The 124,654-nt window shown below is 40.0% G+C and overlaps 2 protein-coding genes and 2 non-coding genes across 6 annotated transcripts; 1 reads left to right on the top strand and 3 right to left on the bottom strand.

Annotated features, from left to right (window-relative positions):
- Positions 1–6,000: 6,000 nt before the first annotated feature.
- Positions 6,001–6,110, bottom strand: LOC124512743 (U6 spliceosomal RNA). The gene has a single exon (XR_006962250.1). It is a non-coding gene; the product is annotated as a U6 spliceosomal RNA (small nuclear RNA).
- A 34,796-nt stretch (positions 6,111–40,906) lies between these two features.
- LGALS3 (galectin 3) lies at positions 40,907–59,560 on the top strand. The gene is made up of 6 exons (XM_047079620.1): positions 40,907–40,994; positions 48,329–48,350; positions 50,038–50,445; positions 52,513–52,601; positions 56,120–56,285; positions 59,261–59,560. The coding sequence occupies exons 2-6, from the start codon at positions 48,333–48,335 to the stop codon at positions 59,414–59,416; spliced, it is 837 nt and encodes a 278-aa protein (XP_046935576.1). The 5' UTR covers positions 40,907–40,994; positions 48,329–48,332; the 3' UTR covers positions 59,417–59,560.
- A 3,794-nt stretch (positions 59,561–63,354) lies between these two features.
- Positions 63,355–103,921, bottom strand: DLGAP5 (DLG associated protein 5). 3 transcript variants are annotated; one of them, XM_047079617.1, is made up of 19 exons: positions 103,815–103,921; positions 101,949–102,187; positions 96,133–96,317; positions 94,311–94,373; positions 92,493–92,577; positions 92,279–92,398; positions 91,457–91,527; positions 89,369–89,643; positions 88,091–88,218; positions 87,618–87,741; positions 84,651–84,736; positions 83,718–83,878; positions 78,387–78,479; positions 73,936–74,152; positions 69,849–70,041; positions 68,055–68,106; positions 67,222–67,468; positions 65,902–65,951; positions 63,355–63,730 (listed from the first exon to the last, which is right to left on the bottom strand). In XM_047079617.1, exons 2-19 carry the CDS (start codon positions 102,184–102,186, stop codon positions 63,590–63,592), a joined length of 2,529 nt encoding a protein of 842 aa, XP_046935573.1. In that variant the 5' UTR covers position 102,187; positions 103,815–103,921; the 3' UTR covers positions 63,355–63,589. The 3 variants fall into 3 exon arrangements, with proteins under 3 accessions (XP_046935573.1, XP_046935574.1, XP_046935575.1); XM_047079618.1 differs by having other exon boundaries at positions 63,355–63,697; XM_047079619.1 differs by having other exon boundaries at positions 63,652–63,726.
- Positions 92,894–93,000, bottom strand: LOC124512730 (U6 spliceosomal RNA). The gene has a single exon (XR_006962240.1). It is a non-coding gene; the product is annotated as a U6 spliceosomal RNA (small nuclear RNA).
- Positions 103,922–124,654: the final 20,733 nt, after the last annotated feature.

Raw genomic sequence — 124,654 nt, 5'->3', positions numbered from 1 at the left:
ATGATGTGGAGCAACTGGAACTCTCATGCTACTGGTGGAAATACAAAATAGTACAACTACTTGGAAAATAATTTGGTCATTTCTTAAAAATTTAAACATACCCACCTTAGGGCCCACCCATTCACTTCCAAGGAGAAAGTATATGTTTATGCAAAGACATGTACACAGATGTTCATGGAAGTTTTATTTCTAGAAGTTTATTTCTAATACTTCAAAACTGGAAACAACCCAAATGTTCATCAGTAAGTGAATGGATAAACAAATTGTGGTGCATCTACTGAGTAATTGATACCCTCAACAATGGAATACTAGTAATCAATACACTCAACAACATGGATGAATCTCAAAATAATGCTGAATGAAAGAAGCCAAAAAAAAAAAAAAAAAAAGAGCATACCATATGATTCCATCTGTATGAAATTCTAGAAAATGCAAGCTAATCTGCAGAGGCAAAGAGTAGACAGCAATTGCCTGAGGACAGGAAAAGGGATTACAAAAGGATATAAGGTAACTTTTGGGAGGGTATGGATATGATCATTTACTTGATTGTGGGGATAGTTTCACAGGTGTGTACATGTTAAAACTTATGACATTTTATAGTTTAAATACATACAGTGTACATTGTGTGTTAATTATCTCAACAAAACTATTAAAAAGATCAGAGAACAGGGTTTTCCAAAGTAAATGAAGTACCTATTTAAAAAATAATATTCAGGGGCGCCTGGGTGGCGCAGTCGGTTAAGCGTCCGACTTCAGCCAGGTCACGATCTCGCGGTCCGTGAGTTCGAGCCCCGCGTCAGGCTCTGGGCTGATGGCTCGGAGCCTGGAGCCTGTTTCCGATTCTGTGTCTCCCTCTCTCTCTGCCCCTCCCCCGTTCATGCTCTGTTTCTCTCTGTCCCAAAAAAAATAAATAAAAAACGTTGAAAAAAAAAATTAAAAAATAATATTCAATATTTATTGAACGTTTTTATATACCAAATTCTATTCTAGTTAAGAGTTATTACTTCCTTTCATCTTCCCAGTAACCTTATAAAGGAAGTACTATTATTCCCATCAAGTAACTCACTCAAATCCCACAAGCCAGTGAGATATTAAGCCAGAATTCAAACCTCGGACCATTTGACTTTACTACCCATAATCATAACCACTATATAACCTGGATCCAGAAGGCCCTCAAGGAATTTGGAGTCCAGTGTAGAGACAGATACCACCCTCCAGCCTACAAGAGAGTAAATGAAAGGGAGAAAAGGGGGAAATTTGGTGAAGATTAAACTAATCTCTTGCTAGGTCCCAAACTAGACCATTGACCTAGTGGCATAGGCAATGCTCTGGATAACAGAGTCCTGGTGCTTCTGTCAAGTCACTGGACAAGGAAGGGGTTGGGGAAGGATAGGAAGCCTCTGTCTAGACTAAGGGAGATTGACCATGCACATTCAGTTCAGGCAGTCCCACCAGTCAGGGCTCCTCCAGTTTCTGCCCATGTTAAGACAATCACCAGAAGCAACTGAGCAGACATTGCCTTGACCTATTTCAGGAGTTCCAAAAGAGGTTTTTAATTAGAAGATCTAAGATTCAGAACCGGGATGAGCCCTTTCACTGCTCAGTATTTCCACTTCCTCATCTCTAAGATGGGGAAGTTGAATTAGGTGTTGCTGTGGTTCCTTCTATGTCTCACAGGCTTTGTCCTGGCCTGTTTTTATGGTTTTCCCAAAGAGTATGAAGGCTCTGATGGGGATCCATGAAGTGTCTAGAAGGGTGACTTTACTTCTCTCAGCAGCTCTGCTGACTACAGGGAACTATACTGAGATTATAAAACAACACCATTAAATAACTAGAAAGGAAAATCATTAACGGCAGATGCCTTTATATCAATACTTTTGTGATTATCAAAGTAATAGACGTTAATTATAGACATTTCAGAAAATATAGACTGTGAGGAAAGAGTTAACACAGCATTTCTGGTTGCTTGCTCCTTACATGTCTTCAAGAGACCCATGAGTAACCCTTGGCAGCCCTTAGAGTGTTCTTTATATTGGTGGTTGATGACTTACATACACCAGGACCAATGGATCATACCATACGTGCTTCTCAGGGGCACTTTGCACAAACATCAAGATCAATGATGTGCACCTAGTTTCATTGTTAGGGTTGGGTTTTGGTTACCAGAGTTGGTTGCATACATAGTAGGATATACTTATGTGACCAGCCCCCTATAAAAGCCTTGGACTCTGAGACTCAAACAGGCTTCTCTGGGTAAAGACATTCTATATATGTCCCTGAAGTTAATGGCGAAAGAAAGAGTACTCCTGTGTGGCCTCCACACTCCTGTGTGGAAAGACACTGAAGTCTGTGTTGAATGTCTGGACCCCATGAGTGCATATCTTTTTCCCACTGCTTTTGCTCTATACGTTTTGCTATAATAAATCTTAGTGAGTATATAACCTGCTGTTGAGTCCTGTGGGTCCTTCTGGTGAATCACTGAATAACACAGAGATAAATATATAAATACACACATATATATAAATTAACCCAAATCCGTATACTTGGAGATAACCACTTGGCTAGCTTTAAAAACAAGGTTTTGACCAACCAAATCATCTTACAACACTTGATCTTAGCCAAAAGGCCGAAAAGTGATCCAAATCATCTTACAGAAGGCCTTCTAAATTGTGAGAAGGCAAACAAAACTGCTAATTAAATTGGTAAATTGTACCATGGAGTGAAGATTAAATTTTATGGAAGCCCTGTGTTAGGACTTACATAGTTTTACTGTTTTAAATGATTACCAAGATTTACTGAACTTTACTTTTGTGACATAATAATGGTTTCATATATGACTTAATCATTAATTCAGAATCCAACTTTTAATCTTGATTGGGTTCCTATGGGAACAGTTAGGACACTTTACAAGAAATGGCTTTATAATACTGCCCAAGAACAGGTTGTGAAAAGCAGAGACTTCCTGTCTCCCTAAGAGTCTAGGGAGACAATGGGGGGGGGTAGTGAATGAGACCAGCTACCCTTCCATGTACCCCTCATTCTATAAATCACCCTTTTTTTGGCAGCTTCCCTCTATGACCTTAGTAATAAAAATAATTAATAATAACTACTAACATTAATGAGTACTTATTCTGAGCCAATCACTATTCTAAGCACATGTTTTCTCTTAATCTTCACAACATCATATTCAGTAAATGCTACTATTCTCCCCTTTATAAAAATGAAGATACCAAGGCTAAGTATAATTAAGTAGCTAGTTCATGAAACTAGTAAATTAGATGTTACTGGGACTTGAACCTGAACTCAGGTCAGCTGCCATACTTCATGTCCCCTTATGTTTATACAAATGAGATGTCACTGGTATAAATGGGTTTTAGAGTTAGGTTTTGTATTAGGGTTTTCAGGGAAACAAAACCAACAAGATACACACACACACACACACACACACACACACTCACACTCACACTCACACACATTCACAGATTTATTTTAAGGAATTGGCTCACACGATTGTGGGGGCAGACAAGTCTGGAATTTGCAGAGCAGGCTGGCAAGCTAGAAATTCAGGGAAGAGTTGACGTTGTAGTCTTGTATTCAAAATCTGGAGGCTGGAAACACCCAGGTTTCTATTTTGCAGTCTTGAAGCAGAATTTCTTTTTCTTCAGGAAACCTCAGTTTTTGCTCTTAAGGTAACTACCCACATTATGGAAGGTAAAAAAGTCTACTGATTTAAATGTTAATCACACATAAAATGTAACTATCATAGTTCTGATTTTTCTCTTTTGAAGAGGAAAGGGAGGGTGGATCCCCAGATGTGATTTACTCAAGACTAACCCCAAGATGAGCCTGTTACCCAGTGAAAAACCAGTCCCATGAGTTGGCAAGCCTCTTAGCCACAGCCATGCAAGTGTGGCATTGGCCAGAAGAGGGCACTGCCTTCTACTTGTGTAACATTTGTGCAACCATCTGCAAGGGAACTAGGAGGATAGAAAAAATGTTGACACTACTTTCAATTATTGTATTTTACAGTCCCCGATTCATTTTAGCACAACCTTTGGTAGAATAAATGCCTGTGAACTTTTAGTTGTACCGTAAGACCAAAGGACCTCATTGACAATATTCACACTTTATGTTCAATAACGCAGGAAGACATGGGATGATGGTGTCCTTCTGCCTTCCTGGTGCATTATAATTGGTCTGGTCAGGCAGCATCAAACCAGTTTTTCCCAGAGTAGGCCAACTCAAGCTGATGCAGGGGGAAAGAAAAAGCTGAGGCATTGGCAACTAAGAGAAAGAACTGGGAGGACCCCTGGGGCTCCAGGCAGTTGAGGAAACTTCTAGCAAGATTCACAGGATAGGTCTGGGAAGTTACTTACTGTGTTTGGGTTTGAGACAATAACACTGCAGGCCCCTTTGGCAATACTACTCAGTCTAGCTGAGCAGTTAAGCTAATCTCTGGATTCTTAATTGGGAATGGAAATCTGCATAAATACAGTTATTCTTTAGTTCTCATTGATAATTAAAAATCCCCCTTCCCTGCTTCCATTTTAATGAGAGCTTCCATTTGTGCAGCTTGAGATTTTGCAGAGGCCTTTTTCATCCCACAGAAAGTAATAGAGCAGGTACCAATTATTTCCAATTTACAGTTGAGGAAACACAGAGGTTAAGTGCCTTGCTCTGGCTCCCCTGTAATCCAAGCCTGGAAGGAGACCAGAAACCTGGGGCCTGATCTTAGCTTTGTGCTTTGTCCCCTACCAAAAATACATTCCTGGGGTGCCTGGGTGGCTCAGTCTGGTTGAGTGTCTGACCAACTCTTGATTTCAGCTCAGGTCAGGATCCCAGGATCAGGCTCCACAATCAGTGTGGAGCCTACTTAAGATTTTCTCTCACACATGTACTCTCGCTCTCACTCTCCCCTATTCTCTCTCTCTAAGTTAAAAAAATAAAAAATACACCCCTAACTCTCATTTACTGCTATTCCAGGGTCCATTAAAGATGCATATATGCAAACACTGTGAGCTGATAATTCCACTTGTAGGAATGTGTGCAATAAAACCCCATCAACATAGAATGGATAAATAAACTGTGGCATATTTCTTTTTTTAATGCTTACTTATTTTGAGAGAGAGGGCACATGAGCACATGCAAGCCAGGGAGGGGCAGAGAGAGAGGGAGAGAGAATCCCAAGCAGGTTCTGCACTGTAAGCAAAGAGCCCAAAGCAGGGCTTGATCCCACAAGCCCCTGACCTGAGCTGAATTCCAGAGTCAGAGGCTTAAGCAACTGAGCCACCCAGGCACCCCATCTGTGGCATATGTCTATCATGGAATACAATATAGCAATGAGAATAAGTGAAGAAGATCTACACAAAATGTGAATAATTTCACAAGTATACATAAAGTTCAAAAACAGGCACAAATATAAAGTGTTTAAAGTTAGGTTACTGGTAACTGGGGGAGGAGTGGGTACAGAGGTCTTCTGGGGTGACTCTAACATTCTACTTTTTGATCTACATAGTGGTTATCAGGGTAACATAGGTGTGTTCACTTTGCACAAATTCACCAAGCTATACATTTACAGTGCATGCACTTTTCTGTATCTGTTACACTTCAAGAAAACAATTTTAAAGCCCTGATTCGTCTAAATGAATCACCTTTCCGTGAGCAAACATCAGGACTGCCCACATGAAGCTTATCCTCAATTACACCAGATTTGTTTGTTGCTCTGTTCTAACAGTGACCACATCACCATTCCCCAGAGTTTCCAAAGCATTGAGAGAGCAGGTCAACAAGGGTCTTTGCATCTGTGCATGCAAGAATACATTTCAGGAGGGCTGCCACCTAGGAAGTTCAGCACCTGCCTCCAATACTATGAGCATGTGTTCTTTCTTGCGTGTCCATAAAGTAAGGAAGAAAGAACTAAGCAGGATAAGCCAAACACAGAAAACATCTCATCCAAATGCAAAAGCTCTCTTGCCTATGTCCCATTTTAAAAGTTCTTATTTTTGTATGGAAGGTTTCACAGGTTTGCCTGTCACCCTTGAACAGGGGCCACGCTAATCTTGTCTGTGTCGCTCCAGTGTTTTCAGTAGATGTGCTGCCAAAGCGAGCACACCTGTCTCATTTTTAACAGCCAATGACACTAGCACCATTTTTCAGGAAAAATAAGAAACCTAACCCCTGCATCCCAGAGTGCAGACAGCACCTCTAAACAAGAGGGCATAGGGCAGCGATCAAAACTGTTCCAAACTGTGGCAGGCCCTAGTGAAGTGAGAGATGGAACCCAGGGTACTGTCTGCTTCTCATTAGCTCTTATTGCTTCTTGCAGGAACAAGGTGTTTGAAAAATCTTTTTTTATTAATTTTTTAAAAAATTTAGAATTTATTTTTGAGAGAGAGAGAGTGAAAGCAGGGGAGGGGCAGAGAGAGAGAAACACGCAGAATTAGAAGCAGGTTCCAGGCTCTGAGCTGTCAGCACAGAGCCCAACGTGGTGCTCGAGCTCAAGAACCGTGAGATCATGACCTGAGCCAAAGTCGGACACCCAACTAACTGAGCCACCCAGGTGCCCTGGTGTTTGAAAACCTTAAAAGACAAAAGTACAACAACGTATTAGATCAAGGGTTGGCAATCTCTGTCCATGGGCCAAGGACATTTGGTTCAGGGTTACACACACACACACACACACACACACACACACACACACACACCATACTTTCTCAGCTGCTTTGGAGAGCTCCTACCACCACTGCAGCTCTTGTATCTTCTACATCAGTGATTCACTGCTGTTTCAGTCCCACACTCTATCTCAGGGGAGAAAGACTGAGAACCACTTAGACAGATAACCACTTCCATACTCTCTCCAATTGGATTATGTGTGAAGGAGCTGGCCCTCTTTCTTTCCTCCCAGTGGCCAGGGGGACACCAGCTGTACTTTTTGCACCTTTCCATCATATGGTGGGGTTGTCGGAATTCTGGTGGCTGGTCCATGGGCATGCTGTGAACACAACCACAGAATAACAGGGTGAGAGAAGAAGCCAGGACTGAGCCAGGGTGGTGTTCTTCCAGGGTCTAAATGAATCCTGGAGGTAGCAGAGATCCTCTGGGTATGCATACCTGGAGCCCAACACCAGGAATTTTCTGGCAGTGGCAACACTCAAAGCCAGGTAGATGACACAAAGACATATACACAAAGAAGCTCATTGCAGCATTGTCATTATAGAGAAAAATGAAAGGCAACTGAAGCCACCAGCAACAAGCTGTGTTCATTATATGATATCGTCATATACCATGGATTATATTGCAGCCATGAAAAAGAAATGAGGCTGCTGTATATTAACTAACACAGAAGGTGGTCTACACCTTGAAGTTAAATGATAAAGGCAGGATGGGGAAAACTATATATAGTGTAATTCCATTTATGTATTATAAAATTCTGAGGCATGCACACAGTCTCACACCCACTAGAAAAAGATCTAGAAAGAAACACACCAAATTATTATCAGGTTACCTCTGGGGACGGGAATGGAAATAGGGAAGTGAGGGAGAACTTTCCAATATTGAAATTTTCATTTATATATTATTTGTTTATGATGGACCAATAGTTCTTTTGTAATTTGAAAAAGCAACTTAAAAAAAAAACAAGACTATGGGAATGGGTTATGGAGGAGGCACATTTGATGTGGGTGATCAGCACAGCTAGCAGCTTCTGTGACTCACGCCCAAGGGCTGGGAAGTAGACTCTCTGAGAGCTGGGAGAGAGACTCCAAGCTCCTGATTATGCAGGACAGTTCCTTTTTTCCCCCCTTCCTGTTCTCCCTCCTTGGGGTCATGTGCTCTTGGCTCTCTTTGGATCACTTCTAACTCTATGCAGCCAGAGGAGAAGGGCCCCTCCCTCAGAAGACCCAGGGAGGATGACTTGGGCCTACTTGGCCCTAAGCCTTATGAAGAAATCTCCTCTTTACCTTGGTGCCCATTGCCTCGGGGCTCTTTCCCTGGACCTTTGTATCAGAGCACAGGATCTCCAGAGGCTGAGGGAAAAGGTGCCACAGCACTTGGCAACTTTTAGTGTAGCCTTCTGGGGCTCTCCACCCAGATTCCACCTTAGAATTGCCTGGGGAGCTTTGAAAAAATATAAACCTCAAATATAGACATATATGTTGAAATAGAGAATAAATGTTTTGTTGTGTCAGCAAATGACCAACGTTGGGTAAAACAGAAATTTTCATCCATTCCAGAAGGCGTGTAATTGGTTAAGAACCTTTTGATAAGTCGTTGGACAATATTAAGAGTCTAAAATAGTTTCATATTATTTTGTCCAGTAATAAAACTTCTGGAAATTTCTCCTGGTGAAAAGCAAAATGCCTCAAATAAGGAAAATTTATGTGAAGAGTTCTCTCATTATGTTTCCTTTTGTAATAGCTAAAAATCAGAAGCAAACTAAATGCTCAACAAATGTCAGGTGAATGGTTAAATAGGTGTACTCCATGGAACATTTTGTGACAATTAAAATTGTAATGAAAATTTGCAAAAGTCAGTTAAAATGTAGTAATGATGAGGGGTTTCTGGGTGGCTCAGTCGGTTAAACATCTGACTCTTGATTTCAGCTCAGGTCATGATCTCATGGTTCGTGAGATCAAGCCACACGATCTCATAATTCTCTCTCCCTCTCTCTCTGCCCCTCTCCTGCTTGTGTGCTCTCCCTCTCAAAATAAATTAATAAACTAAAAAAAAAAAAAAAAAAAAGAGGTTCACCGCTAAAAAGATTCTGGCTCTTTAGGAGAAGGTGCTGCAGCCAATTTGCTTTTGGGCCAAAGGAAACAAATGCAAATTGAATAGGAGAGAGAAGCTCAGGAAAGGCAGACAGCAAAAAAGGTTGATCACCGGAATATAACGATCCTTTTATGGCCCAACATTCTGAGGACCTCAGAAGAAGGGTAACATAGTGATGTGGCATGATTGGTGGGGCACCAAAGAGCCCCCTGCTTATAAATGTCCTCATCTGGTGCTGTGTTGCCTGTAATTCCACTATTAGGCTAACTCCACTTGGGTTATTAAGTATTGCCCATTCATTGTTGCCCTCTTCTAAAACATAGACTCCTGAGAGGAATAACACTTTGACTTGACAACAATTTAGTGGAATTAGTTCATGATTTACTCAGCCAATTTGAGTACCTACTCTGTGCTTGGTACTACAGTAGGAATTGGGATACTATGGAGGGATGACCTCATTAAGGTGACTAAGACTTAGTTCAAGTCAGAAGTACCTACTGAACACCTCCTGTCACCTGACAAGGAGCTGGTGCTGGGACAGGAGGAAGACAGAAAAATGCCCAACACTGTCACCTCCCTCAAGGAGCTCACAGCTTTGTTGTGGGGGGGGGGTCCAAGCACACAAAAGACAGAACAAGCAACTGCTTATTAAACTACTAATATAATCAAGGGCCGACATGAATAGTGGAGCTCAGAGCCTTTGTGTCAAAGAGTCTTTTCAGAAGCTTTCATGATTGAACCACACTAACCCTTTTCATTAGGGAGCCTGGAAAAGAAGCTATTATAACCCAACTGTTTTCTAAATATTAACATGGGCGTGACTTCCTGGTTCCGAGACCTCACCTTAGTTTCTACCCCACATGCTATAGCTCTGGCTAGACTGAACACTACTGAAAGGGAGCTATTCATTAAGCATTAAGCATTAAGCATTAAGCAGGGTGCTTGGGACTCACCCACCTTCTCTTCCTGTGCCCCAAACTGGCCATTTGCCACATTTGGTGGTGGGCTGAGTGGTTTCACATGTACTAAACACCCACAAGATACATGTTTTCTCTCTATCATAGTCATGCTCACAAGGTACCCTCATGAGAAAAGCCTCACTAGCTTCTGGCTCCAGCTGTCATGGGAAGGAAGGATTATGACAGTCACCCAAGTTGGGAAAGGAAGCAAGATTTAGAAACAGAAGAACAGGTGTGGCTCAGAATCCAGGCAACAAGCAGGACCAGACGGGACAATATTACCAAATTTTAAGAAGGAGACTTTTCATGAAATTATGTGCCTTTTTATGAAACTATCTTTAGTAAATTGTGTGATCCTCGAAGCACATTCCAGGCCAGAGGTCCTTTGGGGCTGGATCAAAAGCCCAGAAGGAATGAGGAATGTAGACTAGTGCAAGAACAAATCAACATCTAGCCCAGAGGAAGGGCAGAGTCATTGGCACCACGGCTCAGAAAAGACTGGAAGCTCAGAACTGGAAGCTCAGAACTGGAAATCAAATCTGGCATTGCCAAGAAAGAGTAGACAAAACAAAATCTAAGGCCAGGTACTGTGGTGGCACAGGCCTCGAGGGGGAGAGCACAGAGTAGGGTCCAAGTTGAAGATGGGTGTTCAGATCCAGGGGAGCCAACTGATGTCTACAGACTAAGCAAAATACTGGAAAAGTGGTTGCCTCTGGTTTGGGGGACGGTGGTGTTGCTGACTGGGAAGAAACATGAGGGGACTTCCTGAGAAGATACAGAGATGAATGTCCTATATCTTGAAAAAAGTGTGGGTTACACAGGTATATCCATTTGTCGGAAGTCACTGAATTGTAGACTTGGGATTTGTGTACTTTAATGTATGTTAAGTTTTACCCCTCAAAATTGTAAACTAATTAAACTCTCATTAGGCTTACTTTAAGTGGTGCTAGGGATTAGCAATTCTGAAACTACGAGTTGTGTATTCTTGACCTTGAGGTTAATGGGAGCCAGATTTCTAAGTGCTGGGGAAAGAAATTACAAATATGGAAAAAGCATTTGTTGTATTAGAATTGGAGTTATTAGAATAAATATATATTATGTCACATATATCTCCAACATATTTCTAATATATATCTATGCCTCTATATGTATCTATTTCCATTTGTATATGTAATATTACCTAATTCTGTCTGGTAAGAGACCTAGAAACAGTGACACACCAGTAAGAATGAGCACTTTTAGCACCCAGATCTTGGTTTCTAAATACCATTACCCACTAAAGGAACTAGCGATTCTTGAGAAATGGCTTATTCTGGGGCTATGGGCAGGAAAAGTAGAGGATGAGCCTGGAACATCTTATTTTGCAAGAAGGTAAGGAAATGCTCAAAGAATCATGAAAATATGTTCAAAAAGACTCAAGAGCCAGCGGTAAGAGGTTCCCACTCCCCAATCTGGAACAATTTTAACATCAAAATAAATAATATTTATAATGGATTGTACTCCACTGATAGCCTAAGAATCATGTTGATATAGATAGATAGATATAAATGTTAAGGGAAACCTCTTTATTACAGTAGAATGCAAAATGAGAGTTGTAGAAAATCATCAGAAGATGCCAAAATGGATGGGTAAAAGTTTGATTTAAAAAAGGATAATTACAGGGGCGCCTGACTGGCTCAGTCGGTAGACCATGTGACCCTTGATCTCAGGGTCATGAGTTCAAGTCCCACATTGGTCATTGAGCCTACTTAAAAAAAAAAAAGGGATATGCAATTTTGCTACTAGGTATTTACCCAAAGAATTCAAAAATACTGGGGCGCCTGGGTGGCTCAGTCAGTTAAGTGTCCAACTCTTGGTTTCAGCTCAGGTTATGATTTCATGGTTTCATGGGTTTGAGGCCTACATTGGGCTCTGTGCTGGTGGTACAAAGCCTGCTTGGGATTCTCTCTTTCCCTCTCTCTCTGCCCCTCCCCCACTCACTCTGTCTCTGTCTCTGTCTCTCTCAAAAATAAATAAATAAAATTTAAAAATTAAAAAAGAAGAGAATACAAAAACACTAATTCAAAGGGATACATGCACCCTGATGTTTAGAGCAGCATTATGTACTGCAACCAAATTATGGAAAGAGCCCAAATGTCCATTGACTAATGAGTGAATAAAGAAGATGAATTATACACACACACACACACACACACACACACATACACACAATGGAATATTACAAACTGTAATAATCAAGAAATATTACTCAGCATAAAAAAGAATGAAATCTTGCCATTTGCAATGACATAGATGGAGCTAGAGTGTATTATGCTAAGGAAAATAAGTCACTCAGAGAAAGACAAATAGCATATGATTTCACTCATATGTGAAATTTAAGAAACAGAACAAATAATCATAGGGGAAAAAAGAGACAGAGATAAATCAAGAAACAGAGAACAAACTGATTGTTACCAGAGTGGAGGTGAGTGAGGAAATGGGGATTAAGGAGTGACCTTGCCATGATGAGCACTGGGTGATGTATGGAAGTGTTGAATCACTATATTGCATACCTGAAACTAGTATAACATTGTATGTTAACTAACTGGAATTTAAATAAAAACTTTAAATAAATAGGATAATTACAGAGATGTAAAGTATGCAGCAAATGACTTGATGAAAGAGAAAAATAATAACTTCATAGCATCAGATACCACTCTACCAAGTCATCAGGGCTAAGATCACTATATTGTTACAAACCAATATCCCATATCACATGCCCCCGATTAGGATGCTTGGAGAAGAGCACACTATCAACTCTGTGGTATTCCTGCCAAAAATGCATAACCTGAATCTAATCATGAGAAAACATGAGGCAAACCCAAACTGAAAGACATTCTACAAAATAACTGGCCTGTACTTTTTTTTTAAATGTTAAGGTCAAGAACACAATGAAAGGCTAAAGAAATGTCCCAGAATAAAGGAAAATAAATAGACCTGATAACTAAATGCTATGTATAATCTTGGATTTGATCCTCAGGGGAGGGAAAAAAAAGTAAGGACATTTTGGGGGCAATTAATGAAAGACATAGTAGTATTGTACTAATGCTTAATTGCCTGATTGTGTAACTGCACTGTAGTTATTAAGAGAATGCCTTTTTGGAAAATTCATACTGGAGCCAATAGGAGCACATCTCCATCTTCAATGGGAGAGGAGAGTGGGAGAGAAAGAGAGAGAATGATAAAGCAAATAAGGCAAAAATGTAAACAAACAAATCATAAGTTGTAGAAGTTCCTTGAACTGTTCGTGTAATTTTTCAGTAAAACTGAAATTATATCAAAATAAAAGGATCTCCCCCAAAACGAAACAAAGCAAACAAACGTATGGGTGTGGTCAGCAGCCCGGAGGCTTATGCTTCCTGCTAGGACCAGAGCCAGCCCAAAGCGTGACCATTTCAGTGCCTGCAGGAGGGAAGGGTGGGGGGAGGGGGGGTACCTGCAGGGTAGGCTTAAGTTGGCAGGCAGTAGTATTATGTAAATTCTGTCAGCGACTAGACCACAAGCTGGGTGCAGTTCCTGGCAGGGCCATCCTGTCCTTAGAGCAGAGAGGCCTTTACAGCTGTTTTGTGTCAGATGATTCATAGATAACATGCAATGGAGAAGAATCATTGGTAAATGTGTGAACTGTGCTCGGATTTCAATTTTTCATAAAACAGATTCTTGTTTAAGTCTTCTGCTTTTGTTATAGCCATCAGGAAATAGAAATGTGTTTGCATTTTTGCAAGGAGGCCTGAACTTTTAAAATCTGGTAAAAGAGTTTAAGGTTCAAAGATTTTAAGGTATAATCAGTTAAGATTTTCCCTTTTAGTAAGAGTAGTAATTAAGGCATAAACTTTCCCTAAGCAATTTCTTTCCAAAAAGAAGCATACATTTAAAAATAATTCATTAATATCTCCTCTATGGCCATTATTCAAAGGTTGGCCTTCTGCCATGGCTCTAGAACACAGTGATTTTTTCTCTGTCATTTCTTTTTTTGGCCAAAGATTCTAAGAATCTCTGAACTGTTAATTATATAATTTCCTCTGGTTTGTCCCCCAGAAGCTTAAGAGTCAGATTTTTTTTCCCCCAGCAAATTGAATGCCCCACAAATCAAAGACCAATTCTCTGAAAGTAAGACAGGCTTCTTCACACGACCTTGGTGGCTATCAACTGCCTTTTCTCTAAGAGGTAGCCACTCTGCCTGCTCCCTTCAAAATCAATCCCATTATGTAAGTTCTTCCTAACCTCTAACTTACACCTCCTGGCTGTGCCTGGGAAGGGCCAAGAGTGACTGCAACACTGGGGAGTGGAACCAGAATTCATCTTCCCTTTCCCTCTGCCTACCTATGGGGAGCATTTCTAACAACCATCCAGGCTCACTCCCAGGCAGCCCTTACTGAGGCTGGGTGGGGGCCAGGGGGCAGCACGTAGCCTAGCCAATGCTAGAGAAGGCACTGTCTCCCTAGGAGGGCCTGGAAAACACAACTCATTAGAGCTAGGCTGAGTCATCAGGGTGTGGAGGCTGTTGGACCACATTCTTGCAACATAACAAGCAAACAGAGTCCAGGCAGAGAACATCCCGACTGTGGATTCTGTAATACTTTTCAAGGCCAGTTCACAAAGGCATTCAGCAGCACTGTGAACGTGAAATAAAAGGCATACAGAACCACAGCTCCAAACTGAGGCCGATTGGAACTACACAAGGTTAGGTTAGCCCGTAGCTGACCAGGACAACAGAGGAAGAGGTCTCTTCTGGGACCTGAAGGCCCTGGCAGACGGAAGGCATGAACCCAAGTGAGTGTCTTGCCAGCCTTTGGTCTCCAGGCTTAACTACTCTTGGTCTTGAACTCCTAGCTGGATAGAATTTAGTGAAGCAGAAGGTAGCCCTTCTTACCCCTGAGAACCCAGGCAGAGAGGAAAAGTGCTTTGAAACTGAGATCTGTTTGGGGCGCCTGGGTGGCTCAGTTGGTTAAGTGTCCGACTTCAGCTCAGGTCATGATCTCGCGGTCCGTGAGTTCGAGCCCCGCATCGGGCTCTGTGCTGACAGCTCGGGGCCTGGATCCTGCTTCAGATTCTGTGTCTCCCTCTCTCTACCCTCCCCCGTTCATGCTCTGTCTTTCTCTGTCTCAAAAATAAAAAATAAACGTTAAAAAAAATTAAAAAAAAAAAAAAAAAAAGAAACTGAGATCTGTTTCCAGGGTATAATTGCTTCAGTCTCTGAAACTGGAAGACCAGGATCCATTTTCTTAGAGGCCAACAGCAGCCTGAGAGGCAAGTGTAGTGGAGCAAGAAGAGTCAGGCAGACAAGTTGAGCCAGGCCTAACTTATTTTCTTTGAGGCTCAAACCCATTCCTTTCAGGCAGTGGTCTGGAGGCAGACACCTGGCTCTGAGACCAAACTAAATGTTCATCCTTATGAAGAAATGCTTCTAATAGACCAAAAGGTGGGATCCTGCAAGAAGCAAAAAATGCCAAGACTAATGCACTGGTGTGATGGCCACACCCTACCTCCCCAACCAGACATCTTAAACCTGACATTTAATAAGCCATGAGACACTTGTTTTCACTCTCACCATCAAAGTATAGGAAGACAGATGCTCTCTGCCTTTTTGCCTTTGGGTATTTTTCTCCTGCTTCCTGAGCTGTGCTGGGGAGAGACAGAGAAGAAAAGGAAGGAGAAACTCAGGAAGATGAGAGAAATTCTCCCCATCCTTTAACAGATTTCTGTTCTGCTCCTGTGGTTGAGGGGCAAGGGCCTGGGCTGGCTTATCTGCTGTACTCACATTCTGGTCATTTTCTCTCTAAAATAAGGATGGCCAGCACCTCCACTTGTGTTAAATGTTTCTGTCCGGGGCCTGTATACAATCTTGCAAATGTGTCACTGGTGGCAAGGAGGGCCGGGTGTGGTTGCAGACAGACAGACGCAAGTCCATCTTTGCCTCTGGAAAAACAAGTTAAGAGGCACACTTTCTAAAGGCAGCCAGATCCCTTCCCAGTCCAGTATATTTGACTTTGTTATGGGATACAGAAGAGATGAGAACTAGCATTTGGGTGGGGGCGGCTAAGTGTGCTGGACACTTTAGCTGTGTTCTCCCTTACTCCCCCAACAACTCTGAGGCAGGTGGTATTGTCCCCATTTTACAGATGAAAAAACTGGTGCTCTGTATTTGATAGGGTACTAGCTACCAGACCTTAGGTAACTGGCAGAATTAGGATTTGAAGCCAATTTGTATGTACAAAAGCTGATGTGCTTTCTACGGGTCTGTGCATACTGTTCTTTGTCATCCCTGGTCACCCAGTGCTTCTTACATCTTTCCTGATTTGTCAAAGATTGCCAGGAGTGACTGAGAGGTCATGATTTGACTTTCATCTCTTAATTTTATTTGATTTGAATTTTATTTTTTTATACAGTTGACCTTTGAACAACATGAGTTTGAACTATGTGGGTCCACTTACACACAGATTTTTTTTTTCAATAAATACAGTACAGTACTGTAAATATATTTTCTCTCCCTTATGATTTTAATAACATTTTCCTTTCTCTAGCATACTTTATGTTAAGGATACAGTACCTAATATATATAACACACTAAATATGTGCTGGTTGACTGTTGATATTATTGGTAAGGCTTCTGGTCAATAATAGAATATTAGTAGTTAAGTTTTAAGGAGTCAAAAGTTATAGGTGGATTTTCGACTGCACAGGAGGTCAGTGCCTCTAACCACTGTGTTGTTCAAGGGTCAACTGTATACTTGGATTTCATTTTAAAAAAACATTTTAAACTATTTTTTAAAACTATAATTAAAAACATACACAGGACACCTGGATGGCTCAGTTGGTAGAGCATGCAATTCTTGATCTCAGAGTTGTGAGTTCAAGCCACATGTTGGGCAGAACCTACTTAAAAAAAAAAAATGTTAGCTAGCTACCAAATTAAAACACATAGCACAATAGAAACACTAGCACATAAATTTCTGCTGACAGATTTTTGAGCAAATCTTGGTCCCTCCCTCCTTTCCTCTCTCTCTCTCTTTCTGTCTTTTGGCTAACAGGGACTTGAAGTATAATTTGTCTACAGTTAAAATGCACAATTCTTAAGTGTACAGCTCATGAATTTTCACATATATGCACTCCATACAACTACTACCTATATCAAGGTTTACACAATGTTTAGCATTTCAGAAAGTTCCCTTGTTCCCCTTTCAAAGTCATTAGCCCTTGCTACCCTCCCACCACTAATCTGACTCTATCACCATAGACTAGTTAGTCAGGTCATTGATGAGGAAGCTTATGGGTATGCACTGGCCTTTTGTGTCTGTCCCAAGAATGCAGTGCTCGGTCAACTGTCACACAAGGCTCAATAGCACCTATTTGGTCCATGTTAGGTCTCAGTGGACTTTCAAACAAATGCATAACCTGCCACATGGCTCTCCTGCTTATAAAAAGTGTTGGGTAGGAGTGCCTGAGTGGCTCAGTCGGTTAAGCATCCGACTCTTGACTTCAGCTCAGGTCGTGATCTCACAGTTCATAGGTTTGAGCCCTGCATCCGGTGCTGTGCTGGTAGCATGGAGTCTGTTTGGGATTCTTTCTCTCTCTCCCTCTCTCTGTGCCCCTCCCCTTCTCAAACTCTCTCTTTCTCTCTCTCTATCAAAGTAAGTAAATAAGCATTAAAAAAAGTGTTGGATATTCCATTTCTGTATCTAAGACAAGAAATTCAACAATCTTAATGATTTGATTTAGAAATTAAAAATGTTTTGGTATTCCTTTTTCAAACTTCTGGGTCTGTTTATACAATAGATGACAAAGCAAACTGATTTAAAAAATATATATATCTGTTTTACTCTTTGCAACTAAAATTATATATACAAGTGAATTAAATGCCAAGCTTGGCAATGGTTATATCTATATTAATTATTTTTTTTAATTTTTTAAGGTTTATTCATTTTTCAGAGACAGAGAGACACAGCATGAGCGGGGGAGGGGCAGAGAGGGAGACACAGAATCCGAAACAGCCTTCAGGCTCTGAGCTGTCAGCACAGAGCTCGACGCAGGGCTCGAACTCATGAATGGTGAGATCATGACCTGAACTGAAGTCGGATGCCTAACTGACTGAGCCACCCAGGCGCCCCTATTAATTATTTTGAATTTTGGTATTCATCAAAACAGTAATTTTCCTTCATATATTAACTTTATAATTGAATGCTAAATAAATTCTAACTTAAAATATATACAAATTATCTTGTAAATATTTTTAAATTAGGGTTCATTTAAGATTTGTCTGGGGGCGCCTGGGTGGTGCAGTCGGTTAAGCATCCGACTTCAGCCAGGTCACGATGTCGCGGTCCGTGAGTTCGAGCCCTGCGTCGGGCTCTGGGCTGATGGCTCAGAGCCTGGAGCCTGTTTCTGATTCTGTGTCTCCCTCTCTCTCTGCCCCTCCCCCGTTCATGCTCTGTCTCTCTCTGTCCCAAAAATAAATAAACGTTGAAAAAAAAATTTTTTTTTTTTTAAATTAAAAAAAAAAAAAAGATTTGTCTGAAGAACTTATACTAATAAAATGTTTGTAACCCACATCCTAGGACATAATTTGTCTGGGCAGAGAGACTTGGCCCTTAAAGTAGCTAGATTTTTTTCTTCCTGACAGCCATTTACCTCAGGCTTACATTGTTCTGAACTGCCCTGTTTTTTTCCTGTCCAGTTGGAAGCACTTTCTCTACTTGCGGAAGCAATGGAAAAAAGTACGGTAAAACCTTGGGTTGCAGGTAATTTGTTCTGCAGTTGTTCCACAAGATGAGCAAACATTTCTGATTAATTTTAACTTGATAAACAAGAAATGTCTTGCAATAGGAGTAGTATGTATGCTGAACATCACATGATCACAATGGTTCTTCTCTCTCTGTCTCTCTTGCTGTGGGACTGTGGGTGATCGTCTCTCATGCTCAGATGCTCAGTCTCAGGCCATGGTGTTTGGCAGAAATCGGTGATTTTTCAGAATGTTGGAAGATGCCCACAACTGGCACTAGTGTATTTTTTGTCACTTCAAAGCACCTATGGACAGTCCTTTGCTTTTCCATACAAGAGTAAGCTTAGGAATGCTTTGCTTCATTCTAGGTCAGGCGGCTTGCAGATATAGACCCTTTCCTCTGCTGCCTTATTGCCAGTTACATTAAATACACTATATGACAAGAGTTTAATACTGTGTGAGCGTATACAGTGGCCCCCGTGCAGAAAAATTCCATTGAGCTGATAGATAGCAGTGATTCCATTAGTGATAGTGAAAGTTGTCCTACACAATAACCCTCCTCTCTCTTGTCTCCCTTACACCAGCTACAAAGGCTTTCAAAGGTAAGTGCAGCTTAATTTGTTTTTCTTTATATTTTGTATTTTGTTATTTTGTATTATATTACAGTATTATAATCATTTTTATATGAATATTTTTGTGGAATGAATCATCTGAGTTTCCATTATTTCTTATGGGGAAATTTGTTTTGATAAATGAGCACTTTGGATTACAAGCATGTTTCTGGAGTGAATTATGCTCACAAACCAAAGTTTTACTGTAGTTACCACTCCACCACCTTCACCAGGAGAGCCTTACCTGTGCCCTTCCTTGTAAAACTGGTTTTAGAAAGCTCCTTTTTTGAGTGTGTGTGTGTGTGTGTGTGTTATTACTAGCATTTGGGGATTATCATTCTTGCTCCCTGTGGGTAAACATTACTTTTCTATTGTTTTTCGGGTGTGGAGTTTGGTGAGCTCTTTATAGATTTTGGATACTAGCCCTTTGTCCAATATGTCATTTGCAAATATCTTTTCCCATTCCGTTGGTTGCCTTTTAGTTTTGTTGGTTGTTTCCTTTGCTGTGCAGAAGCTTTTTATCTTCATAAGGTCCCAGTAATTCATTTTTGCTTTTAACTCCCTTGCCTTTGGGGATGTGTCGAGTAAGAGATTGCTACGGCTGAGGTCAGAGAGGTCTTTTCCTGCTTTCTCCTCTAGGGTTTTGATGGTTTCCTGTCTCACATTCAGGTCCTTTATCCATTTTGAGTTTATTTTTGTGAATGGTGTGAGAAAGTGGTCTAGTTTCAACCTTCTGCATGTTGCTGTCCAGTTCTCCCAGCACCATTTGTTAAAAAGACTGTCTTTTTTCCATTGGATGTTCTTTCCTGCTTTGTCAAAGATGAGTTGGCCATACGTTTGTGGGTCTAGTTCTGGGGTTTCTATTCTATTCCATTGGTCTATGTGTCTGTTTTTGTGCCATACTTTTCTATTGTTAAAGAAAAAAAATTAGACCATTTTCAAAAGTCATTTCCTAAAATAAAGTAGGGTAGGAAGGCCTGGCCATGAGGGCAATGAGTCATCAGAAGGCAGCTTGGAGAGAATGTGGGGCTTTGGGCATGAGCTAGGGAAGCCTTGCTTAATCCTCACAGGACTCACACCAATGAGCCAAATAGGATGTCAGGCCCTTCCAACTTGAGAAAAGGGCCTAGTGAGCAGTTTAGATCTAGTGAATGTATAAGAAGGTCAGCTGGAGAATGTTGGAGGTACAGGTGGAAGGCAGACAGGTCCTAGGATACTGGCTGGGGCCACTCAGCTGCTGGAAAAGTAAGATCCAGAAAGCTACTCAGACTGTCTGAAGTTTGACTTAAGGCAGAACCAATCTTAACTCTTGGTTGGGTAACACACATCACAGGCACATTGCACAGGGACAGGAGCTGGTCCAAGCAAAAAAGACCAACTCTAGTTGGTGTGGGGACCTGAGGCCCTGAGAAGAATCCCTGGGCTCCCAACCTAGATTAGATTCAAACAACTTCAGAGCACAAGGGCCAAAAGGCAACCAAGAGGCCCTAACCAGAGTGAAATCTGAGAAGTTTCTGGAAGAGGCTGCACAGGCCACAGTCAGACAACTAGGGCAACCCAATCCCTCCCCTGTCTGAAATTGGAGATTATGACTCTAGTATCCAACCCTGAGGCAGTGGATGAGTAGGAGGATGATTTTCTAGATAAAACCTAAACCAACAAGTCCCACTAGAGCTTCTACAAAGGAATTAGGGATGCAGGAATACAAGATGCCTGGTCCTACTTGCATCAAAGTATGACATCACCAGCTACTATAAACTAAGTTTCGCTCTGGTTAACTGCCCTGTCATTTGCTACCTTTGTTATCTTCTATTTCTCAGTAATCAGCGGTGCATTGCAGTGATTAAGAGTGGTCAAGAAATCAGACTTCCTGGCTTTATATTACAGCTTTGCCACTTACTATTTGTGTGAACTTGGTTTTTAAGTGTCCTTGAGTTTCTACTTCTTTATCAGTAATGTTGGAATAATGATAGGACCAACTCAAGAGGTAAATGTGATTAAATGAAATCACACATGTAAAGCCTTTGGCACAAGATGAGGATTCAACAGAAGTTTGCCTGTGGTGATGGTGAGGGTAGACATAATAGCAGCAGTAGGAGTAATGGTAGTGACAAACCAATGAGCAGTCGTGGACTCATCTCAGGGGTGGGAGGGTAGAAGAGTAGAGAGGTGGTGCCCTGTAAGTTTGGGTTGCAGAGGAATCTGACAGGAAGAACTTCCTACTGTGGTTAATCTAGGGTTCCTCATCATGCAAGTTGGCTCCCCTCAGCCTGCCAACAGCTCTGGAAGTCCTCCCTTCCTTCAGGTCTTTGCATTGGAACCATCTCAGTGGGTTCTTCAGTGGGAACCTGACTGATCTAATACCTGATGGTGGTTGTGTGTCTTTCCATCTGTCTTTCATGCTGGTCCTCAAACCAGCTCCTTCACCCAACTTCCCTCCTTGGATATGGGCATCAGCATTTTCCTAAGCACCTTAGTATGACTTCCAGTCAACCCTGACTGTCTTTTTCCCCTCCTTCTGAGCCCCCACAATCTTAATCCTCACATCCTGAGACTCTTACCCCACAGAATCTTTCATGCCTTCCCCTCCTGTCCTTTCCCATGGCTTCTCCTTCCCATCTAAATCCTTCTTACTGTCTACTTAGGCTATGACATCCCAACTAGAATTCCCTGCCTCAAGTTTCCTCCCTTGCACCTATAATTCAGCCTATGATTTGCCACCAGACAAATCTTCCTAAAACTGGGGCTTTAAAACTTTTTTGGCCATGACACTCAATAAGAAATATATTTTACTTCACAACCCAGCACACACATATAAAACTTACAAAGCAATGCTGTACTCTGACATTTTTAAATTTATGACCCAAGAAATTGACTTTGTGACCCACTAATGGGCCATATCCCACGGTTTGAAAATACTGCCTCAAATAGTTCTAATTATGTCATTGCCCCAGTGAGAGCTTTCCATATTCCCCATCAGTGACTGAACTTACTATAAGTTTTAATCTGGCTTTAAAGGATTCTATAGGATGACCCCAATTTGTGTGTCTAAACACACTTAAACTCTCTCGGCCTTGACCGTCTAATTTATAGAATGGAAACAAAAATATTTTCCCAGCCTGAAGGCCAGGGGTAGACCAGATGATCCAGTTAGCTTCCTTTCTAGGAGCTATGATTCTGGAATTCTAAGTGCCCAATGTCCAGTAACCAGACATGTCCCCTCTCTGGTCTCCACTCCCCACTCCCATCTATGTCTTTGTTCATGTTCCTTCAGTCATCTTTTTCCATATTCCTCTAACTTCCTATGCTGAAATTCCATCAAAGTTCAGCAAGAGCAAAAGACACAAGAAGGAAAGAACATATTCAAGGAATGCAATTAGTCCACTGAGGGTAGAGCCACTAAGGCTGGTATGTTACACACTGGTGGGAAGAAAGATGAAACTTAAAAGGTGGGCTAGGCTACATCATGCCAAGCTGAGACCCTCAGGCTAAGGTTTCATTTGAATTCAGAGGCCATGGGAGTCACTGATGGTTTCAGAGCAGATGTAACATAATCAAAGGTAAGGTTTAAGAAGACTGACTTGCCTGGAGCTGGAGATAACAGAGATTATTTCAATAGTAAAACTGACATAGCCCAGAGGTATCAGGCCAGGTTAGGTGGTATCAGGACAGGATAGACCAGGGATGGATCTGAGAAATCCAGGCAGGCAGCATCTAGGAGGTTCAGCTTGGGCTGCAGATAAGCATCCTGGAGAGCAGAAGGAACACTGAGTGTGGAAGTATAAGGAGCATACTTGAACAAAGGGCCAAAAAGGTGTCTGGCTTCTGCCAGCTCTGGTAGCACAGTGCGGAGACACAGCCAGGATCCGGGACTCGGGCGGCCAGTCCTTGAGAGGGCTGGGGAGAGCAAAACTGCTGGCATAAAAGAAAAGGAACCACCCTTTACTCAAGTCCTGTATGTGACAGTTTCTCCATCAAGCACCTTCACACACCGATCTCAGTGACTTCAAAGCCTGAAGTCTGAATGACACCAAACTGCCCATAAAGTCTCTGAAGACAAGAAGCAAATTCTTTCTCCTCCTGGGACCCAGTGCAGTGCTCACCCCGAGGAGGCCTAGATAAACATTTGTTGGATCGAATTAAAAAGGGATTGTCATTCCTATCACCCCCCTCCCCCCAAGATATCACTGCCTATTTGTCTACCTTCACTGGGGATTCTTGGTGTCCTGGGCCTTACACTGTTTAACTAAAAGGCCTGAACACCAAAGCTCTGTGGCTGATTATTTTGATACTCTGAATTCATTAACCTCAATGTATTTCTAGATAAAAGGCTTGAGGTGCAGCCTCAGTGACTGATGATGTGTGAACAGCCAAGGGAGAAATAAGCGTTACTGTCGTCTTTCATCTCAAAGGCCTTGGGGATAGTGAGAGCTCAGCTCTGTGGCAAAACATGAACTATAAATCCTCATGAGATTTGTTTTCCCTCACACAGAGGGAGAAACCAGCACTATTATTATGTCTCTTTTCATGTGCTCTCTTCCAGATATACCATTAACATTTTGGTCTCCCCACCACCCAAGGTGCTTAGTAGATGGGTGGAGCCACTCAAGGAAGGAAGCTACTCATGGGAGGAAGCTGAGCCTCAGGTTCCTGGGATCTGTGTGTACCCCACTGTCACTCTGGCAACCCCGACACAGGAGGGAGAGGCTGCCTGTGGTCAACACACTCCTGAAGGTGAACAGGGGATGTGTGACTCCCAGGAAAAGGATGTAGAACTGTTTCTCTTGGTAAACTCTCCATAAGCCTGTATTATTCAGAATGTATGGCTCCTAGTTATTCAATCCACACTAAAAGCCCCTTTGTTAGCAGGAAAACAGAGGGAAGGCAGATCAATTCTACTTTTGAGGGTCCTGATATACTAAAAAGAAAACACGCACATGGCTAAACAAGATTTTAAATTTTTAGTATATTGGGGCCCCTGGCTGGCTCAGTTGGTAGAACATGCAACTCTTAATCTCAGGGTCGTGAGTTCAAGCCCCACATTGGGTGTGGAGCCTACTTAAAAAGTAAATAAATGAAAATAAAATCATACTATTTTTTAATATGTTTAATTATTTTTGAGAGAGAGAGAGAGCACAAGCGGGGTAGGGACAGAGAGAGAGGGAGAAACAAAATCTGAAGCAGGCTTCAGGCTCTGAGCTGTCAGCGCAGAGCCTGACATGAAGGTCAAACCCACAAACCATGAAATCATGACCTAAGCCAAAATCTGATGCTTCACCAACTAAGCCACCCAGGTGCCCCCAAATCATAGTATTTTTAATGTTTGTGCTTTTAAAATTAAAATTATAGGGGCGCCTGAGTGGCTCAGTTGGTTAAGCAGCTGACTTCGGCTCAGGTCATGATCTCGCGGTCTGTGGGTTTGAGCCCTGCGTCGGGCTCTGTGCTGACAGCTCAGAGCCTGGAGCCTGTTTCAGATTCTGTGTCTCCCTCTCTCTGACCCTCCCCTGTTCATGCTCTGTCTCTCTCTGTCTCAAAAATAAATAAAACGTTAAAAAAATTAAAAAAAAAAGAATAAAATTAAAATTATATAATGAACATTGTCTTTATTTCCCTCCTGAAAGTATAACTTTGTGTCTGAATTCATAACCTCACCTGCAGATAGCACAAAAGGTCAAACTTAAGGCTCTTTATGAATATGGGCCCTGAATATGAATATAGGATTGCCCACAATCCCACCCAGAGTGCCTCTGTCTCCTCTACCATGCCCTAGTGCACAGAGGACTGAACTGCAGATCATTATGGCTTTGACTAGCGCCAGAATATCCACTGCTTCCATTCAACTGCCCAGGCTCCCTGTGACTTCAAATCAAGTCTGGAGCTTTGATCTACCTCGAGGGGCTACACCCAGATTCAAGACTCCATACTTGTCTGAGGCAAGTCTCCTGGGTGGTGAGAGCCTTTGCTGCCAACTCAGCCAATAAACCATGCTTTTTGGCTTGAGTTCCATCTGTGATTTCCCCACATGCACTAAAATTGTGAGAACGCCCTATTTCTAAATGCTTGGACATGCTTACCTGTAGCAGCAGGACAAGAAGGGATTTCCCCAGAGATACTCTTGCTTGGGCACATAACAAACGACTCTAAACCCACTGAGCGAGGAATAGGAGGTGCCCTGATGTCCAAACACAGAAGCACATGATTTGATTTCCACTGTGATAATATGGGGGAACTGCCAGCACCATCTTTTAAAAAACATCCAAAGAGGGGCACCTGGTTGGCTCAGTGGGTTGAACGTCAGACTTTGGCTCAGGTCATGATCTCATGGTTCACGATTTCATGGTTCATGAGTTAGAGCCCCATGACGGGCTTTGTGTCAACAGCTCAGAACCTGGAGCCTGATTTGGATTTGGTGTCTCACTCTCTTTGCCCCTCTGCCACTTACTCTCTGTCTCTCTCTCTCTCTCAAAAAACAAAAAAACAGCCAGAGACCTAACCCAAAGCATTAACACATCTGCTCTATAGGGTATTGGCTTTGGGGAACAATGGTCAAGGAACCCATTTCTTTGGACTCTGCTTCTTCTCCAGCTTTGGGAGGACTGAAGCTGGAGGCCTCTGTAAGGCCAACTGACCTCTGAGTCAAAACTTTGTTGGGTTTTCCTTACTCAAACTTGTCCTCTAAGAATTTCATACTCGTTTCAAGAGAATAAAGGAGTTACCACTCAACCATACAATCCCCATAAGGAACAAGGGTTCTATCCCTTCTAGAAGTGGGAAGTCTGAGACCCTAGGGCCTGCTCTGTGTCCTTGAGGTGCCACTGATTCCTGTCCCAGAATTCACTGACGTTTGAAAATATAAAGAGGTGGTGAGGAACAGGCAGTGACACAGTTAGAGAGAGCTGTCTAAAATAACTCAGGAGCCTGGAAATGATTGATGTATTAAAGTGTCTACCCTTCAGAAAAAGCAGATAAGCAGATGAGAAAGAGCAGAAGCAATAACATAGAATTTACAGTATCATTAAAGGAATAAAAATATTTTTTCATATCAATCTCATCTTAATTATAAAGAGGAACAAATTGATGATGTCACTGCCACTATTGTGTTTTTTGGCAAACAGCTATATAATTGTGTTTCCTCACAGGCTATGGCAAAGGGAAAACATTAAAAAAAAATTTTTTTTTTAATCCCAAGGGGAAAAAAAGACACAAGCAGAAGGAACATTTTTTCCCCCAGACTTGGTCATACTTATATTTTAAAAAGTAGTGCTTCTCTAAGCGTACTTCTTCTAGAAAGCTTCTGCTGACCAGATAAATGCTAGAAAACTGAGCTGGTTACTCTGTATGTATCTTGGGTGCTATTTCTTACTGTTTGTTTTTGTTTTTGTTTCTTGAAAGAGAGAGACAGAGTGTGAGCAGACGAGGGGCAGAGAGAGAGGGAGTCACAGATTCCAAAGCAGGCTCCAGGCTCAGAGGTGTCAGCACAGAGCCCAACATGGGGCTGAACTCACAAGCCATGAGATCATGACCTGAGCTAAAGTTGGACCCTCAACCAACTGAGCCACTGAGGTGCCCCTTGTTAGTTCTGGAAATGAGAAAATTATAAAGAAAGTACCACCTCCATCACGAATTACTGATGTCACAAATCCTCACATGACTGTGTATTTCTTAAAGGAAATAATGACCGTTGCCTTCCCTCTCTTTCTTTGCCTTAAAAAGTAAAAATTCTAGGGGCACCTGGGTGGCTCAGTCAGTTAAGCATCTGCCTTTGGCTCAGGTCATGATTTCACGGTTCGTGAGTTCAAGCTCCGTATCAGGTTCTCTGCTGCAGCATGGAGCCCACTTCGGACCACTTCAAAAAAATAAATAAACTTTGAAAAAAAAAAAAGAGTGATAATTCTGGTATAGCTTTTATATGAATTCTGCTGAATTCATTTATCACCAGCTAAAAATGATTTTCTCCAACCCCTACTACCAAGAACATTAGTCCAGTGACTCCTTCCTTCAGGTCTAAGAAGAAGCAATGTCATGCAGCCATTTATTCACTCTATGGAGTGCATATTTATTCAGTGGCTGGTGTTTTACTGGGCCCTGAGGATAAAATAGTGACCAAAAAAGAGCCTTGGACTCGTGGTAAGAATCACACCAATAAATGTAAAATTACACTCTGTGATAAATGTCTGTTGTTTCCAAGAACTCCTCCTTGTTCTTAGTTCTTAATTAATCTCTTCTTGCTTCTGTGTGTACCTGCTGCCTCCCCTCTTCAACTTCTATCTCCTCCTATTCACTTGATCCTTCCTGCTCATGCTCTGGTTTACACCCTTAACCCCGCCTTCAGAGCTCTTGACAGAGTAGTTTTATATTCCTCACCTTATTTTCAGCCACTGAACGACATAAGTTGGTTCCTACAAAACCCATACTACTGAAAATGCTCTCTCAAGATGGGCACCAAGGATCTCCCCATTACCAAATCCTCACTGCAACTTTCAACATTGCTCTTGACCTCTCCTCAGTGTCTAACACCCCTGACTACCTCCATCTGTTAATGTTCTTTCCCTATCAGACAGTGGTCTCTTCTTTCTCCTTACAATGCTGAGGGATTGGGGTTCCCAGGGTTCTATCCTTAGCCCTCCTCCCTTCTATTCATTCTGGGAGATGGCATTCACTTTCTACACCTCAATGACTCTTTCTCTTCCTTCCTTCCTTCCTTCCTTCCTTCCTTCCTTCCTTCCTTTCATTCATTCTTTCTTCCTCTCTTTCTTGTGTGAGAGAGAATCTTAGGGAGGCACCACACCCCGCAAGGAGTATTTGAGTATCTCAGATTTGAGATCTGAGTATCTACAAAACAAAGCTCATGGTTTTCCCTCCTAACCCGTTTCTCTTTTGTTCTCTGTCTGAACAAATAACATCACTTTCCATTCAGGTACCCAAGTCAGAAGCCTGAAAGTTATCTGTGACTATCGTCTTTTCCTCATTCAGGCATTCCATGTGCCATTGAGTCCTATTAGAGTTCACACCTGAAATGTCCCTTCCAACAAAGGATGGCAAATAGGTTTCATGTAATATACTGGCTCTGATCAATTAGTAATTGCTACTACTATGTTGAGAGCACTGTGTTGGGAAGGATTCTGAGGCAGCCTCTGATCTCACCAGCATCTGACCTCAGTTCCTGGCTTCGCTGTGGGTGGTGGTATACATGCCAGGTATTCGCAATCCAGCTCTAAAACTTCTTTGGTGAACAAATGGAGATAACCTCTTCCTTCTCCCATTGCCACTGCTCTGGATGCTCTCTCGGAGTTTTACAATAGTCTCTTATGTCTCTTTGTCCCTTTTGGCTCCTCTTTCCCCTGATTCATCATTCATCCAGCCTGTGCTTTATCCCTCTAAAACAAAGATATATCTAATCATGTCTGTTTAAAAAGGGTCCCCCTGGGGCACCTGGCTGGTTCATTTGGTTAAGCATCCAACTCTTGGTTTCAGTCAGGTCATGATCTCATGGTTCGTGAGTTTGAGCCCCGCATCCGACTCTGTGCTGGCAGTGCGAGGCCTGCTTGGGATTCTCTCTCTCTCTCTCTCTCTCTCTCTCTCTCTGCCCCTACCCCTCTCACTCTTTCTCTCTCAAAATAAATAAATAAACTTAAAAAAATAATAAAGCATAGGCATTAATGGCCATTCAGAATCTGACTAGAGCGCACCCACCTCCCCCTACACTTCCCTGAGCTCTCTCGGGCAGCACAGAATAGCACCACGGTTCACAGCATGGACTCAAACCCCACATCAGCCACTTCCTAGTTGTATGACTCTCAGCAAGTTATTTGACTTTGTGAGCCTCAGTTTCCTTATTAGCAAAATGGAGGAAAATAGGGTTGTTGTGAGGATGAGAGGAGTTAAGTGATAGAAAGCGCCTGGCAGAGCTCTGGTGCACAATAAACCAACGTAAGTGTTCTCTCCCATTGCCCGCATGGGCACACTTGGCCCTCACTGGATCTGGTCAGGCTGTTTCCATTGGCCCTCCCCCATCTTTCTGCACTTCCTGGAAGAATACCTTGTCCCTTGCTCCATCCTCCTATAGCACGCACCCTGTTCCGCTGCTCCAGCAGTCATTACACTGTACCGTAGTTATGTATGTGGGTGTCTGACCCAACAGTCGGGACTTCCCTGAGGGCAGGAAACATGTCTTACCTGTGTGTCCTCTACAGGAGACAGGTTATGCCTTACTGATGACGTGATGAACAAGTTGGCAGCGGAGGCAGGATGAGCAGTGGGTAGTGATAATGGTTATAGTTGAAACTGTTGTTTAGGGGCGCCTGGGTGGCGCAGTCGGTTAAGCGTCCGACTTCAGCCAGGTCACGATCTCGCGGTCCGTGAGTTCGAGCCCCGCGTCAGGCTCTGCGCTGATGGCTCAGAGCCTGGAGCCTGTTTCCGATTCTGTGTCTCCCTGTCTCTCTGCCCCTCCCCCGTTCATGCTCTGTCTCTCTCTGTCCCAAAAAAAATAAATAAACGTTGAAAAAAAAAATTAAAAAAAAAAAAAAAGAAACTGTTGTTTATCTGAAAGGGAGGTAATAAATAACAGTTAATCTCCTGGAATGCTATACCAGTAGTGGGTAGACTTTTCTTGCTTTTATATGAAGACATCAAGAGGAATCAATCCCTCAGCTCTTTTTCTTTGCCCCCAGGAAGGGCTTTTACTAACTTCAAGGTTATAATGCCCACTCTCATCTCTATAAACATGAACTGTACTTTTCATGGCCTAATTCCTACCCCACCTTCAGTTCAATGCTAGATGTAGAACAAACAGAAGCTTCTTGTTTAACTGTAAGACCCTTGACATCTACTCCTGATTGGATCATGGGCAGGTAGCTCTGAGTGTCCCATGATCAGAGTTATTACAGCTAATGATAATAAGGGATCTGGAGAGCTTTGATTTACAACTTGGATTAGAAGGAATTAGCCTTCCCCTGAGAAATACCTATCACCATTTTCTGCCTCACGCTCTGATATGATTTAAAATGTGATTTTGTGGGCAACAGACTTCCACAGTTTATAGTAAACAGTCAGCTGTAACTAGGTGCCTCTAAGCTTCTCTTCAAGGCTCATGACCTTGATTCTGTCCTTGTGCATTCAGAGTACATGGCATGCCCTACAAAGTTTCAGAAAGGGGAAAATCCTCCTTCACATTCTCCTATTTTCTGCACAAACCAGATCTCCCCAGTTCATTCCACAGAGATATTTATGGTTGCTGACTAGCAAATGCATTGAAAATATGCACAGCACGTTGCCAATGGATCTCCACAAGAGCCTGTCAGTCCTGCTCTGCCCGACCTGCCACCACCCTGCAATGTCCAGAGTTCTGTTTGCACTGAGAGCTCTGGGGCTCCAGGGAGGCGATGCCTATCAACAGGGTCAGATGCACTTTCCAGCTGGCCTCCTCACCTCTGCTTTCCCCAACCTGGCAGACTAGTGGGTTGGAGAGGTTGCAGTCAGTGTGTTTTGACTGCTTCAGCTTCAGTAAAGGCCCATATATGCTTTATATGGGAAATCCATATAAAGCAAGCAATGTATTTTTTTGTGAGGGAAAGCATGATTTGGGGGGGAGAGAGGAGGAAAGAATCTGTTGAGGGATGTGTGGGAAGCAGAATATAGCACGATGGAGGCCAGAACTCCTGGGGATTTGTTAGGGATGAAGATCAGAAAATTGTGGATCTGAGCAAGCCTGGGCTGACAGTGGACAGGCTGCCTAGCAGAGAAAGTGCAACCCAAGGCCAAGTTCCCAGAAAAGACTTCCCAATAGTAGAGTGTCTCCCATGCCCCTGGGTGGGCAGTGTGCATTCAAGTGAAGACATCCTGGAACAGGAATCAAACAGCAGTAGCTATGGTGACATCACCAGAAGCCAGTTCTCTCCAGTGCAACTCTAGAGCAGCACACATGGAGGATGCAGGCTTCCACAATCAATGCAGACTCCCCAGGGAGTTCCCTGAGGGCCTACATTCTGTGTTAGGGTGTGACTTGGTGGCTTGTGACAGAAACCCGTTCCAGGAAGCCCAAGAAGAAAAAAGGATTTTAAAAGCCATGGGGTGGTGGGGTGGTGGCAAGAGTGACATATAAAATCCAAATGCAGAAATGAGACTAGCCCTCTGAAAAGGCCTGGAACCAGGAGTTGAAGTACTTTAGACCTTTCTGTGTGTCTTGTCTCACAGCCACACGTACCAAGTGACTGATGGTCTCTCAGGGGCTGAAATCCCAGCTCCCAGGTGAGAGACTCCAAGTGCTCAGCTTGTTTCAATAGTTCACTCCTGATTCTATCAACTCTGGCTCGGGTGAGAGGTCATGAGGTGCTAACATAGCTGCTGGGAGCCGCCCTGTGAGTATGGCAAGGAGAGGGCTTCCAGGGCAGGAGACGTGCAATAGATATCTATTCCAGCCCTTGTTTCCGTTGCGTTGTCCCCTCTTTCCTCAGATCTTTACATGGCTGCCCCCTTCTTGTTATCTCAGCTCAAACATGACCTCCTTGGAGGAATGTTCCTTGACCACACCAACTAAAGTAACAATTGTTCTCTCCCCGTTCCTTCCCATTTGCTCTCTGTTGTGGGCTGAAGTGTGTCTCCCCAAATTCTGTATGTTGAAATCCTAACCCTCGGTACCTCAGAATGACTGTATTTGGAGATAAGGTCTTTAAAGAGGTAATTAAGTTAAAATTAGGTCATTAAGGTGGGCCCTACTCCAATAAGAGTGGTATCCTTATAAGAGGAAATTTGGACAAAGACATGTACAGAGGAAAGAACACATGAGGACACAGGGAGGAGACAGCTATCTAGAAGTCAAGGACAGAGGCATTTCAGAAGAAACCAAGCCTGTAGACACCTTGATCTCAGACTTACAGCCTCTAAAATTGTGAGAAGAGAATCTGTTGTTTGAGCCTCCCCATCCGGGAGAGCTGCCTCTCCTAGGGTCTTGCCTTTGCATCATGGTCCTAAAATCTCTGTACCTGTATAAATCAGCCAACCTATTGTCTGAGGATTAATACTGGGCTTCTCCCTGATTTCAAACAGCACAGTGATCTGTACATAGAAGTTACTCATTGATGTTTTTAATGATTTTATTAGACTGCTTTTTTTTTTTTTTTAGAGAGAGCCAGGGAGAGGGGCAGAGGAAAGAGAGAGAGAGAGACAGAGAGAGACAGAGAGAGAGAGAGAGAGAGAGAGAGAATCCCAAGAAGATTCCACACTCAGCCTGGAGCCAGATGCAGGGTTCCATCCCTCAACCCTGGGATCACCACATGAGCTAAAATCAAGAGTTGGACACTCAACTGACTGAGCCACCCAGATGCCCCTAGATTGCATTTTACACTTATCTTGGAAGAGTTTGTAAAGGCTTCAGATTGGGTACTAATGAGTCCTTTTTACTGCATGTATAGAAGTTATAAATTCCCTGGGCACACCTTGATCACAGCAAAATCCTTCTGTTAGTTTTAAGAAGCATTAAAGTGGCACCGAAGGGGACATGTGAGTAAGGAGGTGAAGCCAAAAGCATGTCTGATCCCACCATTAGATGTAAGCCCGCTAAGTAGGGAGGCATGAGCTTTATCTATCTCTGAAATGACTCAAGATAACCAGAGAGAAAGGCAAGAGGGTGACTCATCCCTTGTCTCTATAACAACTCTTTTGGCTATCCCAGCAGCTAACCCCTTAAGGGAAGTGGTGCGTTGCTGGGCCACAGGCCTCATGACTCAAAGTCTTAAGACTTATGTGTTTACTCATTTTCTTAAAGAGACAAAGGCCATTCCTGTGGGTAACTCTTTTTTAATGTCCATTAGTTAGTCATTTACTATGGATGACCCATTCAAGTAAATTGGCTGCCAGATTCCCTCTTCAGAGAAAGGATTATATTTTCATAACTAATTCCTAGCCACATAGTGATTCATCCCCAACACACAGTGACTTCTCTGTGCAAGCCTAAAGACAAAAGAATCCCATATATAGGGAACCATCTGTGAAGGATGCTGTATTGGAGTGAGTCTTATAATCAAGGAGGAAGAGCTAGCAGGCCCTTGTGGCCAGGGTCAGGTAAGTAGGGGGGAGAGTGCTCGGAGGGACAGTCCAAGTTAAACTCTAAATTTGAATGTTTGCTTCCTCCAATTTCCTTCTTAGCAATACAGTTTTATATACATCACATATCCATTGTTCTTGGACATCATAGGATCCCAAGTAGCTCACATTATAAGTCTACTTGGGTTGCTTGACATAATTTCTAAGTTTATAAGAACCCTGCAACCCATCTTACATTTTTAAAATATTTATTTATTTATTTATTTATTTATTTATTTTATTTAATTTTATTTTATTTTGTGAGAGAGAGAGAGATAGAGTGCGAGTGGGGGAGGGGCAAGAGTGAGGGAGACACAGAATCCCAAGCAGGCTTCAGGCTCTGAGCTGTCAGCACAGAGCCCAATGCAGGGCTTGAAACCATGAACTGTGTGAACATGACCTGAGCTGAAGTCTGATGCTCAACTGACTGAGCCACCCAGGTGCCCCTAAAGGTTTTTTTTAATGTTTACTTATTTATTTTTGAGAGAGAGAGTGAGAGCAGGGGAGGGGCAGAGAGAGAGAGGGAGACAGACAATCCAAAGCAGGCTCAGAGCTGTCAGAGCAGAGCCAGATGTGGAACTAGAAGTCACAAACCATAAGATCATGACCTGAGCCAAAGTCGGATGCTTAACCAACTGAGCCACCCAGGTGCCCCAAACACATTTATTTTAAACATTTAAAAATTATAGGGGTGCCTGGGTGGTTCAACCAGTTAAGCGTTTGACTCTTGATTTCAGTTCAGGTCATGATCTCACTGTCATGGGATCAAGCCCCGAGTTGGGCTCTGTGCTGAGTGGGGAGCCTGCCTCGGATTCTCTCTCTCTCCTCTGTCTCTGCCCCTCCCCAGCTATGCTCTCTCTCAAAAAATAACATAACATACAATTAAAATAAAATAAAATAAAATATTTAAAAATATCTTATTTTTGGAGTTATTTATAGATGTATATATATACACACTAAATATACCTATATATCTGTATCTATACATTTTTTTGGTAAACTGTAATTTGGACTTTTCATTAATTTCTACCCTTCGATCCCATTGTATTCATGAGATTATACCACAATACCACATTTCCAATTTTCCATTTTGGTTTACTGAGTGAAGTCATTACCCAAAACATAGAACATGTGTGATTGCATCACTAGTTTACATCATAACCACCAGCTGGCCAGTTCAAACCAGGCTTCCTTTGTCCCACTGAGGTTATTTATAAGCTCCCCATAGTCTTGTTCTTACATGAGCAGCCTCTCCCCTGCTCAGTTCTTCTGCTAAAGAAAGTAGTGTGCCATCCCCGTCAGTGGCAGTATCTGCCCCATCCCTTGGGAAAGGTCCATTATCTCCTTGAGAGAACTCTCAGTGACACTAGGAGAACCTAGTGAGAACCCTAATGTCTGTCCCAGGAATCTGCTCTGGAAATCCCTGAAGAGCCAGCACAGCCTGGGGTATATGCAGAAGGGGAAGGAATGGCTGCCTCCCAGGGGAGGACTGTTTCTTGTCTTGTCTTGGGCCTGATACAGCTTCTCTCAACGCTTTCTCAAAGACAGTCCATTCTTTCCTCCCTGGGGCTCCAACCCCGCAAAAGAGGCTGGGCAGAGATTGGTTCCAACATCCTCTTCATTCTTTAGCACAAAATCCCTTCCTTCTCTAGCCCAAAACCCAAAAGCTCCAAGATATAGGTCAAGCACATACAGAGGCTTTCTCATACATACTATTAGCCAGACACAATCCAGTATGAGACAGGAAAACCATTCCTTAGAATTAAAACATGAATCCACAGAGCAACTCTCCTCTTTTATTCTCTCAGAGACCATTTCACCTTGTGGTCAATTCCATTTCTGAATGACCCCTTCCAACTTTAAAATCTACCAACTTTTGGTGACGTGTTCTTGGTAGTGTTTTTTTTTTCTTCTTTCCACATCTCTCTCCTTCATGTCCTCCCCCTCCTCTTTCCCTCTGTTCCCTTCCTTCCTTCCTTCTTTCCTTCCTTCCATTCTTTAGTTCTTTCTGTTGTGTTCTTTGCCTCAACTTACTGAATGTCAAATATCCCATTTCCAGACACTTATTTCTCAGACCCTGATGTACTTTCCACTTGATCTATGTTGTGATCTTGGTCATATTGAATACTCTGTGCCTCAGCTTTCTCATCTTTAAAATGGAGATAAAAATTACCAGCAAAGAAATTGAATCAGCAATCAAAAAACTCCCAACAAACAAAAGTCCAGGACCAGATGGCTTCACAGGTGAATTCTACTAAACATTTAAAGAATAGTTAATACCTATTCTTCTCAAACTATTCCAAAAAATAGAAAAGGAAGAAAAACTTCCAAATTCATACTATGAAGCTAGCATTACCTTGGTACCAAAATCAAATAAAGACATTACAAAAAAAAAAAAAAAAAGAAAAAAGAAAAAGAAAGAAAGAAAGAAAGAGAAAAAAGAAAAAAAAGAACTACAGGCTAATATCCCTGAAGAACAGAGATGCAAAAATCTTCAACAAAATATTAGCAACCCAAATCCAACAATACATTAAAAAAATAATTCACTGAGATCAAGTGAGATTTATTCCTGGGTTATGAGTGAGGGTGGTTCAACATTCACAAATCAATCAAAGTGATACATCACATCAATAAGAGAAAGGACAAGAACCAAATGATCATTTCAATAGATGCAAAGAAAGCATTTGAAAGTACAACATCCATTCATGATTAGAAACCCTCAACAAAGTAGGTTTAAAGGGAACACACCTCAACATAATAAAGGCTATACATGAAAAGCCCACAGCTAACATCATCCTCAGTGGGGGAAAACTGAGAACCTTTCCCCTAATGTCAGGAACAAGACAAAGATGTCCACTCTTAACACTTTTATTCAACATAGTACTGGAAGTCGTCGCTATAGTAATCAGACAACAAAAAGAAATAAAAGGCATCCAAATCAGTAAGGAAGAAGCGAAATGTTCACTATTGCAGATGACATGACACTATATATAGAAAACCTGAAAGACTCCACCAAAAAACTGCTAGAGCTGACAAATTCAGTAAAGTCACAGGATACAAAATCAATGTACAGAAATCTGTTGCATTTCTATATACCAATAATGAAGCAGCAGGAAAAGAAATTAAGAAAATAATCCCATTTACAATTACACCAAAAATAAGATATCTAGAAATAAACCTAATCAAAGAGGTGAAAGACCTGTACTCTGAAAACTATAAAACACTGATAAAAGAAACTGAAGATGACACCAAGAAATGGAAAGACACTCCATGCTCATGGATTGGAAAAACAAATATTGTTAAAATGTCTATACTACCCAAAGCAATCTACACATTTAATGTAATCCCTATCAGAATACCAACAGGGTTTTTCACAGAGCTGGAACAGAGTCTGAAAATTTTTATAGACCACAAAAAACCCTGAAAGCCAAAGGAAACTTGAAAAAGCAAAACAAAGGTGAAGGCATCACAATTCTGGACTTCAAGTTGTATTACAAAACCATAGTAATGAAAACAGTGTGGTGCTAGTACAAAAATAGACACAAAGATCAATGGAACAGAATAGAAAGCCCAGAAAAGAACCCATAACATGTGGTAAATTAACCTTCGACAAAGCAGGAAAGAATATCCAATGGGAAAAAAGAATATCTCTTCTTCAAATGGTTCTGGGAAAACTGGACAGCAACATGCAAAAGAATGAAACTGGACCACTTTCCTAAGCCATATACCAAAACGAACTCAAAATGTACTAAGACATAAATGTAAGACCTCAAACCATAAAAATTATGGAAGAGAACACTGGCAGTAACTTCTTTGACATCGACCACAGCAACTTCTTTCTGGATATGTCTTCTGAGGCAATGGAAACAAAAGCAAAAATAAACTATTGGAACAACATCAAAATAAAAAGCTTCTGCACAGCCAAGGAAACAATCAACAAAACTAAAAGGCAACCTACACAATGGGAGAAGATATCTGCATATGACATATCTGACAAAGAGCTAGTATATAAAATATATAAAGAATTTATAAAACTCAATGCTCCAAAAAACAAATAATCCAATTAAAAAATGGGCAGAAGGTAAGAACAGTTTTCCAAAGAAGACATACAGACAGCTAACAGACACATGAAAAGATGCTCATCATCACTTATCATCAGGGAAATGCAAATCAAAATTATAACGTGGTATCACCTCACACCTGTCAGTGTCCAGAGTGTTAACCATTACACCATGGAACGCCACTCACCTCACACCTGTCCGAATGGCTAAAATAAAAAACACAAGAAACAACAGGTGTTGGCGAGGATGTGGAGAAAAAGGAACCCTTTTGTACTGTTGGTGGGAATGCAAACCGGTGCAGCCACTCTGGAAAACAATATGGAGTTTCCTCAAAAAGTTAAAAATAGAACTACCCTATGATCCAGCAATCACACTACTGAGTATTTATTCAAAAAATACAAAAACACTTCAAAGGGATACATATACCCTGATGTTTACAGCTGCATTACTTATACTAGCCAAGATATGGAAACAGCCTAAGTGTCCATCAACTGATAAATGTATAAAGAAGATGTTTTACATATCACAGTGGAATATTATTCAGCTATAAAAAGGCATTAAAATCTTTCCATGTTGTAACAACATGGATGGAGCTAGACAGTATAATGCTAACTGGTATATAACAAATATCATATGATTTCACTCATGTGGAATTTAAGAAACAAAACAAATGAGCAAAGGGAAAAAGAGAGAGAGATAACCCAAGAAACAGACTTTAACTATAGAGAAAAACTGATGGTTACCAGAGAGGAGGTAGGTGGGGGAATGGGTGAAATAAGGGATGGGAATTAAGGAGTGCACTTGTCCTGATCACCACAGGGAGATTTAAAAAACTTGGGAGGGGTGCCTGCGTGGCTCAGTAGGTTGAGTGGTCACCTCAGGTCATGATCTCACAGTTTGTGAGATCGAGCAGAGCATCCAGCTCTGCAACTGACAGCATGGAGCCTGCTTGGGATTTTCTCTCTCTCTCCCTCTCTCTCTGCCCCTCCCCCACTCACTCTTTCTCTCCCAAAATAAAAAATAAACATTTTTAAAACCTTGGGAAAAACTAAATAAAAATAATAAATAAATAAATAAAATGGGGATAAAAATTCTTGCCCATATATATATATATATATATATATATATATATATATGTAAAGCACTAAGCATAGTACGCAGCACATTATAAGTGCTCAATGAATATTAGCTCTTATTACTCCTAACATTATTGTTTGATATACACATATGTTGTGAAATGATTACCACAGTAAAATTAGTTCACATATTCATCACCTCACACATTACCATTTTTTGTGTGTGTGGTGAGAACATTTAAGACTACTCTCTTAGCAACCATCAAATATGTGATATAGTATTTTTAACGATAGTCATCATGCCATACATTAAATTCCCAGAACTTATTCATCTTGTAACTAAAAGTTTTTACCCTTTGACCAACATCTCCCCATTTTCTCCCATACTCCTAGACCCTGGTAACCATCATTCTACTCAGTTTCTATGAGTTCTTTTAGATTCCATATATAAGTAAGATCATATGGTATTTGTTTATCTCTGTTTGGCTTCCTTCACTTAGCATAATACCCTGAAGGTCCATCCATGCTGTTGAAATGGCAGGATTTCCTTCTTTCTCACAGCTGAATATTTCTGGGTGTGTGTGTGTGTGTGTGTGTGTGTGTGTGTGTGTGTGACATTTTTTTTAATCCATTCTTCCATCAACAGACACTTAGGTTGTTTCCATGTCTTGACTGTTGTGAACAATGCTGCAATAAACATGGGAATGCAGATATCTCTTCAAGATAGTGATTTCATTTCCTACCTAGAAAGTAGGATTGCTGAATCATATGGTCATTCTATTTTTAATTTCTTGAGGAACCTCCATATTGTTTTCCATAATGGCTGTACCAATTTACATTCCAACCAACAATACACAAAGCGTTCCTTTGTTTGCATCCTTGCCCACACTTATCTCTTGTCCTTTTGATGATAGCCATTCTAACAGGTGTGAAGTGATGCCCCATTGTGGTATGGACCTGCTTTTCCCTGATAATTAGTGATGCTGGGTGCCTTTTCAGGTACCTGTTGGTCAGATGTTTTCTTTGGAAAACTGTCTGGTTCAGGTCCTTTGCCCATTCTTTAAATAGGGTTATTTGTTTTTTGTCGTTGTTGTTTGTTTTTGTTATTGTTGTTTGCTATAGAGTTCTATGAGATCCTTATATAATTTGAAGACTAACCTCTTATCAGATACATAGTTTACAAATATTTTCTCTCATTTTTTAGGGGGTTTTTTCATTTACTGATTATTTCTTTTGCTATGCAGCTTGCTAGTTTGATGTAGTCCCACTTGTTCATTTTTGCTTTTGTTGCTTGTACTTTGGAGTCTTATCCAAAAAAACATTGCCATAACCAATGTCAAGGAGCTTTTGCCTTGTTTCCTTCTAGGAATTTTGTTTTGAGGTCTTACAATTAAGTCTTTAATCCATTTTGAGTTGATTTTTGTGAGTAGATATCAGAACTTTAAAAAATTCATCTTAGGCATCCTTAACCATTTCACTCAGCTATTATTCAGTGAAATGATACCAAATAAATACCTTTTCTCTTGCAAGAATCACTATTTGTTGTAAGAAGTTTTCTTAGAGTGGTAGCTTTATCCTATTCCTGCCTCTACCAAAGACTTTTGTGTTTAAACTGTTCCTCCTTCAGGGGCGCCTGGGTGGCACAGTCGGTTAAGCAGCTGACTTTGACACAGGTCATGATGTCAAGGTCATGGACTCAAGCCCCACCTCAGGCTCTGTGCTGACAGCTCAGAGCCTGGAGCCTGCTTGGAATTCTCTGTCTCCTTCTCTCTCTGCCCCTCCCCCACTAATTCTTCTTCTGTCTCTCTCTCTCTCTCTCTCTCTCTCTCAAAAATGAGTAAACATTAAAAAAAAAAAAAATGTTCCTCCTTCATCAGGACCCTGCCCAACCTTTGGGGAAACAAAGACTTTCTAGGAAGGTATTCATTATTTCATTCATTCATGAAAAAAAATATTTAGGGAGAACTTATTACACACCAAACACTGGGTAAGATGTGGGGAGCAAACAAGCAAAAGTAATTTAGGGCCGTCAGAGCGAGGTGGCACCCACATCACAGTTCAGAAAGTGAATGAATGCAGGGCCAAAAACCGGGACCTCCGCCCGCGGCCCTCCCTCCCTCCCACCTATCTCACCCAGCACCTCAGAAAACTTGCCAGCGCCCTCCCAGTGACACGAGTCACCGTGCACTTCTAGGAAAGGCTTTGATACTGAGAGAGGGTTTAGGGAAAATAAATGCAGAGAGGAGAGTGTCCGCAATTCAGGCAGCAAATAAGCAAACATGGTTAAAACAAGCCAGCAAGCAAAGCGTTAAATAAGCATACTCTGAAAGCTTCGCAGACTCTGTCTTGGTCTGAGGAGTGACCAGGTGAATCTGGAGACAGAGCGGTGAACGTGGCCACAATTCCAGGTCTCGACGGGGGCGGGCGCAGGAGACCGACTGGAGGCTGCGGGGCTGGGGGTCTCTCCAGGTCAGGAGCCACTGCGGCGCCGGGTGTGCGGTGGGGCAGTGCCCGGCCCCACTGCAGGGAGAGGCCCGGGTGTGTGTGGGTGGAGGTCCCGCCCCGGGAGAGGCGGGCCGGCCGGGACTATTTGAGGCGCGGAGCCACCGCCCCGCCAGGGATTGTACCAGGTCGCTTGAAGTTGCCCCCCGCAGCAAGCTAACTAGGGAGCGCTGGGCTGTGGGGTGAGTGGCGGGGGCGCCTGGGGACGGGGGACGGGGACGGAGCCTGCTGTCGGCCCCGACGGGGCAGGGGCGAGAGCGCCCGCGCGGGGGTCGGGGGTCGGGGGTCGGGGGCCGGGGGCCGCGGGTGGGCGCGGAGAGGCGGAGGGCCGCGGGCGGAGCTGGGGGAGCCGTCCTGGGTAGGGGCCGTAGCCTGCGAGTCCTGGAGGGAGCGGTGTGCGACTCCGGGAAAGTTAGCGGCGCTTTGCACACACTCAAGCACTTTGCTGGGCGGGCCCTGGGTGTGTCGGCGGGCCCTGGGTGTGTCCGCGGACCACCCGCCGGGGCGCAGGTCACCCTCCGCAGAGACTGGGAGGCTAGACCACGGCGTCCCGCCCTCCCGCGGCGCGCCGGGGTTCCAGTTCGGGGTTAGGAAGCCGGTCCCCCTTCGCAGGAGGTGGGGAGCCTGCCCAGGGACTCTGGAAGCGGCTCCTGCGCCCCGGGACTGGGCTGCGCGGCCGCTGCATCTGGCTGTGGGGCGCTGGGGCTCTTCCAGGCCTGGCGGCGGCAGGGGCTGCAGCGGCTCTCGGGGTGCTGATCCCTCAGAAAATGGTGATGCCCCGGGGCCTGAGTGGGCATGTGCCCGGCTTGGCGAAGACCGCACATCTTAAGCTTTTGCAAATCGGTGACTCATCCCTGCCCAGATTGGCTAACTTGGGCATTAACATCCCGGATCTGTGCTGAGGACGTGTAGGGTGTGGCAGAATGGTAGCCCAAAAGTGCAGAGCTCCAGCTGGGGGCAGCTCTTAAGACATGTATGAAGATGTATTCTGAATTATCAGTTCCTTACATAAAAACACTAAAATGTGTCCATTCTGAGGAGTAGGACCTTAATGCCAGAGAGTCACATAGGGGACACGTAAGGTGAGACCCCCCCCCCTCTTCAAGTTAGTGATTGCTAGTCCAGATACTGTGGAATGTTTGTAAAGTGACTCCTGGGAGTTGGGTCTCTGGACAGTAAGGACAGGTGAACCGCAGTGACCCAATCTGTTTCTCGGATTCTGGGAAAGGAATGGAAAAAGTTCATCTGTGTTCTTTGGAAGATTGGAACTGCTTCCTAAATTCATAATGTTTGGGGGTTACACTTAGAATCAGCATGTTCTGGGGAAAAGTTTTATGATGGTTTTTGAATGTTTTGAGCTTAAAAGTGTTAGACGAATGCTTCACCACGTTACTTAAGTAGCAGAAGAGGGGGCAGTCTGCCTGATAGACTGACCCCCAAAGCTAGCTTTTTTTCAATGGAATAGGCAAGTCTCACTCTGTTCAGAGGTCTTTAATCAGTATTTCACTATGCTACAAATATACATAAGTGCTTTACTTATTTATTTTTTTAATGTTTTACTTTGGAGAGAGAGAGAGAGAGCAAGTAGGGGAAGGACAGAGAGAGGGAGACACCAAATCTGAAGCAGGCTTCAGGCTCTGAGCTGTTGGCACAAAGCCCAACATGGGGCTCTAACTCATGAACCATGAAATCCGGAACCTTGAGATCATGACCTGAGCCCCAAGAGGTGCTTTAATATAAAGACTTTTTACTTATTGCTAGTGACGTCAAAAGGCCAGCATTGGTCTCTCCTATAACTTAGGTACTTATTTGCCTAGCATCTCATCAGGCAGACTCTAAATCTTTTTTTTTTTAAGTTTGTTTGTTTGTTTGTTTAGAGATGGGGCGGGGGGAGGCATGAGTCAGGGAGGGGGCAGAGAGAGAGGTAGGGAATCTCAAGCAGGCTCTGTGCTGTCAGCTCAGAGCCTGATGTGGGGCTCGAACTCAGGAACTATGAGATCATGACCTGAGCTGAAGCCAGATGCTTAACCGGCTGAGCCAGCCAGGTGCCCCTAGACTCTAAATCTTAACTGCAGCAGAGACTTATATTCATATGTTATAACTTGAGCATCTCATGTTGACCTTAAATAAGATTGGCTTATAAAGTTAATGTATCCGAGACTCATGGTAACTTATCTAAACCATAGCCTCTCTTTCCTGTGATAGTTTGGGAAACAGGCTCCTCCTGAGGACAGCTGAGTTAGCATTTGGTATCTAGTTCCTGAACTGGTTCTTCTCATTAAATTCTGAGTGGTAAGCCTGCCAGAACAGTGCTTGCTATAAACTTCCAATTTGCTGCTGACTAAGTATCATGTGTTCTCTCTTGATTGATGTTCAGCTTTTCCATAGGGGGAAAAATCAGTAACTGAGAGGCGCAAGGTAACTTTACCTTCCTTGATGCTGAGGAACTATGATAAGAAGGAAATCCTAGTAAAGGACCAGTTTCCTTTATTCCAACTCAGCATCACCGAATTTGGCCTTGGAAAGTGGATTTTCCTCAAGCCCTGTTCCATGTTTCGGCAACTGCCTCCTGTATTCTTCGGAGAGGAGTGTGGGCAGTGCCTTGGGGTTCTGAGGAAATACATTCATGATCCACTTCTCTTTCAGCTCGTATAAAGGTCAAGGCCCTTTGTGAGCAGAAATTTCAGAAGTGCTCCCAGGAACCCTGACTACTGGACTAATTGCTAGGTGGGCCTAGAATAGCATAGTACAGTAGATAGCCACTCTTTATTAGAGGGTAAAGTACAATTAACAGCCAATTAAAATGGTCTGCATTATGACTCATGTTTAAATTCCTTATTCCAAAGCAACACTGAACTACTTCCTGTAGGTTTTTCCAAATATGAAGACCCAGGTAGTATTTCCTCAGTGTTTTGTTTTGTCTTTGATATAGTTTCTTTTCTGGAGCTTCTAAATTCTCTGATTCTGGGAATGGCAGGATAGAGTTCATATATCTATAGCATCTGTAGGGTGAGAAGTTTGTTTTTTTTTTCATTTAATTATCTCTTTATATAAACAATCCATCTAAAAAGAAAGAAAGAAAGAATTTTTCCAGGCAAGTAAGAAGACTTTTATCCAAATAGTTTTTTTTTTTTTTAAAGTTCTATGGTTGCTAGATTTCAAAAAAGCATTGGTTATAAACTTTTTCAAAAAAGAGATCTGTTGGTTGAGAATTAAGATAGCAAAACAGTGCATACCCAGTTTTTGGAAAAGTACACTTTATTGGTTTAAATATGGTTATAATTAGTAAAATGTGCAAAATGGCATCGTTGTATTCGGTATTGGATACAGTGAGTGTTGGAGCTCACTGAATGAGTCACCCAGCTTTTTCTGACAAAAACATGATCGTTTTAAATTTGTTTATAATTTCAACATGTTATGTAGTTCTGAGTGAATAAGCCAGAGAATTAATCTCTAAGTGAAGTAATAAACACTTTTTAAGGACTATATTTTAAAATTTCAAAGAGTGAAGATTTTACATTAGTATAAAATGAGTTTGAATTAAGAGTGAGGGTCCTTGGACCCTTGGTTGTTGGCCTGCCAAGGACGGAATGACTTTGGGCCACCATATTAGCTTTCTAAGCCTCTGTTTCCTCACCTCTAGAGTGGGAATATTAACCTTCCCCTGAAAATCTTATAAGATTATTATCAGAATGAAAATAGGAAAGGTATGGGAAAGTGCTTCATAAACCAAAAAGTACCACACTAATGCAGGATTTCATTATTCTAATGGGCTTGCCTAATGTGTCACAACACAATCCAAACTGTCACCCAAGGCTTTATGTGAAACACAGTGGAAAGAAATTGAAATCTGCTTTGTTTCTCAAATTGTTTTGGTTGGAGCTGGAAATAAGCTGAATATGCTCCAGCAGAGACTTTAGGAAGAAATGTTAAATTTTGGAAATGCTGTCTTTTTTTTTGGAAATGCTGTCTTTAGTTTCTGGTTTTAGTCAGCCTTTAAACACATCTTAGTTTGATAGGTGTTATATTAATAAGATACTTTATAAGGCCAATGGTACAGATTTAGCTAGTTTTTTTTTTTTTAAGTTTATTTATTTGTTTTTAGAGAGAGAGCAAGTGCAAGCAGGAGAGGGTCAGAGAGAGAGGGAGAGAGAGAATCCTAAGCAGGCCCCAGGTTGACTGTCAGCATAGAGCCAGACGTGGGCTCCATCCCACAAACCAGGAGATCATGACCTGAGCCGAGATCAAGAATCAGACGCTTAGCTGACTGAACCACCCAGGCACCCCCAGATTTAGCTGGTTTTAACTATTGAAAATAACTTTTTGGCTTTTATTGACCTGTATATCTACATTTTTGGAGGGATATACACACTAATCAGCTTAAAGTGTTTACTCAACCAGGCACAGTTTTGCCCTCCCTCCCCTGCCCCCAGGATATTTGGTAATGTCTGAAGACATTTCTGGTTGTCACAATGGGGAGGGGGGGTATTGTGCTACTGACATCTTGTATATTGAAGCCAAGAATGCTGTTCTACATCCTGTAATGTTCAGGGCAGCTCTGACTCTGACAGTGTATCTGACCTGAAACGTTAGTGGTGCTGAGACTGTGAAAAAGCCTTTGCCGAATGGGGATATTTAAGAGAAGTCAACAATATGTATAAAGTTATAAATCTGGGTCTTTGGCATGTTGCCTAGGAATGGAAGAAAAGTTTGTGTGATCAAAGGAACTGAACTCTCTGCCCACCTTGAAGTTCAAGATTATTTCCTACTGCCGTCCAAAACGAGAGTCTTTGCTTTCTTAAGAAATGTCCCTTCTAGGGCGCCTGGCTGGCTCAGTCAGTAGAGCATGCAGCCCTTGATCTCAGAATTGTGAGTTTGAGCCCCACTTTGGGTGTAGAGAGTCCTAAAAATAAAATCTTTAGGGGCGTCTGGGTGACTCGGTCAGTAAACGTCCGACTTCAGCTCAGGTCATGATCTCACGGTCTGTGAGTTCGAGCCCTCTGTGCTGTAGCTCAGAGCCTGGAGCCTGCTTTGGATTCTGTGTCTCCCTCTCTGTGCCCTGCTGTCTCTCTCTCTCTCTCTCTCTCTCAAAAAACATTAAAAAATAAAAATAAATAAAAAAAATTAAAAATAAGAGACATCCTTTTTTCCCCCTTTTCTGTAACAACTCTTCTCTCAAGTTCCTCTTGCGGTGGCAGCACACTTTTCTTTTTAAATTTTTTTTTTCAACGTTTATTTATTTTTGGGACAGAGAGAGACAGAGCATGAACGGGGGAGGGGCAGAGAGAGAGGGAGACACAGAATCGGAAACAGGCTCCAGGCTCCGAGCCATCAGCCCAGAGCCTGACGCGGGGCTCGAACTCACGGACCGTGAGATCGTGACCTGGCTGAAGTCGGACGCTTAACCGACTGTGCCACCCAGGCGCCCCTTTTTTTTTTTAATTTTTTTTTTCAACGTTTATTTATTTTTGGGACAGAGAGAGACAGAGCATGAACGGGGGAGGGGCAGAGAGAGAGGGAGACACAGAATCGGAAACAGGCTCCAGGCTCCGAGCCATCAGCCCAGAGCCTGACGCGGGGCTCGAACTCACGGACCGCGAGATCGTGACCTGGCTGAAGTCGGACGCTTAACCGACTGCGCCACCCAGGCGCCCCTTTTTTTTTTTAATTTTTTTTTTCAACGTTTATTTATTTTTGGGACAGAGAGAGACAGAGCATGAACGGGGGAGGGGCAGAGAGAGAGGGAGACACAGAATCGGAAACAGGCTGGCAGCACACTTTTCTAAGCCTTTTAAGGAAGGAACATCAGCAGAGGAGCACCTGACTTCTGCTTTAAAAGATCAAATGCTACAAGAAACACATGAATATAAGCCCTGGGAGCGTCACTGTGACTTCCTAGCCAAACTGCCAGCAGTTTTCCACTTTAGAAGATGGACACGGTGATATGCTTAAACTGCTTCCAAATATGTTTGAGAATGCCGAGATTAAAAAGGAGATGTGCAGAAAAAATTAGTAGGAGGTAACATTTAACTGGGTATAAGTAACAGCAGAGTTTGATAAGGTATCTGGTATGTATAAATGAAGGAAGGACATTAAGTCCTAGGAGGGGCTCTGCCTTTTTTTTTTTAACCAAAAAGTGTAATATTTTACAATTTTAGGACATGTCAGTTAGGATCTCTTGGGGTAATGTCATTTCTTAAAATAATTTAGTAAATCTCACAAGTGAGCAACTCAAGGAAAAAGAGAGTCTGATTGTTTAAGGGCCAGGTCACTTTGGCAGGTGATCCTGATCCGAGAAAACTCACCCAGGCCTCAGGAGTCCCAGGTTGTCGTCCTCCCCTCACTGCCAGAGCACCTGCAGCAGGGATACGTGTGAAATATCTTCTATGGTTAGAGCCATGGCTCAGGGAGAGGAGCAGGAGAAAGCAGGAGTGATATGTCAAGGCCTCCCCTGGAGTCAGCTTTGGGCAAAGCCAACTCTGTTTGGTATCATCCTACCCAAAAATATTTTCCTCCACATTGTCTGACTCTCCTCTCATCTCCTCTCCTCTTTTTTTTTTTTTTTCTTCACACCCTTGTTTGTTATACTGCTGGAGTTTGATTTGGAATAAAAAATATCTTGAAATAAAAAAAGGAAGAAAGGGGGAAGAAAAGAGGCATCTTGTGCCTGCCTTTCATTTTCATTGCTCCACATCTGATCTCACCTCTCCTTTAAGGCTTAGCTCAAACAATACCACCTCTTCCCCTCTTAGAAGTAATAGTTCTAGTTGAGATGCCCCATCACACAGTCTGGCTCACAGTATTGATCCCTTGTGATCCCTGCTGGTCTGTGAGCCCTTTGACCATACAGATCTTGGCCTATCCATCTTCAAACCCAGACAAGAGCCCACACAGTGCCTGACCCAGAGCAGGCATAAATATGTGCCATTGGAGGAATAAATGATTGGCAGTAGCTACACATAGGGGCACTGGTTTTCAAATCTCAGTAGAAATCAGTCAACTCTGCTTTCCTCCTAAAACCCCGAAGATGGCATGGGGCTGATCTTGGGACCGGGAAGGGAGGTGGGTGATTACCCTTTGTAAGAGGCTGACCCCTTTGTAAGAGGTGGTGGAAAAAGCTCCCAGGAAGGAAGGTGTGGAGGATCACTGATGAACCAGGACTGTTTGTGTTTTTACCAAAGAAAGGGGCAGAACATTTTCTTCCTTGTTCTTCTCTCTCCCGTCTTGTAGGCCCCAGGATTCAGAACACAGGCTAGTATGATTAGAGTTTAAAGTTATTAATTAAATAGGGCTTGGTAATCTAGCTGGAGTGCATTCCTGCCCTTTGATGAGCTGTTTTGGTAGTTCCAACACCACTGATTTAGGCGTATCTAGGGAATAAACTGGCTGGGGAATAAAATGCCTGCCTACAGATTGTCTAGAACTGCCCAATGAACTATTTGTGATGTTGTGTTGATATGGAAACTGGTCAAATCTAGGATCAAATGATAACCTATCTTTTTTTTCCTCCTTTCAGGAAAATGGCAGACAGTTTTTCAGTAAGTGTTTTATGTTTATTTTCTTAATATATATTCCATGTAGGTTGAGGACTTTTTTTTTCCTTTACCATCAGACATTCCCTTCTAATTTTCTCACCATTTGGCTTCTTCTGGCTTTAACTGCCCAATGAGGGCTTATTAGCTGAAGTCTTGTTTTTCCAGAAGCAGATTCAAGAAGAAATCGAGGCAGATAGAGGCCTGAGACTCACTAATAGTAACTCCTTTACTGAAAAGCCTGGGGCAGAAGCAAGTGGATTTCATGCTCAGGAGCTGAGAAATAGTATGAGCAATGGGAAGTGTGGTGCAGTCTGAGCATCCTAATTTCTGTGATTGTTTTTCTCACATCAGTTAGAGAGTATGTGCTTTTACATAGAGGAAGGCTAGCTCCTGACTTTGGCAAATTATGAATGGCAGCCCTCCATGCTCTGAAATGATGGAGGCAAGAATAAAGTGATACAGGAAATGTAGCAGCTGTGCAGACGTCCCATGAGGCAGAGAGGAAAGGAGAGATACCCTGGCTTCTCACTTCTTCCCACTCTTTAATCTCTTGCCAGTACTGCCCCTTAGCCAGACTCTGGAAGCCTGGCAAACACCATCTGCAGGGGTCAATTTCCCTGAGATCAGGGCAAGGGAAGGAAGAGGGATGGATTTGACCAGCACATTGGGAATATGGCAGGGCTGACTCTTTGCTATCAAACATGGAATTCATTGAACTATGGGAACTCAGGCCCATCACCCTGACCACCTGCTATAGGGCATCTTTTCATCTGAACCATGTAGTTGTTTGATTTTGATAAGCCATGATCATCAAAATGCAGATAAGGCAAGTACAGACCTGTATCAGACACCACTGTGCATGGCCATGCACCTATTGTGCCGGCCTGGGCCAGGCTTGCGGTTCTGCTAGAAATTAGAAATGGGACTAGGAGCCCTTTGAGAGCTGCTAAGAATGTAACTACCCCTGTCCAAAGTCCTCTTCTGGAATGGTCTTGTGAAATGGGATGGAGACTCTTATTAAGCTATCCTGGTTCTCTCCAAGGAAAAGTCTGTGCCATTGGATAGATGTGTTAACTTTACCACATAGTTAATATATTGACCCACTATGGCCAAGAAAGTATAGCAATCATTATTAGAATAACAATCAATCAATGAAATGCATTCTTTATGGCAAGACGATTTGTGTTGAGAACTGTAAATTGTTTTACTTTCCATTTTCTGTATGGCTCCCCTCCTCCCCAGACAGTAATCAACCTGGAATCCCACTTACTTAATGGCATGATCGGGCCTTTTAAAAAAAACCTAAACTTTAAAATTTTTAAATAGTCCTAGATTTACAGAAAAATTGCAACGATAGTACAAAGAGTTCCAGTATACCCTACGCGCACTTTTCTCTATTGTTAATGTCTTACATTAGTATGGTACACTTGTTAGAAATAATGAACCAGTGCTGATACATTCTTACTAAAAAAAAAAAAAAAGAATAAAGTGATGAAGCATATGTAATCTCAAAGTTTCATTTTAGTCTTAGGAACTGCAGACTATTTAATAGGTGGAAAAAGTTTGGTTGATATGAATTTCATACCTTCACCATATCCCTCTACTTCTTAGATCACATATTCCTGTTTCCTGAAAATTCTGTTTTTGTGAATGTTTTTCCTCCTGTAATTGTTTACGTCTTTCTTTCCAGCTTAATGATGCTTTGTCTGGATCTGGAAACCCAAACCCTCAAGGATGGCCTGCCGCATGGGGAAACCAACCTGCTGGGGCAGGGGGCTACCCAGGGGCCGCCTATCCTGGTGCCTACCCTGGACAGGCACCTCCAGGCGCCTACCCTGGACAGGCACCTCCAGGAGCCTACCCTGGACAGGCACCTCCAGGAGCCTACCCTGGACAGGCGCCTCCAGGAGCCTACCCTGGACAGGTGCCTCCAGGAGCCTACCCTGGCCCCACAGCACCTGCTTATCCTGCACCAACTGCACCAGGAGCCCACCCTGGGCAACCGAGTGGGCCTGGGGTCTACCCTCCTCCTGGACAGCCAAGTGCTCCTGGAGCCTACCCTGCTGCTGGCCCCTTTGGTGTCCCTGCTGGACCACTGGTAAGATGGAGTTAGTTGTTTCATATACTTGATTGTGATCAGGACAAAGCTAATGAAGAAAGAACACAACAATTGTCTGGAGCGTTGGTGCCATTACTTTGCTGTGCTGTGGCTGGGAGCTGGCTCTGCACACTGACATGCAAAGGGCTTCAGAGAGACCTGAAGCTTTAAATTCACTGGTTAGAGCCACTTTTCGAGGACCAGCCATGATGTATATCAGTCCAATAGAAAAAAGTAGTTATTTGTATTGCGTTTAGTATGCATACTGTTAGTATAAAGAGAAGTCAGTGTATCTTTTGAAGACCTTTGTAAAGCAGCTTTAATATAAATGAAGTCAAGATCATAGTAATGGGGGAACATTTTGGTTACTATTATTAATATACACTGAGTACATAACATGCACCAGCAGTGTGCTTCTATGTGAATGATTTCATTTAGCCCCAAAATCACCCTAGAAGATATGTTATTATCCCTACTTTACACTCGAGGAAATGGGACAATAGAGAGTCATACAACTTGCCCAGGGTCATAGAGGGAATGTGTAGGGAAACCAAGGTAATGTGGTTTTGAAAAACCTTCTAAAGGTAATTTTGTGATCTAAGGATTGAATTTCCCTTTATGTTAAAACCCACTTTAGTAAATGAATTCTAAATGTAAAATCTAACTGTGGGGCTCCAGACACATCTCAGACACAGATCCTTCCCTTTTAGATGTATAGACTAGTTGGGGGATAACATACAGATGTGAGGCAAGTGTTTAGTAGTAGCATGGGATCAGACCCTTCCAGGACTATGTGGTTGCTGGCACAGGTAGCGTCTGACCTGCTTTTAGGTCAGCTTAGAGGAGAGTGCAGAGAAGGTGTTGGGAGTGTGGGAGGCATTGAGCAGGGCCTTGACCACAATTAGTCATTTGTAGACAGATGGGGACGTGGAGGCTGTGGAAAGGAAGAGGCAGATGTGAGAGAGGTTACAAAAGAAGCCCAGGAGCTAGTGGTTAGGTCTTAGGAGTCAGAGATGACTGGGTTTTTGATAATGGACAACTACAGCACCGGCCAAGGGACAACCCCAAACAGGAAGTCGGGAATGAGACCTGATGGGGGATGGGGAAGAAGAGACAATTCCAGCTCACACCTGTTGGATATGAGGCATTGTAGCAAATTCAGGAGGAAGTATAAGGCCTGGAGAGAAAAGACTTGGGTGGTGGTTGAACCCAGGAGGAAGAAATTATGAAGGGAAAAGAGAAGAGCCAAGAGAGTTTTGGGAATATTTACAGCACCTTAAACATAGATGGCCAATAAATTTTTGTGGAAGAACTAGGGAATGTATTAAATAAAAAAGTGTTCATTTAATACATAAATTATCTGCCTTTAAAAAAACTAAACTTTAAAAATTTAAAGTTCTAGATTTACAAAAAAATTGCAAAGGTAGTACAAAGAGTTCCTGTATACCCTACACCCACTTTCCTCTGTTGTTAACATCTTAAATCAGTAAGTATCTGCTAAGTATCTGCCACATTCAAAGCACCCTGTTGATGTCATGTAAGTAGAATTTAGGAGAACTCACAAGTCCCCAAATGTGACACAATGTCTGCCCTCAGGGAGCAAAATAACCATGGTGAAGTACATTATGTGACAAAGGTCTTAAGAGTGGCACAAAGTTGTGTATCTAAAATTGATACAATTATATCTCAATAAAAATAATAAAAAAAGAAGAGTAGCTAGCAAAAAATGTTAGTATTGATTGCAAGGTCTAGCTTAAGCCTTTCCAAAAAATAGTCCAAGTGAATGAATTATAGATTGGGATGTCTTAGTAATTCCTGAGAAATACAGTGCTCCAAAAGGGAATATGTTCTGTCTTTGGTACCAATTAACTGATGGTTTTATTCTTGACTATTGCTTGTGCATGGAGGAAGCCTTATCTCTTCAGGCCCTGTGCAGGGTGGCCTGAGAGTCTGGAAAAATGGCTTAAATTAGGATTATATGTTATTCACATTCAGCAACATACTTTTCTTTCTTTCCCCAAGAAAATATGACTCTTTATTAACACATACATGTTTTTTTATCCCCAGACTGTGCCTTATGACCTGCCTTTGCCTGGAGGAGTCATGCCTCGCATGCTGATAACAATTCTGGGCACCGTAAAGCCCAATGCAAACAGGTAAAGAGCAAAATTAGCAACTCAAACATATTTGTCAATTGCCTCTTGAATAAAGAATGATCTGTACTGATGCATAGGGGCACTTGTACCCCAATGTTTATAGCAGCACTCTCAACAATAGCCAAATTATGGAAAGAGCCTAAATGTCCATCAACTGATGAATGGATAAAGAAATTGTGGTTTATATACACAATGGAATACTACGTGGCAATGGGAAAAAATGAAATATGGCCTTTTGTAGCAACGTGGATGGAACTGGAGAGTGTAATGCTAAGTGAAATAAGCCATACAGAGAAAGACAGATAGCATATGGTTTCACTCTTATGTGGATCCTGAGAAACTTAACAGGAACCCATTGGGAGGGGAAGGAAAAAAAAAAAAAAAGAGGTTAGAGTGGGAGAGAGCCAAAGCATAAGAGACTGTTAAAAACTGAGAACAAACTGAGGGTTGATAGGGGGTGGGAGGGAGGGGAGGTTGGGTGATGGGTATTGAGGAGGGCACCTTTTGGGATGAGCACTGGGTGTTGTATGGAAACCAATTTGACAATAAATTTCATATATTAAAAAAAAAAAAAGAATGATCTATTTTGGATTTTAATGAAAATTCTAAAGCTACACATTTAGAATTCTATCCCGTAGAATTGGGATTATCCCATAAGTCAGTGTATGTCCCCACCAAGGGACAAAGTGTCCCTCGCTCAATCTTGTTTTTCTCCCAGAACCACAAGGAAACAGTTCTCCTTTGTGAGCACAAAGAGAAAGAGCAGAAAACCCATTCAGAAAAAACTAGCTTTTCCCTCACAGTGAGAGCCTTAGAATTTAAGGGAAGTAGAGCCTCAGTAATGTAATACTTGGCCATCCCTCCACTCTGAGCCATATATTGTCTAAAAAACCAAGCATGCATTTCATGTCTAGATGCCCATCAAAAATTGGGGTGAGGAGCACCTGGGTGGCTCGGTCAGTTGAGTATCCAACTTTGGCTCAGGTCATGATCTCGCGGTTTGAATTCGAGCTCCGCGTTGGGCTGTGTGCTGACAGCTCAGAACCTGGAGTCTGCTTCAGATTCTGTCTCCCTCTGCCTCTCCCCTGCTCATGCTTTCTCTGTCTCTCTCTCAAAAATAAACATTAAAACAATAAATAAATAAAAATGAAAAATTAGGGTCAAAACCACAAAGATCACACTGGATGTAATTTTGAGTTAGTGAGAGCTTGCGTATCATACCACTCTCTCCTCATACTTGTACAGATCACCCTGCAGTCATGCATGGCACAGTGCAGTCTAAGATCTGGTGAGCTTCACTGCCATTTCCGCCTTCCTACTGGGCACATCAGGAGAGTGCCAGATTCCCATGGTGTCAGCCTGGTCTACAGATGTTAAGTGGCTGGATGGGGGAACCCTAGTCTTCTGAGTAGACACTATTAAAGATTTGGAAAGAAGTTAAAGACTTCATCAAAATAAGTCAGACTTTGCCATTGGAACTGGTTTGATGGAGGTGAGCTAGGATGGAGTAAGACTGAGCTAATTTAGGAAAATCCATGCTGATTTATGGCTGCCCTGGAATGCCTGGCTCTGGTTATTACCACTAGTTATTTACATGTAATATGAGCAGGTTAAGGATATCCTGAAGACATCCAGTATACCTGTCCCTGAGGCTAGTGGTACCATTAAAGCTCCTGCAGCCATAAATTAATCTGTGTTTCTGGGTTTTGTAAACAGTGCACAAAAGGTACAAATTCAAGCTATGTATACAGGTATACAAGAATCCATAAGCAGCCTCTGTCACCTTGCTCCTCATGGATTAATGGAAACCACCTTGTCTGTTACCAGGAATTGGACTCCGCCTCCAGCTTAATCATTTACATTCAGATTGCTCATTTACTCTACCTCCAGCCAGTTTTCCCTGGTTCTGTGTGGTAGCCACTACCCTTTCCACCCAGCCTATACAGCTTCTCTAAACACAGTGCTTACCTGAACAATAAAGCTTGTCTCACAGCCAGTTATAAAACGTATATATCCTCTGCCTACGTCCTTATCCATCTTTCTTCCCCAAATACCACACAGAACCCAGCACATGTGATCCTGTGCGTATGGCACTCACGATTTGTGAATATCTGCCCTCCTTCCTCAGCTGCTATCACACAGAACCACACTGGTATGTTTGCCTTATTTAGGGTTATTGCATTAGAAACTTTAGCTCCAATAACACTAGAGATGTAGACAGAGCCTGTGGCAGATTAAAACTAATTTTGGTTGAAATGATTAAGAGGATAGTAAACAGAAAAAAAAATGGTTGCTTCTTCTGCAAAATCTGTGTGAGGAATTACATGAAAAAAAGAATGCTTAAGGTGGCAGAGATGGCAAGATCTTCCTTTTCACTGTAGAGAAAATACAGCCATTGGAATTTTTAGTCAAATACTAATTCTGTTGTCGTCTGTTTTGACCCTCTCCCTGTGAATTTAATATTGGAAGATACATTTGTGGCTGTATATGTCTGTTACTGGGTAAATGAAACAACCCAAGGAATCATTGTTAATAGGTCTAGAGTGTAGACCTTGCTTTAAAACAAGAACACCAGCTGATTCTGATGTTAGTACTCTAGGGAGCACACTTTGAGAAGCTGAGGGATAGAGTTAATACTCTAACAGTCCGAGGACTTGTGTTTGCATTAACAGCCAAGGAGAAGGAATAAGGTCAAAAAGTTAAGCCAGGACTTCCATTAATTCCACTTCACATCATGGAATGTTTAACACATTTATTGCCATGACCTCACAACTTAGCAACAGGATACCGAACATTATGTTGTCTCATTCTTGTTATTTTAGGACTTAGGTTTTTGGTTAACTATAAGGAAGGCAGGTATTCGATAGCTTTTATTTATTTGACTGGCCTGCCTTTCATAGGTATTAAAAGTAGCTTGGGAGGGCAGGGAAGAGGTAAGCATTATTATTTGCCATGTAAAGCATAAAGTGGCCCTAAACTTACATAAGGAAACCTTGAAGAGTTTTCATAGTAGAGGCAGTAAAGAGGGAATGATAGCTGAATACAATGATGTGACCAAAGACAATGAGGTAAAACAATGGAACACATACTGCCTTACTTACTTTCAGATACTACAAGAGTACATCAAATACTTGGCCTAGTATACGTTCCAATTTGAAGCCATACTCTGGTTTATTTACTTCCTGTTTAGAAAATGTCCCTGAATTTATAAACTGATTTGCTCTTTAGAAAATTATATGTTCTTTGGGGCGCCTAGGTGGCTCAGTTGGTTGAGTGTCTGACTCTTGGTTTCTGCTGAGGTCATGATCTCAAGGTTCATAGGTTTGAGCCCTATGTGAGGCTCTGTGTTGACGGCACGGAGCCTGGAATTCTCATTGTCCTCTCCCCTTCTCATGCCCCCTCTCTCTCTCTGTGTGTGTCTCAAAAATAAATAAACATTAAAAAAACCCTATGTTCTTCACTTGATACATATGTACAACTTGAATCATTTTACTAATTCTGGTCTTTGGTTTAAACAGACTTGCTTTAGATTTCAAGAGAGGGAATGATGTTGCTTTCCACTTTAACCCACGCTTCAATGAGGACAACAAGAGAGTCATTGTTTGCAATACAAAGCTGGAGAATTTATGGGGAAAGGAAGAAAGACAATCAACTTTCCCATTTGAAAGTGGTAAACCATTCAAAGTAAGTTATTGCTACTATTATATATTGATAATGTATATTTTTCATGGGGAATCACTCTAAAACCATAATGCATTTGAACTGAATTTTTTATCAACTGTCCCGGGAGACCTAACTAGAACATCTGCTCCTCATCTTAGGACCAGGCTCAGCAGGACTCGCACACTCCCCAACTCCATTCACGCATTTCACCATTGTCCCTGTTGCTACACCTTTGAGTTTAAGCTTTTCTGGAAATGAGAAAAATAGCATCTTTAATAAAAAAGGCAGAAAGTCTTGATGGTACAGTTGGGCTGAGATTTAGTTCTTTAATACAGCGTAGTTGGCATAGCAATCAAAACTAATTTTGTTAAGTTCTAAAATTAATGCATGTTTGCTTTATGAAAAGATGTATAGGTTTTCAAATTAAAAAGTTCTCCATCGTTTCTCCTTTCCCCCAACTTCACAAAGGTTGCAACTTGGTCAGTATCTTTCTAGTATTTTCTATGACATACAACACACTATTTATCTACTTTATTTAAAAAAACTTTTATTAAGTAATTTCTACCCCTGAACTCATGACCCTGAGATCAAAAGTCACATGCTCTACTGCCTAAGCCAACCAGGCATCCCAACATACTTTTCATTTTTAAGCACTGCTGCAACAAATATTAGGCCCACAGTGTTGCGTTCAGAGTAGAGTGGTTTGTAGAGTAGAGAGTCTACTAATAGCTAGACTGTAAACTCCTCAAGGGCAGGGACCTATAAGGACCATATTCTACATTCGGTGGACATCTTTTCATAGTAGAACATTTTTACTTAGGGGCACTTAGATGGCTCAGTCAGTTAAGTGTCTGACTCTTGATCTCAGCTCAGGTCTTAATCTCAGGGTTGTGAGTTCAAGCCCTATGTTGGGCTCTGTGCTGTGGATGTGAAGCCTTCTTTAAAAAACAAAACAAGGGGCGCCTGGGTGGCTCAGTCGGTTAAGCGGCCGACTTCAGCTCAGGTCATGATCTCGCGGTCTGTGAGTTCGAGCCCCACGTCGGGCTCTGTGCTGACAGTTCAGAGCCTGGAGCCTGTTTCGGATTCTGTGTCTCCCTCTCTCTGACCCTCCCCCGTTCATGCTCTGTCTCTCTCTGTCTCAAAAATAAATAAATGTTAAAAAATAAAAAAATAAAAAACAAAACAAAACAGAGGCTCCTGGGTGGCTCAGTCGGTTAAGTGTCTGCCTCTTGATTTTGGCTCAGGTTATGACCTCACACTGGGCGTGGAGCCTGCTTAAGATTCTCTCTCTTCTTCTCCCTCTGCCCCTCCCCTGCTCGTGCTCTCTCACACGCTTTCTTTCAAAAACAAGCAAATAAAACATGGTTACTTAATAGTATTTCAACTATTGAGATATGTGATAATTCAACAAGTACCCTATTGATAATTTGAAGTATGTAAATATTCTAAATGAATAAAACCTGGAAGGCTTGTTTTACTAAAATACTGTAATAACTGTCCATATCTTTGCTTCCTAGAAGAATAATTTTATTCCACAAGTGTACATATTTAAAATTTAGGTAAGATATTGCCAAAGTGCCGCTTCCAAAAGGATGTAAGGATAAATGTGCTCGCTACTAATTATTGGGAAGTGTTCCCACTGCTCTTTCCAGAAATGGTTGTTATTGATCTTCACGGCATTTGCCACTTTACTAGAGGAGTTCTACTTTAGTATGTTTATTTATTTATTGAAGTACAATTGACATACAGTGTTACGTTAGTTTCAGGTATACAACATAGTGATCAACATCTCTATGTGTCATGCTGTGCTCACAAATGCAGCTACCATGTGTCACCATACAACACTATTACAGTACCATTGACTGTATTCCCTATGTTCCACCTTTTATCCCAGTGACTTATTCATCCCATAACTGGAAGCCTGTACCTCCCACTCCCCTTCAACCATGTTGTCCATCCCTGTATCCCTCTCCCCTCTGGCAACCACCAGTTTGTTTTCTGTATTTATGGGTCTGTTTCTGCTTTTTGTTCATTTGTTTCTTTCTTTGAATTGTTTTTTAGATTGCAGTAAATGAAATCATGGTATTTGTCTTTCTCTTTTTTTTTTTTTAATTTTCAACGTTTATTTATTTTTGAGAGAGAGAGAGGCAGCACGAGCAGGGGAGGGGCAGAGAGAGACAGAGACAGAAACCAAAGCAGTCTCCAGGCTCCAAGCTGCCAGCACAGGGCCCGACACGGGGCTTGAACTCATGAACCGTGAGGTCATGACCTGAGCTGAAGTCGGACACTTAACCGCCTGAGCCACCCAGGCGCCCCTATCTGACTTATTGCATTTAGCATAATACACTCTAGGTCTGTCTGCATTGCTGCCAACAGCAAAATTTCATTCTTTTTAATAGCTGAGTAATATTCTATTGTATATATATACCACATCTTTATCTGTTCATCTACGGATACACACTTGTGTTGCTTCCATATCTTGGCTATTATAAATAATGCTGCAGTAAACATAGGGGTGCATATATCTTCTTGAACTAGTGTTTTTCATTTTCTTTGGGTGAATACCCAGTAGTGAAATTACTGGATCATATAGTATTTCTGTCTTTAATGTTTTGAGGAACCTCCATAGTGTTTTCCACAGTGGCTGCACCAATTTACATTCCCATGCACAAGGGTTCCTTTTTCTACACATCCTCACCAACACTTGGTGTGTTTGTATTTTTACTTTTAGGTGTTGGGCATACAAAGACTTTGTTTTTATGTAGACACATTATTAAACTTTTCCTTTATAGCTTCACCTTTATCATTTTTTTCATTTTCTTTTGCTTAAATCTTTAAATATCTGGAGTCTATTTTGACTGCAAAGTCACTTCTTTGGACTTCAGTCAGTTCCACAGATGATCATACAGATGAACTATGGGACATTCTTAGCTCAAGCCAGACTGGTTTTGACATAAATGAGCATTCCTAACAGTTTTGTGTATGTGCCATTTCAGATACAAGTGCTGGTTGAATCTGACCACTTCAAGGTTGCAGTCAATGATGCTCACTTGTTGCAGTACAATCATCGGATGAAAAATCTCCATGAAATCAGCAAACTGGGAATTTCTGGTGACATAGATCTCACCAGTGCTTCACACACAATGATATAATCTTACAGGGGAAGATTTAAAAAAATGAAATTGAATATGAACCCTTAGACATTTAAATCTCATGTTTACTGACTGAAAAATTTTACCTTTATTCATCAATGTCCTTCTTGTAAATCACTCATTTAATAAACATTCTAAGAGTTACCTGTCTTCCTATGTCATTTAATTGGGGCAATTTATTCTTTTTTCTTTTTAAAGATTTTTTTTTAAGTGACCTCTGCACGCAACATGGGGCTCAAACTCACAACCCTGAGATCAAGAGTCGCACACTCCACTGGCTGAGCCAGCTAGGCATGGGCCAATTTATTCTTGATAATGCATAATGGACTCAGTGGAAAAGGAATATGTAGCAATATTAATACTGCATTAGAGTCTCCCAAAGTTTCCTATGCTTGCTAAAATAAGAAAATAGTATTTTAACCTCTGTGTGTTTCCATAAAAACCAGAAGATACTGCAAGGAAATCATTCTCCCATTCTCTTACTTAAGGAAATATATATTCAGAAAATAAGAAAAAAAGAAACAGTTTAGGTTTTTTTTTTGTTTTTTTTTTTTTTTTTACTGTTAGCATTCTGGTGTATTTCTTTTCATTCCTATTTTCTCTTTCTAAACTATACTTAGCTGTTTTCAAATATAGCTGTTTTGAAACCTTGCTGTAAGTTCTCTTGGTTTTTAGGAAATATTATATTTATAAAGGAAAAAAGCTCTTAATTGATCTATAATAAGCTTGAGAATTAATAGTTCCCATTGCCAACATTCTCAACCATGCCTTTCTGCCCTTCCTCATTATCAGCAAGCCCAAAGATTAACACAATTTCAAAACTAGGATGTAGTCATAGCACTTCAAAAGATCAAAATATTGTTTGGTCTATTGTTTCTATACTACCACCTCCTAGATATTTTATTATTACAAGGTGGGTTCCTCAGGAAGCAGAGATTAGAACACAATAGGTTTATGGCGGAGAATCTCACAATTAACAGCTCGGGATGAGAAAGCACACAACTGGGCAGAGGAAGAAGTTGGGCATCAATGCCTCAGCCCACCCTGCAGGGGTTCTGAAGCTGGGATGATCCTTGGGAGCTGTCAAGAGGACACTGATCAGTGAGTAAATACAAGCCATCTGAGAAACAGTATGATCTTGGGTGAAGTGGCTGTCTTCACCTGAGGTAGTTTTCACACAGGGATGGTACCTGAAGCCTGTTTAGAAACACTTCTAGGGGGCGCCTGGGTGGCGCAGTCGGTTAAGCGTCCGACTTCAGCCAGGTCACGATCTCGTGCTCCATGAGTTCGAGCCCTGCGTCAGGCTCTGGGCTGATGGCTCAGAGCCTGGAGCCTGTTTCCGATTCTGTGTCTCCCTCTCTCTCTGCCCCTCCCCCCGTTCATGCTCTGTCTCTCTCTGTCCCAAAAATAAACGTTGAAAAAAAAAAATTAAAAAAAAAAAACACTTCTAGCAATTAGAGGAAAAAAATCTTTCAGTCCTAAAGAGGGATGTGAGCAGCACATCACATCTTATTCGGAAAACTATGTTGGGGCACCTGGGTGGCTCAGTCAGTTAAGCATCCAACTCGATTTTGGCTCAGGTCATGATCTCACAGTTCATGAGTTCGAGCCCCTACATCGGGCTCTATACTGATAGCATGGAGCCTGCTTGGAATTCTCTCTCTCTTCCTCTCTCTGCCCCTCCCGTGTGTTCTCTCTCAAAACAAACTTTAAAAAATAATTAAAAAAAAAAGAAAACTATGTTAATTCCTTACTCTAACATTCTGATCTTGACTATTCCACAGCTATGATTAAGTGGAAAAACTTGCTAAGTGGAAAAGCTATGGAAAAAAGAAGGGACTTGGTTTACACAAAATTACTGAAGTCCTGAGCCTTGGTTCCTTTGTCTATAAAATGGTAATACAATACGTCTTTTGTAGGGTTACTGTGATTGTTGAATAAATATTGTTTGCAAAGGGGTTGTTATATAGTGGTAGGTCCTCAATAAATGGAAATTCCTTTTTTTTTTCATTTTTGGAAAGATGTTTGTTCTAACCAGCTATATTCCTTCATTGTAACTTTAAGGATTTGCCTAATACCTCATAATTCTAGAGTCCAATAGCCCAAGAACACTGTCTAGTTGTAGGGCAAATTGATGGCTGCTACCCATCCATTCCCTGCTTCCTAATAGTCACAGTTTTATTCAGGTATAATCCTAGATAAAATAGGGAATCCTGATTAGGTAAAGACAATCCCTGGCTAAACTGCAAACGGAGATGTGGCATTAGATGGCCTAACCAGACTAAAGGAAAGAATATACATACTCTGATTACAACTGACAGCCATTTTGTGACCCCAAAAGGACTCAGCCAAAGATGACACCAAGGATAACAGAATGAACTATGAATAGAATGTTTGACTATCATTGAGTTGTTGATTGCAAAGTGTCTGGAATCACCCTGACAACTCATGAAAATAATAAACTTGCTTGTTGGGGCTCCTGGGTGGCTCAGTTTATTAAGCATCTGACTCTTGATTTCGGCTCAGGTCATAATCTCACAGCTATGAGATCAAGCCCCTCATTGGGCTCCACACTGGGTGTGGAGCCTGCTTAAGATTCTCTCTCTCTCTCTGAAATAAACACTTAAAAATAAGTAAACCTCCTTGTTATTAAATTAGTTTGAGTTCATTTTACTATTACTAAACAGCCAAAAGTTCTCTGAACAATAGTACATCTTACTAAATCTACAAAAAAAAAATCATGTTTACTGCCATTGTTTTTATTCTCATCTGCTTCATCCTTGAGAGCAAATTATTTTATTGTTATGTTGCATATTGCTTTATATAGATTCTAAGTCTTTGGGTTACCTTGCACTAACCTCTTTTGCATGCTTATATGCCTGGGCCCTTAGAACATGTTTCTTTGTTCTGCATGTCTTGCTTGAATTTTTCATTAACTGGCTATTGGAACCGCTTTTCTCTTTGGTAAGACTAGGCATTCTAAGGACATTCTTCTAAGCCAACACCTCACATAGCCTAACTGTTCATATGAACTTGATAATAAATACTATCTTTCCCACAAGCCTAACATACCTTTCTCTGATAACAGAAGTGGATGTGTTTCTTTTCTTTTTGAAAACCCCTAATATTACAAGTTTATCTATAAAGTTGCTGCTTGTTTGGCTAATGCCTCCAATCCTAACTTATTTAGAGGCAGAAATAACTGGAACCAGGTCTGATTACAAGCTTTAGCTACTATGACTCTTCTTGGTACTCTGTTATTCTCATGGCCCTGTTATCTACAATCTTATAATGAAGAGTTTTATAAAAGAGAAAATATTTCAAACACATTAAGTGATTGATATAATTTTCTTCAAGGGAAGAAGGCATCTCCTTAGGTTGTCAGTCACATCAAGGGGAAAATGAAAACAAAAAGGGAAAGATTTAATGAGCCCCTCTAATAGTTTAAGCATTTGAAACTGCAGCATGTAAACTGACTTTAGATTCCAGAAAGCTCATTTAAAGAAACACAGTACACCCTGGAAAATGCAATATGCAAAGCTGTTTAACATCAACAAATTTTTTTTTTTTTAACGTTTATTTATTTTTGAGACAGAGAGAGACAGAGCATGAATGGGGGAGGGTCAGAGAGAGGGAGACACAGAATCTGAAACAGGCTCCAGGCTCTGAGCTGTCAGCACAGAGCCCGACGCGGGGATTGAACTCACAGACCGTGAGATCATGACCTGAGTCAAAGTCGGACGCTTAACCAACTGAGCCACCCAGGCGCCCCTGACATCGACAAATTTAAGAGTCCAAACTAAAAATAAAGTATAAAAAGATGCAAATATTTCTGTCAAAGTTTAATATTATATTTTGATTGAACTGAAGAATGTTCATAAGCTCTATGTTAGTACACTTAGCTTTAAGCTTATACATTTTAAACAAGAGAGGCGAGGTGATGTACATTTTTTATTCTGCATAGTTAATGTACAAAATATTCCCACTTCCCTTGAAAAACACTATAGTATCTAAAACAAACTTTGATGAACACTGAATGTTAAAACATTTTATGACCCTATATAAATTGAATAGAAGTGAACACAAATACATACTCTTTAATTTTTCAAAATGCTAAGAATATATCACAGCACTGATAATATGAAAAAAAAATATTTGGATTCATTTTTAAATTCAAAATTCTTCTGGATGTTCTTCACTGAGGGGCCTTAGAGGTGAAAAGGTAATCAAGTTACCACCAAAGGAAATGTGTCTGCCATGATCTGGATGTCTCCTCTCCACCTGAGTGAATGTATTACCACAGTTTAGGCCTGGCTGGAGAATAAATTCAGAGAAGTCACTACATCACGTCTTTCACCAATTAAGTCTTCAACAATGCAATTTAATAGGTTAATTAATAACATAAATAACACGTTTTGTATATAATAATACAATTATTACTAGCACAATGAATTTGCTACTTTCCAGTAGATCTAATTTCATTATATACTTTTTTAATTGAAAAGGTATATCAGGTATATATGCCTTAAAGGTGACTAGTAATATGTAAATGTACTTCAGCAGTATATGTAGGATGAATAAAATTAAGGCCATATCTTAAGCCACTTACACAGATTCCACAAGTCCTAATCCATATAACTATACTTAATAGGCTTTTTACTAATGTGATCCTGCTAGAATCTGTTTCTTTTGTTCCCCCTTGAGCCCTATTTCAGGTTCAAGTGATGCTACAGACTAATAATCTGGGTCTAAAATAGATAGGTGGACCTATAAAAATATAAAATAAAAAAAGTCTAAGTTCTAATATTTACGAAAGTGGAAAAGAATTCACAGGGAGACTAAATTCTAAAGTACTAAGATTTGGGGCGCCTGGGTGGCTCAGTCGGTTAAGCACCCGACTTTGGCTCAGGTCATGATCTCGCGGTCTGTGAGTTCGAGCCCCGCGTGGGGTCTGTGTTGACAGCTCAGAGCCTGGAGCCTGTTTCAGATTCTGTGTCTCCCTCTTTCTCTCTCCTCCCCTGCTCATGCTCTGTCTCTCTCTTCTCAAAAATAAACAAACGTTAAAAAAAATAAAAAATAAATAAAGTACTAAGATTTATCAACAAGATAAGATAGAAGATAGATAACTGTGAAGCACTTTTAATCATAGTATTAGTACAAAATGAAATATTATGATACATTAATTTCCAGATTTAATTATAATATCATATATGTCAGAACCAAGCATTCGGAGTTCATATCTGGGAACAGGATTATATCAGATTTGTATAAATTGGCCTTATGCTGAAATCCCTGACTCTAAGATCAAGAAAGCACCGAGTATGGGCCATAATGATACACTTCATTCTGCTGAGACGCAAGGCGGCACAGAAGCCTGAACATAAAGAGGGCATCTTTGAAAATAATGAAGGCCAACATATACAGAAGTCCTTAAGGAATCAGGGGCTTAAGGAAGCCAAGTATTTGCCAGGCTTCATGAGGTTAACAAAATTATTGTTCTTTTATCCTACATTTGCCTTAATGAATTTTTTATATTCTGAGATCAAAGATTAGCAAACCAAGACCATTTCCTGACCTATTTTAGCAGCTGGCCCTGGAAAATTTCAAGGTAAGGCTATAAACCAGGGTTGTCAACCTGGCTACACATTAGAATCACCTGATAATGGTCCTACTCCAGACTGTTGGAATAAAAATATCTGGGGGTAGGGCTGAAAACCAGTGCCATAAACACTTAGTAAGCAAGAAAGCACTCTTTCATTCATGCCAGTGACAGCATCATGAACATGAATCAGACAGCTCTGCCTAAAGAGGAATTTACAGTTCATAAGGGAAATAGATTCCCAAAATTATAATCCATTTCAGGAATATAATATATTCATATTACACTATTAATAAGAGATTAAATGTGTGCATTGTACACCTGTATCTATATATATAAATCAACAGGGGAGAGATGAGAGCTTTTCTAGGAAGGCTTCACAGAAGGGTCAAGGTTTAAACTAGATACAGAGGCAAGAGGTCAGCAAAAGTAAAGGCTGGGGAGCCTCTAAACAGAATACGACATAAATATAGTAATCTAAAAGAATTAAAATGAAAATAACCAATGATAACTGAAGGTAGGATAGACATTATCTTCCTAACTGTACATTTCTAAAGGCAGAAACCTTGCCTTATTTTTTCTTGCATCACTTAGAAACACCCAGCATAAGCCAAGCTACATATTAGATATATAAGTATTAAGCCAGTTTGTCATAACAAATTTGAAACATAAATGTTTTGGGAAATAAATCTTCAGAATTTAGTATTAGAATATGCTATATTTTAAAGTATATAAACATGGATAACAAATGGATTTCACAGTACATGCAACAAAAACATGGAAATTTTAAACCAACTTTGCACATATACTGAAAAGTGAGTAGTACCATTTTATAAAACAAATCTAGAATATAAAGGAATTTTTCAAATTAAGTTGGAAAACTTACCGAATCAAGAAGATGGCATTCAGTAGTGAGACTTTTAGTATCAAACAGTACTGAAAAACAAAAAATAATTTTTAACTTTTAAAGAATATCCTCACAGTCAAGGGTTAGAAATGGACAACACCTGAAAAAGACAAAAAGTTCCATATATGAAATGCTATAACATAGGTTATATGTTATAAAACATACAACATATAACATAAAAACATAGGTCATCTTATGCTGTGGCATTTTTTTTTCCTTAATGTTTATTTAATTTTGAGAGAGAGAGACAGAACTTGAGCAGGGGAATGGCAGAGAGAAAGGGAGACACAGAATCTGAAGCAGGCTCTAGGCTCTAAGCGGTCAGCACAGAGACCAACGCAGGCTCGAACCCACGAACCATGAGATCGTGACCTGAGCTGAAGTCCGATGCTTAACCAACTGAGCCACCCAGGTGCCCCAGTGCTATGGCATTTTTAAAAATGTACTTGAATTTTTTAGTAAAATTCTTATCCTTAAATTCAGTATAAAGAGTCTTCTACAAACAAATCTCACATTTGTGATATTAAAGGTACCACTGGGCGTCCAGGTTGGTGAATATCTGGAGATTCGGGGAGAGTGGTGCATTTGGAGGGTATAGAAGCTTTGTACCCTTTCCCCATACCTTGCCCTATGCATCTCTTTCACATGGCTATTCCTGAGTTACATCCTTTTATAATAAACAGGTAATAAACCAAAGTTTAGGGGATTAAAAAAAACAAGGTACCTGAAAGATGCTAGCTGGAGTACATTAAATGTCTGGCCAAGGTTATGTTTATTTTGCTTTAGGCCCCAGCCAGAAAAACACCATTGAGTAGCAGATGAAAACAGCAGGTGAAACTATCGCACATTATACTATAACAAAAATACAAGAGCCATTTCGTATTGCAGAACAATCATAACAAAGTAGATAGGAAAAAGGCAATATGGAAGAAAAATAGGGCATTCTGAAGAAAGGTTTGAGGATGTGCATTGAAAAGGACATGAAGTAAAAAAAATAATAAACTTCAGGGAATTTCTCTGAGTCTGCACAAACAATGAAGACTGCAAATAGGTCTGATGCAAAATGCTACTTAGTTCCAACATGGATTAGTTTTTAATAGGTCTACTTCAAAAGGTTTGAGGTATAGAGTGGGATTCTACAACACATACTAATTCTCATAAGGTATTTACTATGAATGTCCAGTTTTTCAACACTTATTCTTAGAAACTGGTACCCTGAAGTATTTATGATAATCTGTGTATTAGTCCAAATTCATTTATTTAACAAAGTGTCATCTAAATATATTTAAAAGACCTCACCTGACTGAGAAATTTTAGTTTCCTCTTCCTGTAAGATATTATTTTGTGATGCTGTATTTTTTTCAGGGCTGCTCATTAAAACATCCTGTGCTGTAACTGAAGAATTTAGTTCCATTCCTTCCACATCATCTGAAATTTCTTCCTTTTTGTTATCATTAATATCATCTCTCACTTCACCAGCAGGTAGAGGCAAACTCATTCTTTCACTGGGTAAACGATCCATCTCAAAGCTTATCTTGTTTGTATCCTGGAAGTAAAAAAATACTTTTACATTTAATTACCAAAAATTGGAACAAATAGAAAAAGTTTTGTTGCTATTCAAAATAAAAACAGAAGAATGACATTTGGAACATAGGCTAAAGAACATTGTAAATCCCACTATGTTGCTTCTTGAACAATTAGTTCAAAGAATATTATAGCAACAGTATGATTGAAGGAAACTTTCTCAGCAAGTGTCTATGATACTCCAATTTAGTGACTGGCAAACATTTTTTGTGCAGGGCCAGATGATAAGTATGTTAGGCTTTGTGAACCACAGAATCTCTGCCACAACTACTCAAGTCTACCGCTGTACTGTGAAAGTAGCCAGATATAATATGTAAATGTGGTTGGGTTATAATAAAACTTTATTTACAATAATAATTTTGATGGCAGTTAAAGAACACAAAATGGCACTATAGTTTCAAACAAGCCAAAGGTCTTTAAAACAAGAATTATCATTTTATGTGACTGATTTAGATTTAGATTTCCAGAATGGAAATTCTGGGAGTGGTTTACGGAGTTACTATACATAATGACATAAACTGCTATCTACTACACTGAATCGAACTTACATAATTTACTTCGATTAAATCTTGTAATCCAGGACACGGAGTATCTTCTATGCTGTTCCAAAAAAAAGAAAAAAGCAGCACTGTAATCAGACAATTAAACACACTGCTATCTTTTTACTTGTGTTTTGATATTGTCCCTCATGAGTCAAAGATGGATCCGGTCCAAGATCAGACCTGGTCCAAATAGGCTAGTTGTGGACCACAGCTACAAGCAGGATGGCCACAAAAACCAGAAAGCTCACAGCCGGTTACCATGCTGTTCAGTCCACCAGCAATCTTTTGAACCTCAGTCAAATCCAGAGCTACACACATATTAGAGAAAGGTTAGAATAAAGCCAACTCCTGGGAGTGTGGAAGCAACAACTCAGTTACCTATAGCTGGAGTTGGCTACATTCACTTGTTCGCTACAGCATAATATATTCCAATCTCAAAGTTCATAACTTGTATTCATTAGAAATATCTGTCTCAACCTCTTGCAAGTCATTTTTTAAAAAAAATATCCTATTTTTCCGGTTTTCAACTTCATGGTGCCTTCACCTCACAAAGTTGTTTATGTGTAAGTTGCTCTTTCAGGATTATTTTTGGGAATTAAGTAAAAGATTTTTTAAAGAGTACTTGTATTATCACTTAAATACAATTATGGACCTTCTCAGCACAAGATAATAAACTAGAGATATATAAAGCAAAGTAACTTGCATTTAAGAAATGACAATAAATTGGTATTTTATAACCCAGATTTCTAGAATATTTAGTTCCCACAAAGGTTAAATAAATATACCTTGGTTTATACTAAAAATTAGAAATCTTAAAATATGTTCCATGAAATATTTAAGAGCAAAAACTTTCATTTGTTTCCTCTACTTCAATTCGTAGGTGTTCTTTATTTTACTTTTTTGACAGCCTTCTCTGCTGTGATGGCTAAGTATTCAATGCTATCCCATCTCCAGATTAATAATAAATCCAATAGTCCTCTCTTGGCTCCAGATGATAATTTTATTTCCTACTTACCTTAAAGTATCTTTTTTTCCTATCAAATTTCTGGTATCTTTATGTTCCACCAACAAGGACTATATAGATAATTTTGATGCATTTGTAGCAGAAAGAATACAGGGAGCATCCAATTTTACCAATTATAAGCTGAATTTGGGTAAGTTACTAACTTTTCAAGTTACTAACTTGAAAAATGGAGATCTAATACCTCACAGGGTTGTTTTGAGAATTAAATGAGATAATACATGTTAATAACCTAGAACCATGTCTAGCCCATAATTCTTCAGTACACATTAGCTCTCCCTTATTTATGCTCTGTTATCTGTCAAGATAGCAATCTCAAGGTACTTTCTATAGAAAGTACAAAAGTGCCTACCTTTCAAGGACCCTGTAGGGAGGCATCAAACACTGCTGTTTTGTAAATGATGAAAATGAAGCTAAGTGAGTTAACTTATCCCAAAGTTTCACAGCTAGTTTGTATGCCACAGAGCTGGTTTTGAGCTCAGATTTATCAAGCACCAAAGCCACAATGTGTTTAACACCAAAGGACACTGTATTGTTTCCTTTCTTCTTAGTTCTGCAGAATTTATTCTGCCCATCTAAATATAACCAATTACCGATCAGAAATTGTAAGCCTTAGTTCCCTCATTTAGGAAACAGAAGTATTTTCTATATGTCACAGGGTCATTGTGAAATCTAATAAAAAATACAGGTCTTGCATATTTTACCAGGTTAACAATCTGAAATGATATTTAATGTCAGCATCTGTTATAGTCTAGATAATAACTAACATGAAGGAATACCTGTTTTTAGGAATAGTTGAAAGCAAAGTCTCCTTATCAACATGTCCACATGTGGTACTTGAAGGATCAGGATTCTGTGGTGACACAGTTTGTCTCAGAACGCCCATCTTAGACCTGTTCTCAGACACAGCTTTGCTGACAGACTTAGGTGTCCTAAGTCTTTGAGAAAGACGTTCAGAAGAGATAGAAAGTCCTAGAAGATGAAAGAAATCATCTCAATACCAAAAAGTTCCTTCATTCACTTTTCATTACAACAAGGAAGACAGTGCAAGTTCTTCCTATTACCCTACCAACTAGCCTCCTTCTCCAGTAAAATGTCTGTTAAAGACAAATGCCTGGGACTTTCAGGTAAAGATAGTACTGAACACACACATTAGATTCTGTTTCTTCTTGACATCCCACTACTTGACGCAGTAACAGAGATCATCTTAAAAGGCAGAATGTCACAAGGACAAAGAATCTTTTTTTTTTTTTTTTTAAACTCAGTGGCTTTTTAAACCTGAAATACAATTTTCCAGGACAAAGGGAACTAAAAGAGAGACAACAATAGTCGGAAAAATTCAGAAGCTGTAATGTAGATGAGTGAGTAGGATATTACTTACTAGACCCAAGAAAATAAATCCTAAGTCACAGTCAGGAAAGAGGAGAATCAACCCAATTTATACCATAACACCCCTCAAAACAACTGGTGGCCTCAAGTATCTCTGAAAGCAGAGATGAAAATGGAGCTAAAAACAGGAAAAACAAAGTCAGTTTAAAGAACAAGTGGAATCCTTTCCTTATTCTGCACAGGTAGTCAACGTGCTCCTTGCCACCACCCAAACCAGAAAAAGAGAGGGTTATTTCCTGAAAAAGGTGGAACAGAAGGTCTCTGAGTTAGGGGATACCAGGTAAGGTTGAGATGGGGACTATGTGGAAAAAGGGGATCTGGTGAGTATTTACAAACTATTGAGACATTCAGTTTTTTCCTCCCACCTGGCCCCTGAAAGGCTGGTAGCCAGAATTCTATCTTCTAGGCAGCAGACTGAAAGAGTCTTCTCTGGGGAATCTGACTAGCACATGAGAACAGACTTCAATATAGTGATGTGTAGGGTCCCAGTGTTATGGTACAGCTAAATCACATGACAGTAAAGACCACATCACCCAAGTGCTGCTGTGCAGAGACCCACTCTTAACCACAAGCAGGCAGTCAATGATCGCCAGACACCCAAGGAAAGCCTCTAATATGAGAGATGGAAACCAAAACCAAACAATGGGCAACTGGGTGGCTCAGTTGGTTAAGCACCCGACTTTGGTTCAGGTCATGATCTTGTAGCTGGTAGGTTCCAGCCCCACATCGGGCTCTGTGCTGACAGCTCAGAGTCTGGAGCCTGCTTCAGATTCTGTGTCTCCCTCTCTTTCTGCCCCTCCCCTGCTCACACTGTTTCTCTCTTTCTCTCTAAAAAATAAATCATAAAAAAAAAAAAACAAAAAAAAAAACCAAAACCAAAAACAAAAGAAAACACCCCAAACAGACAAAAGTATCTTGGAACAAATACTGACTCTACAGGGGAATGAAAACATAAAAGCTATCATTAACATCCTCAGAAAGGTAAGACAATACACTCACCAAACCAGTACAGAATGTTATAAAATGGAACATTCCGAGAATGAGAAAGAGCTCTTGGGAATTTAAACCATGAGAGGAAAACAAGACAAAACAAAGCATACCACCATGAGAGCCAATACAAAAGTTGAGGAAATCCAGGAAGTAGAAAATGGCAAGTACAGGAAAAAATATAAAAATAGCCTATTTCCCAGGAAAAAAATAAAATAGGTATTTCTGAAAGAAAGATCCAAGATAACCAAGGAGAGTAAATCATAGCAACAATTCAAGAAAAAAAAAATCTATATCTTGTTCAGAGAGAGGGCTTCAAACAACTCAAGATTCCAAGACTCCTGTAAGAACTAAAAGTGGCTGTCCCTAGGGAGAAACAAATGGGATGAGAGGGGCTTTTGGGGGGACTTCTGTAACAGGCCTCATATGAACTAAGTGCTCTGTAAATAAAACTCAATTTTAACAAGATAGTGTTGGGCCATGAACCTTAATCTCCCCAGTCAGAAGTGCCACACTGGGTCCATGAAAGAACAGACAGTGATGAGTTCATAGTAATGGAAACTAGTAGGATCCTCAGGAAGTTAGTGGCAAGGAGCCACGTTACTAGCAGGAGGCAATTCCTGGGTGGAAGTGAAGCTGCTTAGAGTAAAGCAAACAAGCCAGACCACACCAGGTATGATACCTAAATTGACAGGAAGATTATAATATACTTGAGGTGATAAATTTACATTTTAATGTAAATATCAGATAACAGCTCAAGCTTATTTTCAGAAAACTTCCCAGTAGACACAGTTAAATAGGGAAAAAAACATCCCTTCAGCTGATTAGTACTTGAAGAGGATTTGGACCCTTTCTCCCTGAAAACAAACATCTATGGGCACCTGGGTGGCTCAGTCAGTTAAGCATCCAACTCTTGATTTCAGCTCAAGTCATGATCTCAGGGTTGTGAAACTGAGCCTCATGTAGAGCTCTGCACTGACAGTGAGGGGCTGGCTTGGGATTCTCTCTCTCTGTCTCTCTCTGCCCTTCCCCTGCTCTCTCTCTCTCTCTCTCTTTCAAAATAAACAAACATTAAAACAAACATCTAGCACTTAAAGCACTGATACAAGTTTCTACTGAGATTTACAGATTACTTTAGCTATGACCTCTCGTTACATGATGTATATATAAATAATTCCAATCTAGATATATAAATTCAATCTAATAAAGATAGCCTATGGGGCGATTGGGTGGCTCAATTGGTTGAGCAACCGACTCTTGATTTAGGCTCAGGTCATGATCTCACAGCTAGTGAGTTTGAGCCCTGCATCTGGCTCCGTGCTAACAGCGCAGAGCCTGCTTGGGATTCTCTCTCATTCTCTCTCTCCCTCCTGTGCTCACACATTCTGTCTCTCTCTCTCAAAATAAAGAAACTTACAGAAGACCATGGGGGAGGGGAAGGAAAAAAAAAAAGTTAGAGAGGGAGAGAGCCAAACCATAAGAGACTCTTAAAAAGTGAGAATAAACTGAGGGTTGGTGGGGAGTGGGAGGGGGGGTGGGTGGTGATGGGCATTGAGGAAGGCACCTGTTGGGATGAGTACTGGGTGTTGTATGGAAACCAATTTGACAATAAATTTCATATTAAAAAAAAAGTTTAAAGATAGCCTATGAAAAATAGCTATTGGGGGTGCCTGGGTGGTTCAGTCCATTGAGTGACTGACTTTGGCTCAGGTCATGATCTCACAGTTCATGAGTTCAAGCCACACTGTCAGTGTGGAGCCTGCCTGGGATTCTCTCTCTCTCCCCCTCTTTCTGCCCCTCCCCCACTCACATGAGCATGCTCTCTCTCTCTAATAAATAAAAACTTAAAAAAAAAAGCTATTAAAAATTGTAAAAGAAAATCATAAGATCAGAGTTAGAAATCAGTTAGAAAATCATAAGAATGGTTTCCTAAAGTATTAAAAGCTGGTTTCACTGGAATGCTTTTAAATTAGGAAATTAGTACATTTATTGTATTTCATAAAATCTGAGCAAAAGTTTTAATACAAATGAAAATTAAACCAAACCCACTTTCCAATGAAGCACACACAGTTGTGCTTCATTTTAAAGCACAACTAAAGAAGTATGATGATTTTAATGCCTAAGTTGCTTTGCATCTTAAATTCTAATCCAACTAACCTGAAGAAAATCACCTAACTTCTCATGTTTTTATCATGTCCCTTACCGCTTGGGATCTTGTGACCTACTCCACAGGATTGTGGGGTTAAGTGGTAATAACTGATGTGAAATCACTTAGGAAACACAAAATCCATTTTAGAAGATTGGTCACACTTAAAGTAATCTAATCATACACATCACAATGTGCCTTGCATGGGTTTGTGAGAGCATAGTCTATCTTCCAGGCCCACAGAGAGTTTATAGGCCTTCATGTGAAAACTACTTTATACCTCTTATACAAGCTCCCATCTAACCCAAATATTTCTCTCAAGGAGTCTTAGCAAAAAATCTAACCTGAGAATGATTTAACGGGACTTTCAATTCTGAAAAATCCAGCATCAAACACTATTGTATCAACTTCCTTTGGCATTACAGAGGCCGCTGCCTCCACAAGTTCTTCCTTCTTCATTCTCTCTCTCATTGCATTTTTTATGGCAGCTAGGCGATTTCTAGCTGCAATTCTTCCATCATCCTCTTTGGACTTACTTGGTACACCTGAGACAACTTTTTTCTGCAAAGAGAAATTATGACATTTATTAAAGCTACTCATTATCATCTTACAAGAAAAACAAAGCACATTTGGGGTGCCTGGGTGGCTCAGTCGGTTGAGCGTCAGACTCTTGATTTTGGCTCTGGTGCCAGGGGTCAAAAGGTAAAGGACAAAGTCCCTGCTCTCGAGGAGTTCACAGCTTAAGGGAAGGGCTCGATGTGGACATTAAAAAGAATAAATGTCATGATACAGACAAAATCAGACAACTGTAAGAGAATACCAGGCTATCACCTAAATCAATCGTAAGAGTCATCCAGAAAGGTTATAGGAAGTAGCACTGAGCTGGAATCACAGTTAGCCAGGCTACAAGACCAGGAGAAGAAAGGGCTGGAACGTGCAAAAAATAGCATGTTTGCAAAGCCAGAAGTGAAGGAAAGCATAGCAGAGCTGGGAGGTAACAACAGATAGATTTTAAAATCCCTTGCATGTAACCATTTTAAAGAGCCACATTTATACAGAGGACAAAGAAATAGAGTTTATCGATGACTTTTAATCAGGAGATTAACATTATCGGCTTTGTGTTTCGAAAGGTCATTCTGTCTATAGCCTGGAGAATGGAGAACTGACTGGAGGTTACAAGTCAGTTAGGAAGGAGACTATTGCACTGATACTGGGTAAAGATGATAGTAATTAGATTAAGGAGGAGGAATGGAAAAGCCATGAATGGCTTCAAGAGATATGTTAAGGGGGAGAACTGAGAGGACTTAGCAATCTATTGGATGTGTGAAGGGTAGAGATGGTGAAATAGAGAAAGGACTAAAGAAGACACCTCAGACACCTAGTGGGAATATCATTCTCTGAGACAGAAATATCAATGTGTGTGCAGATGACTTCAGTTTGGGATTTTTTTTTTTTTAATCGTTTTAATGTTTATTTTTGAGAGAGAGAGACACACACAGAGTGCAAATGGGGGAGGGGCAGAGAGAGAGGCACAGAATCTGAAGCAGGCTGCAGGCTCTGAGCTGTCAGCCCCGATATGGGGCTCAAACCCATGAACTGTGAGATCATGACCTGAGCTGAAGTTGGACGCTTAAGTGACTGAATCACCCAGGTGCCCCGAGGCATACTGATTTTAAGTTTTATGGAGTCAGGATATATAGAGGTAGAGCTTAGCAGTACATGTGGTTTGAAATACAGATTTGGGACTCATCACAGGATGGGGAAGATTGCACAGAAAAAATGTGGAAGGAAAGAAGAGAGTTGAGGTAGGAATAAGAGTATCACAAACATTTAAGGGATAAATGGAAAAACAAACATACAAACATCACTGAAAATGGGCACAGAGACAGGAGGAAAAATTAGAATATAATTTCAAGAAAGAGGGAATCAACTGTATTTAATCCTGCAGAAGGATTAGATTTTGTAATTAAGTAAATGTCTAATAACTCAGCAACTAGAGAATCAATACCCCTGGTGATAACTGTTCTAGAGCCATCAAGAAGGGTGAAGTTGACTTGCAGTGAGTTGGGAGAGATAAGTGAGGACCAAAGCAGTAACCGCAGAGTACAGACAACTTTTCCAGGAAACTTGTCTGTGATTCGGAGATGGGAACATCACAGGTTTAAGGGTTTTTTTAATGTAAGCAAAGCTAAGACCCTCAAACATGTCTAAAAGCTGATGGAAAAGAGAGAGGAAGAGAGGGAAAAAAGGCTAATTGATGGAATGACAGATCGATGAATAAGTAAGAGGGAAGAGTATCAAAGTGTAGGTATTAATTTTACTTTATTTGTTTGATAATCTTAATAGTAGCCTGTAAAATAGAGTAAGAGGAGAGAGACACCTGGTGATAAGGGACAGAATTACAAGGCTCTGATATAACGCTATCTGCAGCACTGATGATGTTCATGTTTCCAGGACTGAGTACTCAATAAGAAATACCCATGGTAGCTTCAAGTTGTCCCAGCATTCTTCACTGTTTAGCAGATTTGAAATTCATTCAATTAATTTAGTCACTGTCCTCAGCGTCCTTGTCATGAGACTTCATTAGTCAAATAATTTGGTAATAAATTCTTTTAAATTCTTATTTATTTTTGAGAGAGAGACAGAGAGAGCATGTACACGTGTGCGAATACGAGCAGGGGAGGGGCAGAGAGAAAGGGAGAGAGGGTCCCAAGCAGGTTCCACACTCAGCTCGCAGTCTGACGGGACTTGATCTCATGACCATGAGATCATGACCTGAGCTGAAATCAAGGGTTGGACACTTAATAGACTAAGCCATCCAAGTACCCCTGTAATAGGTTCTTTTAATACTCTACTATCTTAAGTCCCTAAGATAGGATTTAAAACAGACATTTTATTTGGGTTACATAAGAATAAAGTACTAAACTAGAAACCTAATTCTATAACCAAAGGTATTCTTCTAAAATATAAAGAGGGGTGCCTGGGTAGCTCAGTTGGTTAAGCACATCTGACTCTTGATTTCGGCTCAGGTCGAATCTCAGATCTCATGGTGGTGAGATCGAGCCCCTCGTTGGGCTCTGCACTGGGCATACAGCCAGCTTGGAATTCTCTCTCTCCCTCTCTCTCCCTGCCCCTCCCCCGCTTGTGCACATGTGCATGCGCACACTCTCTCTCAAAAAAAATACAACTAAAAAAAAAAATAAAATATAAAGAAACACTGGCAATGCTCTAAGGTGGTTTGAGAAGTACCCATTTGACCAGAAACTCTGAGTTCAAAACATTACTAGAAAAAAAAAGTACTACAAATAGAGAAGAATGGAATCTTTCATGTTAACAAAGCAAATTTTAGAGAAAATAGGAAAATTTACAAGATAAAGCATAGGGAAGAAGACAGATGTTCTAAAGAGCCATTGTCCCTCTTTCCTATTTAAAAACTATTTCATTTTGAAATAGAGCACACAATTGGGGCACCTGGGTGGCTCAGTCGGTTAAGCAGCCGACTTCGGCTCAGGTCATGATCTCGCGGTCCGTGAGTTTGAGCCCCGCGTCGGGCTCTGTGCTGACAGCTCGGAGCCTGGAGCCTGTTTCAGATTCTGTGTCTCCCTCTCTCTCTGACCCTCCCCCATTCATGCTCTGTCTCTGTCTCAAAAATAAATAAACGTTTAAAAAAATTAAAAAAAAAAACACCAAGAAATAGAGCACACAAAAGAATATATAAAAACAAAGAGGTGGCATAGCCTACTGATTAAGAACATGGATTCTGGAAAGAGAAGCATGGCCGTGAAACATAGCTCCGCATTTGGCAAGTGATTTAATCTTTCTGGACGTGAGGTTTCTCAACTGTAGCTTGGGGAGAACAGAGCCTACTTCACAGGACTGTTGTCATGATTAAATGAGCTTATACACATAAAATACATAGAACAATACTTGGCACACACTAAGCATTATATCAATTATGTAGTACTCCTGTTATTATTAGAACAAAATGGATGTTTTACAACAAAATGTACAGTCTGAAGTGTAAAACAAACATGCAGGGGTGCCTGAATGGCTCATTCAGTTGAGTGGCCAACTCTTGATTTCAGCTCAGGTCATGATCTCACAGTATGTGGGTTTGAGCCCCGCATCTGGCTCTGTGCTGACAGTAAGGACCTTGCCTGGGATTCTCTCTCCTTCTCTCTCTGCCCCTTCCCCAATCATGCTGTCTTGCTCTCTCTAAATAACGAATAAACTTTAAAAATATATTTAAAACAAACAAACATGGGGGCGCCTGGGTGGCACAGTCGGTTAAGCGTCCGACTTCAGCCAGGTCACGATCTCGCGGTGCGTGAGTTCGAGCCCCGCGTCAGGCTCTGGGCTGATGGCTCAGAGCCTGGAGCCTGTTTCTGATTCTGTGTCTCCCTCTCTCTCTGCCCCTCCCCCGTTCATGCTCTGTCTCTCTCTGTCCCAAAAATAAATAAAAACGTTGAAAAAAAAAATTTAAAACAAACATGCATATACCCACTATTTGGTAACTTAGAAGCCCTTTGCATGTCCCCATTCAATTATAGCCCCTACCTCCTGCCCTCCAGAAAGAATTTAGTATTTAGCTGAATTTAAGATCTGGGTGATTTAGAATTTAGCTGAATTTCATTGCTTCTTCAAAGGCAATCCAGACGTTGTATGTAATATATGGAACTTTACTGGTAAAAAGATGAAAAATCTGAAGCTAAATGTTTTTAAAGCTGAAAAATAAAAATTCATTAAAGTAGAAGAATCTATGTTAGAAATTTGGATATAAAACCCACACACTTACCCGAAAGACTTTTTTGTTTGTATTATTATTGTTCTGCCATCCAGATTCCTCAAGTTTAGTCAAATTGTTGAATTTTTGGTTTACATCTTCTATCTGTTAGTAAATAAAGCACATGTTTATCAGATTAATCCTAACTTTATTAAAATGAAAAACCAGTGAACTGAAGCTTCAAAAAAATTGAGAATGGTGAGTTGGACTGATGGCATATAAAATTAGACGAAGCCATCCTCAATTTAGTATTCAAATTAAGAATTCTTATGGTAAAATTGTTATTTGTGCTTTGACAAACTTCCAAAATCTACAGAAAAGATGTCAAAAATGAAGAATCCTCCTAATTTATTTTTGACCATTAAAATGTAGGAGGGATATCCTAGATGTTTGTTTCCTAAACTATACAATGTGAACACGATATGTCTTTTTCTTTCTTTTTTTTTTTTTAAACACAATGTCTTTTGCAAATACTTTCAGTCTGTGGCTTGCCTTCTCATTCTCTTGACAGAATCTTATTTTAAAAGATACATGTAATATACCTACTAGCAGGATAAGAATGTATGATCCTTATCCTTCTGGTATGGTCCTCATCTAAACTAGTTATCTAAAGTGGCGCCTTCTGTGCACCACTTTAGGGAAGATCAGAACAAGCCTTCCTGCATTCCGGTCAAGGCTTACGTTCTTACATTAACCTCCATGGGGCCTAGAAAATGTAGCCCCAAGAGAGGTCATTGTATAGGTGTGGACAAGATGCAGGGCCAAAGATGGAGTCAGTGTTGTCAGTGTATGATTTCCATCTTTCTGGTACTTCCAGTCTCCTCCAAAGAGGAAACCATTGTTAATAATTTAGTAAACATGCTTCAAACCCCCTATTATGCATTTATACACATGCATACTCTCAATTTCTCTCTCCTGAAAAAATGTAAATGTCAAAAAGATTCAGGATTACACTATGACCAACTGATGTTCAATGATGTGTCAATGTAATCCAATGAGGAAAGGATAGTCTTTTCAACAACAGTACTGGGGAAATTGGATATACACACAAAAAAAGATGAATTTAAACTCTTACCTATATCATACACAAAAATGAACTCCAAATGAATCATATACCTAACTGTAGAGCTAGAACTACACTTTTAGAAAAAAACATAAGAAAATCTTTGTGAGCTGACATTTGGCAAAAAAAGAGTTCTTAGACATGGTGTCAAAGATCACAACATAGAAGAAAAAAGTTGATAAGTTGAATATCATCAAAATTAAAAACATTTACACTTCAAAAGACACCATTAAGAAAATTAAGACAAGCTACAAAGTGGGGGAAAATATTTGCAAATAATATTTCTGATAAAAGACTTGTCTTCAGAATATACAAAGAACAGTTAGAACTCAATAACAAAAAGACAAACCCAATTTAAAATGGCCAAAAGATTTGAATAGAAATTTCACCAAAGAAGACATTTAAATGGCTAACAAACACATGAAAAGATAATTATCATAATTCATTAGGGAAATGCAAATCAAAACTACAACAAATACTTCATACCCACTAGGATGGTTCCACTAGACAGACAGTAACAAGTACTAGTCAGGATGTGGAGACATAGGAAAACTCATACATTGTTGGCAGGAAAGTAAAATATTACAATCACTTTGGCAAACAGTATGGCAGTTTCTTAAAAGTCAAACGTAAATTTACTATATGTCCTAGCAATATCTAGATATTTACCTCAAGAGAAATGAAAGCTTATGTCCACACTAAGATTTGTATGTGAATATTCAAAGAAGATATTCATAATCACCAAAGTAGAAACAATCCAAGTGTCCTTCAACTGGTTAATAGAGAATGGTGTATTTACCCAAAGAGCTACTACTCAGCAATGAAAAGGAACGAAGTACAGATACATCGCACAACATGGAAGAACCTCAAAAACATCATGCTAAGTGAAAGAAGCCACATATGAAAGACTACATATGGTATTATTTTACCTAATATGAAGTGTCCAGAAAAGGCAAATCTATGGAGTAAGTTGCTTGGGGCTGGGAGTGGGAATGGGGATTCACTTGCATACAGGAAAGAAAGGTCTTTTAATGCTGAAAATATTCTACACTTGGATTGTGGTGACGGTTGCACAACTCTGCAAATTTACTGAAAATCATTGAACTGTGCATTCAGAACTGGTAAGTTTTATGATATTAAACTTCAGAAAAGCTCTTAAAGGAAAAAAAAAAAAAAAGGTCCCAGAAGGCAACTTGAAGAGGCTCCCAATGGCCAAAGCTGGGAAATGAGTATCAACAGATACTAAATATAAACAATATAAGCACATCAAATACCTTCAAATCTATCAATTATTAACATTAAAAAACAAAATTAATTGGTTACTATTGAATGATGCTAGTGAAACAACTCATTATCAAAACTGGAAAATATGTAAAAACTGGTCATAAAGCAATACTTAACATCACCATGACTACCTCAACACTATTCACGTCAGGGCCATACAGCAATGGACATTATCTTTCCTTCACTTTTTCTCTACTCTGAATACTGTTTTTGCTTTTCATTTGCTTGGTTTTTATTTATCTATCATCAATTCACCTCTAAATTTTATAAAAAAACTCCTCTAAATACAATTTAAAAAGCAAACAGGGGCGCCTGTGTGGCTCGGTCAGTTGAGCATCCGACTCTGGATTTCAGCTCAGGTCATGATCCCAGGGTCACGTGATGGAGCCCCGCTCGGCCTGGAGCCTGCTTGGGATTCTCTCAATTTCTCCCTCTGCCCCTCTCCTACTTGTCTTTTTTCACTCTCTCTAAAAATAAAAAATAAGTGAAAAAGCTAGCAAACAAATCAGGTATTATATATTTAGCTCAGTCTCACACAGACCAGGTCCTCCTGCTCTAATCTCAACCACTGCTTCGTAAACTACACACCTCACCACAACTCAGCCCCAATTCCCTTACCCTTTTCTGACACTCAGTCCCACCTCCTCCCATTTCTTGGTTTACTCCATCATTTTTGTGAGGTACATTCTCACTTGGTTTTCTAAGAAAGAGAACATGGGAGGTAAAATTTGAGACTGTGTCTAAAAAGTGCCTTTTCACCCTCCCATATGATTGGTTGAGTACAAAACTCCAAGTTGGAACTTATTTTCTCTCGGAAGTTTGAGGGCATTGTTTTCCCAGCTTTCAGTGTTGCTGTTGAGAAATCCAAGGCTATTCTGATTCTTGATCCTTTGTATAAGACTTGTTTTCTCTCTCTGGAAGTTTCTAGATTTTTCTCTTTATCCCTAAAGTTGTACAATCATATTTAATAATGTGCATTGGTGTGGGCTTACTCTGATTCACAATGCTAGACACTCAATGGCTCCCTTCGATCTGGAATTCAGGTCCTCCAGTTTGGGAAAAAAATTTCAACTATTTCATTGGTTGTTTCCTCTCCATTATTTTTTCTGTTCTCTTTTTCTGGAATTCCTATTATTTAGATATTATACTTCCTAGACCAGTCCACTTAATCTTCTTATCTACTTCTTACCTTATTCAATCTCTGCTACTTTACATCTCTCTTTGCTCTATTTTATGGGCGATCTTAACTTCATATTCCATCTTTCTACTGAATCTTACATTTCTGCTCTCACAGTTTTTAACTTCAAAGAATAATTTTTGTTGTTCTCTGAATGTTTTTTTAATAGCTGTTCTTAATAGACAGATGAAACATCTGTTCCCTTTGAGAATATTAACACTTGCATGTAAAAGTTCTTTTCTGGGGTGCCTGGGTGGCTCAGTCAGGTAAGCGGCCGACTTCGGCTCAAGTCATGATCTCAAGGTTTGTGAGTTCAAGGCCCGCATTGGGCTCTGTGCTGACAGCTAAGAGCCTGGAGTCTGCTTCAGATTCTGTGTCTCCCTCTCTCTCTGCCCTTCCCCTGCTTGTGCCCAGTCTTTCTGTCTCTCTCAAAACAAATAAACATTAAAAAAAAAAAAAGTTATTTTCTCCTTGTATTATCTTCATTTCCTTCATCCAAAAAGTTTTCTTCCTGGGAAGAAACTTGCTTTTGACATTTTTTTTTTTCTTTTTTTCAGATTCAAGGCTGTCCTCAAATGTCTAATGACTTTTGGCTACTGGTTCCTGAAATAATATTTTGTATGTACATCTATAAAATAAGTCAAGAAGCTAGAAAGTGTCATCTCCTCTCATGCTTTTCCTGATCTTCCTAGTGATTCCCTCCACTATAGCACTTTGTACATTAGATTAGAATTATATCCTGTGTCTGACTCACTAATAAACTACAAGCTTCTCTGGGAGAGAGAATGTGCCTTATTTTTCAACTTCTGGTATAATGCCTGGCACACAGTTAGAACTCAATAACTGCTAGATGATCTGAATTAGTAAGGACGAGATTTGCTCATTTTTCTAAAGTGCAGAATCATTACAGTCTAAACAACATTCCAAACTATCCAGAAATCATCCTGACAACACAAGGAAGAAGTAGACATCTTTTATAAAATTTAGACAGTACTTTAATTTTTTTTCATGTTTATTTATTTTTGAGAGAGAGGGAGCGCACATGAGTGAACACGAGCGGGGGGAGGGGCAGAGAGAGAGGGAGACACAGAATCCGAAGCAGGCTCCAGGCTCTGAGCTGTTAGCACAGAGCCTGACGCAGGGCTTAAACCCACAAACTGCAAGATCATGACCTGAGCCGAAGTCGGCTGACTCAGTTAACTGACTGAGCCACCTAGGTCCCCCTAGACAGTACTTTACAGTTTATAAAGATGCTGTCTGATATCTCATTTAACATTATTGATACCTAAAAAGCAGTTCCATTACCCCCATTTTATTATTGTTAACCTCTTTTTTTTAGTGTTTATTCACTTTTGAGATACAGAAAGACAGAGCACAAGTGGGGAAGGGCCAGAAAGAGAGGGAGACACAGAATCCGAAGCAGGCTCCAGGCTCCAAGCTGTCAGCACAGAGCCCAATGTGGGGCTTGAACTCACAAACTGTGAGATCATGACCTGAGCTGAAATCAGATGCTTAACCGACTAAGCTACCCAGGCGCCCCAACCTCATTTTTTAATCTCATTTTTTTTAATGTTTATTTTATTTTTGAGAAAGAGAGCACAAGCAAGGGAGGGGCAGAGACAGAGGGGGAGAAAGGATCCTAAGCAGGCTCTGTGCTAACAGCAGAGGAGCCCGATGCGGGGGTTGAACTCATGAACCATGAGATCATGACCTGAGCCAAAATAGGAGGCTCAACTGACTGAGCCACCCAGGTGCCCCAACCTCATTTTCAAAAAGATCAGGCTCAGAGTTAATATAATGAAAATGCTTGACCACGTACCTGAAAACTAACCATATCCCAAAATCCATCCAGATCTGTACAGGTCGTCTCCTTCTCACCTCGTTTGTATTCACAATTGTCCACCAGCCCTTCAAACTGCTTGAACCTTTCCTTCATAAGGAGTCTTGTTTGCCCAACTGCTGTGCGAATAAGATCTTTAGCTAGAGGAAAGATGAGGTTTTTAAAAGTTAAAAGACAAAAAAAAAAAAAACTAGACCCATATTGTCAGCCCACCAAATTGATAAGGCCTCACCATAAATTTCAAAATTTTTAACTTAATGCAAAACAAAAAACAGCACTGCAAAACTCTGTCTTACAAATACTGAGCATTAACTGCCTGCTTCAATTCCTGCTAAAAATCAGCAATATTCATTCTCATACATACCACTGCACAATAAATGGCATTTTACCTCTACTTGTATTTAATAAGAATTCAGCTTCAAACAACTCATCACACAACAGTATCCACGAAGGGCTTCACATTGACAGAACACAAATGACTTTTTTCTAAACAGCTTCCCCAAATAAGTCAAATTAAGGAATTTTTCTGAAAATCTGTTCCATATTGATTTAGGTAGTGATTTCCATATTGATTATTGATTTGGGATTATTTTCATTCAGAAAATATTTTTGTTTAATTAAACAATACCAGTTACAGATGTCACTCATAGTTATATAAAAAATATCTAATAATAAGCAAATGTCTAATTTCCAGGAATAATCAATATTCCAATTCCTTGTATCTCTTAAGTCATGTATCAATTTAGCACAGAGATATTAGCAAATGTATGTTGAGATATAAAAAATTCCTGCTGTTTTGAATAACAATGTAACTATGAAGTTGGACACTAGATCTTTATGTTTCAGATAAATGTATAACTATATTTAAAAACACAAAACTAAAACATAAAAAAAATATAAACGTTCCCTCACCATCATCTGGAATGTCCAATTCAAGCTTCCTGTCCCACTCCAAGCAGTGCGAAGTTAATTTCTCAGTTTCTGACTGAAGAATATTTCTAAAATTATGATATACATTTGTTTTACAAATGTTTCTCATACTAATATCTAAGTATTTGCATTATGACACACATAACATTAGAAAGGTGTAAAAGGCACGATGTTAATTTTTCAGCATTGATGCTGATTTTATGAATTGTGATATATTAAATCCATAAATACAAGTTGATACCCTATGTCCATCTTTCTACACCTAGAACTTATGCAAATGGGTTAGTGCCAAGAGCCCACTTTTCACACTACACTATTATTTCCAACTTCTTCTGTTCTTATTTTTCAGAGACTTCACAGAAATAATCAGATGTTCTTTATCTCTGTTATTAGTTCTCTATTATTGCCCATGGAATGAAGACCAACTCAACTTTCAAGAGTAAGCTGAAGCCAAACACTGTAAGTATGGAATTACAGTTATAAGGCCCTACAGGTTCTCCGTAATTAGTAGGCTTTGCTTGCCACTCCAAAGGCAGTGGTTCTCAACAGGGGTCAATTTTATATCCACCTCCCCCCCCACCCCGCCCTCCCCGGACATATTTGACACTGTCTAGAGGCATTTTTGTCATGAACTGGAGGGGCACTACTGGTCAAGGATGTTACCAAACAATCTGGAATGCAGAAGATGGTCCCCATGAGAATTATCTAGTCTAAAATGTCAATAGTGCCAAGGTTAAGAAACTGGTCTAAGGTGATCGTAATCTGTTTCTTTATAAAAAGCATCCTAGCAGGAGAAACTGAGGATAGTTTTTGTTTCCTAGAAGAAAAATTTAGCTGTTTATATCTAATAGCATGACAGAGAATGACTTAATTTATGAGAAAGGAGACCTGGCTTAGATCTGATGTTATTAAGTTGGGTAAATTGCTCATTGTCTCAATGTCTCACAGTTGAAAACACAACGGATTAGCTAAATCTCTAAAATTCATTACAGTTCTAAAATCTCAAGCTCTAAAAATAATTGAAGTGGCTTTCAAACACATAAAAAGAAACTTGTTAATAATAGAATAAATAAACATTAAAACTGCAGCAAGATAGTATCTTACCTACTTATCTACTTGATTGGCAAAGCTCAAAAAATTGTTAATCTTATGTTGAAAAAGGTATGAGAATGTCCTTGCTGCATTTACTCAAGAAAAACAGCATTGGGGTGCCTGGGTGGCTCAGTCGGTTGGGCGTCCGACTTCAGCTCAGGTCATGATCTTGCAGTTCATGGGTTCGAGCCCCGCATCAGGCTCTGTGCTGACAGCTCAGAGCCTGGAGCCTGCTTTGGATTCTGTGTCTCCCTCTCTCTCTGCCCCTCCCCTGCTCATGCTCTGTCTCTGTCTCAAAAATAAATAAAACATTAAAAAAAAAAAAAAAAAAAGAAAAGAAAAACAGCATGTACATAAGCATGTTGTGCTCATGCCTGCATGTGGATTATAATTTGGAAAATTTGAATACTGACTGGATATTTTATGACATTAAGTAATTATTATTATTACATTAAGCACAATAAATATTACGGTTAATGTTAACATGAGTTTTCAACTTTGAAAAATACCTACAGAAATATTAATGGGTGAGGTGATAGGATTATTTGGGATTTTCTTAAAACATCTTGAGTCAGAAGCATATGTAAATATGAAACAAGATTGACCCTGGGTGATGAGTACAAGGGAGTTCAGTGTACTGTTCCCTGTACTTTCATATGTTTTAAATTTTCCACAATAAAAAGTTTAAAAAAAAAAAAAAGAAGAGCATGTAATTATTTCCTGTGTGATGTGGAATGTTGGGGCCTTTCTCCAAATGCAGTCCACTGATTTGTTTCCAAGGCCTGTTAAGTGACATGGTTGAGTTTCCCCAAAAGGATGTTAATTTTCACTCTTCACAGATGGAAAAACATAATCCTACTTCATGACTTAGTAGGCCCAAGAGCTTCCTACCATCTCCCACTAACCTTCCTTTGTAAAATAAAGGTTAACTCAGTTTCTTTGTTGAGGGTGTAAACAGTATGAGAAAATAGGAATTCCCATAACTTGCTGAAAGGAATGTAAATTGAGGTTGTTATATATTTTCACATGAGAGAACTGGAATGCATACAAGGTTGTTCCTTGCAGCCTTGATTGTATTAGTAATGGACTGACCTCAGTGTAAATAATGAGCAACAGCAATTTACTATTAAGTAAATAGTGGTACATCACATACTGGATACTATATGGTCATTAAACACACACACACACACAAACAACACAAACAACATGAGTAAGCTCTTTAAGTATTAAAATGGAATGTCTCCCACAATGAACATTAAACGAAAGCAGAATAGTAAACTACTGTGTATATTAAAAAGGGGAAAAAATATATATGCTTGTCTACGTATATGTTATCTATCTCTCTGAAAGTTTTCATAAAACATAAGTAACACTGGCCTCCATGGAAGATTAACCATGGGGTTAGGAGACAGTTGAGAAAAGGCTTCTCACTTGTACCTTTTTCTACCTTTTGAAGTAGGAACCACATGAATTAAAGTACCAGCTACTGAAAACATAATTAAAAAATTTTTTTCTTAATGTTTATTTACTTTTGAGAGAAAGACAGAGTGTGAGTGGGGGAAGGACAGAGAGAGAAGGAGAAACAGAATCTGAATCAGGCTCCAGGCTCTGAGCTGTGCCCACAGAGCCTAATGTGGAACTTGAACTCACAGACCATGAGATCTTGACCTGAGCCGAAGTCGGATGCTTAACTGACTGAGCCACCCAGGACGCCCCCATAATTAAAATTTAAAAGATAAATAAAAATCACTAAGAGTTTAATTCATCTATTATATAAAGGTTAAAATAGTTTAATTTGGGTGTTAAATATCTAGACATTAATGCAAACATTTTACACTAGGAACAAAATGGACAAACCTGAAATATGGCACATCATGTTGTGGCTGAGATACCTGATCTTCATTTATTTCAAGTGACGGGACTTCTTTTGTTGGGAGGCCATTTGAATTTTTAGTAGTTTCATCTTTATTTAAGACATGTTCTACAAAGAAAACACCACAGGTAAATTTCAAAGCAGCAGTTTTTCTAAAATGCCATCCCCTACAAAAGACAAAATTTTAGAATCCTTCAATTTTTTCATTGTTGAACTTTAACATTTTATTTCTGCTTCAATGATTTCATTTATCACATCTCCTCTCAAGTGTCTTGACATTTTCATCTCTTCAAATTTGCATTTCCCCCCTTCTCTCAGTCTGCATTCCTCATTCCAATTCTCTGTCTGGATGTCTTTCCCCAGGTTTCCCATCTCTTCTGACTCTGTGTGGCTCTAAACAAATCTCTGATAAATCATAGTCCAGAAGGTAAGTAAAAATTTAATTAAAATACCATACCTTTATTCCAAACTGTGAGAGAACCCAAAGGACACTGCAGTTTATTTGAATCTTGATGTACTATCTTCGCAGAGGAAGTTTTACACTTTTGGGCCAGAATTTCTTTTGTTTGTTCTTGAGTCTTAGCACTAAAAGCAATAGCAAAAATACACTTTATGAAGCATGAACCCTATATACCTAATTGAAGTATTTCAAAATTACATTGCTTTTTAAAAACCTGGGATAAAATAAAAATATTTATTTTTATTTTATTTTAAATATTTATTTTTGAGAGAGCACAGCATGAGCGGGGCAGAGAGAGGGGGACAGAGGATACGAAACAGAGTCTGCAGTGATAGCAGCAAGCCCCATGTGGGCTCGAACTCACTGACCACAAACTCATGACCTGAGTTGAAATCAGATGCTCAACCTACTACTGAGCCACCCAAGTGCCCCGAAATATGTTTATTTTTAAAACAATAGGTCCATTCTGGAGCAGAAAAATTTAAAACACCTATGTAGTGGGAATGTTCATCTTCACTAATTATAATGAGATCTAAATACTTTGAAGATCTCTTAATGGAATAAACACTTAGCAGTCTTGCTGCTGCCGGGCAGTTTCTAGTAAATCTGACAACAGCCAGTCTGCAAAACAATCCTGTCTTTTCTTTTAAAGAGTCCAACTGATCCCTCTCCCTGCTCCACTTTGCAAGTTAATCAGTTTTTCTAAAGTGTACTCAGCAAAAGAACACAAACCAAAGCCCATGTCTGAGCTACAGTATTATAGCTACTTTTTTTTTTTTAAATGTTTATTTATTTTTGACAGAGAGAGAGAGAGAGAGAGAGAGAGCATGAGCATGGGAGGGGCAGAGAGAGAGGGAGACACAGAATCTGAAGCAGGCTCCAGGCTCCGAGCTGTCAGCACAGCCTGATGCAGGGCTCGAACTCACAAACCACAAGATCATGACCCGAGCTGAAGTCAGACACTTAACTGACTGAGCCACTCAGGTACCCCGGCAACTTCTTCTAAAAATTTATTTCCAAGTGTTATAACAAAGTCACTTATTAAAAGCAATGAAACATAAATTATACTAGGAAAATAAGGTTAATAACAATGCACAGGAAATATCAAAACTGTCAAATAGATTATTGTAGCGTTCTGAAGAATTTTTTAACCAAATTTTAATGAGTTATAATTAAATTAACTAAATAATAACTTTTAAAAAGCACAGGCCAAATCTAAGAAAGGCATTTGTTACCATCTTAGCAAGGAATTCATTATTAACATTACATTCTTACATTTCTGTTTCTAAAGGGGTCCAGGTATAACTGGGTGTCAAGAAAGCATTGGCACTTCTGGGAGTCATAGGTGTTACTTGATAGGTCCTCAGACCATCCAATGGCTGAAACATAAAATCTTGAGGTGCGAAGGAATTCTTTCCTTTCGTTTTTGCAGTATTTGTCTTAGGTAAGTTTTCTAGTTTTGATAAGACTCCATCTGGATCCATTCCATTTGTTGTACTGGTTTGTGAATCCAAAGTATTTTCTTCACTATCAAGTTTAAAAGAAATGACCTAGTTGTAAGTAAACAGAATAGGGTGAGAATTGCTCTTCTGGGATATATTTGACCAATTTTTACAGGCTGAAAATGTGACAGTTGAGATCTATGTCCCACATACATAATTTAAGAGACGACAAAAACAAATACAATGAAATGTATATAAGGAATCAGAAGACCAACTATACTAAACCAATGCTAAGATCCAGAAAGAGGGAGAACCAATCCTCATTATAGGAATAAATAATAGGTTTTAGGTATTACAACAAATTAAAATATATGAAAACTAAAATGGAAAAATTACTCACCTAACAAATACAGATCTCTTTTTACTTTGATTATGATGATAATTACAATAGTTTGAGAATCAGAAATCCAATGTTTATTAGATGACTACTACTGTCAAGTACCAAATCATTTCTGTAAATAACCTTGATTATAAATAACCTTGTCATATGAGCAAAATTATTTTTTAACATTACACAATAAGATGAACCATATAAAATGTGAAGTATATTTTATTTTTCAAGTCAATGTAATTACTTGGTTTTTTTAATAGAGATATAATTGACATGTAACATTGTATTAGTTTCAAGTGTATAACATGATTCAATATTTGTATATATTGTGCAATGATCACCACAGTAAGTCTAGTTAACATGTATCACTATAGTTACAGAATTTTTTTGGTGATGAGAACTTTTAAGATCTACTCTAAGCAACTTTCAAATATGCAATACAATATTATTAACTATAGTCATCCTGTGATATATTCCCAGGACTTATTTCAACCTGGACAAGAATTTAAGGGTGATACTATCTCTGAGGCCAACATGGAAGTGAAAGTAAAAACCTAGTGATAATCCTTAAAGAGGAAATCAATCTTAAGGGAAGAACATGAGGTCCAGCTGCTTACTCGTGAAGATTCACCCTATACTGTCTTCCTGGAGGATCCAGATTTGATTTTTTAGTAAAATCTAGCCAGGTTTTTTACAGCTTGGCAAAACTTTTATTTTTAAGGTTAAGGAATTATAATGTGGCTTATAAACCAAGGAACTGGGCCCTCAAATTGGTGAATCTTTTTTGAAGACTCTACTAGACTCCATGCTAGATGCTATCAGAAATGTTAGGTTATTTAATTCTTTTTTTTTTTTTTTTAATTTATGTTTATTTATTTTTGAGGAAGAGAGAGGGAGAGAGAGCGAGCGAGCAGGGGAGAGAGGCAGGCAGAGAGAGAAGGAGACACAGAATCAGAAGTAGGCTCCAGGCTCCCAGCTGTCAGCACAGAGCCTGATGCGGGGCTTGAACTCATGAACTGTGAGATCATGACCTGAGCTGAAGTTGGACACTTAAGTAACTAAGCCACCCAGGCGCCCCAGGTTATTTAATTCTTAAAACTACTCCAAGTAAGTATTGCATGTTAGAGATGGGAAAACAAATTCATAACTTGTCCAAAGTTATCTAGCTAATTGGAAGCAGAGACAATATTCAAACTCACACCTAAATGAATCCAAAGTCAATACATTTCACCCTACTACATCTTATCGCTTAGTCAATTCTCATGTGAAGGTTTCTGTCAACTAATGTTATTGTATTTCTCTATCTCCTGTTAACCAAATTATCCTTTCTCTAGCTATAAAGCTCTGAGGATATAATACCTGAAAGACAACAACAATATATCCTCTTCATGCTTCTTTATGGTTCAAGATGTTTTAACACACATGTAGGTTAATTCTCTTGAAGCAGCTCTGTATGCTTAATTTCAGCTTTATGCAAGTGGCAATGAGATTTTCAAAGTATCTAGGAATAAACAGATGTTTATACTCTACCTTTTCAGGTTTTGTTTCTATATTTTTGGCAGGTCTTCCTTGATTTGGTGCCTTTCTCTCTAGTTCATGATCTAAAATAAAAGTGAAATAAAACAACCATTTTGATTAGATAGAAAATGCTACTTTAAAAGCACTAGGTAATTTGGAAAAGGAAAAAAGGCAGTAATAGGAATATATATCTTAAAGGATTTTTTGATTAAGTCATATTATAAAATGAGATAAAAACAGATGAAATTTCCTGCAAGTAAAGGCCATCTGTTTTCAAAACCAAGTGTTAAGGTATTGTAGTTTACCTTTTGCCTCTGAATATCAAGTACATATTTATTATAGAAAATTAGGAAAATAAAGAAAAGCACAAACACAACAAAATTAAAAATAACCCACGAATACATTACTCAGTAACAATCATTAGTGTCACTTTAGTGTATGTTTTTCCAGTTTTATCCTACATTCACATATTCACACACATACTTTAGGATTGTGATCATAGTGTTCAGAATCTGACCTGTTTTTCTTCGCCCACTCAATATATCATGTTCTTTCACAACACTGTCCTTAAACATTTACATTGTATTCCACCAAATGGATGGGCTGTAATTTATTTGGGCCATTAAATGTTCACTTTGAAGCACTGCTTACACCAATTCAGGTACTTCCACCTTTGAGTACCCACAGAATGCTACCTGGATGCTGAGGCATCGAACCTACCTTTAGGAACTGGAATCTCCTATTTCTTCCTCTCCTACCCAGAGAAGTACATGATGATTTTTAAAATTGAACACAAAAAACCTCAAAGGCCAAAACACTCTAGATCATTCTTACCATTAGCTCTTGTGACTGGCTTTCTTGTTGTAGTAGATGAGACTGTTCTGGCATTCTGCTTTGCTGCTTGAGTGGCTGATCGAGTCATTCTCACCGATGTGGTCGTTACAGGCTGTACGGCTGTGGGAAAAAATAATCAAATCAAACGCTTTTTGTAATCATTAAATTACTGTTGTGGCAACATCAGAGCTTATAGTAACTGCTAAATTCCCACCTTTTCTCTCTTTGTCCAACACTTTTCTTTCAGAAGTTTGTCTTTGACCAGGTCGAATTGCTCGAACATCACTCCCATTATCAATCTATTTAAAAGATTAAGGTGCTATGTGATTTAATTGCATAATGAATCAAATCACCACATTTTTCCCCGACGGGTTTTCAAGTTATTTTATTAATCCAACCGTAGAGACACCCCCCCCCCATCTCTGCCACCCTCACTTTCTTCTGAAATGTTGTGGAGTGAGAAGAGAAGGATTGAGCAGACCCACTCCCTGAGGAGCCACTTCCAAAAGGTGGAAATAGGGGTGGGGGGAAGACATCACAAAAATAGCAACAGATAAAAGAGGGGCAACAGAAGCACAAGCACAACAGAAAGCCAAGGCAGTGGCGGATGGGGGGAGGAATATGGGATGCTTCAGGAACGTGTGTGTCATCCTTGCACAGGGGCCATGCTAATCTTCTCTGTATCGTTCCAATTTTAGTGTATGTGCGGCTGAAGCAAGCACTCAGTTGCCACATTTTTTATCAATTGACCCCCTCAGCTGAAATCTTACTATTATAAAATGACCTGGCCAAAAAAAAAAAAAAATCACTTCTCCAAATAAAATGAGATGAAGAAAAAAGTTTTCCATGATATAGACTTCTTTATAGGCCTTTTTAGAATCCTAGACTTTAGAAAATGCTAATAACCTAAGCTATGAAAAATAGCTGACTATAATGACTATAATCTTCTGAGAATCCTTAAATAGGCTAGGCATGTTTTCACTTTAAGACCTTGAATTATGTCTAGAAAATTCTTCTCCTGGATAGAAAGCTCTTTCCCATAGTTCACTCTTCCATTCCTTATAAGACTTCAGTCAAAATGCCACCATGTCAGCGAGGCCCTGCTTGACTGCCCCAATCAAAATTCTGCCTGACACCCACTCCAGTACTCCCCTTCTCCCTTCACTTTTTATCCCCTCCATAATACTGATGACCATCTGACATACTATATACCTATTTTTTTACTGCCTAGTTCACATGTAAGCTCAATGGAAACAAGAAATATTTTGTTCACTACTATGCCCTAGAGACTAGAGAAACATGGTAGTGACTCAAACATTCCTGAATACATGAAATTCAGCTTCCTCACCTGATGAAGAGGCATATTATTTCCCTCCTTGCCCACTTCACTTTATTTTAGCAATCTTCCTAGTAACTTTATCCATAATCGTGTTTTGAAGACCCATAAGTTTATCATACCCACCCTATATGCTTTATATCCCTATCTACATTTGGTGATGATGTGGAATGCATAACAGAAGCCCAGTAAACAAAAGAGTGTGACACAAAGTTTGGCATACATCTAATAAGGGATGTTGGACACAGATATTTTAAGTATTTCCTTAGTAACCAGCCAAGATGGCTTTATGTCACCAAAGCACTAATATTGATTTTTGTACTATTAACTCTAGCAAATCAATCACTACACTTAAAAGTGATAATAGACAGGAGTGCCTGGGTGGCTTGGTCGGTTGAGTGTCCGACTTTGGTTCAAGATCATGATCTCACAGTTCGTAATTTCGAGCCCCATGTAGGGCTCTGTGCTGACAGCTCAGAGCCCAGAGCCTGCTTTGGATTCTGTGTTTCCTCTCTCTGCCCCTCCCCTGCTTGCACTCTGTCTCTCTCTCTCTAAAATAAATAATAAAACATTAAAAAAAAAACTAAAAGAAAAAGAAAAAAAGTGATATTAGATAAAAAAATGGATTTACTTACTCTGAGAAAAAAGTACAATTTGTCATCTTAGTAACAATTATCTACTAACAATCAACTATACCTTAGTCTGCTCCATTTGGTCTTTGGCCTTTGACCTTGTAATCCGTACAGAAGATGGAACAGCCTTAAAACAGTCAAAGAAAATAAAGTTAAGTGAACCGGCAAAATTTAATTTCATGTCTCTTTACAAAACAAAGTTTCCATTTTAAGGTTAAATTTTAACTTTAATCATTTATGGCAAAAAGATACTTGCCAACTTTAATTCCTACTTTTTCTGGTTCTGGCTTGACTTAAATTACATTTAAGTTAATCACTTCAAAACTTATATTTCTCAGTGAGCTGAAAGAACAAATTTCAAGCCATATTTTCCAGGTATTTGAATCCTCATTAATAGGATTAGTTGGACATATTTAGAAGGGGTAAATGAACAGACGTAAGTATTAGGATTTTTTGTTTGCTGTTTCATGAAAAGATACCATAGAGCTTACTCTAATAGCTTTAATAGTTTGTCTTCAAGTCTCATGATTATGCATTTCTCCATTGTCAATAAGAAAAATGAGACCTAATCACAAAATGTGGGAAAAAAATCTAGCATGAGAAAGACTGACTAAATTCTCCCCTAGATGAGAAGTCATTTTCTTCTCTAATCTCAGTGAAAATCTAGTGCTAAAGAAATTAGACTTTTCTCTAGATTGCAAGGAGAAGAGAATTCAACAATGGCTATCTAAATAAAAAAAACAATTATTGGCGAGTCTTATTGTTTAGCACCATGATGGGTCTCCTCTTGTTCCCCCTACATAAGTATATATATATATATATATATATATATATATACACACACACACACACATATATATATGTATATGTACATATATATATATGTACATATATATAATTTTTTAAGTGTTTAATTCTAGCAGAGTTAACATACAGTGTTATATTAGTTTCAGGTGTATAATATAGTGATTCAATAATTTGATACACCACCCAGTGATCATCACAAGTGACTCCTTAATCCCCATCACCTATTTCACCCATCCCTCTCCCCTCTGATAACCATCAGTTTGTTCTCTATAGTTAAGAGTCTGTATCTTGGTTTAGTCTTTTTTTTTCCCCTATATTTGTTTCCCCTACATATATTTTTAACATTTTTAATGGCTGTCTATAGCTTAGACCAATGATTGGTATCCTACATATCTCAAAAAGCCAGCTTAAATCTAACCCCTTCTGAGGTCTTCTTTGACATTCCTCCAAACATAAATAATCTCTCCCTCCTCTAATATACAGAATATATTTATATCTTTTCAATTTGAACTCTATTAACTTTGGTCTCTTCCACCTTATTCTATCTAAGGTCATATACAGATAATAATCATAGATTGGTTAAAAAAATCAATGGAATGCACGAAGCCCAGAAAAATAGGCAATGTCTTATTTAATTCTTATCTAAATCAGGAATGAGTATACGGTTTGAGATCTATACATATCTTTAAAACAGCAAATCACCAGTGACTATCTAATTTATAAATCCCACTGCTCCTGTTCAAACTTTATTCTTCTTGACTCATTGACCATTTTCTTTAGATCCCACCTCCTTGAGCTTCTATCCCCCTTCAGTGCTCCAGCTACTCAGACCAGTCCTTCTCAGCCTATCATTGGAAACTGACTTCTGCCCACTTGTTTTTCCTATCTCAAAAACCTATAGCAACATCAAGAGACCTGACGTTCATCTTCTGAGTTACTATTAGGTCATTCCTACCTCATGTCAACTAAATGAATAAAGAGAGTAAGGGGAAATGGTTATTTTAGTTATTTAAGCTCTTACAGATAATTCCAGTTAAAAGGAACTATTCCTCTATATCAAATTAGGATAGTAAATTTACCTTTTTTGGCTCTGTACTCTGGTTTGATAACAGAAAACAAGGCATATCGGGTCTATAAAGGCCTACTTTAAATACTCCTCGTTTAGCTTTTTCTCTCTGCTCTTTCAATTTCTGAAGTTGCTTTTCTTCTTTGTATTTCTGGAGCATTTGCTTTCGTTGGTCACCTAGAGCAGTTTTCGTTGACCCTAGACAGAAGAAACCCACAGTATATAAAACATTTCAGATAAAAAGTTAGGCAAATGTCTGACTTAACTTCAACTTTCTGTTAAGAAATGCTTTTAGTAACTTTTGTTCATTTCTTAGAACTCTAACCACAAGTTATTTCAACCTCTATTCTTTTTTTAAATTTTTTTTTTTTCAACGTTTATTTATTTTTGGGACAGAGAGAGACAGAGCATGAACGGGGGAGGGGCAGAGAGAGAGGGAGACACAGAATGGGAAACAGGCTCCAGGCTCTGAGCCATCAGCCCAGAGCCTGACGCGGGGCTCGAACTCACGGACAGCGAGATCGTGACCTGGCTGAAGTCGGACGCTTAACCGACTGCGCCACCCAGGCGCCCCTCAACCTCTATTCTTTTAAAAATTCCTATTTCTTTTGCTTTTGCTTGTTCAAATTATCTATTAACTGTTTGCTACATATTGGGTGTTTATTACTTCACTTTTGAATTAATGAACTCATTTGATGGCCAACCTCCAAGCTAACCCCAAGGATTCTCACCTTCTGATAATGATGTCCATGTGTCGTATTCCTTTCCACACTGAATAGGGCTGACTTGGATAACCAACAAAGTACAGTGAAATGATGGAGTGTGACTCCCAAGACTAGGTCATTAATGACACTACTGTTTGCCTTGCCTTATCTTGGATCACTTGCTCTGGAGGAAGCCAGCGGCCTTGCGGAATCTTAAAGAGACTTGAGTAGCCCTATGGAGGTGTCTACATGACAAAGTTCTAAGGCCTCCTGCCAAAAGCCAGCATCAACTTGCAAGTCATGTGGGTGAGTTATCTGGGGAGCAGATCCTTCTAGTCTCAGTCAAGCATGTAGATACATCCCCAGATGACATCTTGACTGCAACCTCCAGAACCAACTGCTTAAGCTGCACCCAAATTCCTGAACCACAAACATTGTGTGAAATAATAAATGTTTATTGTTTTAAGCCACTAAGTGTTGGGTTAACTCAGACCCCAATATTAGGGCTACCTGTCAGTTTCTTTAGTTCAACTTGGGTTTCCACCTACATACTCTGTTTGTTTTAACTGGTTTGGGAAAAATAAGGGGCTATGTGCAAGACAGTCTTAGGCAGAGAATTTCTGCCCTTGAGAAGCTCATAGTATACTGGAGAAATAAACAGTTTCAGTCTGGTTAAGCATGAAATAAATAAGAGACTGCACACAATAGAGAATTAGTATAAACCTCCCCCCCCCCCCCCCCCCCGGGGAGATCAGGAAAGATTCCTGAGAAAAGAGAATACCTGAAAAAGGTTCTGAAGAATGAGCATATGTTTGTCTGCTGGGTCAGGGCTAAAAGTAATTCAGAAAGGGGCTCAGTCGGTTGGGTGTCTAACAGTTTTGTGAGTTTGAGCCCCCCATCGGGCTCTGTGCTGACAGCTCAGAGCCTGGAGCCTGCTTTGGATTCTGTGCCTCCCTATCTCTCTGTCCCACCCCTGCTTGTGCTCTTGTCTGTCTCTCAAAAATGAATAAATGTTAGGGGCGCCTGGGTGGCTCAGTCTGTTGAGCGTCTGACTACGGCTCAGGTCATGATCTCACAGTTCATGAGTTTGAGCCCCGCGTCGGGCTCTGTGCTGACAGCTCAGAGCCTGGAGCCTGCTTCGGATTCTGTGTCTCCCTCTCTCTCTGTCCCTCCCCAGCTCATGCTCTGTCTCTGTGTCAAAAATAAATAAACATTAAAAAAGAAAATTTAAAAAAAATGAATGTTAAAAAAATTTTTTTTAATGATTCAGGTGGATAACTGCACAGCTAAGCAAATTTACTAAAAAAAAAAAAGAAGTATTTTAAATGGGTATTTAAGTGTATTTAAAATGGGTAGGTTTCTTTATGCTATGTAAATTATACCTCAATAAAGTTGTTCAAAATAATAGTAAGAAGAAGAAGAAGAAGCCAGAGGACAGAATATGCAAAAGCACACATGATGAAATGGTTAGGCAACAAAACCTCTGTATTCTCAACTTCTTCTCTAAAAGTTTCTTTCATCTCTTGATCAAACTGAAACCTGGCTCCCCGCTGAAGACAGCTTCCCCAGTTGTCCTTTCACGTGGTTGACTTTTTTCTCTCACCCTGGTGGTATCACTGAGGTGTCCTCATTGTTGCTTCCCAATGATTTCCTCCTCCTCACCAAAAGATCCCACCTTTACATTTCATGTCATCAGATCATACTATCCAGTACCCCAGTTTGTCATCTATAGGCCCTCCAGGCTTCCTCTCATTCATTAAAGGCTATAGCTCCTAGCTCACTGTCACTGTCTCCATCACTATCCCTGTATAAATCTTGATGATGTCTCCAATAGCCTGGCTTCTCAATTCTTAGGCTTGCTTTTCTCCAGTGATCGCCCGATGGTCACATCCATACAGGTGTTTCAACCTTTCTCATGTCATGACACACATAACAAGTAACATTTACACACCACACTGGAGCAAACAAAGAAACTGCTTATGACCAAACACACCCAGCCAAAGAAAGGGTCTGACCAACCCAGGGCCTTCCAGAAGCATCAATATTTTGTCACTCCTGTATTTATTCGTGTGACAATTGGCACCCTACTTCTTATGCCATTGTCTTATTGAAAAAAGCTAGTCAGCTGTCCTACAGAATGTCCTGCACTGTGTATTTGTTTGCTTTCTCATGTTTTTTTATGCATTCCTCTAGCCTTCGTGTTTTCTATAAACTGGAAATTAAATATAAGGTGTTTGTTGGTTTTTTTTTTTTTTTTTTTAGTTTATTTATTTAGAGAGAGAGAGAGTGAAGGAGGGGCAGAGAGAGAGGAAGAGAGAGAGAATCCCAAGCAGGCTCCACATCATCAGCGCAGAGCCCAATGTGGGGCTCGGGCCCACAAACCACAGGATCATGACCTGAGCTGAAATTAAGAGTCAGACACTTAATGGGGCGCCTGGGTGGAGCAGTCGGTTAAGCGTCCGACTTCAGCCAGGTCACGATCTCGCGGTCCGGGAGTTCCAGCCCCACGTCAGGTTCTGGGCTGATGGCTCAGAGCCTGGAGCCTGTTTCCCATTCTGTGTCTCCCTCTCTCTCTGCCCTTCCCCGTTCATGCTCTGTCTCTCTCTGTCCCAAAAATAAATAAACGTTGAAAAAAAAAAATTAAAAAAAAAAAAAGAGACACTTAACCGACTGAGTCACCCAGGCAACTCCTCTAAGGTTTTGATTAGATTCAAGTTAAACTTTTAGGGCAAGAATATGTCCTGAATGGTGCCGCCCTTCTCTGAACCCACTCCAATCTGGCTTTCACTCCATCAAAACTCCCCATCAAGATTAGTGACCTCTCATAATAGCAAAGTTCGAAATCTCATGTCTACTATTGTTTGACCTAACAAGCAGCACTGACATAGTCTCTCCTCCTTGATGTGCTCGTTTCACTTGGTTTCCAGAATACTACACTCTTCTTGTTGTCCTCCTGCTCTACTTTGCATTGCTCTCCAGTTCTGTGCCAGTTTCCCCTTGTGTCCTCACCCTCTAAATGTTGGAGTGCTGACCCCTCTTCTCTCCTTTTTCCATACCCAAACTCTGGATAATCACATCCAGTCTAACGTCTCCCAACACGGAATATCAGTTGACAATTCCTGAATTTATATCTCAGTGCAGACTTCTCCCCTGAATTCATCTTATATGCAACTACCTTTTCATCATGTCCACTTACATGTCTAATAACTTTCTCCAATTGGACATGTCCCAAACTGAACTCTTAACCTTATCATTCCCCCCACCCTTAAACTGTTCCTCCCTCGGTCTTTTACAATTTAGTAAATGGCCACTCCATACTTTCAGGTGCTCAAGCCAAAAACCTTGGAATCAATCTTTATCAACCCTACATCCAATCCATTAGAAAATTCTATTGGTTCAACTTTCTAAGTCTATCCAGAATGCAACCACCAATTTATAATGCTACCACTTTGATCAGGCATCACCTCTCAACTAAATTATTGCAATGGTGTCCTACTTGGTTTTCCTGAGGCTATACTTGCCAGCCTACAATCTATTATCAACACAGCAGCCAAAGCGATGCTTTTGAAACATAAACCAGATTTATATAAATACTCATTAAGCCATTAATGGCTTCTCATTTCACCCAGAGTAAAAGCCAAAGTCCCTATGGTGTCCCCTCAGGGCTCCACAGGGATGGGAGTTAGCCCTTATTCATTCTTCTCTAGCCATGCTAGCATACTTGCTTTCTCTGCAACACACTCACTCACTGCTAACTCTAGGCCTTTGCAGATGGAAAATAAACCAAAGACATTTTAATAGCATTCTGACAGGGTTAGACTTTGATTTGAGATCTGAGTCAAGGAATGGAGCATATGAGGGAGCGAGAGTAGAGGCAAGGAGATGACTCAGGAGGCATAACATCACTGCTTGTCAGACCAAAAAATGTCTAGTTCCTCCTTAAAAAGCCATCTTCTATCATTCTATGACCCAGTTTTCATTTCCTTCCAACTCCTAAGAGATGTTGTTTTTTATTTTCTCCCCTTCAACTACCAGCCCATTTCCTCATATCAGTTCTTCTCAAAAATAAAAACAAAACCCTGTAACACTTTTGTCCAACTCTTTTCTCTTACTTGCCTTTGGAATCACAAAAATGATAAATCCAGAAAAAACCTTTTAGCCCAACCCTCTCTTTTGCAGAATCAATTAAGCTCGAATATGTAGAGTATCTTATAAGTGCCACATATTACACTGCTCCTGGAAAATCTTTAAATGAAGCAGTGAACAGTTAAACAACTTGGCATCTCATTTCCTTCTCTACAAAACTTCTCAAAAGACTTTATGTCTTTCTGTCATTTCTTCAGCATTTATCCCTGCTTTACTTCACTGTCATTCGGCTTCTGGGGCCTGCTATATAAATGCAACTAAATACGAGTCCAGTGACTCCTTGCCTCCTAAGACACTCTATTTTTATTATTTTTATCTTTTGTTGAGATCACTCCTTTCTTCTTTAATTGGTTTTTTCCTTCCTAGTGACCCCAAGCCCTTTTGGCAAACTGCAAGGGCAAATTCTTTGCTCTTCTGAGAAATGTTCCCATTGGTAAAGTATCCTTATTTCATGGATTCTTTAATCACTTCTTTAAGTTTATTTATTTATTTTGAGAGTGTGTGTGCATGTGAGCAGGGGAGGGGCAGAGAGAGAGGGAGAGAGAATCCCGAGCAGGCTCCGCGGGGCTTGAACTCACAAACTGTTGAGATCATGACCTGAGCCAAAATCAAGAGTCTGACGCATAACCGACTGAACTACCCAGGAGCCCCAGTTCTATTTTTAATGTCCCATATCAATTTATCTTGTCAATAGTTACCTTACCAAGTTCCAAAAGTAAGAATTTAAAAAAAAAAAAGTAAGAATTTTAGGATTCCTATAAGGCAATATAATACAGTATTATAATACTCCATAGGTGAATGGTTTTAGCCTAGCCAGGGGCATTCACAGCCTTTACCTTAAACAGACAGTATTACCAAATTACTTAGAATGGTGTTTCAAAACTCCATTGCTGTGGTCAGGATTTTTTTAACCTCAGGTATTAAACCAAATTTTTTTCACTCTTCAAAGCATTTAAAGTTACAATAGACCTTTACTTACTTGGCTTGACACTGGCCTTTTCTGGAACAAGATTTTGACATGTCTCATCTAATTCAAGAAGAACTCTACTTTCCAAGGTTGGAATGTTGACATCTTTCAAACCAAAGTGTCTATTTCGTTCATATTCCTTATGTCTGTTTTCTTTTTGAGACAGTGATTTCCTATGAGCAATTTTAGTTCTAATCATGTCGATACTTAAATCCTTTCTGTGTCGACTGGCAAAATGTGATGAAGACATCCTATCAAAGAGACAGAACAACTTCCATGGATTTTCACTTTAGTATTTAAAAAAATTAAGATTTCAGTTCACCCCCTGTCCTGCCCCAGAGCCTTTGAAAATAAAAATAAGATACAAAATGGAATAAGTATGTGGCATTGAAGAGAGGGAAGGAGGTTGTCGAAAGATAAAAAACACCAACTTATTTTGGAGTTCTAAATAGGAACTTGCTTGACAGATGAAGTGAGGCCCAGGAAGCTACAGTCCAGTATATAAACCAGAGGCATTAGGAAGTTCAACGTTTATTTATTTTTGGGACAGAGAGAGACAGAGCATGAACAGGGGAGGGGCAGAGAGAGAGGGAGACACAGAATGGGAAACAGGCTCCAGGCTCTGAGCCATTAGCCCAGAGCCTGACGCGGGGCTCGAACTCACGGACCGCGAGATCGTGACCTGGCTGAAGTCGGACGCTTAACTGACTGCGCCACCCAGGCGCCCCAGGAAGTTCAAAGAGTTATAAGCACACTACACTATTCAACAAGATTAACTAAGAGAGTCTGCTGGAAAACTCCAGTTAAAGGGAAAATCTGCATGAGAAATGCACCAATTAAAATGTTAATGTATTTAAAGCAATCAACAGAGTTTAAAAATGAGAATGCATCTGACCTGGGTGCCAATAAGATTCCTCTTTAAGGGCCCAGGGGAAGTGATAAAGGACTGTGCTTTTCTTTCTTCCTAAGTAAACGCTAAACCCACAGTGGGGCTTGAACTCCTGATCCCGAGATCAAGAGTTGCGGGCTCTACCAACTGAGCCAGCCAGGCAACCCAGGATTGTATTTTTCATCATAAATCCTCCTTGGAGTGCCAGACTGGCTCAGTCGGTGGATCCCGTGCCTCTTAATCTCGGGGTTGTGAGTTCGAGTCCCGCACTAGGTGTAGAGATTACTTTAAAATAAAACTAAAAACTAAAAACAAACAAACAAAAAAACCCTCCTCTACTATTTGATTTGCCCTCTCCTGCCACGTATTAGCTATTTTAAAATACAGCATAGCACTATACACAGCAGAGACAGAAAAGTAGGGGGGAGAGGGGAAAAGAACACTAAAGGCATATTTAATAATTACCTAAATCCTAAAAGGTAGTATTATCGTTAATATACAGATGAGGTAAATTAACTGCCGCGTCAACTGGAGCTGGCATCCCAGGTCAGGCAGCCTGGTTTCTCATACGTCTAAGCGCTGTTCTTTGACTTACTGGAGTTTCTTTCAGCTTGAAAGTCTAGAAATGCCTTAGTCTTGCTTGCCTACAGTTCTCAACCGGGGTTTTTTTCGGTTGTCACGGGATCTGAGAAGCGCTACTGGAATTTAAAGTCGGGGCCAACAATACTCAGCAATACCTACTAAGTACTGTCCCGCCCCAAAGGCTAATTACGCTCCGGTGGTGAAACGCGGGCTACTACACAGGTCAAGGCAACAAATATTTACTCTCTTGGAGGCCTGCGTCATCAGCTACGGGAAGGATGTGTAATACGGTGCTAGAGGAGACTCCCCTGAGCTGTGTCCAGTCCACAGCCGCGGTCCCCCCACCCTTCCAGACCTACAACGAAGCAGGCCAGCGCCCTCCCTCCAACTCCCCAGCACCCTCCTACCTGAGGCAGGTTCTGGCGTAAAACCTCAATCGAACTAAAAGTAAAGGAACCCTCCGGATCTGAAAGACCACTGCCGCCTCCGAAGCAGGAACGCCTACCACCCAGACCTCCGCAAAATTCAAACATCCCGCAGAAAGCTTCTGATTGGAGGGGTTTTAACCAACACTTCCGGAGAAGTGCCCGCCCCTTCCCCTCGATGAGGCTTGCGATTGGTTCGCTCCTTGCGACATTTGAATTGATTGAAAGGTGAGCTGATGGTTCAAAGAATGGGTGTGAGGCGAGTCAATGGGCGGGTCTGCAATTGGTGAGGAGAGGAGTAATCCGGACGCTGGGACTGGGCCCCGCGGCGCGAGTAACCAGCGGAGGTGGTGACCCTGCGCCGGACAGGTCCACGTTGCTCCCAGGGTCCTCGGGTATCCAAGGAAGGACAGTGGCACTCGGAGGAGAAGGGGCTTAGAGTTTGCAGGGCTTTTTAATGTCCCTATTTAGTCACAAAAATCCAGCAGAGTTTATTGGAATGTTTTCCTCAACGTTTCGAAGGAAGGACTTAACATAACAAATTTCTGCTAACGTTGTTTAGTGTCTTTTCAAGGTTGCCAGTCTTTTTTATACCCCCCCCTTTTTTTGAAGTGAGATTTAAATACAGTGGAAAACGTAGTTTTTTAAGTGTAGCCTGGATGAGTTCTGCTAAATATAAACAGCTGTGTAAACACCACCCAAGCGTTCTTTCAAAAGCCAGATTCAAATCTCTCACTTTTTAGACAACCACTCTGATTTCTAACATCATAAAAACAAAGGTGGTAGGTACTTTCAGATCTGCCTTCTTCCCCACATTTTTAAGATCCATCCCTACTGTTGTGTAAATCAGTATTTAGTTGTTTTTATTGCTAAAAAGTATTTCATTGTATACAATCAAGTCTTGTACAACATGAGTTTGAACTGCGTGGGTCCACTTATATATAGATTTTTTATTTATTAAATATGGTACAGTGCTGTAAATGTATTTTCTCTTCCTTCCATAACATTTTATTTTCTCTAGCTTACGTTTTTGTAAGAATATAGTACATAATACCTATACAAAAGATGTTAGGGGCGCCTGGGTGGCTCAGTCAGTTGAGCCTGGGACTCTTGATTTTGGCTCGGGTCATGATCCCAGGGTCATGTGATTGAGCCTTGTGTGGGGCTCCATGCTGAGTATGAAGCCTGTTTATGATTCTCTCCCCCTCTGCCCCTCTCCCCTGATCACGCACTCTCGCTCTAAAAAATCCACAACATATATATGTATATATACACATGTATATGTATAGACATGTATATATATACATATAATAAATATATATATTTATTCATATATATATACATGTATATAATAAAAGATGTTAAATCAACTGTTTATGCTATTGGTAAGCATCAGCAGTAAGCAATTAGTAAAGTTTTGCGAGAGTCAGAAGTTATACTTGGATTTTCTGCTGTGAGGTGGTTGGCACCCCCAACTCTCTGTAGTTCAAGGATCAACTGTACTTTGTTTACCCATTCAACGGCTGATGGACATTTGGATTTTTTTCCAGTTTTTATTAATTATGAATAAAGTTGCTATAAACATTCTTAAAATTAACAAGCAGTTTTCCAAAGTGGTTGGATCGTTTTACACTCCCACTAGTGATGTATAAAATTCCAGTTATTCCACATGCTTGCTAGCATTTGGAGTGATCACTGTTTAATTTTAATCCCTCTAGTGGTTGTGAAATGGTATTTAGTCTTAATTTTGTAGTTCCCCAATGTCTAATAATGATGAGCATCTTTTCATGTGCTTATTGACTATTTTTAGATCTTGTGAAATGACTTTTGCCTATATTTTTTAAATTGGGGGTTATCTTTTTAAATTTGGTTGTCTTTTTTTTTTTTAATTTTTTTTTAACGTTTATTTATTTTTGAGACAGACAGAGCATGAACAGGGGAGGGTCAGAGAGAGAGGGAGACACAGAATCTGAAACAGGCTCCAGGCTCTGAGCGGTCAGCACAGAGCCCGACGTGGGGCTCGAACTCACGGACCGCGAGATCATGACCTGAGCCGAAGTCGGCCTCTCAACCGACTGAGCCACCCAGGCGCCCCAGTTGACTTTTTAAAAATAGTAAACTTTTAGAATAATTTTAGATTAACAGAAAAATTACAAAAATAGTAGAGTGAGTTACCATATGCCCCCACATCCATTTCTCCCTGTTACATTAGTATGGTACATTTGTTACAATTAATGCAGTGATAATGATACATTATTATTAACTGAAGTACATACTTTATTCTTTGGTTTTATCCACTGATCATTTTCTGCTCCAGGATACCACATTGCATTTAGTCATCAAAAGTTGCATTATGCTCCTTAGACTATAACAGTTTCTCAGAACTTTCTTCTAAACTTGACAATTGTGAGGCGTATTAATAAGGTATTTTGTAGAATGTCCCTCAACTGGAATTTGTCTGATGTTTTCCCCATAATTAGACTGGGGTTATGGGTTCTTGGGAGGAAGACCATAGAGGTGAAGTGATATTGTCATTATATCACATCAAGAGTACATAATATCAACATGATTTATTGCTGCTAATGTTAAGCTTAATCACTTGGTTGAGGTAGTATTTGACAGGATTCGCCAGTATAAAATTACTATTTCCCCCTTTTCCATATTGTTCCCTTTGGAAGGAAGTAACTATGGGCAGCCCACACTTAAGAAGAAGTGGGAAGTTATGTTTCATCTTATTCAGGATGGTTTACATGGGAGCTTTGTCTCTTCTCCATTATTTATTTATTCAATCATTTGTATCAGGATTCATGGATATTTATTTTATACTTTAGATCATACATTAATACTACTTTATTTTTTTGCTCAATTTGTTCTAACTTTGGCCGTTGGTAGCCCTTTCAGTTTGTTCCTCTGTCATTTTCACAATCTCCATGATTGGGAGTTTATGTTGTTGTTGTTTTTTTTTTTTTGTCTATTTATTTTGGTACTTACTTTCTGGCTCTATAAGACGCTCTGGACATACATTGTATTTTCCCTGACCCACTACTAGGACCAGCCATTTCTCTAAAGAACGCTGGTTCCTTTTATTGGACAATGGTACCAGAAACCAAGATATGGATATTAGGTGTGCTCCTTGCTACTGGAGAGTGTCTCAGCTGACAGAGTGAAGAAATATACCCGTTTCTATACTAAGATATGTATATACATATCTATAAATATTTCTGTATGTAACCATCTGTATCTATATTAAATTAATCCTGGGTTCATGCTGACATCTCCAACTATAATCCATTACCACATAGATCATTCTAGCATCCTCCCATTGCTTATCTGTAACCTCCCAATCCAAGAACAGAAAACTTAACTCTATTGGTGACTTTTTCATTTTATTCATAGCATCATTGGTGAGTAGAACGTTTTAAATTTGATGACATCTAATTTGTGATTTTTTTTCTTTTATTTTCAGTGCTTTGTTTCTTTAAGAAATACTTGCCTACCACAAGGTCATGAAGTTATTCTCCTGTGTTTTCTTCCAGAAATTTGGTAGTTTTAGCTTTTATGTTTAGGTCTGTGATCTCCCTAGAATTAATTTTTGTGTGATGTCTCCAATTTTTTTCTCACCTTTCTCACTGGTCCAGCATCACATATAAATGAGATGTGTAAGTGTGGCTGTTAGTGAGAAGAGTTCCCTCTGCAAACCCTCAAGTAATTTTCTGAGTTAACTAAAACTGTAGTACTTTGGTGCATTAAGAAATATATAACAAAACATAACATACAGGAAGGACACAACATTGCATGTGCAATCTGTTTAGCAACAAGGCTGAAATTGGCAATCTTAGTGAAAATAATTTCAGCTGAAAAACTGTAGCAGGAAACCATACTGGAATGAGTTGAAGCTTCACTGGGAATTACTGAAACACAGGCAGAGAGTATAAGTGACAAATCAGCTTTTAGTGATGAAAGGACTTTGAAGATTAATGACTTGTGTTAGATCCCACAGCTAATTAAGTAGCAGAGTCAGAAAATATGGCTTATTTCAATGTTGATTTGAGAATGGAAAAGCACATAGGCTTTGGACTCAAATAGATGGGGTTTAAAATTGCAGCTTCACATTGGTCAAGTTCTCTAACTCTCCATTTCCTTATCTACCTCTTAGGAATGTTGGGAAGATTAAATAAAATAATTAGTTCCAGTTCTGCTTCCTACCAAGATGCTGACAAAGCAAAATTGCTGGCTCTCTCCTCCAGGATCAACCTCAAAGGAGCCACAGAGGAGGAAAATATGCCAAGGTACCTAGTAAACACCAAATACCAAGGAAATAGAAATTTTGGGGGCAATGTGGATCTTCTGAACTGGTGTTTATGAGAAGATGGATATAGCTTGGGGCAGAAGGCAGTGGAGGATAAAATAGGAAATTATTAGAGTTTGGCTTCACTTCTCCTCTGCCATGCTCTTGGGACAAAATGAGCCTGCTCTTATATAGCAGCAAATAAGATCTCTTGGAGATACCTAGAGAAAAATAAAAATAGACATTTGAAAGTGAGAAAATACATTAGAAATATTTGTTGCTGTTTAAAAACTGCTAAGAAGAAAAAAAAGGGAACATATATTCACAATAACCTAGGATGAAAGTCTCTAGATAATATCAAGATATGGAAGATGAGAGTAAAGAGAAAACAGGGATAAGAGGCTGTACTAAAATTCTCATCTAATAAGGGGCTTTTACATATGGTACTTTTGTAAAAGTAGGACACAGAAAATGGGATAAACTGAAATTACAAATTAAAATGGTAGAAAAAGTTATAAATATATCAAAAATTACAGTAAGTATAAATGGAATAAACTCACCAGTCAGAAGATAGATTGGATTTTAAATTTTTTTTTTTCAACGTTTATTTATTTTTGGGACAGAGAGAGACAGAGCATGAACGGGGGAGGGGCAGAGAGAGAGGGAGACACAGAATCGGAAACAGGCTCCAGGCTCTGAGCCATCAGCCCAGAGCCTGACGCGGGGCTGGAACTCCCGGACCGCAAGATCGTGACCTGGCTGAAGTCGGGCGCTTAACCGACTGCGCCACCCAGGCGCCCCTGGATTTTAAAGATCCAAATACGTGCTGTTTGTAAGATATATACCCAAAGCACATGGATATAGAGTGAAAAATAAAGGAATGGTATATATTCTGTCAGGCAAATACTAACCAAAAAGAAAGCTGATGAACTGTTAGGGATGGATACAGTCACACTGTCATGACAAAAGGTTCTGTTCGCCAAGGTAGAGCAATTTGAAACACGTATACATTTGATAAAATAGATTCACAATGGATGAAGTAAAAGTTTATAGAACTACAAAAAAAAACTGATAAATCCACTTTATTGTAAGTGATTCAACACACCTCTGTCATTATTGATAGACCAAACAGACAAAATATTAGCAAGGATATATGGAAGATCTGACCAAAATAATTCACAAACTTGACCAAATGAACAAGGAACAATCAGAGAATACGTATTTGTCTCAAGTACACATGGAACAGTTACAAATGATCACATACTAGGCCATGAAGAAAACTTCAACAAACTTCAAAGAATAGATATCCTATAAAGTTAGACAGAGCAAAAAGTAAACTAAAAAATTCCTGTTAAATAACTTGTTTTGGGGCACCTGACTGGCTCAGTCCATACAGCATGCAACTCTTGATTTCGGGGTTGTAAGTTTGAACCCCATATTGGGTGTAGAGGTTACTTAAAAATAGAATCTTTAGGGGCACTTGGGTGACTCAGTCTGTTGAGCATCCAACTTGGTTTCCACTCAGGTGGTGTGCGAATAGCATGGAGCCTACTTGGGATTCTCTCTCTTTCTCTCTCTCTCTCTCTCTCTGCCCCTCACTTACTCTCTCTCTTTTTCAAAATAAATAAATAAACTTAAAAAAATAAAATATTAAAAAATAACCCTTGGTTTAAGAAGAACTTATGATGGAAATTTAGAAATGCCTAAAACTAAATGGTAATGAAAACAATTCAATCAAAATTTGTAGAAGAAAGAAAAATGGGTGCTTTGAGAGAAATTTTGAGCCTTACATGCTTAGGGTAGAAAAAAAGAAAATCTCAAAATTAATAAGCTATGTGTTCCTCTTAGGAAACTAGAAAGAAAACAACAAAGCCAAAGAAAATAGAAGGAAGCAGGGGCATCTGGCCAGCTCAGAGAAACATGAGACTCTTGGTCTTGAGGTCATGAGTTTGAGCCCTATGTTGGTTGTAGAGGTTACTAAAGGAAAATAAATAAACTTAAAAGGAAAAGAGAAAATATGGGGCACCTCGGTGGCTCAGTCAGTTAAATGTCCGGCTTCGGCTCAGGTCATGATCTTTCAGTCCATGAGTTTGAGCTTCACGTTGGGCTCTGTGCTGACAGCTCAGAGCCTGGAGCCTCCTTTGGATTCTGTATCTCTTTCTCTCTCTGCCCCTCCCTACTTACTCTCTCTCTCTTTCAAAAATAAATAAACATTAAAAAAGAAAATAGAAATAATGAAAGAAAAAGTGAAAGCAATGAAAAAGAAGGCAAAGGTACAATAAGAAAATCAACACCATTAAAAAAAATCAACATAGTTAAAACTTGATTCTTTGTAAAAATTAGCATAGGTAAAACTTAATAAGATTGATTTAAAAAAGACACACAAATAATGTCATGAATGAGAATATACAAAAGGGACTATACCAGTTATCTACTGCTGTGTAACAAATTATCCTAAAGTTTGTATCATAAAACAATATCCACTTTATTTGTTCTTGAGTCAGTGGTTCAGGAATTTGGGCAAATATCAGTGGGACAGTTCACCTCCGCTTCACGTCTGTGGTTTCAGTTATATTTCTTAAATGTTTTCCATTGCACAGAGGTAAGTGTAGAGAAGTATGGGTGGTATCTCCAGTGGTCTGAGGAAGCAGCCCAGAGTGGTGTATCACATTCTAAAGTTAGTCAAACTCCCATGGTTTTCCTTAAAAGTCATCTTGAAGCATTTTTCTTCATAAAATGTGAAGTCCATATGGAATTTATTTTAATATTAAAGTGGTATGTTACTCTTGAAATTTTCAGCAAATGTAGATACCCCAGGAGGAAGCCCCATAATTTTCCTGTGATTAGGTGGATGAGATGTTTATCTTTGGGCAAATGATACCTGAACCTTCGTGGTTCTGAACCTTCGTTTTCCCATATACAAATCATGGGAGTATTAATGTCTCTCTACATACACACTGGACAGAGTTGTGTTGAAAGTGAAATGGAAATAATGCATGTGAGAGGTGCCTGGGTGGCTCAGTCAGTTGGGTATCTGACTCTCGATCTCAGCTCAGGTCTTGATCTCAGGGTCATGGAGTCAAGTCCACACTGGGCCCTGTGCTGGGCATGGAACCTACTTTAAAAAAAAAATGTATGTGAAAATGTTCTGAAAACTCTAAAGTTCTATATAGATAAAACCTGCTTTTGTTGTGAAAGTATTTTTAATTGGCAAAAAAAAAAAAAAAGAAAAGAAAGTGATGTTTATAAAATTACAATCTATTTACTCTATATTCACAAAATGAGTAGGTAGGCTCTTCTGATACAGTGTCTTTGGGAGATCTATGTTTTTTAAGAGTGGGGCACCTGGGTGGCTCAGTCAGTTAAGCATCCGACTTCAGCTCAGGTCATGATCTCACGGTCCATGGGTTCAAGCCCCATGTTGGGCTCTGTGTTGACAGCTCAGAGCTTGAAGCCTGCTTGGGATTCTGTGTCTCCCTCTCTCTGCCCCTCCCCCACTCACGCTGTCTCTGTCTCTCAAAAATGATTTAATGTTAAAAAAAATTAAGAGTGATTGAGAGTAATTATTCCTTTTAACAAATTCGTAAACCATGCTAGTAGTTTCAACAAATGAGATAGGGATAGAAGGGAATAGAACATCTGGAACAAAATGAGTTGTTGGATTTATATGAAATTTTATTTATCTGTGTTCTATTTAAGCATTTCTAGGTTAAACTGCATAAATTGGCAAAGATTTCTCAGTTAGTTGAGATTTTTACCATCAGGGGGACACCATCTTCCCAGTTAAAGAAATATTTTTAAGTTAATAAGTACAAGTCTGCAAATTACTGTTCTTTCTATAAACCTTAACTGTGTAACATTTATGATACATTCTGAATTAAAATAATGATGACCTAAAATCAGAATGATATCTCAGTTTTAAAAATTAATGAATCAGCAGTTTTTGTAATTTCAGAAATCCTGAAATAAAAAACTGTCAAGAAAAAGGCTTTAGAAAAGAGGTCATGGTGTCACTTAAAAATATATCAAAATTCCAAAAATAAAATAAATTAAAATAAAATAAAAAATATGTCAAAATTCCATTACTATATATTTTAGGGTAAATGAATACACATATGCAGAAGAAAGAATTCTATAAATAAATTGGTGATTTTCTTCTATGTCGCAGGAAATCATGCCAAGATCATATTTATAACAATGAATTCAGGTGTGTAAATGGGGAATTACTTTTACATAGCTGATGACACTGTAAATTAATATAATCTTTTTAGAAAGTACTTGGACAGTATGTGCTAAGAACCATAAAAACTTCAGAGCCTTTTGACCCCAAAATGCCATATCTGATGATTTATCACAAAATCATATGCTTAAAGATGTTCAGCAGTTTCCAGACAATGAAAAACTGTAAGCAATTTAAATGTCAACAATGGGAGAATGGTTTAGTAAACAGTCTAATATGTTTGATGGCATAACATGCAATCACTAAAAACAGAACTATGAAAGCCAAACATCATAGAAAAATGCATGTGACGTAGCGTTAGTGTTAATGAAATGTACAACGCTTATTCACTGTTGAAAAACTGGACAGGAATATAGCAAAATTATGGCCATGTTAAAGAGGAGATGGAGAAGGTTTTTTTCTTTCCTCTTTTCTTGAAAATGTTTAATAGCAAGATGCTGTTTCTTTACAATTACAAATGTGTTAAATCATTTTCACAATGTCAATCTTAAGAAAGATCAGAGACTATATGTTTTAGACATGTTCAGTGGTTATTCGGAGGCTTGGAGAAGATAAGATCTCAATGTGTTGATATAGTTTGGAAAGTGGAGCATTTGTTCCTCCACTCCACTTGCATACTATTTTTAATACCCTAAAAGGGTATTGATCAAATGGTAAAGAGTTGCAGTATAGGAGTATTGATCAAGTGGTAAAGAGTGGTAGTGTAGGAGTCCTGACAGCACTGGCTCTGTCTTTGGCCCTCCATCTTGTCCATGCCCTGAAATGACCTCCCTCAGGCCTTTGTATTCCAGGTCCCTGGGGGTTAATGTAAGCCCTGACCGCAAGGCTGGAAGCCTTGTTCTGATCTTCCCTAAACTGGCACACAAAAGGTGCCACTTTAGGTAACTATCCTGTGACCTTACCACTGTGCCCTTCCCTCTGTAAACGCTGGGGATTAAGGTCAGGACTGGACAGAGAATAACTGAGTGGAGCTTGGATCATTTGTCCACTGGATTCCACCTCACCCCCATTCCAACTCCCGTCTCTAAGTTACCCTGGATGAAAGTCTAAACTGGATGGAATGGCTTGCATCATTTTTCAGTCTCAAAGTACCTTCCTGGAGACTGGAGGATACTTCTTGGAGTTTGGAGGATATTTTACTGTCCCTGCTCCACCTTCTAACAGGGAGGATGGTGGGGAGGAGCTCAACAACCCACAATTAACCAAATTGTAGCATTAATTTGTATTTATTTACCTTAAAAAAATTGGTTATAGATGGGGCACCTGGGTGGTTCAGTCAGTTAAGCATCCAACTTCGGCTCAGCTCATGATCTCATGGTTCGTGAGTTCAAGCCCCATGTCAGGCTCTATGCGGACAGCTCAGAGCCTGAAGCCTGCTTCAGATTCTGTGTCTCCCTCTCTCTCTGCCCTCCCCTGTTCATACTCTTTCTCTCTCTCTCTCAAAAATAAACATTAAAAAAAATTTTTTAAATAAACATTAAAAAGTCAGGTATAGAACCCACCAAATTTAGATAATTGGCTATCTTGTAAGTCTTCTTGTAAAATTTAATTCAACATTCATTGAGCTAAATACTAAGTACTGTACTTAAGCATTGCGCACAACATAAATGAGTAAGATACAGTTCTTGCCTTCAAATAGTTCTTCCAGTGGTGAAGAACTTGTAAACACCTTGTAACAAATCCAGAGGAACTATGGTGATCCCATGCAGCATTAATCAAGTTTTTTAGCTAAGCAATCACTTAATCAGCTAAACATCAACTGCTTAGTGAGTGTTGCTGCTAATGAATAAACTAAACTTAGTGAGATTTGAATGCACACCAATAACCTTTGAACATTGTGCTATTCTGAGTATTTTATATTTTTTAATGTCTTTTTATTTATTTTGAGAAAGAGTACATGTGTACTAGCAGTGGAGGGGCAGAGAGAGAGGGAGAGAAAATCCCAAGCAGGCTCCACGCTGGGGCTCCATCCCAAGAACCTTGAGACTACAAACTGAGCAAATGGAGGGCCAAAGACGGAGCCAGTGCTGTCAGGACTCCTACACTACCACTCTTTACCACTTGATCAATACTCCTACACTGCAACTCTTTACCATTTGATCAATACCCTTTTAGGGTATTAAAAATAGTATGCAAATGGAGTGGAGGAACAAATGCTCCACTTTCCAATCAAGAGTTGGTCACTTAACCGATTGAGCCACCCAGGCACCCCTATTATCAATCCTTTAAATCAGAGTAGTTCTTAGGGGTGTCTGGGTGGCTCAGTCAGTTGAGTAGTTGAGCATCCAACTTTGGCTCAGGTCATGATCTCATGGTTCGTGAGTTCAAGCCCTGCACTGAGCTCATTGCTGTCAGTGCCAAGCCTGCTTCAGATCTTCTGTCCCCCTCTCTCTCTGCTCCTCCCTCGCTTGTATTCTCTCAAAAATATATAAAATGTTAAAAAAATCATGGTTAGGGGCTCCTGGGTGGCTCAGTCAGTTAAGCATCTGACTTCAGCTCAGGTCATGATATCACGGTTCGTGAGTTCAAGCCCCACGTTGGGCTCTGTGCTGACAGCTCAGAGCCTAGAGCCTGCCTCGGATTCTGTGTCTCCCTCTCTCTCTGCCCCTCCCCTGCTCAGTCTCTCTCCTTTAAAAATGAATAAACGTTAAAAAAATTGTAAAATCATAGTTCTTTCATATTTTATAATAAACATTTTTTTTTTAAATTTTTTTTTTTTTAACGTTTATTTATTTTTGGGACAGAGAGAGACAGAGCATGAACGGGGGAGGGGCAGAGAGAGAGGGAGACACAGAATCGGAAACAGGCTCCAGGCTCTGAGCCATCAGCCCAGAGCCTGACGCGGGGCTCGAACTCACGGACTGCAAGATCGTGACCTGGCTGAAGTCGGACGCTTAACCGACTGCGCCACCCAGGCGCCCCTACATTTTTTTTTTTTTTTTTTTTTTAATGAGTACAGTCTCAATTGGATACTGGTGAACTGTCCTCCATAAAAATCTCAGAACCATTCTTCCAAGAAGAAGATTTTGCTGCTCCATGGAGCAATAGCTTTATCAATGAGGCCTTTAAAGATATTTACATTATGGGGTGCCTAGGTGGCTCAGCCAGGTGAGCAACCGACTGTTGGTTTCAGTTCAGGTCACGATCCCATGGTTCATAGGTTCAAGCTCCACATCAGATTCTGCACTTCCAGTGGGGGATTCTCTTTCTCTCTTTCAAAATAAATAAACTTAAAAAAATAAAATCTAGGGGCGCCTGGGTGGCGCAGTCGGTTAAGCGTCCGACTTCAGCCAGGTCACAATCTCGCGGTCCGTGAGTTTGAGCCCCGCGTCAGGCTCTGGGCTGATGGCTCGGAGCCTGGAGCCTGTTTCGGATTCTGTGTCTCCCTCTCTCTCTGCCCCTCCCCCGTTCATGCTCTGTCTCTCTGTCCCAAAAATAAATAAAAACGTTGAAAAAAAAAATAAAAAAAAAAAGTAAAAAAATAAAATCTTTAAAAGAATTTACATTAAAAAAAGAAAGATGGGAAAGTACTATCAAAGTAATGAAAATTTTTCAAAAGCAGAAGCCAGAACTATAGAGTTTTAATCCAGTTTTGGAAAATAAAATATCTATACTTAATTATAATGATTGCTCTTGGTTAATAAGCTCTTTCTATGCTGCAGTCACTGTTTTGAAAGTGCTTTATCCATTTAATCCTCACAAGAACCTTATGAGGTAGCTAGGGTTAGGAAACTGAGAAACAGAGGAGTAAATCATTTGCCTTGAAGTAACCTCCCTCAGGTCACACAGAGAAAGTGGACAAAGAACAAGTATTTGAAGGAAATGCCAGAATTCTAGATCCAGAGGTAATTTTCACTTTCTTCTTTGCTTACATATTTTCCTAATTTTTCTACAATGAGCCTAAATCGGTTTGTAATATAAAATTGTTTAAAAATAAGATATTCAAGTTTTATAGTCAATAGAATTGCTCAATAAAATAGTAAATGGAGTGCTGCAAGCCAATGTATTTCAGTGAACATGCAAAGAACATTTGTATTGACTATTTGATAGTTTCTTATAGTTTAAATGGGAACATGAAATGATGTCAGAATGTTCCTTTCAGTGACCTTAAAATCCTTAGGCTTGCATTTGGAGCCCGTTTCACACGCACCCCCCCCCCCCAAACACACACACACACCATGGGAACACATGCTATATAAAATGTAACTTTACACAAAACTTCTTCAGGGTAAATCTAATACATTTTAATATAATCCTGACCTAAAACAGAGCACTGCAGGGTCAGCAGTCTGCTACTGTAATTGGTTTTTCACTCCAAGTCCCCACTTTAAAGCCACCCTACTGGTCCATCTTAAAGGGATAGCCCTTCTTAATGTCTTGACTACTTGACTACAAATTTGAATCCACACCTCTCTGACTTCAGTGTTTATGCTCTTTCTAGAATACTATGCTGTGTCTCAAAAAGATCATACCAATGCTTTTCGTTGGCTTCTCGTATTCTGAAAATTAAAGATGTTCATGCAATATTGAAGTAAATGTCAGGGTACACCTCAGAAAACATGCCAATTGAAATGATTTACCAATGATTCATATTTAGTGAAAGATAGAACTGAGATATGAATGTGGGTCTACTTTTCCCCCTGTTAAGTCATCATGAGTTACAAACATGCCTGATATCTGAGGCCTTATCCTAACAGACTGAGGTAGACAGGAAGGCTGCCCCTAATCTGGCAAAAGTCTTTAATGCTGACTCAGGGTACTTCTAATTATTTCTATCCCAGGGAACCTGAAGTGTATCTTATTGTAATGGTATCCAATTTCAGGAAGAGCTTTGAAAAACTTCTTCATAATTCCTTTATGCTATTAGTGATATACTTGGAAGTAGGAGAGAATGCTTCTGGTTCACAATGATGAAGGAACCCCTGCTAAGGGGAGAAAACAGGGCTGATCAGCAGCCCTGAGCTTCATTTTAAGGTGGCTAAGCCTGCCCTGCAGCTGAAGAGAAAAACTGGAATCTAAGAAAATAAGAGTTAATTTAGTGTGGCAGAGAATTTGTGGTTTCCAAAAAAAGAGGAAGTAGTGTGGGGTCTCCCGATTCGGTGGGGACCACCAAATGTGGGATGACTCGATGTAGTGGAGGCTGGTGGCAAGGGCAGTGAAATAATTTACAGAAGGCAGAACAAAGGAGTTAGAAGTTTATTGAACACACTGCAAGGGAGCAGCAGGCAGGACAACAAAGCAGAGACTGCCAAGAGGCAGTGTGTGTGAGGGGGAGCTGTAGTTAAAAGAGGCAGATGAGATGGGGTGCCTGGGTGGCACAGTCGGTTAAGCAGCGGACTCTAGGCTTAGGTCTCGATCTCACAGTGAGCTTGAGCCCCGCATCAGGCTCTGCGCTGATGGTGTGGAGCCTGCTTAGGATCCTGTCTCTCATTCTCTTCTGCCCCTTCTCTGTTTGTGCTCGCGCACATGCGCTCTCTCTCTCTCTCTCAAAATAAATAAATATTAAAAATTTTAAAAATAAAAAGAGGAAGGTAAGGAAGTATGGGAACATACGGAATTCTCCTTTTTTGGTAACGGTGTCCATGTAAGTAACCCATTGGTCAGCTAGGGCTTATGGCTATTTTGAGGTGGGTCACCTAATGGGCCTGTTGGCATTCAGCCGGGTGGTCACTGTGGGCCCTTCTACCTTAGTCAGGTTTCCATTGCTCAAGTTGGTTGCCTACAAGTGGCCTCTAGAAATAGGGAGAAAAAAGAGCTAAGGATAATTTTGAACCTGTAAAATCTGCTTTTGTTAGTTACTGTCAAGGGCATGGTAATGAGAAATCTTATTCTCTAAAATCCTAGACCTGAGCTGTCCAAAGTGGTTGCCACCAGCCACATGCAGCTTTTGCACACCTGAACTGGTAACTGGGGTGACTAAGAAATGAATTTTTAATTTTACTTAATCTCGAGTAGTTTAAATTTAAATTTGCAAATTCATACTTCATCCAATTATTACAAAGCTGTTAGATATGTTTGTAACAACTTGGGTATGTGGATATGCTTTCCAACTATAAGTTTTATGGCATCTAAATACAGATCAAGCTTTCCAATGAAAATCTAAAGTCCAAATTGAGAGCTGCTATCCTGGACTCAAGAGATGAGGTACAAAAAAGTAAAATATCTAATATTCTGTGTTGAAATATTTCAGATAAATTGTGGATATATTGAGTTAAAACCTGTTACTAACATTAATTTCACGTGTTTCTTTTTTAATGTGGCTATTAGAAAATCTTAAATTGCATGTGTGACTTGCATTACATTTCTATTTGAAGATGCTGTCATATTATAAATATGATATGTTGCTATTTGAAATATCAGTGAGAATGGTATGTCTCATTCCCACTCAGGAGATCTGAGCCCTGGGGTGCCTGGATGGCTCAGTCAGTTAAGTGTCTGACTTACTGTTGGCTCAAGTGATGATCTCACAGTTCATGAATTTGAGCCCCGCCTTAGGCTCTGTGCTTATAGTGTGGAGCCTGCTTAGAACTCTCTCCCTCTCCCTCTGCCCCTCTCCTGCTGTCTCTCATTCAACAAAAATAAATAAAGCTAAAAAAAAAAAAAATCTGAGTTCTGTGGGTTACTTTAACGCAGGGAAGCAGCCTCAGTTTCCAACCAAGAGCTTCAGATAAGAGGTTTTTAAATTGTAGTTTAAAAGGAAACAGGTAATCAGGGTAGAATATTCCTAACAGAACTTCAAAAATGTTTCCAACGAAGGCCAAGGCCATGTAAACAATGTTTCTCCTCTGGCTATCAAGTCCCCGTCCTTTGGAGTGGTTACTGGGTTTTTTTGTTTTTTGTTTTTTTAACCAGTGATATCCATTGTTCTGCTTTGTTCCTGTTGCCTCCAGAACAAAGATTACAGAGAAACCTCAGTTGCTAAACTGTCCCTGCTTCATGACATCACACATTCAGAGCTGATCCCCACTTATCCTGTTCCCTCTTCAGAATTCATCAACACCGGGCTCCAACACTAAGGTAAACTCCTCCCAAGTGTCTTGTGCCCAGACATCCCAGGGTCCAGGAGAGGCCTTATGCTCCTCTTGTAGTAGCAGCAGGTAAATACAACAAACTTTAAGTACAAGTGTGTTTCTGGTGGTCTTCATCTGATGGGCTTTATCTTGACATGGAGTCTTGAAATCTTGAAATTGATTACCATAAAGGAGCAAGACAAATCGTTCATTGATTCCAGAAAAATCTATAATGTAAAGGGTAGAAAGCAGTTTTAGAGTCCAACCAACAAGGCTCTAGTCCTGGAGCTGCTCAGTTTCTGTTCTCAAACTTCATTAATGTGGGCAATAATCAAAACATCTATTTCATAAGGTGGTAAGAATATAATGAAATACCCTACCTAGAAAGCTTGGCATAGCTGCTGGCATACACCGAGCACTTTATTAAAAAAAAAAAAATTTTTTTTTTAAAGGTTTGCTTATTTCTGAGAGAGAGAGTGCAAGCGGAGGAGGGACAGAGAAAGAGGGAAACAGAATCTTAGGCAGGCTCTAGGCTCTAAGCTGTCAGCACAGAGCCCAACATGGGGCTCGAACCCACAAACTGTGAGATCATGACTTGAGCCAAAGTCAGTCACTTAACCACTTAACTGACACCCAGGCACCCCTAGTGAGCACTTTAAAATGGTAATTACTGTTAGCTGACCACAAAGAGGAAAGTTAGCATGATGACCAAATCCTGTGTTCTCTGCACCAGGTCTGTTTCTGGCGAGACAGGAAGTGGGGGCTGGGTGGTAAATGGAACTTAATTAATCAATTTGCCTGAACAGCAAAAGCTAAAGGAAGGTAAAAGGGGCTCTAAATTCTCCATTGGAATCAAAAGATGAAGTAATTGCAGATAAAGCATTCTCCTTTTTAAAAATTTCTTCTGTTTTCTCATGCTTTGAAGATGCTCTTATGCTTTATATACCTAATAAACTTTTTTTTTTTTAATTTTTTTTTCTTTCAACGTTTTTATTTATTTTTGGGACAGACAGACAGAGACAGAGCATGAACGGGGGAGGGGCAGAGAGAGAGGGAGACACAGAATCGGAAACAGGCTCCAGGCTCCGAGCCATCAGCCCAGAGCCTGACGCGGGGCTCGAACTCACAGACCGTGAGATCGTGACCTGGCTGAAGTCGGACGCTTAACCAACTGCGCCACCCAGGCGCCCCAATACCTAATAAACTTTTAATGCCTAGTGGCCCAAGCCTCGGAATAGCAGGCTACCATGATGAGAAAAGGGTAGTAGTGAAAAGAGTGTGGGCTTTGGCCCTGCAGACATGGGTTTAAATGCCAATACTGTCATTTTTTTAATCCATAGGTTGAAGGCTACATATGGCATTGGTCAAGAGACTTCTTCCCGAGCCTCCTTTTGATAACAGCATCTTCCTCATAGAATTTTAAGATAAATTAAAGTACAAATAACAGATTTTCCATAAATGGTAATTTAAAATATTAACAATGTCAACAACAATAATAACTATATCCTTGGATCTACCAATAGAAACTATGTACATTTCTATTTAAAATATTGAGAAATGGGGGCACCTGGATGGCTCAGTCAGTTAAGCAACTTGATTTCGGCTCAGATCATCATCCTGCAGTTCATGCGTTCAAGCCCCATGTCGGTCTCTGTTCGGACAGTGCCAAACCTATTTGGGATCCTCTCTGTCCTTCTCTCTCTGCTCTTCCCCTGCTCGCATGCTCTCACTCTCAAAATAAATAAATAAATAAACTGAAATAAACTAAACTAAACTAAACTAAAATATTGAGAAATGAGAGGTGCCTGGCGAGCTCAATTGGTTGAGCGTCCGACTTCAGCTCAGGTCATGATCTCACTGCTGGTGGGTTTGAGCCTGCATTGGGCTCTGTGCTGACAGCTCAGAGCCTGGAGCCTGCTTCAGATTCTGTATCTCTCTCTCTCTCTCTCTCTCTCTTTCTGCCCCTCCCCCGCTCATGCTTTGTCTCTCTCTCTCTCTCTCTCTCCCTCTCAAAAAAAAAAAAAAAAAGCATTTAAAACATTTTTTTTAAAAAATTGAGCAATGAAGAGCAAGAGGTATTGCTATCAAAAATTAGTAAAAATGACAAAATTTAATGTTGGTCACAACTAGAAATTGGGAGAGTCTTTCTAGAAAACAAGCATAAAAGATGTTTCCTAATCAGTTTCTTGTGGTAAAGGATGGGTAAGATTTTCCTTAATTCACAACACTGTAAGCCATTGCTTTCAGTCATCATTCCGCCCCCCCAAATGTCCATTTTGAGATTTAAAGAAAGTTGAACCCCTTCAAACTTTTATTTTCTCCTCCACTTATTGCTGCTTTCTTATACCAATCATTAAAGGCTGTTGATGATTCTTCCCTCATAAAATGGTCTTAGAAAACAGCAGAAATGCAAGAAATACATTGATTGACACTTTTACTATGTAGATGTTCAATATAAAGTGACAAAGAAATCATTTTTTTTATGCTGCTGTGAATTCATTTCAAAATGATTGAAAACACTTTTCAAATTTTCTGTAAAACTTAAGCACACACCTCTAAAATTATCTATGAAAATGTATAAATACAGCAGTGACATATTACAATTATTTAAAAGTTAGACACACGTATTAACAAAGCCTGGAAGGAACGGTGTGATGTGGCAAGATTGTACAGAGCTTTCTTGTATTTTAATTCTTACTGGTGTTGTAATAATAGTTTTTATACAACAAATAATAGTTTAAAAATTCTTGTGAATAGCTCAATCTAACTATATGTCCCTGAAGATCTAATTAAATGTTAAAAGCTTCAGTTATTAAAAAAAAACATATCTGTAAAACCCACTTCTTTCTTTAAAAGAAAATGTTTTACTTGCTGCATAATTTATTGTATTTTATATATGTTATAGATTACAAATTAACCATTTTCTTCTTCTTAGCTAGGTAAGCTATTTTTAATTTTCCCATTATACATAATCCTTTAATTAACATATTTTAAAATGTCAAGTTTTGTTCAAGCTTTTCTTTTATATCACAACATTCCCCCCTCCCCTTATTTCCCTAGTCTTTACAATGGGGGAAACAGTGATATAATTTTTTAAAACTGTTTTTAAAACTGAAATAAGTAAAAATACTTGTTAACCAATGCAAAATGTATGCATTTACACCGCCACCTGTCACTCCTCGCCACTGCCACTTCCTTGTGAGTGTGATCCCTTTCAGTGTGACCACATTTCTGGTTATTTCCTGGGAGAGAATCCCAGTGGGGGAATTACTGAGCATCAAGGGCTCCAATAATTTAGAAATTATAGAAACATTAAAGGAAATCATATGTGGCAAAATAGAAAAATTGAAATACCATAGATGTACAATGAGAAACATTTGCACAAAAGAAGATAAAGACAAAAGTAATGGAGTGGTGAAATGTTTGCAATTAATATGTCAGATAGACATTTGGTATCTAAAAGGGGACTGATAATAAATTTCTGTGGACAATAACTAGCATCCAGTAAGTAAGTAACTATTTTACAGAAGTAAATGAGAGCTAGGGGTAAAGGAATTTGCCCAGTTCCTGAAGGGATTTACACTCTGATGCCTGTGCTAAGTCTATATTCTTAATGACTATAATATATACTTTCTTGTATTCAGGACTAATGTGTATTTGTTACATGAAGTTGAGATTTCATGACTAAATATGTAATGTGATTTATATTGATAGAGAGTATATATAGGAACTGTGATTGAACTTAACAGAATGCTGGAATAGATTATTAGAAATGGTTTTACTGGATGAATTTTTCTGTGACTCTGATAATGAAATGTTGGGTGATTTCTTCTTTTGAAAGACTCCATGCTCATTAACGCTGCCTTGTCACTCTCATTAATTTTTGTTAGTGTTTCGTTCTAGTTGTTTCCCAAGTGTTTCTTTTTGGGTAAATTATTTGTGCATCTGTATAAAACTAAGGAGACTTGTTTGTTTTGTTTTTTGGGAGAGAGAGAGAGAGAGAGAGAGAGAGAGAATCCCAAGCAGGCTCTGTGCTGACAGCAATGAGAGGCTCAAACTCACAGACCCCGAGATCATAACCTGATCCAAAATCGGACGCTTAAATGACTGAGCCACCCAGGCGCCCTGAGAATATTACTCTTCTTTCTACTTCCACGTCCCAATTTTTCTCAGCTATATTAATGTGCCTGAGTAATACTGTATAATATTAACTTGTTTTTTCCCTTTTCCATTTCTCCATTTAAGCAAGTTATGGGCTCTGAATGTTATCACTTCAGGGGAGGCATAGGACAGAGAGGAAAGCAGACTTAACCTGTAAAATTTTTCCTGGCTTTTATTTTCCATAAGCCTAAACTCATTGAGTTGCATAGGATTTGAGAAAGGGAACTTGATGACTTACAGAAAGAAGAGGTGGGAGAGGCTTCTCCCTGAGATTTCATGAAGGTGGTAGTGAGAAGCTGTGTGAGACTCAAACACTGCTCCATGGTGGAGCCCTGGGAGGGTGGCATCAGATATATAGGAAAGGCAGGACACTGGCACAAGCTTCTCAACCTCAGCTAGGACTCCCATACCACATGTGGGACCCCAAAAGAGCAGGGATCTGCTGCATGGGAAACAACCATTTGTTGAGGCTCTGAGTTACCTGAGTACAGATTACTGATGACTAGAGTGTCATCAGTAACTGTGGCCTTGGTAACTGTGTCTTTTGGGACCCAGGGGAGAGAAATCTCAAAAATGTTTGTGTTTACATTTCCCATCAAGCAGGTCTTAGAGGGAAGGTGGGCGGAATAAAGAGGATATTCCCCAGAGGCAGACATTGAATTGAAGTGTAGGAAATAAAGTGTTATTTCTTACATACTCGAATTTGTTGGCTGAGGTTTATACCCTGCCACGTGATTTTTAAATTGTTAAGGCTTATGACATTCACATGCTACTCTGTAATATGTCTCCTGTACTTTGCTCATTGTTTGATACCCCAAAATGAAGCCAATAAACCGTATGTATGATGTTATGATTACATACGTATTATTAACTGTAAGCCAAATATTGTGATTGGACTAATTTAGAAGGAAACCAAATCCTATGACATTAACACTTTGCTGCTTAAATCTTTCCTTCCTTTTTTTCTGGTTCTACTTAGTTGACATCATTATTGTATAACCTGATGCCTTGGATTCCTATTTTTGTGCTGAAGGATTTCCTCTAGTAATTTTTCAGGTAGGGAGTATGAATGGTAGATGTTTTATTCCCAGATGTCTTTATTTTGTCCTCATGCTTAATTAAC

Source organism: Lynx rufus, unplaced genomic scaffold (assembly GCF_022079265.1).
Source record: "Lynx rufus isolate CCGP_SWC_20201006 ecotype Redwood Valley unplaced genomic scaffold, mLynRuf1.p SCAF_17, whole genome shotgun sequence".
Taxonomy (NCBI): domain Eukaryota; kingdom Metazoa; phylum Chordata; class Mammalia; order Carnivora; family Felidae; genus Lynx; species Lynx rufus.
The sequence above is the reverse complement of the archived record's forward strand: the minus strand, read 5'-3'. Positions and strand labels throughout refer to the sequence as shown.

Bases quoted from the DNA above. Each gene is read 5' to 3' on its own strand.
- DLGAP5 (XM_047079617.1), bottom strand. From the start codon at position 102,186: ATGTCTTCATCACATTTTGCCAGTCGACACAGAAAGGATTTAAGTATC. The intron at 84,737-87,617 runs GTTTGTCCATTT...TCATAATTTTAG, and splicing joins CATGATGTGCCATATTTCAG to AAATATTCTTCAGTCAGAAA. The intron at 65,952-67,221 runs GTGAGGTCTTTT...TTTGTTTTTCAG, and splicing joins AACTAAAATTTCTCAGTCAG to TACTGTTTGATACTAAAAGT.
- LGALS3 (XM_047079620.1), top strand. The intron at 50,446-52,512 runs GTAAGATGGAGT...TTTTATCCCCAG, and splicing joins GTGTCCCTGCTGGACCACTG to ACTGTGCCTTATGACCTGCC. The intron at 52,602-56,119 runs GTAAAGAGCAAA...TGGTTTAAACAG, and splicing joins GTAAAGCCCAATGCAAACAG to ACTTGCTTTAGATTTCAAGA.